Below are 144,179 nucleotides of genomic sequence, written 5' to 3'. Positions count from 1 at the left end.
GAGAGAATAACATAGCAAAGTTCCCCCTTAAAATGTAAGTTTAAGAATAGCACAAAGGTGGGGGGTTTTCGGTGGGGTATACCACACTCTAATGGACTGTCTCATTGTTCATAGATCTTATGACCTCTGAGGAACTCCTTACCCCCATTGCTATCTAGTCAGAATCTTGTTCTCTCCCTACTGATGAAAAAATGCTTGCTGGTCACTAGTGGGAATTCCCAAATTTAGGGAATTTTCAATCTTAGGGAGTTCCCAATCTTCGAGCCATAATGCTGTTTGGAAATCAGCCACAATATGCCCAACATATGGTAAAACTTTGATGGAAGCAAGCAAGGGCAAGTTCACATACATAATGAATAGAACTGAGAAATGTTTAATTAAAAGCAGAAAAGGAATTAGGCTCGGGTCCTCTAAAGAGTGTTTGAATATTTATAGACTTGGATTGTAGCCAAAGACCTTGCTGTATGGTCAGGCAAATGGACTTTAGATGACTGAACAGTAAAAATCACTGCATATAGAGAATTCACTTATAAAATTATCTGTAGGGATTTAGAGGAGGAATTGAATTGGGTCACGTAGATGCTCACCAAGAAAACACTGTTGCTATCTAAGGAGGAGATCAGAAAATGAGGGTAGATGCCTAACTAGCTCATGACTTTATGAACAAGTAGGCATGTGGGTGTTCAGCCCATGTACTCATGGATTGAGAGATGTCATGTCCTCTGGCACCTGATGAAATGACTAATGTAATAAGAAACTGTGCCTAATGTCAATTGGAAAAGAATCAATACCTGCAAATCTGATGCCACTGGATTTCAGCCAGTAGCCTCAGGGGTCTGCAAATGATTTTGACCGTGATTTACACAGATTCTACTCTAGACTTTTCTTTCTTTCCTTCTTTGGGCTTTTCTTTTCTTTTCTCTTCTTTCTTTCTTTGTAAGTTTATTTATTTATTTTGAGAGAGAGAGAGTGCAAGTGGTGAAAGGGAAGAAAGAGAGAAGGAGAGAGAGAGAGAATCCCAAGCAGGTTCTGCACCACCAGCGCAGAGCCTGAGCAGGGCTCGAACTGACAAACCATGAGATCATGACCTGAGCCGAAGTCGGATGCTAAACCAACTGAGCCTCTTTCTTTCTTTTTTGATTTGTTTGTTTCTTTCTTCTTTCCTTCCTTCCTTCTTTCTTTTCTTCCTTCCTTCCCTTCTCTCTTTCTCTCACTTTATTTCTCTTTCACTTTGTCTTATTTCTTTCTTTCTCCCTCCCTCCCTTCCTCCCTTCCTTCCTCTCTTCCTTCCTTCCTTCCCTTTTTCCTTCCTTCCCATCTTTCACAAATATCTTTTTTTACATTTGTTTTATTGTAGTAAAACACACACAACAAAATTTACCATCCTAACCATTTTTTAAAGTTTATTTATTTATTTTGAGAGAGACAGAGACAGGGTGAGTGGGGGAGAGGCAGAGAGAGAGGAAGGCAGAGAATCCCACCCAGGGTCCACAGTGTCAACACAGAGCTCAGTGTGGGGCTTGAACTCACAAAACCAGGAAATCATGACCTGATCCAAAAGCAAAAGTCAGACGCTGAACGAACGGAGCCACCCAGGTTCCCCCCATCGTAACCATTTTTAAGTGTTCAGTTCAGTGGTTTTTAATACATTCTAGTGTTGTGCTACCATCAGCACCATATATCCTTATTATTTATCTTATGAAACTAATCCTTTATACACATTAAACAATAACTCTCCATTCCTTCTCCCCCAGCCCCTGGCAACCACCATTTTACTTTCTGTCTCTGATTTTGACTACTCTAAGTATTTCATGTAAGTGGAATCATACAGCTTTGTCCATTGATGACTGGCTCATCCATATTATAGAAAACATCAGATTTCCTTCTTTTTAAAGGTTGAATAATACTCCATAGTATGTATATAACTCCTTTTGCTTATCCATTCATCTGTCAGGGGACACTTGGGCTGCTTCCACATTGTAGCTATTGTGAATAATGCTGCAATGAACATGGGTTTATAAATGTACTTTGTGACCCTGCTTTCAATTCTTTTGGGTATATGCCCAGAAGTGAAATTACTGCATTATATAGTAATTCTATTTTTAATTTTTTGGAGAACGGCCATACTGTTTTCCATTGGGCCTATATCATTTCACATTCCCACCAACAGTGCACAAGAGTTTCAATTTTCCACATCCTCGCAAACACTTGTTACTTTATTTTTTAAAATAGTAGTCATATTAATTGATGTGAGAGATGTCATGGTGGGTTTTGATTTGAATTTCCTTGGTGATTAGGGATGTTGAGCATCTTTCCACGTACTTATTTCCCTTTATGTATCTTCTTTGGAGAAAAGTTTATTTAAGTTCTTTGCCTGTTTTGAAAAAGGTTGTGTTTTTGTTATTGTTGAGTTTTAGGAGTTTTCTATATATTCTGAATATTAGTCTTTTTTTCAAATATATGACCTGTAAGTCTTTTCTAACATTCTGTGAGTTGTTTATTTTAGGTTTTTCTACTCCTGAAGCAAAAAAAAAAAAAAAAAAAAAAAAACTTGAAAAAAACAAAAGTTTGGAGCAACAAATTTTCTACCATTTTGGCTCTCAGGATAAGTAAGCAGTTGACTGCTACAAATAAGCAAAAATGGAAAAGAAAACCTAATGTCATAAGAACTACCATATTTTTAATTTTTAATTCGTATAGACAATGAAAATACTTATTATTCAATACAGATAAAGAGAAACACTTTGAAAGACTGGCTTAGATGTTTAAATAACTTGTTCCTCAGCTCTATAGGTAAATGGATGTTTGAGCTAAAAAAGGCTGATCATGAGGGGTAATAAATAGAAACAAGCAGAAATAATAACAAATGGAATAGGAATTGATAAGCAATTCACGATCCCAGGAAGGAATGCAATCACGATATTTCCACAAGAGTGTCTATTCTTACCAAATGCTCTCATACCTGGCACTGACTGGTGGCTAATGTTCGGGAAAAATCCTGAACTTATTAATTTTTTTTAGAGAAGTAGACTTTGACTCTTGTTAATATATGAGTTCTGACAATGAATTCCACCTGAAAAATTAAGGGGAAAAAGATGACACAGAGTTCCCTGATCACTCAAATTACCTGTGGCTCACTCCAGCTACTATTCAACTTATTGTTTTTAGAATATAAGACCATGAGTAATTGAATAAGAACTCTAAAGGAACTCCACACTTGTCACCAATGATGCCAGAGGCTGGCATTTTTACCTAGGAAGGACTTTTGGATATTCTAATCATATGGAATTTGATGTATTTAAAGTTTAGTTCCAGGAGTCCTGGAGGGTTAGAGTAGTGGGGTATATTTGTAGGAACACTGTGGTAAGCCTCAGTTATGGCCAGATACAACAGAACTGGTGGCCTTCATTGTTTTCTTTAATAGTTCAGTACCATGAGTAAAAAGGATATTGTCATTTCTGTGATGCAACTACTTAGAATTGAAAAGATAAAGAAGAAATATAATATTATCCATGGGGAGGGGGGGAGATGAGCAATGTTACACTTGACTCCTGTATTGTCAGGCTCTGTGAAAAGCTGTACTGTACATGAGATAGGGTTATGCCCACAGAGCAGTTGGAATCCACAATTCACTCCACAAAGGCCTCCAGCCTGTATTCTAATTGCTGGTATTATATGCACATTATGAAATGTGGTTACTGTTAGGAAGAAATGAGAATGATACTGCAATTTTACTGATGTAAATATATCATATATTTACAAATTATGTATCAAATATACCCTTTCTTTATCTGCTACAGTTTTATAGGCAATAGAGGATTTTTAGGCTATAAGTAGAATTAAGTAAAAAAACAAATGTAGACGAAGACATCCAGAATGAGAAAGTATTTTGAGAGGCAGGTATGAAAGACCAAGTGATATAATCATCATAGAAGATTTGTCAGAAAAAAATAAATGATTTTTTCCTTAAAAATTAAAAGTGTGTCTGCATGTTTTTTTAATTTGTAATAACTACAGCTGCTGTCACTAAAATTGCTGGTAATAAAATATCAAAGAACTGTGAAACGATACGGTCACAGCATGCTTTGTAGAGAGAATTCCTCTTACACAGTAAATGGTTTTAAAATGGTGGTCAAAGGGGCTTAGGAATATTATTATTTAATATAAGATAGTCCATAAAATGAAACATGAAATTTTATGAGAAGTTTCTGAAAAGATGTCAACAAAGTTTAGAAGGTGGACTGAAAAAGAAAAGGTTAGCAGAAGACCTGGAATAGATTCTCTCCCTTTTTGTTGAATGTCCAAAAAAGAAAGGAACATAATCAAATCTCCTTATAAACATACTCATGGCAAATCACCTGGAAAATACATTAGTAGCAAGAGTTCTTACCTACGGAATGTTTTTAGGAGGATATACCTGCTCTGTATAGAATTAATCTTGGTTAACAAATCCAAAACATATGGATTACATCACTCTCTGAAAGATGTAATATAAGCTATACAACTATTATAGAAGGAAAATGTTTCATGACCAAATAAGCTTCCTTTTGTGTATATTATGGGAGCATGTACTTTGCTGAGATATCTCTTTATGTATCTATCATATATCTTTATGTATCTATCTATCTTTATGTATCTATCATTGAAAACATTAGTAAACTTGATGCTGGGTAATTTTGAAAGTGAACAAATTAAGAAGACTATAGGGGTTTCAGAAAGAGAGAGTGAGGAAAAATGTTGAAGCTTTAACTTAAAAAAGAATAATTTTTTTTTCCTAAACTGAGAAAGACAAATTCCTCAATTTAGGAATCCACTAGCTGTTGAGTAGAATTAAGGTGGGGAGTGGTGGGAAATATGTAGTCAAAGTTAGACTGTAAAGGAAAAAAAAATCCTAAAATCTATTAGTGAGAAAAGACAGAGTACCTTCCAAAACAAACAAAACAAAACAACAACAGCATACTAAGACCCAGATTGATATCAGATATTTCATCAAAAATATTAGCAGGAAAATAACTTTAGATTTTAAATACTATACTCAGCTAAATATTCATGTAAGAATAAAGGAGAAACATAGACATTTTCAAGCATACTGAATTCTTAAAATTTACCCCAGAACAACAAAAGAAACTTCTAAATAATGTATTACAATAAGAAGGTAGACAATCTTCTAAATATAAACAGGTACTTAATTAAATAATAAACATTTATGCTTTAATAGTATTCTAGAATTAAACTTTCCAATACTTTTAATATAGGAGTTGATAAAAAATATTGAAAGAAGGAACTACTTGTTAATATTTTTATCCTGGTCAGAGAATAAATAGAGATAGTCCATACACTTAGGCATAGGAGGAAAATATTTAGATATGTGATTTAAAAATCCTACATGTAAAGAATGTAATTTACATATTTCTATGTGATGGAAAAAAAAACAGAATTAAGGAAATTTGATCAAAGCAACAGTGAGGAAAAAAAAAAGAGAATGGTAAGACTATGCTTCATAAAATGGTAGAAATATGTCCATATATATCACTGAAAACAATAAATATAAATGAATTAAACATAGCTATTAATAGAGAAACCCAAATGATGTTTGTAAATTATTTATTTTGAAACAATTTTATTTACACAAAAGAATTACAAGAAAAATAGAGTTCCATTTCCCCAACTTTCTCTAATGTCGGCATCTTATATAACCGTGGTATATGTATCAAAACTAAAATGTTAACATTAGTTCAATATTATCAACAGGATTACAGAATTTCCATTCTATTTCCTCAATTTTTTCATTCATGTTTCTTTTTCAGAATCTCATCCAGGACACCAAACTATATTTGGTTATTAAGACTTAGTTTCCTCCAAACAGTGATAGTTCCCTTGTTTTTCATGACTTTGAGACCATTGTAGATTACTGCTCAAGTCTTTCATAGAATGTCCCTCATTTTTACTTTGCCTAATATTTTATTACAATTAAGACAGTGTTCAAAAGGAGTTAAGATGGCGGAGCAGCATGGACACCCTGAGTTTGTCTCATCCCTGAAACACAGCCAGATCAGTACCAAACCATTTTGAACACCTAGGAAATTGATTTGAGGATTTACACAACAATCTGCAAACTCGAGCCACAGAACTCTGCAAGTACCTGGTGCAGAGAGGTGAAAAGGAGTTAGAAAAGCCACTGAGGGTAGGGGCTGTTTTTGCAGAGAGAGGACAGAGAAAGGGGAAGAATGCAGCACACCATGATCTTTCATGAAAATAGCTCTCCTGAAAGTAGCCAGAGAGAAAGAATGAAAACTCTCACAGGGGACTGAACAAGAAAACTGTTCACCAAAACCATTGATGGGAATAAAGGAGAGGGTTTCAATACCACCAAGATTCTATAAATAGAATCTTCAGACAGTCTGAAGTTTTGGAGCTCAGTGCCTGGTGGTGCTCTGGTGAGGAAGCAGAGCAAATTCCCAGGAACAGGCAGCAGGGTCTGAGGTGTCCATGTGCCACACGGCAGAAGCATTTCCCTTGCTTGGAGTGCATTTGGTAGAAGCCATATGGCTTCCCCACTGGCAAAGGTCCCAGCAGACCCCAGAGAGCAGCCACGTTTGCTGGTATTGCAACCAAGATGCCGAGTGTGGTGAAACCTGGTGCCTGCCGGCTGTGTGTTTGTGGTTTGTCATAATCTCTGAAGGTCTGCCACAGCACAATTGCACGAATGTTCTCTGGGGCAAGCCAACAACTGGCCATTGCTCAGTGAGACTCTCCCTCAAAGAGTTGGCAAGGGGGTCTCTGAAGCATGGAGTTTTGAAACACAACCCCATCTGAGATAAAACTCTGAAAGGAGGTGCTGTCTGACAGGCAGAGAGCTTGGACACGAACTGGGTAAAGATGGGGAGTGGGTGGAGGCCTGAGACAAAGGAGGGGTGCTTGATCTCAGGTCAGTGAGAGTGCAAAGTTTCTGTGCCAGAGACTAGGGAGCTGGGTGAAGCCATTTCCATCTCTCCCATGAACGTGCATGTGTGCCACACTGATCTACCTTTTTTCTTTCCTTTCTCCTTTTCCTTTATACTATCAAGTTTCTTTCAACAAGCAGACCAAAACACACCTAGGATCTAACTTCGTTTATTTAATTTTTGTTTTGTTTTTAATTTTTAAATTTTTAGTTTAGGGGTGCCTGGGTGACTCAGTCGGTTGAGCGACCGACTTCAGCTCAGGTCATGGTTTCACAGCTCGTGAGTTCAAGCCCCACAGTGGGCTCTGTGCTGACAGCAACGGAGCCTGGAGCCTGCTTCAGATTCTGTGTCTCCCTCTCTCTCCCTGACCCACTCTCATTCTGTCTCTGTCTTTCTCAAAAGTGAATAAACATTAAAAAAATTTTTTAATTTTAGTTTATTAATTGTTTTCTTCCACCAAAATGACAAAATGAGGGAATTTACCCCAAAAGCAAGAAGAAGAAATGACAGCCAGGGGCTTAATCAACACAGATATAAGCAAGATATCTGAACTAGAATTTAGAAACACAATAATAAGAATACAAGCTGGGTTGAAAAAAGCATAGAATCCCTTTCTGTGGAGATAAAAGAAACACAATCTAGTCAGGATGAAATTAAAAATGTTATAACCAACTTGCCACAACAGCAAGTATCTATGAAGCAGAGCAATGAATCAGCAATTTAATAGATAAAATTATGTAGAATAATTAAGAAGAAAAAAACAACAACAACAACAAAAAAAACAAAGGCAAGACTTAGAGAACTCAGTGACTTATTAAAAAGGAATAATACCCGAATCATAGGAGTCCCAGAAGACGAAGAGAGAGAAAAGGGGGCAGAAGGTTTATGTGAGCAAATTGTAGCAGAAAACTTTCCTTATCTGAGGAAGGACACAGACATCAAAATCCAAGAGGCACAGAGAACTGCCATTAGATTCATCAAAAACCGACCATCACTAAGGCATATCATAGCCAAATTCACAAAATACACAGACTAGGAGAGAATTATGAAAGCACCAAAGGGAACAAGTCTGTAAACTATAAGGGATGACAGATTTGCAGTAGACCTATCCACAGGAACTTGGCAGGCCAGAGAGGAGTGGCAGGATATATTCAACATGCTGAATCAGGAAAATATGCAGCCAAGAGTTCTTTATCCAGCAAGGTTGTCATTCAAAATAGAAGGAGAGATAAAGAGTTTCCCAGAAAAACAAGACTAAAGGAGTTTGGGGCCATTAAACCAGCCCTGCAAGAAATTTCAAGAGGGATCCTTTGAGTGGAGAAAAGATAAAACAAAACAAAAAAGACCAAAAAAGACCAAACAACAAAGACTAGAAAGGACTAGAGAACATCTCCAGAAACACCAACTCAACAAGCAACACAATGACACTAAATTCCTATTTTTTAGTACTCAGTGTCAATGGACGAAATGCTCCAATCAAAGACACCGGGTATCAAAATGGAGAAGAAAACAAGATCCATGTATATGTTGTCTACAAGAGACTAATGTTAGACCTAAAGATACCTGTAGATTGAATGCAAGGAAATGGAGAACCATGTATCATGCTAATGGTCATCCAAAGAAAGCTGGTGTAGCCATACTTATATCAGACAAATTAGATTTTAAAATAAAGATTGTAACAAGAGATGAAAAGGGCATTATATCATAATGCTAGGGTCTATCCACCAAGAAGATCCAATAATTGTAAATATTTATGCCACCAACGTGATAGCATCCAAATATATAAATCAATTAACTGCAAACAAAGAAACTCATTGACAATAGTACCATAATAGTAGAGGGCTTCAACATCCCACTTACAACAATGGACAGATCATCTAAACATGAAATCTACAAGGAAACAATGGCTCTGAATGACACACTGGACCAGATAGATGTAACAGATATATTCATAACATTTCATCCTAAACCAGCAGAATACACATTATTCTCAAGTGCACATGAAACATTTTCCAGAATACATCACATACTGGGTCACAAATGAGCCCTCAACAAGTACAAGATCAAAATCATACCTTGCATATTTTCAGACCACAACGCTATGAAACTCGAAGTCAACCACAAGAAAAAATTTGGAAAGACAATAAATACTTGGAGATAAAAGAACATCCTAGTATGGAATGAATGGGTTAATCAAGAAATTATAGAGGAAGTCAAAAAATACATAAAGGCCAATGAAAATGAAAACACAAGCCAAAACTTCTGGGTTGCAGCAAAGGTGGTCATAAGAGGAAGTATATAGCAATCCAGGCCTTCCTAAAGAAGGAAGAAATGTCTCAAATACACAATCTAACTTTACACCTGAAAGAGTTGGAAAAAGAACAGTACATAAAGCTCCAAACCAGCAGAAGAAGCAGAAAAATAAAGATTAGAGAAGTAATAAATGATATCAAAATCTAAAAAACAGTAGAACAGATTAATGAAACCAGGAGCTGGTTATTTGAAAGAATTAACAAAATTGATAAACCCATAGCCATATTGATCAAAAAGAAAAAGGAAAGGACCCAAATAAATAAAATCATGAATGAAAGAGGAGAGATCACAGCCAATACTGCAGAAATAAAAACAATAATAAAAAAATATTATGATCAATTACATGCCACCAAATTGGGCAATCTGGAAGAAGTGGAAAAATTCCTAGAAACATATAAATTACCAAAACTGAAACAGGAAGAAATAGAAATTGTGAACAGACCCATAAACTGGAAAGAAATTGAATCAGTAATCAGAAAATCTCCAAACAAACAAGAATCCAGGGCAGATGGCTTTCCAGGGGAACTCTACCAAACATTTAAATAAGATTTAGAACCTATTCTTTTGAAGTTGTTCCAAACAATACAAATGGAAGGAAAACTGCAAACTCATTCTACAAGTCCAGCATTAACATGACTCCAAAACCAGACAAAGATCCCACTAGAAAGAGCTACAGACCAATTACCCTGATGAACATGGATGCAAGAATTCTCAACAGGATACTAGCAAACTGGATCCAATAATACATTAAAAGAATTATTCACCATGATCAAGTGGGATTTATTCCTGGGATGCAGGGCTGGTACAATATACACAAATCAATCAATGTGATATATCACATTAATAAAAGAAAGGATAAGAACCAGAGGCATCTAGGTGGCTCAGTTGGTTAGACGTCTGACTTTGGCTCAGGTCATGACCTCATGGTTCATGAATTCAAGCCCCCCGTCAGGCTCTGTGCTGACAGCTCAGAGCCTGGAGACTGCTTTGGATTCTGTGTCTCCCTCACTGTCTGCCCCTCCCCCTGCTTGCTCTCTCTCTCTCTCTTTTTCTTTCTCTCAAAAACAAATATACATTAAAATAAATAAATAAATAAATAAATAAATAAGACAAGAACTATATGATCCTCTCAACAGATGCTGAAACAGCACTTGACAAAATACAGCATCCATTCTTGATAAAAACCCTCAAGAAAGTAGGGATAGATAGAACATACCTCAAGATCACAAAGGCCATGTACAAAAGATCCGTCACTGATATCATTGTCAATGGGGAAAAACTGAGAGCTTTCTCCCTAAGGTCAGGAACATGATGAGGATGTCCACTATTACTACTGTTATTCAACATAGTGTTGGAAGCCCTAGCCTCAGCAATCAGACAACACAAAGAAATAAAAGCATCCAAAACGACAAAGAGGAAGTCAAACTTTCACTCTTCACAGACAACAAGATACTCCATGTGGAAAACCCAAAAGACTCCACCAAAACATGGCTGGAACTGATACATAAATTCAGTGAAGTCACATGATATAAAATCAATGTGGAAATCGGTTGCATTTCTATACACCAATAATAAAGCAGCAGAAAGAGAAATCAAGGATTTGATCCCATTTACAATTGCACCAAAACCCATAAAATACCCAGGAATAAACCTAGCCAAAGAGATAAAAAAATTCTATACACTGAAAACTACAGAAAGCTTATAAAAGAAATTGAAGAAGACACCAAAAAAATGTTAAAACATTCCATGCTTGTGGATAGGAAGAACAAATATTGTTAAAATGTCAATATTACCCAAAGCAATCTACAAATTCAATGCAATCCTTATCAAAATAACACCAGCATTCTTCACAGAGCTAGAACAAACAATCCTAAAATTTGTATGGAACCAGAAAAGACCCCAAATAGCCAAAGCAATCCTGAAAAAGAAAACCAAAGCTGGAGGCATCACAATTCCAGACTTCAAGCTGTATTACAAAGTTATAGTCATCAAGACAGTATGGTACTGGCACAAAAACAGACACATAGATCAATGGGACAGGATAGAGAACCCAGAAATGGACCCACAAGTGTATGGCCAACTAGTCTTTGACAAAGCAGGAAAGAATATCCAACGGAAAAAAAAAGACAGTCCCTTCATCAAATGGTGCTGGGAAAACTGGACAGCGACATGCAGAAGAATGAACCTAGACCACTTTCTTACACCATACACAGAAATAAACTCAAAATGAATGAAAGACCTAAACATAAGCATCAAAATCCTAGAGGAGAAAACACGCAACAATCTCTTTGACCTTGGCTGCAGCAACTTCTTACTTGACATGTCTCCAGAGGCAAGGGAAGCAAAAGTAAAAATGAACTATTGGGACCTCATTAAGATAAAAACTTCTGCACGGTGAAGGAAACAATCAGCAAAACTAAAAGGCAACTGATGGAATGGGAGAAGATATTTGCAAATGACATATCAGATAAAGGGTTAGTATCCAAAATCTATAAAGAACTTATCAAACTCAACACCCAAAACACAAATAATCCAGTGAAGAAATGGGCAAAAGAAATGAATAGACACTTTTCCAAAGAAGACATTCAGATGGCCACCGACACATGAAAAAATGCTGAACATCACTCATCATCAGGGAAATACAAATCAAAACCACAATGAGATACCACCTCACACCTGTGAGAATAACAACAATTCAGGCAACAACAGATGTTGGCAAGGATGCAAAGAAGGAGGAACAGTTTTGCACTGCTGGTGGGTAATCATAGTGGTGCAGCCACTCTGGAAAACAGTGTGGAAGTGCCTCAAAAAATTAAAAATAGAACTACCCTATGACCCAGCAATTGCACTACTAGGTATTTATCCAGAGAATACAGGAGTGCTGATTCGAAGGGGCACATGCACCCCAATGTTTATAGCAGCAGTATCAGTGATAGCCTAAGTATGGGAAGATCCCAAATGTCCATTGGCTGATGAATGGATAAGAAAGATGTGGTGTATATATGTATATACGTATACACACACACACACACACACACACACACACACACACACAATGGAATACTATTCAGCAATGAAAAAGAATGACATCTTGCCATTTGCAATTATGTGGATGGAACTAGACTGCATTATGCTAAGCAAAATAAGTCAGTCAGAAAAAGACAAATATATGATTTCACTCATATGTGGAATTTAAGATACAAAACAGTTGAACATAAGGGAAGGGAAGCAAATATAAATTAAAAACAGAGGAGACAAACCACAGAGACTCTTAAATACAGAGAACAAACTGAGGGCTGCTGGCAGGATGTTGGGTGAGGGAAGGGCTAAAGGGATGAGCGCCATCAAGGAGGACATGTGTTGGGTTGAGCACTGGGTGTTACATGCAAGTGATGAATCACTAAATTCTATTTTTGAAATTATTATTACATTGTATGTTAACTAACTTGGATTTAAATTGTAATAAATAAATACATGAATGAATGAATGAATGAATGAATGAAAATAAATAAATAAATATAAGATTTTGTTTATGAGAAAAAATAAAATATGCATTTTCTAATGGATTATTGATAGTGGATAGAAATAAATGAATTTTATGAACTTAAATAAAAAGACAGTATTCAAGTTAGATTTAAAAAAGCTTATATATAAGAGTGAAAACATATGGTATCTGTCTTTCTCTGTGTGACTTATTTCACTTAGCATAACACTCTCTAGTTCCATGGTGGAGGGGAAGGAAAAAAAAAGTTAGAGAGGGAGCCAAACCATAGGAGACTCTTGAAAACTGAGAACAATCTAAGGGTTGATGGGGGGTAGGAGGGAGGAAAGGATGGGTGATGGGCACTTAGGAGGGCACCTGTTGGGATGAGCACTGGTTGTTGTATTGAAACCAATTTAACAATAAATTTCATATTAAAAAATAAAAATAAATAAAAATAAATAAAAATAAACACATAATTAATAATAAAAATAAAAAGCTTACATAGCATAAGTATTTGTAGTTCATATGTGACAACACTGAAAAAATAAAAAGGTCAGCAAAGAGAAAATTATGTGACAAAATTAAAACGAGGCCAAATAAAATATGAAATTTAAAGGGAAAGGCATGAAATTGAACTAAATAGCAAAATTTATGCAAAGAAATTAAATAACCCCCCGGAAAATGTCAGTCTTGACCAATTATATAATATATATACTGTATCTACAAACACACACAGACTAATAGAGCCTTAAAATGAAGAAAGCCAAATCAATAGAATTCCCTGACATTTTTTTAAGAATTTTTCTCACAGATCATGTTCATCAATCACACTTAGTAAAATAAGAAATCAATAATGAATTGACAGTCAAAAAATAGATATTCCTAACGAAATGGTAGCCCTACATCCTGTGAGTTTGGATAGTACAAACCACACTCGTTGATAATTTCAGGTTACAGAATAAATAAAAATGTAAACTTAAAAGCATTTATAACTGAACCTCAGCCTAAATGTACATAAAAAAAGTGTCTCATGCAAAAGTACTTACAGAGGGATTTGTAGCTTTAAATGCATTTATTGGAAAACAAAAATAATTGAAAAAACATGGACTGAGCATTTGAATCAAGAAGTTTAGGAAAGAAAAACAAGATAGATGCAAACAAAATAGAAGAAAGAAAATAACAAAGATAAAGGAGAAATTAATGAAGTGGTACATACAAAATAAATCAAACAGTGTTAATCAATAAAGAAATAAATGGATTCTCTGATAAGGCTAACAAAATTGAAAACCTATGTAATTGCAATTAAGAAAGGGACATGAGTAAATACCATTAAGAGAAAAAGTGATACAGATTATAATAGATATTTTTACACCACAAGACATTAATTCAAGCATAATCATCAATAACTTAAACATTTAAATGCAAAAGGAGCACCAGGGTGGCTCAGTAGATTAAACATCTGACTCTTGGTTTCAGCTCAGGTCATGATCTCACAGTTCATGGGATGGAGCCCCACATTGGGATCCGTGATGACAGTGTGGAGCCTGCTTTGGATTCTCTTGCTCTCTCTCTCTCTCTCTCTGACCCTACTCTGGTCTCTCTCTATCTCTCTCTCTATCTGAAAATAAGTAAATAAATATTTTTAAAAAACTGTAGAAAAGCAAAAAAAAAAAAACTAAATGCAATCGGTAATTTCCCAGAGAAAATATGAATTATCAAAATTTATCTAACCAGGAAAAATCCTGAATAAACCAATCCTTTTTTTGCTCAAATGCACTCAGATTTATAAACGTCCCCCATTGTATCCTCAATAGCATAAGACTGGGTCTGTTTTATGGGAGTTCTAGAAAACTCTGAGACCATTAATTCTGGGCTTATTTAATTTCTTCCAGACTCTAGAAAGAAACAGGAAGATATTCAACTCATTTTATGATACTAGTATAATCTTTATGCATGAACAGAATATGGATGGCACAAGAAAATGATATTATTTTGGCCCATCTCACATATAAATACAGATGTAGCAATTTTTCATAATTTTTAAAAGACAATATTAAATACAAAAAGGATCATGCTAAAAATAATACATCACAGAAAAAACTGCTGATGTCAGGAATACAGGTATTATTTTGCTTTAGAAAATCTTCTAACACAGTAACTACATAATAGTTTACAGAAGAAAAAACAATGTAATTATGTCAATAGCTTCAAATTGAGACAATGAGTATATTTAGCACTTTAGCTTGGTAAATTTCTAATTGTTAAATTCTGACTGTATCTCTTGCTGAATGAGGGTGAAAATAAGTTCTTTTATACAATGTTAGGTGTGTAAATTGATATAGTTATCCTACAAAAAACTTTGTATTATAAATTATTTTTTTAATGTGCAGGTGTTCTACCTGTAGTTATGTACTACACAAAATCATTCCAGGGCATCTGGGTGGCTCAGTTTAGCCTCCAACTCCTGATTTTGTCTCAAGTCATCTCCTGGTTCTCGGGTTCAAACCCAGCATTGGGCATTGTGCTGATATGTGGAGCCTGCTTCCCATCCTCTGTCTCCCTCTCTCTCTGCCTCTCTCTCTTGCTCGGATACTCTCTCTATATCATAAATAATAAATAAGCATAATAAATAAGCATAAATAAATAAGCATTTAAAAAAATCATTCTCACAGGGGCACCTGGGTGGCTTAGTCGGTTAACCATCCGAATTTGGCTCAGGTCAGGATGTCACAGTTTGAGGATTTGGGCCCTGCATCGGGCTCTGTGCTAAAAGCTCAGAGCCTGGAGCCTGCTTCGGATTCTGTGTCGCCCTCTCTTTCTGCCTCTCTCCCACTCACGCTTTGTATGTCTCTTTCTCAAAAATAAACATTAAAAAATAAAAAAAAATAAAAATCTAATATTGTGTGTGATACATATACTTAGATATCATTTATGTAAATTTTAAAACACTACTATTTGTATATTTTTTCTTTAATATCATAAGATAATATTTGGAAAAGTACAAACCTACTGATAATCATAATTGCCTCTAGGCATAACTGCAGAGACTCTAGATAAATAACAGGTGACAATTTCAAGTTTATACTTTAGGTTCTGTTAACTTTAAAAATAAAACTGTTATTTTAGCAGCAACAGGGAATTTATTCAGAAATAGCAGAAAATTGGCAATTCAGGACAAACAAGCTATGGCAAATCTTAGGCAAGTCTGGAGAACAAGAGTTATGTTCCTTATAGAGGATGGGGATTGTTATAGAAGGGCTGTTATAAACAAAACATAGCATGTTGTTTACATTATAAACACAACAGGAGGGCTGTTATAAACAAAAAGTTCATTGGAGTAAACTGGGAGTTTGAAATGCAGTGGCTTTTCATTGGCTGAATTGTGACAGTCTCTCATTGGCTGAGTTGTTGCTGGGGGAGGAGCAAAACCTTTTCCTCCTGCTGGGTAGTAAAGTAGTAGCTAAAGTATTATCATTTGCAAGTTATGTCTCTTCCTGCCCGGCTGCAATGGATAACAAGTGGTAGGGCCTAGGAGCTTCCCCTTCTGGTCTCCTGGATCCATTTTAGTGAGGTTTCCCTTTATCAGGTTTCATAGTTCTAATTAACAAACCAAATAAGACAAAGTATTCATATGTTACTTATCAATAAAATGAATTAAAAAATTCAAATCAAATATTTCAGAAAGAGTGATTTAATTCTCAGTGTTGGAAAATAAGTAATTATTATATTTCCTTTACCATTTTTCTGATTGTTTTCCATTCCCACAGATCTCTCTTTCATAGATCCATACACCTGTTTAAATTTTTTTTTTCAACGTTTATTTATTTTTGGGACAGAGACAGAGCGTGAACGGGGGAGGGGCAGAGAGAGAGGGAGACACAGAATCGGAAACAGGCTCCAGGCTCTGAGCAGTCAGCACAGAGCCCGACGCGGGGCTCGAACTCACGGACCGCGAGATCGTGACCTGGCTGAAGTCGGACGCTTAACCGACTGCGCCACCCAGGCGCCCCCATACACCTGTTTAAAAGCATAATAAAGGAAGATAATTCAAGCATCAAAAAAAAAAGAAAAGTAGTTTTGTACAGTGCAGTGTTGTGAATGTTTGGGCTCCCCCAAATTCATATGTTGAAATCCTAATCCCAATGTAAAGGTGTTTAGAGATTAGGCTTTGGCGAAGTAATTAGGTCATGAGGGTGGAGTTCTCATGAATGGGATTATTTCTCCTAGAAGAGGCCAGAGAGCTAATGAGCTCTCTTTTTGCCATGTGAGGACACCACAGAAACATGGCCCTCTGTATACCAGGAAGAGTTCCCTAAGAAATGTGCTGGCACCCTAATCTCAGACTATCAGACTCGAGGGCTGTGAGAAATAAACGTTTGTTGTTTAGGTCACCCAGTCTATGGTGATTTCTTATACTGTCTCCAATGGTCTAAAATACATTGGTAGAGAAATAATCTGGAAAACTACTGGAGACCAAGCAAGACACTAATTCAGGTCCTTTACCCCACACGTAGTGAGGGAAGATAAACAGGGCCCATCTGAAACTGATATAGTTGATAACCACTTTTGATGAAGTACAGGCAAGGCAGGGGAATGAATAAAACACATAAAGCTTGGGGCGCCTGGGTGGCTCAGTTGGTTAAGCGACCAACTCTCAATTTCAGCTCAGGTCGTGATCTCACAGTTCCTGAGTTCCAGTCCTATGTTGGGCTCTGTGCTGACAGTGTGGAGTCTGCTTGGGATTCCCTCTCTCTCTCTCTCTCTCTCTGCCCCTCCACCACTCATGCTCTCTCTCCCAATAAATAAACATTAAAACACACACACATAAAGCTTAAGGATAAGATTTTATTTATACCAGCATGGGCATTCCAGGGGGCACAGAGGACACATGCGGAAACATATGGACCTGAGGGCACGAGAGGAGGTTGAGCCATGGAAGTGGAAGAATGGGAGAAAAAGGGCTGCCATCTGGGCTGGGATCAAGGATGATGACTCACGAATAGACACCAAGAGAAGGAATCCTACCAAGACAGGATATTCTGCAGTTGCCAACCTGCGTTGGAGGACAGGACTGACACAGCGTTTGGTGGAAGGAGTTAGATTCAACCTGAATTATGGGCAAACTCAAAAGAACTGGACTAAGAGAAATGGGGAGGCAGCTGGGTGTGTTTCCTTCCTGAGCCCTTTGGAATGTAAAAAACAGGAGTTGTTCTTGATGTATAGAATGATGTGGGGAGAAGCTATAGTTCATTTTATGAGGTGGGGCAGAATTAACCTGGGGCGTATACAAGAATGGGAGTGTTTTCAGTGAATAGCACACAAATAAATAAATGGAACAATCTGTTGAGACTAAGTTTTTCTCTGTGGGCCATCTGGTTCATATCAATTAGCACACACTGATTTTATTTGATCCTTAAATAGGCATTCTCTCAAAGAGCTTCTAATGTAACCTTAATGTGAAACTGTTCCATATATACATAAAATAGGTACCCTTTAGTACTTCATAAAGGGCAAAATATAGTATGTCTTAGTTGCAAATAAAACACCAATTGTTACTATACTATGTGTGTGTGTGTGTATACATATATATATATAATATGTTATATATATTCACTTACACCTATTCATACACACACACACACACACACACACACACGTATACTAAGTTTTTACTTTAATATTTTCACAGCATTACATCTGTTAGATGTCAAGTTTTTAACAAAAGTTTCTTCATAAATGGATAAATACTATGGCTATCATATAAATTATGTTGCCTTAAGAAGTTCAATATAATTTTGTTACTTAGGGGTTGGCCTCATATATTTTCAATATAAGTTCAGAATGCAACACACTATCATTTATACGGAATTGGGTTAATTGGATATTTGGGTTAATTGAGAATATGTTCAGTACATAGTTGAGTTACCAATCTTCAAAGAATTAAAGTACAATAAAATATATTAAAATGAAAATTCTACTGAACATAATTTAGTATTCCCTCCATGTTTCAGAAAGAACTTGAGAATCGTGCAGTTCTCCAGGATAATTGTTACGAGCATTAATTATCTTGTATTACTACCATACATTCGTGGGTTATTAGAGACTAAGCTCAATTTCAACAAGATGGGTAACATATCTAGAAAATTCTTTTCTGTATTATTTTTTAAAAAATCTATGATATTCTCATTTATCTATTTGTATAGGATACATGTAGAATATGACCCTTAAATATGTGGATTCTGAGTTTTTGGCATTACTATATTCCGTTACCCACAACCTAATGTTTACATTATGGACTTCCAAGTAAATAGTCCGAAGATTTTTTTTTACACATTCCAAGAATATTTTAATAGGCAATTTATAGTTCCTGATGTTGTTTCTATTCTTAAAGTCCTTTATACTCCAAATTGATCTCGATGATTATGAGTGCTAAAATACCTGAAGGACAGACATAATGTGAATCTATTGTCAAAATGTCGGTGTATTTTTTAGCCCAATACTCGTTATTTTAATAAAGAACTTTTGAAAAGTGGCAGCTTCCTTAGAAATAGTGTAGTTATAGTGGTAAGAGGTAAAATGAGATGATAAGAACCATAATTTATTACACGTACTATGTGCTGGGGACTCTGCTGAGCATGTTACCTATAACAACAAATTAAAACGCCACAAAAACGTTACGAGGTTGTCATTGCGACCCCTGAGTTAGAAATAGGCAAATTGTGGCCCACAGATGTTGAATAACTTGCCAAGATTTACACTAGCAAATAGGATTCTAGCCTCGATTCTATGTTCCCAAATCCTCGTCTATAATGGACTATAAAAGGCAGGCTTACATGTTGTAATTGGTCATTCTTGCATTATTTTTATTCCCTCTTTAAAAATAGGGTAACGGAGAAAAAGATTCTTTGAGAAGGTTTGCGGGATTGTATATGGCAAACTCAGAACTATAACCTAGGTCCTATAACTTTTAGTCTTTCTGCTACCCACTCCCGCCTCTCTATATAATACAATAGTTGGCTTTCGTCTTTGTTTAGACCCTAAGATTATTTTTATATGATGCATGTCCCGCATACATTCATTAGGAAAGTTCACATTTTTCTTTAGACATTTAAATTAATTCATCTAGAAATTTGGAAGCTTCTAAGATGCCAGTGGACTGATTGGAAACTCCAGTGATTTTTGAATGAAAGGGCTTTTGAGTATACAAATGAATGAACCAGACAAGTGCAGCTGTGTTTAGAATGAGGCTTTATAATAGTCTAAGGCAGACTTTATTAGGTATTCCCTCTTAATGAGTTCCATATAATTCTCCCAGTTAATAAGTTAAAGATCATCTTTGTAGCTGACAAGCCTGAAAATTGACTTAGATTTATTAAAAAAAACAACAAAACAACAAAAAAAACCCTGTTAGCAAAGCAAGCGGATGTGCTTGTGTGCTTGTGTCCTAAGGAGGAGATACCTAAAAGCTATATGGCGTGAGGTCGCAGTCCTCAAAGAGAAGTGGACAGGGTGTTTACTATTGTTAAATGCCATTTCCCTCCTGCTATACTTCCAACTCTAATAAACACTTAAAAGAATATCCCATGGGAACATACAGTGAACTGAGCTGAGCTTTTCAAAAACTGAAATCATTTGCCTCTTCATCTTGTTTACCGTTTCACCAAATGGGGTTTCTGTTATGTGTCATCGATGGCATAGGGTGAGGCAATGCTAATTGACTAATAAAATCCCTGTTTGATGAGGTAATTGGGAAAGGACCTGTAGTTTGACTGCATTCTTGCTGAAGGGGTGGAGGGCTCTGACTCCTTTTGACAGCCTCGCTGTGAATGATATTAATTGAACTGCAGTTGCCTCAGGCTGCAAATTGGGATTTACTGAAAAATGTTTCAAGCTACAGGATTAAGATCAGATGGGAGTTTTAGTTAAGAAACAAACATTAGGTAAAGTGCATTACATCATCAGCTAAGGAAACTTTCCTTTACTGTTCATTATTTCCTCAGCAATGTTAACTAGGAAATAAAATTCAAATAGCACTTCGACATTTTTAATTGCAATGTTTCTGCACTTTACGCATCATAATTTTCTTTTTTTAGCTAATGTCTAGCTTCAAAATTCTATGATCAATGGTAAAATGGCCTTTATTAATGGGTATATTAAAGTATTTCTTACTTACTTTTCCTTAAGACAGGTTTTTTTCCTTTTACACAAATGATTTTGTTCCTCCTTATGTTTTGATAATATGCATTATGCATTCTGATTTGTTTTATAGTGATTTAGGAATTTAACATATATTTCCTTCTCACACTGTTGACTCTCATTTAGGAATGGAATCTCTGTCTTCACAGTTTTTGGTTAACACCTATTAAGATATTAAGTACCGAAGAAGCATTTACTGAGCTACATTTTTTTTTTCAGTATTCTAGGCTAAAAAGGGTTTAGAAAGAATTGTCTGGGGTATGATATGTGAGATGTGAGAAATCTTAAAGTACTTGTGGAAATGTAAATGGTATTTATTGTTTAGAATATAGAAATTCCAAAATTTCATTGTTCTTGCTGAGTAAGGACAAAATAAAATAATATATATGCATATATAACAATATATGGGTATATATGTAGAGAAAATATAAAACATATTAAATATAAAATACTAAATGTCTGTATATATGTGTATACACACACTGAGTATAACCAACCTTGAATATAACATTCATATTATCCATTAATATGAATCACAAGAAAGTCTGTTTAGTTAAAAAGTGAGGGTGAGTTAATGCTAAATTATTAATATGTTATATAAACATATGCATTTAATTTGAAAATATAACTGGAATAAATCTGCTATTCTAAAGCAAGGTAATATTCTAACAAGAAAGCATTGAGTAAAAGTTATCAAAAATATTTCTAACCATTTATCACAGGCTTGGTATTGTATTTTTAATATTTATTTATTTTTGAGAGAGAGAAAGAGAGAGTGCAAGAAGGGGAGAGGCAGAGAGAGGGAGACACAGAATTGAAGCAGGTTCCAGGCTCTGAGCTGTCAGCACAGAGCCCAATGCAAGGTTTGAAATCACAAACTGTGAGATCTTGACCTGAGTCGAAGTCAGACGCTTAACTGACTGAGCCACCCAGGCACCCCTAGGCTTGGTACTTTAAAATTTTATATTCAACTATTTGCGTAAGCTGAAGTTTTCAGTGTAATAGATGATAAATTGAGTTGTTTTTAGAGCAGCTTGAGTTAAACATTGTGTATGTAATGGGAAATATTTTAACTTTATTTTTCAATAGAGATGTAACCATGTGACTAAAAGACAATGTTGAGTGAAAACACATCAGTTAAAAGGAGTATTTAAAGACATGACATCCAAGGCTGGCACACGTAAAAGAAATAGTGAAACATAAACCACTTTCCTGTAAGGCAAGGTACCTGGCTGAACTTAACACTCCAATCACTACTAAATGAAACATAAAGGTCAAAATCAATTTGGTTGGACTTCAAAATGTGAGCAGAGGAGTAGTATGAGAAACAGCCCCAGGGATAAATTAAACATTTAACAGGAGAGAATCTCATGTCAGAAAGAGGATTTTTTTTACTTAGCTCATTGGGCAACACAAGGCACTTGAGATGTTTGACCAGAATGCCACGATCACAGTTTTATTTTACAGAACTTAACGTCATGTAATTAAGTGAAATATATGAAACTGGATTGGATCTTGAACACCCCCTCCGAAAACAGTGGGGCAATTGGCAAATTGGAATAAAGTCTCTAGAATATAGCATTTTATTAATGTTAATTTCTTGATATGGATACTTGGCATTATGGTGGTACCAAGTTCTTGTTTAGGAAACGTACACTGAAGTTTGTAGAGGTAAAGGGACATCATCATATCTTTATGCAACTTTATTTTCAATGTTTCAGAAAAAAATGTCTCAAGGACACACACACGCACTCACACACGCACACTTACACACACGCACACATGCATACACACACAGTAGTGGGGAACAAAGCAAATATGATAAAATATTCACATTTGAGGAAACTGGATAAATGGTACACAGGAATTCTTTGGAATATTTTTGCAAACTTTCTAAAAGTCTGAAACAATTTCAAAAGAGCTATAAAAGTAATATGCCAATGACATAAAACAGGTTAAGAGATGACTAGGTTGTGAGAGTTTATCATGATGAAAAGCTACATTTGTAGCTTTTAGGAGGGAAATCTGGGAGAACTCCCCAAATCTAAAATGTATACATCTTTCAACTCAGTAACTTCACTTCTGGCATTTGTCTCATGGAAGAATACTCATATGTGCACAAATTTCTGTTTAAGAGGAAGCTACCTTCAGGCATATTCATGCTATAAAATAATAGGAGACAGAAGATAGACCTATGAATGTCCAATATGTCCTCACAAAGAAAGATCTCCAAGACATATTAAACAAAAAATAAGCTAATTGCAAAACCAAACATATGGTAAAATCCCCTTTATGTTAAATCCCATTACATTAAATTATCTTTCATATTTAAAAATTGGATGGGGGGGCACCTGGGTGGCTTAGTCGGTTAAGTGCCCAACATTGGCTCCGGTCATGATCTCACGGTTCATGGGTTTGAACTCCACATCAGGCTCTGGGCTGACAGTTCAGAGTCTGGAGCCTGCTTTGGAATCTGTGTCTCCCTCTCTCTCTGTATCCCTCCTTGACTTGTGCTCTCTCTCTCTCAAAAATAAATAAATGAACATTAAAAAAAAACACAACTGGATAAGGGTGCCTGGGTGGCTCAGTCATTTAAGGGTCCAACTTTGGCTCAGGTCATGATCTTGGGGTTCGTGGATTCAAGGCCCACATTAGGTTCTGTGCTGACAGCTCAGGGCCTGGAGCCTGCTTTGGATTCTGTGTCTCCCTCTCTCTCTGCCCCTCGCCCACTCATGCTTTGTCTCTGTGTCTCTCTCAAAAATAAATAAATGTTAAAAAAAAATTTTAATTAACAATTTGATTTAAAAAAATGGATAGAGTTGTAAATGCCTAAGGCAGATGCCTAAGGTGGTGACCTCTGGGGAAAAGAGAAAAGAGCTTGGAGAGCAGCTGCCATGACAGCAACTTTGAGTGCTTACTCGAAATACATCTTGGTTTCTAATACATCAAGGTATTCATATCTTACTTGGGTAATTAAAAAAAATGAGTATCACACAGTTCAAAAATAAGCTGATATGAGGTGCCTGGATGGCTCAGTCAGTGGAGCATGTGACTCTTGAGCTCAGGATTGTGAGTTCAAGCCCCACATTGGGTGTGAAGCCTACCTGATGAAAATAATAATAATAATAAGCTAAGTTCTAGCGGAGCGAGTCTGTTCTAACAGTCTGATAAGGAATGGGAAAGGGCAAGTGAATTAGGGTTGTGTCAGCAGAAACAGAGAGGGGGAAGTGGCAGGTGTGAGAGGGAGAATCTATATGCGTCGGTACTTGAACGGGTGTAGAGTGAGAGAAGGAAAGAAGATTTAATATGGCTGACTGCAACAGGGACGGCTTTAACAGGAATAGGGAATAAGAGAACCTACTGATTGTGAGGACAAGATAATTTTTATTTTGGAGACACTGGATCTGAGATACTGAGATACAGGTAAATACACTGCAAGTCTCCTAGAAACACATAATATTTAAAGACACAGACCAGAACTACCCTGGGGTTAAGCGACTAAGTCCTTGAGATAATAATTATAGAACAACTGTTAAGCGGACACTAATTGGACTTCATTGTTATGATCACTGTCTAATGTTCCACTTGAAGTTCTATATACACACTTAATCCTTAGATGGCTATGTATTTAGTTTGGTATTAAAATTGATCTTAGGAGGCTAAAATATTACAGAAAGGAATTCATTCACATTATTTTCAATAAATAAATTCTTGTATAATGAAACCTGTCTTCCATTTGGTACATTTCCCACTTAAAACTCTATATCTAAATCAAACTTCTGAATATGAGTGAAATTTGCAGAAATATAAAAAATGTATTATAAGCAAATGCCATTTTTATAAATAAAAGTTGTAAATGGTTTAAGTCTTACTCAAGGCATTTTCTTCCTAGCATCGTTCCATTAAAATGTTACTGCCTTGGGTCCTTGCAGGATATTGAAGTCCATCAGTAGGGTTACTTGTGGCATTTTAAAACTATTCAGATGGCTGAGCTTTTGCAACTAGGGGGTGCTGAAGTTCTACAGAGGGTTAGATTACATCTTATTTTTTTAAAAATCTGGTAATCGGTGAAAATTTTTAAAAGTTAAAGTCTTTAATAAAATAGCATTGAATGACACAGAGCAATTTGCATAAACAATATTTAAACACACTTTATTGTCGAATTAACCATATAAACTCTCATCTGCGACAGAACTCTCCAAATAATGTAAATATACTTATTTGGTCTTATGTTTGTGTTATATGAATTACTGATAATTCCAATTTCAACTATGGAGAAATAAAAAGGTACATTGGGTGGATACCACTAGGATATAGGACACTTATAGACCAGAAATTGCCTACTTTCAAACTGAAGATCAAAGTAAATAAATCTAAGTAATCTAGACTTGTAGCAAGAACAAAAATACAACTAGAAGGCCTAACATAGACAAAGACATTATATACTTAATCTTTAAGTGTTTTATCACAAATCCGAAATTATTCAAATAAAAAAGAAATGAATTTAAAAAATTTAGTTTTACTTTAAAATATGTAAGCATTTTAATAAAATAAAGAAGCTAAAATCCTTCAAAGATTTTTTTTTTCAAACTCGTTACTTCTAATAATAGGGTATTTTCCTCTTGGTTCTTTAAAAATTATGTGGAATCATATATCCATTATTATATTCCAATTTAAAATATTTATGACTCTTTAAGGCACAATGATTTTGTATATTCTATATCAACAAAATGAAATCCATGAAAATATATTTAGTCTTTAAGATGGATTAAATAGAATTTCTTTTGTCAGAAACATTTAATCAATGTATCTATCCTTTATTTTTATCAGAAGCCAGAATTCAGTATGAATTTATGTAAATCCAGATGTCCCTTTGTTTCAAAAATGCTTACCGTGTTTCATAACCTGGCATTTTGACAACACAGACACACTTTAAAATGAGCTGATTTTACAAACTAGTAACTTTTTGAACTTTATTTCTCCACAGAGCCCACATAATTATAGTTAATATATTTCTACTTACAAAGTTTAAACAATATGTAATATAATTTTTGCTTAATCTGTGATAGTACCATCTAAAATTATACAAGAATAAGATGGCTTTCTCTGAAAGTTACAAGGAAGGAAATTTGAAATACTACATACATTAGAGTGGTCATCATAACAGGATCCAGCGTGCACATCATTTTATTATCAGAATTATGTGAAATATTTGCAATTTACACTAACCGAAGAGAACGGTTTAGATTTTATTGTATGGAGTATGCTTATCCTTCATTTATTCCTAAAGCAATATGTTTGCTATACATATATACATCATCAGTAGAGCACAGACGTAACAAGATCATGCTGCCATTTGAAAGTTAGGTGCCACATTTTTATTACAATCACATGGCATCCAAAATGCAATATATTGCTATGAAAATGCAAAATTTTTCAGACTGGCATTTATGAATGAGGTTGGTCACAATGACATGGGATTTTATTTTACACAAATGAAAAAGATTTATCATAAATATATAGACCAATATATAACATTGAAGAACAAGAAGCAGAAAGGAAACAATGCTCTTGCGTAAAGATCAATTCTCTTAGCTGCTGTTGGAATAACAGGTTTGGCAGGGGGTGGCTTCTTGTTGTTCTTTGCCTGAGATTTCCCAAGCCCATTGTTGACTTCAATAGGTTTTCCATAGCAGTCATAATTGGATAATTCAAAATCTCTTGGTAAGCTTCCAACAATGCTGAAGTCATTAGACCTCAGGTCAGACTTAGAGGTGCAAACCTTTTTGCATCTTGTCTCTCCAACCTGAGAATAAAAATTAAGGACAGGGTATATTTAATTTTTTTCTATTCATAAAACATCTCTTCAAAAGGATATTTAAAAAATCTGATGGTCTAATCAGTTGACTATTATCTCTGTTTGGCAAAACAATTTAATAGCAACTGATTAGACCATCGGGTTACCTGAACATTTAGGGCTTGAAAATGTTGCCCATATAACAAGGCTTATGTCATGGAATAAACTTTTGACAGGTTATTTTATGTCAAAGGATCAAAGCGCAAACCAACATTTATCTCAGGCGCTCCCAGGCTTGTGAGAGTTCTCAGCTGAAATACCAATGAATAAAAATCCAATATTTAACCATAACACAGACCACATTACCACAATATGTGGATTACGGAAATCTTCTGGTATTTCTAACCTTTGACTTCCCCATGGATTCTATTTCCAAAGACGGTGGTTTATAAATGACTGAGGCATTTATCTCCTCAATGAGACAGATTCTGTCTCCAAACCACACTCACAAACAAGATCTAAAAGATGGTCACAATTACCATGAACCAAAGATTTACTGGTGAAAGGCATCCATTCCTAATTTGTTGACTAAATTTGAAGAGCCAACCACACTCAGAGAATCTAAAGAAATTGTGTGTATTTCAGCCAGATCATAAGCCATAGAGATTATTCAGTTGATGGTCTCTGAATTATTAAATCTGAATTCATTCCCCATAACATACATAACAATTATTTTACACTGAACTCTAGCAATCAGAAATGCTCTTAGAAAAAACAGAGGTGTAGGCTAACCCCAGTGTCTAGGATAGCCCTGATATTACAAAAGGCCACAGAAGGGCCAGCTTTTGACTCTACTGCTTAATTTCCTACTGTTCTTACTCCTGAGTTCTATGCTTCACCTTTGGGATCTCCATTATCTATATTTACTGATTTGACTGAAAAAGGAAACTATGTCATTATATATACTGTCAGTATACTATAGTTTTTGCCTTATTAGTATAATACATATGGATTCTACTTACCCTAAGTTATGGCTGGGTAAAAGTTATGCTTACTCTAAGAGGTAAAACACATTATTTCCTAGAAGTACTTCAGGTAGCAGGACCTTATCCTTTATCTGAACAAATACTGAGACATATTTTCTGGGCCAGAGCCAGATGGCAGTGTCTAGAGGTGGATAGCACACATAATTAAGATACACTGAGTGGAAAAGCCAAAATATGTTTATGCATCTCCTGTCATTATATATGTAGGTTATTTCCATTTTTTTTCCAATTATGAACATGTATTGGTAATGTTATTTTTTCAGCTGGTATGCAAGTGTTAGCTTGATCATTATATACTTTATACCACATAGATATTTGTACAATCCCATTGAGTAAGAATTTTTAAAAAATACGTTTATATAAGCATAATTATACAAAAATACACAAGAAAGAAAAGATATGGAGTGCCAATATATTAACATATTTAGAGAATGTTTGTTATTAAATAGCCCAAATGGAAACACATTTCCATCCTGCTTTGATGGGACTTTGTTTTAGCTACCAGCAGCCAACCTTAAGAAACAGGATCCCCACCGCTTTTCTAATGTGCCGTTACAATTTGCCAATTGTGAGATCTCAGCTGAGCTTAGAAGAGTAATTGTGTCTTGATGAGGTATCTGGTTTTGACGGAGCAACCACAGGTCTAGTGTCTAGTCCATACCAATTTGTGCACTATGTCTATGACAATATCTGGCAAAAAAGAGGGGCTGGTGAATGAGAAAGACAGCAAAGGTAGCAACTAAAATCTAATTTAAATAGGACTTTGGGAAATCATATATATATATATATATACATATAAAATTCATGAATATATATACTTGACTATTATAAATATTTGACTGTACATGAGTATTATATATGTGAATATTATGAATTATGAATATAATGATTATATATGATAGAAAATAGACTTTATATATATAAAATTTACCTTTAGACCTTCCACTTAAGTTTCCCAATTGGAAATTTCAAAAGGCCATTTTCAGCAGTCTGTCATTTAAGCTCCACCACCATGACAGACTCACGCACATACACAGACTCATCATATTCACATTCACACACCTTCCGCGTAAGTGTGCCAGAAGGAAGCCCATATTTAAAGCTCACATTTTCCAGTGCTATCTGAGGAGTCGGTCTCAGTATGTACCACTGAACTTTTGTAAAGAGTAAAATGACTACCTTCACTGGAACAGAGGTTGAGAACAGGCTCTACATATCAAATCTGTGCACTATCCTCAGACTCTCAGAGTAATCTGCAAAATCTGGGACTCTGTAGATATCCCAGTCTTTCTCCCTTTAGAATTCTCTAAGAAATCTAAAGTTTTAGATTCACTAACTGTGCTTTAGAATCCACTTATCAAAACAAAGGAGTATTCGGGCTTCTGCCAATAGACTTAAGAAGCATGTTTCTTCTCGGTAATTTTACTTTTTCACAAAGAAAGAGATGCATATTTACATGAGAAATACATTTACTTTAAGTCATATTTTATACACACCTACATAGCTATAAGTATAGTTTTAGTATCTATAAATAACTAAACAAGTAATCAAATTTATATGATATTGTAACCTAAGTCACACATAAATGCTTCACATTTTCTAATCTGTTTTATTTACATAAACATATTCTTAGATTCTGCTAGCAATTTTAATAATTTTAAAATTTTACCTACACAGTTTATTCAAAATGTGACACAGGATGTTATATTTATTCAGAGAGTTTATTTAAATATAGTAAACATGTCAGTAAGAGAAGAATAATTTCTTCAATGTTAAAATAATAAAATAGAAAAGTACTCCAAAGGGCTTCAATTTGGTTATACTAAATCTTCAATCATTTTATTTATTAAAACCTCTTTTAGAAACGTAGTTGAAGATTCTTCTATTTGAAAAGAGTAGGGGTGTGTGTGTGTGTGTGTGTGTGTGTGTGTGTGTGTACTGATGGAGAGAACCTCTTCTACAGAAATATTTTTTAATTATGTGACACAACTGAGAAAGAAATAAGAAGTCCTCAGATTCCTTAAATAAGTCATGATTCATTAACAAGTTGGCTGCTCTCCCCTTTTTCCATTCATCAGAGATTTTATACAAACATAACTTTTTATTTAGTTAATACTCTCCACACATAATTATCATATCTAATATGTACATAAAAGTACAAAAGTATTTATTAAAATGTTTTAAGCAATTATAATATCACATGAAGAGAGATTCAATAAACTCCTTATAAATGAGTTTTTCTCAGATAAATGTGTCTTAATTTCATCATATAAACTTGTCACTTTTGAAAATCACTGGTAGCAAAAATGAGGTAGCAAAAATGATAATGAAACTGTCAGGAATAAAAAAAAATGATGCAGAGAATAACTTACTAATGTTTCAAACTGAAGCCGTAAGATTTTCTTTGTTGTCCTTTTCAGTTTGAGTCACACATTTAAAGGCAAATAACCTTATGCAATATTCCTTGACCAGAAGACTTACGCATGATTTTGTGGTGATAAAGATACCTTTTGCAGGTGATGAAAATACGTTCAGAAGGGAATAATCTCTATATATTTTACTAAATTTAAGTCATTCCTTATTTTTAAAAATTTAACATTACCATAGGAAACAACTATACCATTGAAGCATGAACAGTAGATTTTATTTTTAATTCAATCAAATCCAAAAGCAAGGATACTATTTTTGTCTTTCATTCACAACTTTCTTGTGAATGGTACACGGCACACACTAGGCATTGAGAATAGGGTGGTATTAACAACAGTAGGTCCTCACTGTTTTTGCTGAATTAAAAGAAAGAAATGTGCGAGTGAACAAACAAATTAGTAAACAAAATATTGTAATGGTTGAGGAAGTCCTAAATTTACCTGGAAAATTATGTATGTATGATGACAGATTTATGTATGCAGCTAAAATTATAAAAACACGTTAAAAGCTAGATTAAACTATCATTGCTCTTACATTTTTTTATATCTTCCCTTTTCTTAGCAAGGACAGTATTATTTTAAATATCAGCATCAAAAATTTCCTATAATCCAAATTTCACCGTGCTTCCAATTACTATTCCTATGCTGTCTAAAAATAAATGACATATCATTTTGAAACCATGCCCCACAGTGTTAATGAGACTGAAACCAGCAGAAAGTTTAAAGGTTGTTTTTTAGAGAATTGTTTCTCCCTAATCAGCTATTGTGTCTTTTCAGACCCCACTAACAAATCCACTAGTTGTTTCTACAGAGGCTTGAACTCAAGGTCAACTGATATAGTTCCAGCCTATGAACAAGCAAAGCCCTGCATTCCTTAACAGATAATGAGCCTAAGACCCCATTCCAGTTTATGCCAGCTCTTGGAACATGCCCATAGACCCTTGTCCTTGGCGTAAAATAACCTCCTGACTGACGCCAGGAGCTGAATTTTTCCTCCTCTGGTGTTAAGTCCCCACCCCAAAGTGAACATGGGATGTATGCTGCATGTATGTTTGCTCAATATGTGTATTCCACCTTTCCTCATGAATAGTCATAAGTTTCCCTGCCCTTTTCATCAACATATATATAATCTCCTACCCTGAATTCCCCTTTAAAAACCCTGCTCCTTAACCTGGAACCTCGGAGATGGTCCTTGGACACCAATCCGCTGTCTCCCCAGGTTGCCAGACTCCTAAATAAAGGAATCTTTCCTTTCCGGCCAGCACCTGTCTTTTGAGTATTACCTTTCCAGTGGCAAGCAGCCAAAGTTGGGTTTTGCTAACAATTTCATTGAAATTACTTAGCAAAAGTTTGTGATTTGAAAGCAAAATACACTGGAACAGATGCATTTTGAAACCAAAACTATATTTTTCACAGGAAAACCATCAATGAAAAAAGAAACAATTTTTTAATTTCTTTTTTCACATACTTTTATGTGTCAATGTGTAACAATCTTACTGAATTTATCAAGCTTACACATTTGCTCTAAGTTTTATACACACACACACACACACACACACACACACACACACACACATATATATATATTAAAGCTAAGCTATTTTCGGTTGCATTCATGTTCTGAAATCTTTCTCAGGGTACAAATACTACATAGGTCCAATGTTCATTTTAGAAATTGCATTTGGGGGCGCCTGGGTGGCTCAGTTGGTTAAGCGTCCAACTTAGGCTCAGGTCATGATCTCACGGTTCATGGGTTCAAGCCCTGCATTGGGCTCTGTGCTGACAGCTCAGAGCCTGGAGCCTGCTTCAGATCCTGTCTCCCTCTCTCTCTGTCTCTGTCCCCGACTTGCACTCTCTCTCTCTCTCTTATATAAATAAACATTAAATTAAAAAAAAAAATAAATTGCATATGGCCTGTAAGCAATGAGAGTAATTTACATTTATTTCTGGAGATAAAAATTTCTGGCCAACTTTTAAACTCCCTAAGCATCACTCTATGACTTCTGTAGCAGAATGTAGCAGGTTCAGAATTAAGACACGTGCGTTTCTATTGGCAACCCAAACATAGAGAATTGAAATACAGAAGTTCTTAAATATGATGAAGTTTTCTTCATTGGGAAATTATTTTAATGCCTGAAGACTAAAATTTAAATAATATAATTCTGGGGGAGAGTTCAAGATGGCATAGAATATCCTGAACTCACCCCTCCCATGGACATAACAAATCCATAACTGCATATGGAATAATTCCCTCTGAAGGGGATTGAGAAACTGGATTGAGAAGCTCAGGTGCTGACTCACGTGACATGGAAAGCAGTGCAATGAAGGGGATTGAGAAGCTGGATGAACAGAGCCTCTGCAACAAGGAACAACAAAATGGGTAGAAGAGGCAGAGACACTGTCTTGCTAAGGAAAAAAACACACCCGAGGTGCAGCACTCCATGGATTGGAGGGATCTCAAAGATACAGAAGTTTATTTACCCTGAGGAGTGAAATATTGGAACTCCATGTAAGGCACATTACCCCTTAGATTCTGCACAGGAGAGAGGAACCCCCAAAATACCCAACTCTGGAAACTTACAAGGAATATATCCAGGAAAACTATGAAACTATAGTGACAGAATAACCCACTTTTAAAAAGCTCATGTGCTGGCTCACTTGACATGGAAAGCAGTGCAAGAAACACGATCAAAAAGTGCGTATCTATAGGTGAAGGAGGCCTCCTTACTAATGCACCCACTAGAGAGGCAGGAGAAAGCTGGGCCTCTCTCTCCCCAGGAACTGAGACACTGGAGGCAGCCATTTTTACTATCTTGTTCTGCCATACTGATTTTGGCACTGGGGAGCACCATTTTGGATTTTCCCTCTAGACTGCTAATGTCAGAGGGCATGATCCACCAAGAGTGTCAAACAAGCCTGGGCCTTGTCTAGGCCTTACAGCCAACAGCATAATAACCCTACCCACCAGTGCATCTGCACAATGACAGCCGGGCATCGCAGCCAGCTGGTCCAGGGCCACTCCCACCTATCATGTACCCACAGCAGTCATTTCCCCACCACAACAGGAGAGTGCACACAGACTACACAGGGGACATTCCTGGAGCAACCTTGTTCTGGAGACCAGGGGGAATTGCCCTTCTGGGCCCCACAGGACAACTTCTACATAAAGCTACTCCTTCAAGACCAGGAAAAGGAGCTGAACTACCCAATACATATAGAGAAAGTCAGGCAAATGAAGAGACAGAGGAATATGTTCAAAATAAAAGAACAAGACAAACCTCAGAAAAAGAACTAAATGAATGCAGCAAAGCAATCTACTTGATAAAGAGTTCATAGTAATGGTCATAAAAATGCCTATCAAACTCAGGAGAAGAAAGGATGAACACAGTGAGAATTTTAACAAAGCTGGAAAATATAAGAAGGTACCAACCAGAGCTGAAGAATGCAATAACAGAAATTATAAATACATCAGAGGGAATAAACAGCACATTATATGATATATAATAATAGATCAGCAATCTAGAGGACAAGATAGTGAAAATAACCCAAACTGAACAATGAAAAGAAAAAAAGGATTTTAAAACATAGGATAATTTAAGAGATCTTTGGGACAATATCAAATGTGCTAACATTCACATTAGAACTCATATAACTCAATATCAAAAACAAAATAAAACAATCCAGTTAAAAACTGGGAAGACGACCTGAATAGATACTTTTCCAAAGAATATATGCAGATAATCAGCAGGCACATGAAAAGATGCTCCGCATCACTAACAATCAGGAAAATTCAAATCAAAACCACAATGAGTTATCATACAACATCAGTCAGAATGTCTACTATCAAAAAGATAATAAGTAACAAGTGTTGGTGAGGATGTACACAGAAGGCAATCCTTGTGCACTATTGGTGGAAATGTAAACTGGAAAGTAGTGTGGAGGTTCCCGAAAAAAATTAAAAAGAGAGCCACCATTTGATCCTGCAATTCTGCTCCTGGGTATTTATCTGAAGAAAATGAAAACACTAATTCAAAAAGACATATGTACCCCAATGTTTACTGCAGCATTATTTACAATAGCCAAGGTATAGAAGCACCTAGGTGTCCACTGATAGATGATTGGATAAAGAAGATGTGGTAAATACATACAATGGAGTATTACTCAACCACAAGAAAGAATGAAAACTTGTCATTTGTGACCACATGGGGGGACCTAGAGAGTATTATGCTAAGTGAAATAAGTCAGTAAAAGGTAAATACTGTATGATTTCACTTATATTTGGAGTTAAAAGCAAAACAAACAAGCAAACAAAACAAAACAAACAGACTCATAGATACAGAGAACAAACTGATGGTTGTTGGAGGAGGGGGGCAGGAGGATGGATGAAATAGGTACAAGGAATTAAAAGATACAATCTTCTTATATAAAAATAAGTGAGACGCAACAGGTAAATTGCAGCATAGGGAATAAAGTCAATAATTTTGTAACAATTTTGTAAGGTGAGAGATGGTGACAAACCTTACTGTACTGAACATTTCCTAGTGTATATAAGTATCAAATCATTATGTTGTACATATGAAACTAATTCAATATTGTGTAGCAATTATTCTTTGATAAAAAATAAATAATTCAGTCTAACGTTCTAGATCCTATTTATCCTTTGTATCTATTTTCACAAATAATTTTGATATGTTCTATAGTACTCTGAAAATCTGCTTCCAATGAATCTCTTGTATCAATCCCACTGCATCGAATATATTAAGATTCCAAATTCCTTGCACATTGGTGTTCCCTATTACTAGATAATTTCTGCAATTATCCAGGCCCCGTGACATGCCATAAAATGGAACTGATTGTGGCACTACTGAAAATCAAGCACCCATTCCATAGAACGTCTTTGTTTTCTTCTCTAGATCACTTAACCAGAGTTCAAGTTAGTGGGTAGGGGGATTAGGAGGTAGGAAAAATGAGAAAGTGGTAAAAGACTAGGAGATATAAATTGGGGGACTGATAGCTAGGGCCACATATTTAAGGAGTCCATATAGTGACATGTCCATATAAAAAAGGGGGCTCAAGTATTCCTCCTTCCATTTCTGGAATGGAGAAATAAGTATGTTTAGAAGGAAAAGCAAAGTTCCTCACAAGGAGCTAGCATGCTTCAAATACCAGTTTTTTTGTTTTTCGTTTTTTTGGTTTTTTTTTATGTTCTGAAGCACCCTTAACCAGCCATGAGCTCTTCCAAGGTACTATTTGGTGGTTTGGGTCATAACAGAAAGTAAAGTAAAATACTGGGGGAAAGAACCAATATTTCTCTGAAAAGGTGTGTTCCTGGTGCAGGAATGCAGTAAGTCTGAAACAGTCCAATAGGTAGAGCAGCTGTCACATAACTGAAGTGTTAAGAGTAGCTCAGTTACGTGTCTAATCACTAGGGTGTGGCAGCCAGGCTACAGGTTCAGTGAGGATGCTGGGAGACTTGAAAAGAGTATTGGGGAACTCTGCTCCCAGGAAGATGTAGTAGGCATATACTGGACGTTATATAAAACAAACCTAAGAAGACTGTGAACAGTGGAGAAACAACCATTCTCCAGTTGTGGACCTTCAGACGCATGGAACAACATGGTGTAAGTGTGCTTTTTGCCTCATATATCCCAGATTTGAAGCTGAAGGAGCTGAAATTCAAAATGAAATTGGTACAGATAAAAATATCTCCAATAAAAGTCTAATTCCTCTAGCCAAAGGACAAAGAAAAGAGTAGCTTAGCAAGACAAAAAACTTTTTTAATTTTTATTTATTTTTTTTAATTTTAGAGAGAGAGCATGCCAGGGAGAAGGGCAGAGGTAGAGAGAGAGAATCTCAAGCAGGCTCCACACTCAGGACAGAGTCCAATGTGGGGCTTGATTCCATGACCCTGGGATCATGACCTGAGCTGAAATCAAGAGTCAGACGCTCAACCAACTGAGCCATCCATGCACCCCAAGACAAAAAACTTTTAGACAATGTTCTCTCTAGTCCAGTCAAACACCACACACAAAAAGGTGACCCCATCCCCACCCATGCCAGCAAAGGTTGAGTGGGGAGCTGAGTCTTCCACCTTTAGAGGCTGTAACAAGGTGCCCAACACTCCCACCGCAGTGGTATCAGAGAAGACCCATTAAGGAGAGAGGACTCCCATCTCCATAGACCACTAACAAGTCCCTGCTTCCCCCATTGCATCAGAGGAGACTGTGCAGGCAGCATGGACTTCCACCCCTACCCAGCAGAAACAGACTGCTTCTCCTCTTCCACACTGGAGGTGATGTCACAGGAGCCCTAGCTGAGGGGCAGGAATTTTATCACCACAAAGTGGTAATGAGGGCACCCCCCCCCACACACACACACTGTGTATCAGTGGAGACCACATGGGTAATTAAAAACTAGCAGTCCCACCCTGCAACAATAAAGAGCCCCCAGCTATACTGTGTCAAGCCCTGGACTTCTACTTCCACTGAAGTCCTGAAGCAGCACCCTTCCTTCTCCCAGCAGGACAGGGCCAGAGAAAGCCATCTAACACAGAAAGTTTCAATAAGATTCAGAGTCCATAACAAACTATGAAAATGTCCAGGTTTCAATAGAAAACCATTCATCATACGAAGAACTGGAGAAGATCTCAAACTGAATTTTTTAAAAAACAGAGTCTGTAGATAACAACACCGAAATGAAAAATGTGTTAGAATCATCTGAGAGAGGTTCTAAAACATGGATGATAAAAAAAAAAAATATTTCAATCAGGTATTATGAACATTTGTTTGAAAGCACTGACAAATAGAAAGACTGAGCAAAGAAATACAAAATCTCAGCAAAAAGAAAGTCCAAATGGAAATTTTGTAACTGAAAAATACATTCAGCAAAATATAAATCTCAGTGGATAAGCTCATCAGAAAAAATGGAAGGGGCAGAAAAAAAGAATCAGTGAATTAAAAGATATAACCAAAGAAATTATCCAATCTGAACAAAACAGAAAAAAATTGACTATACAAAATGAAGAGAGTCTCAGGGATCTGTGGGACTATAACAAAGGATTTAACAGTTGCGTCATCAGAGGCTCAGAAAGATGGGAGAAAGAAGGTGAGTCTGCAAAGGGTACTCAAAAAAAAATAACAGTCGAAAACTGCAAATTTGACAAGAAACATAAGCCTACATTTTTAAATAAGCTGAATAAATTCCCAAACAGGATAAACCCAAAGAAATCCCCACCAAAACACAGACTTTAAGGATAATAAAGACCAAAAGAAGTCTTGAATGCAGCCAGACAAAAATGAGTTTACCCTCAGGGGAAAACCGATATGAATGAAGAGGAGTTCTCATCAGGAGCCATGGAAGCCAGATGGAGGGAGGAGGCACAATATTTTTTACATGCTAAAAGAAAAGAATTGTCAACCTAGAATCTTATACCCAGTGAAAATATCCTTCAGAAATAAAGGGGAAATCAAGATTTTCTCAGATGAAGGAAAACTAGCTGAATATGTTACCAGCAGTGCTCCTCAAAATATTGAATAAAGGAAATTCTCTATAAGTAAACAATGAAAGACATATCAGAGTAAAAGAAAGAACATGGTGAGCAAAAATATGCATAAATGCAATAAGCTTTCCTTCTCCCGTGCAGTTTCCTAAAGTATATTCGATGGTGAAATAAAAAGTAGAATGCTTTCTAATTAGATTCTCAGAAATATTTACAAGTCTATCATAAATAGAAAGTTAAAGTGACATTAAAGGATGTAATATTTTTACACATCACACAAACTGGTAAAATAATGACACCAGCAGACTTTGATAAGTTATGTACATATAATTAGTACCTAGGACAATCACTAAACAAGATGGATAAAGAGACACACTTTCAAACACAATATAGAAAACTCACAAAATGTCATTCTCAAAAATGTTTAAGTAACCTTCATGAAAGCAAGAAACAGAAAAGAGGGAGATAAAAAATGGGATAAGCAGAAAAGAAAACATAAAACAATAGACTGAAGCCCTAACATATCACTACTTAGATTAAATCATATCATCTAAACATACCAATTAAAACATGAGAGTGGTGGAGCGGTTCAAAGTCATAAATCAACTATATATGTTGTCGACCAGAAACTTACTTCAAACATAATGATTTAGACATGCTGGATGGAAAAGGATGGAAAAAGATATGTCAAATATATGACTTCTCTAAGGTCATGATCGTTCTTTATTAACAAACAGTTTAGCTTTATTTATCATAAAGAGAGTTAGGGTATGAAAGAATCATAAGGCCTTAAAAACCCTCCCACAAGGTAGCAACTAACACTACAAAGACTTGGCTGTAGATGCAGAAAATGAGTTTAATGACTTTACAAGAAATTAAAATTTTCTAAAAAATATAGCTTCAGGCAGCACCACAAAAATAGTTTACTTTTCATATCTACAAATATGCACCTGGCATACTTGTCTAACATTCTAGGTAAGGGGTGTGATGGTAGATAACAAACTGAAAGAGTAATATTGGGCCAAAATATAGGCAGAGAAGGCAAGATTTTCAAGGTTGTAAGATGGTGTGAACCTATTAGTCTCCTGTGGAATGTACCAGGCTAATAAGCTCAATGGCAATAGCCTCCTGGTTTACTGGTCATCCCAAACAGAAGGTATCAATCAGGGGAGCTTTGGGGTAAGTAGAAACCTATCCTAAATTCATGAAACAGCCTGTTGATCCAGAATTTATCAGAATCTAAAGGCACTGACTATTACTCTTAGACCAATGATCAAGTGACAAGGCAAGGTCCAATTCTGCTGCAAGTACTCACCACTGGGCTGGACAGATCCCTGACTACGGTATAGTTTTCCCATGGGCCAGGCATCCCGTAAGTAAGTAGCCTGCCGGCCATATTCTGTGTGGAGCTCTCTAACTTGATAGGGAAAGGAAGAGGGTTTTATCAAGAGCATGGGCTACCCTAAATCTACCAAGTGGGCAAAAGGTCAGTGCATCCAGCAATCCTCTGGCCTTTGAGGCTTATCAGGTGAGAAAGAACAGGAGGGTCTGTAGCTTTGACAATATCTCCACAGTCAATGGTACCCATCAAAGAAGAAACATCCCATTAAACTCCATGGAAAGTCTTCTAGAAAGTTGATAAGGTGTTGATTTCTTTTTATTAATTAGTATTTGACCTTAGTATTTTTTATTTCTTTTACAAAAAGGTTCGATGTGTTTCAGTTCCTTTTTATCTGTGAGAGAAGAATGAGGGAGCACCAATTCTATCAAAGCTTCACACCCACAGAAAAGTACCTTTCTCCTGAACTGCAGAGCGGATGGGGGAAATACTTTCGCCAGTGTCATTCTTACCTGCAAAGTGCTAATGTGAACAGGAGTCCCTGTACCATTCACAGTGTTCTTTTTAGCAGCATTTACATGTGCACCTTTTCCATCTGCCTGCTCAGCCTTTGCAATTCTGGCTTTCTCTGCTTCGACTCGTTTGGGGTTATTCAACATCACCTGCACGACAGCATACTCCACCAGAGAAGCAAACCCAAAGAGAAGACAAGCAATGAGCCACACATCAAGGGCCTTCACGTAGGATACTTTGGGAAGTTCAGCAGCAAGGGTTGTGCACTCGGAGGCCAAGCTGAGTACTGAGAAGATACCTACAGAAATAGAAATAGCAGTTAAAGTTGCTTCTTACCCCTGTGAAATGTTCTGCAAACATTACTTTTTGATGATATCCCTCTGCAGTTAACTCCCAATGCTCATCAGATCTCTTTCAAGCTCAAAGAGTAGAAAAAAAATAATATTGACATACTTTTCATGCAAGTATTATTTAATGTAGTTGGAGATGTTTGTAAATATTTAATATTTAAAAGTAAATAGAAATTTAAGCCAACATGTAAAAACACAATTTAGATCTGGTTTAAATATTAAAGATGTCTGAAACTATTTTGTAGTATCTCGGAGGAAGCCACAAAGCTCTCTAGTTAGAGTTATTTCATTTTTCAGCTTTATTTTAGACGGTCACAGAACTGCATTTTACCCCAAGAACAACTAAGTCTGAACAAGAATAGAACATATAAAGCAATTTTCTGATAAGGCTCACAATTTAAAATATCTAATAGAAAAGACAAAGATAGAGCATTCCTGATTATTTCAGGGGAAACAAATGATTTCAGCTTTTCAAGGAAAGAGTAATATTCTGCTATCTGTATTAACCATTTGTGGAAGGTTAACTAGTTACATATCAATTTAAGCCAAATAATTGTAAAATCCAAAAGGAAAATTGCAATAATTTATATCCCTCCTTTTCTTTGCACTTGCCACATTCCCACTGACTACCAGTGACACCCTGTGTCAGAAAAAGTCTTCTATGATGTCAAAGGAGGCTCACATTAAGTAATGTAGAAAACAGGTTTGCCTAGGCTATGCACTTTATGGGGCCAAATGCACTTTTTATTCTTAGATTTGACCACCACAGAGAATTAACAAATAGATCAACCTAACAAAGATATACTTGGTGTTCTTTTCTCTCGCCTTGGAAGTATGGTAAGCACTATATTAGTATTAATAATCAGTTAAAACACTGAAAAATATATTCCATCAGTTGCAGTGTTTTAAAGTCTCCTGAGAGGTGTCAAGTTTGTTCGGCTCTTTTTTGTGAGTATTGAAGAGCTACGAGATTCTCTACTAGAAAGAAAGGTTTCTAGCAAAATATAGTAACTTCTGCAGATAGAAACAATATTACTTAGAATGTAAAGACTTGACAGTTATATTAATTACCCTTGGTCCTGAGGAAAACTAAGAACTAATTAATAGAGACTACATCTTAAAAGTTAATATAGGTCTTAATGTTTCTAACCTGGAAGTGGAAACTAACATAAAAACAAAGGTTTTATCACTTGTTGCCCGAAACTGCAATTAGTTATACCTATGGGCATTAATTTAACAAGTCATATTTCCAAGTCAATTTTTCTATTTTTAATCAAATGCTGTATGTCAATCTAGCAATCAAAAACAACCTTACTTAATTCCTTGAAATAGAATATACTGACACACCATTCTCTGTGTTTCCATAGCATTTCACTTTCATCAATAACACAGGATAGATATATCAAACTGTTGTAAACTCAGTAGTATACCTGAAAATTTCCTGATATATCAGAAACTTCATGAGAAAATGGAGAATAATGGCAGATTTTAAGGGTCCTGAAAGCCCTATAATGAATTTACCATACCTGGTAGAAAATATTAAGAGACTTTAAATTTGGGGAAGAGAAATGACATTACCAAAAGAATGCTGAGTAACATTATTCTGGTAGGGATATATACAACAGACTAAGAAAGGAAAAAAATAGTAGCTGCAGAAACAAAGCACAGAACTGATGCAAAAGGATTTTGACAAGACATTTTAAAAGACTTGGTTACTGATTAAAGGAAGAAGGAAAAGATTGAGACAAAGCTCTGAAGAATGGAATAATTGGAAGAATACCCATGAAAGATTGGAAGAGGAGACGTAGGAAAGAAATGACTTTGGTATGAAAACACTGAGGTGGGTCAGAGAAAGGCCAAGAAGCATAAAACCGATGACCATGACAAGAGCATGATACACTTGAGAATGTTGTAAAAGAAAAGATTAGCCAATATTATTCAGATGCAGGTCATTTTGAAAATGCAGAAAACCTTGTGAGGAAAAGATGCTGGAATGTCAAAGAAAGGAGACCAAAGAAACAGAGAAGGGACTGTCCTTTTAAAGGAAGAATATGGCATTAAGGGTTTTCTGGGGAGAGGAGGGAGGCATTTATAATTCCAGATATTAAGTTAGAAACCATGATGGTCAATTCTATTAAGATTTTTATCATTTCAGAGATGAAAGAATAGAAATGGAGAAAAATGTGAACATCACTGTATGCCTTCTCTTCAGAAAATCATATTAAAATTAGAAAATATCCATTTGCTTTTTTATTTATTTTTTTTTTTAATTTTTTTTTTCAACGTTTATTTATTTTTGGGACAGAGAGAGACAGAGCATGAACGGGGGAGGGGCAGAGAGAGAGGGAGACACAGAGTCGGAAACAGGCTCCAGGCTCTGAGCCATCAGCCCAGAGCCCGACGCGGGGCTCGAACTCACGGACCGCGAGATCGTGACCTGGCTGAAGTCGGACGCTTAACCCACTGCGCCACCCAGGCGCCCCCCATTTGCTTTTTTAATCCTAAAATAAGAAATCTGAGCAAATAATATTTCTTTGGACAAGTATTATACCATTCACTTAACATAGTCTTCAAATAAAATCACTTCACTGTTAAATAATGCATAGGGAAATTTTGTCTGAATTTTAATAATTTATAAACCAATCAAAAGAAATTTCACTACTTGGCATCTACCCAAAGAAAATGAAAACTCTAATTTGAAAAGATATATGCATCCCTACGTTTATTGCAGCATTATTTACAATAGCCAAAATACGAAAGCCTACCAAGTGTCCAACGATAGATGAATCGTTAAAGATGAAGTGCATATACATACAATGTAACTTTACTCAGCCATAAAACAATGCCAATCTTGCCATCTGCAGCAAGAAGGATGGAGCTAGAGAGTATAATGCTAATATAATAACAAATGTCATGAACCAGTAGAGGTCAAGGAGTAAACTGCAAGTGTTTACATACCTGTCTAAATTACAAATAATTTTTATCTCATACTGCAATAAACTATCAAATTCATACATGGGGAATTGTGATTAATAAGATGAAAATTAATTTAGAAGTACTACTAAATTATATTAGCATGTTATCATTTCATAACATTTTACTCTAAGGATACGAAAAGGAAAGCTATTATTAATATTATATGAGAATCCAAAAAAACCTTTTTGACATTTCTGTAAGAGGTCCTTATAATCCCTGAACACTGTTCTAGATGACCAGAGTATAAGAAAGAATGTGTGCATGCATGGTCTGCTAGACGTCTGCCTTGTAACCTAAATTATTAATCTTTTTACACTTCAACTGAAAGTTACGTGTTAAAAAAACTCCCTTTTTAAAAAAATTCCCTTTTAGCAACAATTCAAGTACTATATGTACCAGAGAAATGGAGTGTTATGATAATTTACATAAGAGTATTACAAAAAGTTGCTTCAATAATTACTTCCATATTCAGAGAAAGAGCTACAGACAAAAGTCTGTACCTAAAATTCATAGAGGGAGCTTTCACGTTTGTTAACAATGGAAAAGGTAAATTCAAATGAGATTGGGAGAATGTTTAGCATCTTTTCATGTGTTTGTTGACCAATTAGATGTTGCCTATTCAAGTCTGCTGCCCGTTTTTTAACTGGACTTTTATTTTTGGTTTTTCTGCTTTTTTTGTTTTCTTTTTGTTTTTGAGCCGTATGAGTCTGCATATTTTCAATATTAGTCTGTTATCAGATATACGATTTGCAATTACTTTCTTCAATTCAGTAGATTATTTTTTCATTTTATTGATGGTTTCCTTTGCTGTGCAGAAGTTTTTTAGTTTGGTATAGTCCCACTTGTTTATTTTTGCTTTTGCTAAAATCATCAAGATTGATCAAGATCTGTATCAAGGAGCTTATCACCTGTTTTTTTCCAGATTTATGGTTTCAAGTCTTATATTCAAGTCTTTAATCCCCTTTGAGTTAATTTTTGTGTAGGGTATAAGATAATGGTTCAGTTTCATTCTTTGGCAGGTGATTGTCCAATTTTCCAAACACTATTGAAGAGACTGCCCTTTTCCAATTATACATTCTTGGCTCACCTGTCATAAATTAATTGACATATATATATATATATATATATATATATATATATATATATGGGTTTATTTCTGAGGTCCCTATTGTTTCACTGAACTATGTGTCTCTTTTTTACCACACTGTTCTAATTGCTACAGCTTTGTAGTATAGTTTGAAATACTGCCTCCACCTTTGCTTTGTTTTCTCAAGATTTGGGATCTTTAGTGTCTACACAAAAATTTTAGGATTATTCTATTTCTGTGAAAAATACTATTGTAATCTTGATAGAGATTCCACTGAATTTGCATATCGCTTGGAGTAGTATAGACATTTTAACAATATTAATCTTCCAATCCATGGGTATGGAATATATTTTTCCTTTATCTGCACTGTCTTCAATTTACTTCATTAATGACTTACAGTTTTCATATAGCTCTTTCACATTCTTGGTTAACTTTATTCCTAAGTATTTTATGCTTTTAATGCAATTGTAAATAGGATTGCTTTCTTAATTTCTCTGATAGTTCATAATTAGTGTAAAGAAACAACAGACTATCTTGAAACTTCACTGAATTCACTTGTTAGTTCTAGCAGTATTTTGATAGAGTCTTTACAGTTTTCTGAATATAATATGTCATCTACAAATAATGACAGTTTTACTTCTTCCTTTCCATTTTGGATGATTTTTATTTCTTTTTCTTGCCTAATGACTCTGACTAGTATTTCCAATACTATGTTAAGTCAAAATAGCAAGAGTGGCCATCCTTGTCTTGTTTCTGATCTTAGAGTACTGTTGGGTATAATGTTGGCTATGGGCTTGTCACATATGGCTTTTATTATGTTGAGGTACATTCTCTCTATATCCACCTTCTTACAAGATTTTTATTATAAGTGGATGTTAAATGTATCAAATGCTTTTTCTGCATCTATTGAGATAATCATAGGAGTTTTATCATTCATTTTGTTAATGTGGTATATCACACTGATTGATTTACAGATGTTGAACCATTCTTGCATCCCTGGAATACATTCCACTTGATCACTGTGTATGATCTTTTTAATGTATTTTTGAAACAGGTCTGCTAATATTTGGTTGAGGATTTCTGCAGGTATATTGATCAGGGATATTGGCCTGTAATTTTATTTTTTTGTGTGTGGTATTCTTGTCTGATTTTGGTATCAGAGTAATGCTGACCTTGTAAAATATGTTTAGAGGAGTTCTTCCTTCTTCTATTGTTTGGAAGAGTTTGAGAAAAAAATGATATTAATTCTTCTTTAATGTTTGGTAGAATTCACCAGTGATGTGTCTGGTCTGGAACTTTTGTTTGTTGAGAGGTTTCTGATTACTGATTCAATCTCCTTACTGGTAATTTTTGTTATCTGTTCAAATTTGCTATTTCATCATGATTCAGGCTTGGTAGGTTGTATAGTTCTAGGGATTTATCCATTTTGCCTCAGTTGTCCATTTGTTGGTATATAATTATTCCCAGGAGTCTCTTGGGATCCTTTGTATCCCCTGATATTAGTTGTAATGTCTCCTCTTTCTTTCCTTATTTTATTGATTTGAGTTTTCTTTTTTTTCTTGGTGAGTCTAATTAAGGGTGTGTCAATTTTGTTTATGTTTTCAAAGAGTCAGCTCTTGTTTCATTGATCTTTTCTATTGCCTTTTAGTCTCCATTTTTTCCTACTATAATTTTTATTTCCTGCCTTCTGCTTAGTTTGGACTTCATTTGTTCTTTTCCTAGTTCTTTCAGATATAAAGTTAGGTTGTTTATATGAGACTTCTCTTGTTTCCTGAGGTAGGCATTTATTACTATAGACTTCCCTCTTTAACTGCATTTGCTGCATCTATAAATTTTGGTATGTTACATTTTCATTTTCATTTGTCTCAAGGTATTTTTTAATTTCTCTTTTGATTTCTATTTTTGATCCTCTGGTTGTGCAGGTGTACGTTGTTTAATCTCCAGAAACGTGCAAAATTTCCAGTTTTCTTAGTGTAATTAATTTCTAGTTTCATATTGCTGTGGTTTGGAAAACTGCTTGATGTGATTTCAATCCTCTTAAATTTATTAAAACTTGTTTTGTGGCCTAACATATGATCTATCTTGAAAATTGTTCTATGGACACTTGAGAAGAATATGTATTCTGTTGCTCTTAGATTGAATATTCTGTAAGTAGCTGTTACGTACATATGCTCTAATGTGCCATTTAAGACTGATGTTTGTTGATTTTCTGTTGGAGTGATCTATGCATTGGTATAAATGGAGGGGGGGGATTAAAGTCCCTTACTATTATGGATTGCTGTCTATTTCTTCCTTTAGGTCTGGGAATATTTGCTTTATTAATTTAGGTTCTTCTATGTTGGGTGCATAAATATTTGTAAATATTATATCATCTTGTTGGATTGACCTCTTTATCATTGTGTAATGCCTTTCTTAGTCTCATTACAGTCTGTATTCAAAGTCTATTTTGTTTATATAAGTATAGCTTCTCTAGCTTTCTTTTTGTTTCCATTTGCATGGAATATCTTTTTATTAAAGTAATATGATATATTAAGTAGTACATTAAAGTAATATTATTTCTCTTTTAGATAAAATTATAAATATGTATAGGTTTAGTAACAGAGCTTCTAAATACCTACAGCATAATTTTATATAGTTGGAGATTTTTAACAACTCTCTCAACAATAGCTGTAAAAATAACTAGACAAAAGGCATAAAAGATTTCAACAGTACTATCAACCAACTTGATATTTTCAGAACACTACATCCAACAGTGACAAATATACTTTGCAAGGGAATGTGGTATGGTTACCAGGAGATACATGTTAGGCTAGGCCATAAAAAAAAAAAAAAGTCTGAATAAACAAAAAGTTTGAAATCATATTCTCTGACAAAATCAAAAAGCATTTAAATAAAATTAAAATCATTATCAGGTACTTATTAAAAGTAAATATTTGGAAATCAAACAGAATCCATGGGCCAATGAAGAAATCACAAGGTAAATTAGAAAACATTTTTAACTGAAAGAATATATCTATTTATAACTTTAAATGCTCCTGTTTAAAAAGAAAAAAGATCTAAAATCAGTTATCTGAGTTTTCACTTTAAGCATCAAAGAGAGATCGAATTAAATGCAAAGTAATTAAAAAGAAGAAACTAATAAAGAGCTAAAAATCAACCAAAAGGAAAATAGAAAAAAGTAAATGAAATAGTTACTGATATTTTAAAAATATCAAAAAAAAATAAGCCTTCAGCTAGAATAATCAGGAAAAAGAGAATTCACAATTTAACAATATCAAGAATTAAATCTGACATACCACTAATAGCCAGACATTAAAAGGATAAGAGAATATTATGAAAATATTTTGTGCTAATAATTCTTACAACTCATGTAACATCTAGAAATCAATGAATATAATTCACCAAAATAAAGAAGAAAACCCATCTAAATATTTAAGTATATGCAGAAAAAGAATTTGGCAAAATTCAATCAAATTTAAATTCAATGAAACTTTATCATATGTGATAAAAAAACAACACTCAGCCAACTAGGAAGCAAAGGAAATCTACTCAATTCAATTAAGACATCTATAAAAAATCTACAGCTACTATCACACTTAATAGTGAATGGCTGTTATTTCTACTAGAATCAGGAAGAACAATTGTCAACAATTCTATTCAACATTACAGTAGAAATACCACAATGAGGTAAGAAAATTAAATGTTGGGGAGTATTTGAAGCAACTGGTAAGAATGCAAAATGGTACCATCTTTTTGAGAAATAGTATCTCAGTATTTTAAAAAAGTAAGTGTATCTTGATATCACCTCACACCTATCAGCATGGCTAAAATCAACAACACAAGAAACAATAAGTATTAGGGAAAATGTGGGGGAAAACAACCCTTGTACATTGTTGGTGGGAATGCAAACTGGTACAGCTACTGTAGAAAAGAGTATGGAGGTTCCTCAAAAAGTTAAAAATAGAACTACCACTGAGTATTTACCCCAAAATTTAAAAAAACACTAATTCAAAGGAATGCATGCACCTCTGTACACACACACACACACACACACACACACACATACACACACACAAACATACTATACATATATATATATCACATATATACATGCCATGGAATATTATTCAGCCATAAAAAGAATGAAATCATCATTTGCAACAACATGGATGGAGCTAGAGATAGAGAGTATAATGCTAAGTGAAATAAGTCAGTCAGAGAAAGACATCACATTATTTCACTCATATGTGGAATTTAAGAAACAAAACAAATGAGCAAAAGGAAAAAAAAAACAAAAGGGGGCAGAAAGAAAGAGAGAGAAAAGCAACCCAAGAAACAGACTCTTAACTATAGAGAAAAAACTGATGGTTACCAGAGGGCGGGGGGGGGGGGGTGAAACAGGTGATGGGGATTAAAGAGTACACTCATGATGAGCATTGAGTAATATATAGAATTGTTGAAACACTATACTGTACATATGAAACTAATATAACACTGCACATTAACTATACTGGAATTGAAATTAAAAACTTAGTAAAAATAAAATAAAAGTTTTTCAAAAAGTAAAACATAGTTTTACTTTGAAATCCAGAAATCTTATTCCTGGGTATTTACCCAAGAGTAATAAAAAACATATGTCCATACAGAGACTTGTACACAATTATTGAAAACAACATTTGGGTTATTTATAATAACCCAAACCTGGAGATGATCTAAATGTCCATCAACTGTGGAGTGGAAAAATAAACTATGAAATACTGCCCAACAATTATATGGAGTCAAATATAAACATGAGCAACAACATGGATACATCTTACAAACATAAATATATTCCTATCCTCTAGTTTTCTTTTAGTGGGTGTGGCTAGAGATAATCATCCCAACATACTGAATGATCTTAGTTGAAATTTATAATCACTAACTTCAGGAAGCCCATAATCACAACAAGCATTGTATATTTCCCTTGTCCATTCACTACCTTCTCTCTTCAAACTCACAACAGTCTATCCTATCTCACTTGCAACTCGTGACCTTTCTTCCTATTTTACTGAGAAAACAAAATCATTCACAAGCCCCCACTACCATATCTACTTACCTATCTCTGTCTATACCTATATACCTATATACTCTGCCTTCCCTCCTGATATTGAAGACCAAGGATTAGTAAACTGATGCATAGGACACCCATTCAATTATGTATTGTCTAAGGCTGCCTTTAATGCTACAACAACAGATTTAGGAGTTGCACCAAAATCCATATGGCCCACAAACATAGAGTATTTACTATCTGTCCCTTCACAGGAAGAGTTTGCTGATCCCTGGGACCAATCCACTTTGTCCTCGAAAAGGCCAATCTGTCTACCTGATCTCATCCCCTCTCACTTCTCAAATTCTGCTCCTGCACTTCTTCCATCTCTCATTTTTTCCTTTGTTATTGGTTGTTTTCCTCTAAATATAAACATGCTAAGATTTTGTCCGTCTTCAAAACAAAAACCAGAAACCCTCTCAACTCCTATTCCCACCCCAGCTATTTCCCCATTCTCTTTTTCTTTTTACAGCTGACAATCTCCAGCGTGTTGTTTCTACTGGATGCCTCTAGTTCCTCCCTAGATGCCACCGTTCTCTCTTGAAGTCACTCCAATCAAGCTTTCCTCTGTTCACTCTACAGAAACTGTTCTTATCATGGACACCAGTGACTTCTCCAGGTTAATGAATCCAATGACAATAGTTAGCCCCAAACTTACTTGATTGGCAAGCAGCTTGACTGAGCACTCCTTTAACCTAGAAATGCTTTCCCCGTTTGGCTTCCAGGAAACTACATCATACTGGTTGTTGCTCATCTTCTCAGTCTCAAGGGTTTAACCTTTATACGTCCACCTGCACTCCAGTCTCCTCACGTTAAAGACCATCTATGTTCTTACAAATCTAAAGTTCTTACCTCCAGGCTTGATCTCTCTTAAAAACTCCATACTTGTATAGCCAACTATCTGATATCTCTACCTAAAAGAGATCTCAAACTTAATATGTCCAAAACCAAACTCCTCATCTTCCCACCTTCTCAAACCTCTTTTACATGCAGCTTTTCCCATGTCACTAAGTGGTAATTTCATCCCTCTAGTTTCTCAAACAAACAAAAAACAAATACAAAACCAAAAACCCTTTGAAGTCACCTTCGATTCTACTTTCTTAAATCCTACATACAACACATCTACACATCTCTTTATCTCTACCATATCCATCATCTATTATGAGCATCTCTACCCTCTGGCTCATACCATGATCATTTCACTTAGATTATTAAAATAGCTTCTTTTTTTTAAAATTTTTTTTAATGTTTATTTATTTTTGAGACAGAGAGAGACAGAGCATGAATGGGGGAGGGTCAGAGAGAGAGGGAGACACAGAATCCGAAACAGGCCCCAGGCTCTGAGCTGTCAGCACAGAGCCCGACACGGGGCTCGAACTCACGGACCGTGAGATCATGACCTGAGCTGAAGTCGGACTCCCAACCGACCGAGCCACCCAGGCGCCCCTAAAATAGCTTCTTAACTGATTTCCTTGCTCCCACCCATGCCCCATTTTAGTGGGTTCTAAACAAAGAGGCAAGGAGAATTTGTGAAAATGTATTTATTTTCTTATTTTTATTTATTGATTTGGGGGGAGGCAGAGAGAATTTCAAGCAAGCTCCATGCTCAGTGCAGAGCCCGACATGGGGGAGCTCAATCCCACGACCCTGGGATCATGACCTGAGCTGAAATCAAGTCTGATGCTCAACTGAATGAGCCACCCAGGTGCCCTGAGATCTGTTAAAATTTAAAGCACATCCTGCGGGAAAAGCCCTCAAGGGCTTCCCATTTCACTTTGAAGACAAGCCAAAATAATCAGAATTAGGACATATTACACGGTCTCCTCCCTTTTGCTGTCTTTCTGACATCACCCTTTCACTCATTCTGATCCAGCCACACTGGCTTTCTTGGTGTTCCCAAAGTATTCCAAACATGCTCCTGCCATAGGAATGCTGGCCTTGATGATCACTAACCCAGCCCATTCTTTCCTAGATATCCACCGTGATTTATTTCTTTACCTCCATCACATCTTTACCCAATATCACTTCTCTTTCAACAGTTCCCTACAAGCAGGCTGCTGTCCCTGAACTCTCTGTCCTTATGTCACTATCTTTCTACATTCCCGGACGTTAGGATTTTTTTTTTTTAATTTTAGTGTAGTTGACATACAATGTTATATTGGTTCCAAGAGTACAACAGAGTGATTCAGCAATTCTATACACTGCCCAGTGCTCACCATAATTACGTACAGTCATCATCTGTCACCATACCCTGTTATTACAATATAATTGACTATATCCCCTATTTTGTACTTTCCATTTCCGTGACTTGTTTTATAACTGGAAGTTATACATCACCGTCTTATATATCGTATATTGTACTTATTTGATGTCTGTTTCTTTCCAAAAAAAATACAGACTCATTGAGGCTTAGAGGTTTTCTTTTGTTTAATCTATCTTATTAACTATCTCTTAGCTATTTACTTTGTTAGCTATGTGCCCATCTTCTTGAATATTGCTTAGTACACAGTTGGCACACACTAAATACTTGCTGAATGAATCAAGAGTGTAAACGTGCTTTACAAAGTGTAAAGTAATGTATACATGTGGCATATTATTAACTCCTGAATGTGTAATAAGCACTTTACACTCATATTTTCAGTTCTCCAAGTAACCAACCCCTTGAGTATTTTTTGATACCTGTTGACATTTCAACAGAGTATGTTTAAAGAGGTTAGATCGGTTTGTTATCTAAATTGTCACAATTTAGACAGAGAGCAGGAATTGAAATCCAAGCTGAACTCGAGGGACTGACTTTCAACCATGAAATACTTCTGCTCCATACAACAGGTCTACTGGACGTTAAGTGGACGGCTCAGGGACCTTATGTCAGAACTCCTGCAATAGATGGGGGTTTACAGAGAAAAATCCTTCAAGGACATATCAGGGATTTAAGTGTCTCCAGAGTACTCTTGAAAGTCTGACATTTCAATTTATATCGGTGCATAAGAGTAAGATATTTTTAATAAGCAAAAAATTGACTACTTGGGGGAAATGGATGATATTTTTGACAAGTCTAAGAATACAAATCTAGTTTTCCAGTAGTTTTATTCTCAGTACAACATAGTTAATTCTCATCCCCTAAATGAATTAATCTATGAGTTGCCATTGTCTTCATTATACATACATAACCGCTAGGATGAAATCTCCTACATTTTTGGTCATTAAGATGTAGATTTGGTCTCTGTGGCTTTTATTAAATGTAAATCATCAAATGTCTTATTCAAGTAAAACTGTCATTTTCATTGCTTCTTTCCTGGTTTTCTACTCTTTAAAATCTGTATTTCATTTAATTCCCCTAACAAGTCTGGGGGGAGATTTGCACAAAGCCTTTTTGATGGAAATAAAAAATAAAATGCTGCAAGCAATCAGTCACCAAGAGGTCAGATATACCACAGCCCTACCTATATAAGTTCCAGGTGAAAGTCAGAGAACACACACACACACACACACACGCACACACACGCACACACACACACACACACACACACACACGGTAATGAAACTTTTTAAAACATTCCAAACAATCAAAATTTGTTGTAACAAAATTCTTATTTTCAAGATTATTCACTTCACCCACTAGAAGGGCTCTTGATTACTTCACAAAGCAAAGACTTTTTCACCCCTATACAGACACAATTTTAAGACTGGCTAATGATGTTTCTATGTGACAGAGCATTAAAAATAACAAATAAGAGAGCATGGATAACCAGCTCTTCTTCTCCCTAGCCACTCCTGATGATACAGCACACAGTATCTGATGTTTAAGAAAATGATGCAAAGGTGGGGCGCCTGGGTGGCTCAGTTGGTTAAGTGTCCAACATCAGCTCAGGTCACGATCTCATGTTTCATGGGTTCGAGCCCCACATCAGGCTTTGTGCTGACAGCTCAGAGCCTGGAGCCTGCTTCGGATTTTGTGTCTCCCTCTCTCTCTGCTTCTCTGTCTCTGTCTCTCTGTCTCTCAAAAATAAACATTAAAAAAAACTTAAAAAAAAAGAAAATGATGCAAAGTCATTCCCCAGTGAAGAGCATGAGATAGTATAAAATATCACTGAGAAAGATTCCCATCAATATAGTTTTGTTTTTAAGTCTGGCACTATTGCGGCTTTTAGACTTTAGTTCCCTGTGGAAATCACTTCTTAATAATTATTTCACAAGAGTCAAAGTTAGACAGATCAGCTATTTAAAATACCCAAAGAGGGGCGCCTGGGTGGCGCAGTTGGTTAAGCATCCGACTTCAGCCAGGTCACGATCTCACGGTCCGTGAGTTCGAGCCCCGCGTCGGGCTCTGGGCTGATGGCTCAGAGCCTGGAGCCTGTTTCCGATTCTGTGTCTCCCTCTCTCTCTGCCCCTCCCCCGTTCATGCTCTGTCTCTCTCTGTCCCAAAAATAAATAAACGTTGAAAAAAATAAAAAAAAATAAAATAAAATAAAATAAAATACCCAAAGACATGAAAGAAGAAAAAAACTTAGTTTAATTATTGACTGCATAAACACTGAGAAAATACAGTGCAATGTCAAGTTTTGAAGGAAGTCTAAAAAAAGAAAAGAAAAAGGTTGCCTTCAATTCTACAGTTCTGTTTGAAAATAGTTGATTACACAGTTAGGCAAGGACATAACCCACGTCAGACATCGAGAGAGAAGCACAGAACGCTTTACCCAGGGGCACTCTGGCAGCGCTTGCGTCCGGGTTGATCCAGAAGGAAAGCCAGGAGAGAACCACTATCAGCAGGGTGGGGGCGTAGACACCCATCATGTAAAACCCGACCTGTCTCCTCAGGGTGAAGATGACTTCCACACACGTGTAGTACCCTTTCAGAAACAAACATGTTAGAAATATGAGGTGCTCACCCACGTGCAACTGCAAAAATCAACGATGTACCTATAAATTGTAAGTCACTTCCATTTGAGGTAGTTTCACAAAGTAAACTCAGAAAAAGATTTTTTTTTCTATAAATATATAATTCATTTGATGCGAAAGGTTGACATTATGGGACCTGTCTCACCTGACCTTTCACAACTTTATTATGGCATCGAGAAATAGATACCACATGCTGTGCCACTATGTCAACATCTCAGCTTTTAAGTCTTTGTTCAGAGAATTCGCAATGAACTTAAACTTTTCATTACCCATGGGTCCTCTCAGAGCAATTGATCTAAAGGAGTCATATAGGGAGCAGTAAATCAAAGTGGAACAAGTCTAAAAAGAAACACTCCACGACTACGCATTGTCAGTATAATTTTTCAGCTACAGGTACCACTTCTTATCTAGAAAGTATGGCAGTCTTCAATAACTCCTATGCGTACTTAAACCTTAAAAGTTAAGAGTATTGGAAGTAAATGTTAGCAGCAATAAGAAATATGTTTTCAATCTATGTAGATAAAAAATTATAAAGGGCAGATATCCAACGTTTCTCTCAATTCTCTCCTCCACTCTAGACCCTCAAGCATGCTTTATGAGGCAGAGGACCTCATTTTCACAAGCGGAGACAAATGCAGAAATTGCATTACAGCATAATTCTAGAGATGCCATGACACTACTAGTCACCCGGATTAATCACAAATTATAGGCAGCCTCATAATAGCCTTTGCTGATTTGAGAAACAAAATAAGTGACAAAATATTCTCCTAGCACTGGAATAGAAGACACACTTCTAGATGTTTGAGATTATTTTTTTAAATGCTTTAGTTCTTTCAGTTAGCAAATTAAATATAATATTTAATGCCTAGAGTGCTTAATTTTGATAAAATTGTCGTTAGCCATTCAAACAAAAGCAAGGTTATGTGCAAATGCCAAAAAGTTAAAATATCTCCAGCTGTGTTCAGCTTAAACCTTGTTATTTTAAAATGTGGAAATATATAAATGAATGATAAATGAACACATGAAATAATTGTGGGGAAAGGACAATATTGCTTTTTACTATTTTAAATTTTAAAAGCAATATTTATCTGATTTTCCTAGTTAGGAAGGATATATACATTTCTGGCACTAGAACAATCTTCATTTTTATTCATTAATGGTACTTGCGGCAATAGTGGCATAATTAAAGAATGTCAAATAAAAGAATAGCTATTCACGTCCTCTTATTAAATAACTTAGATTAGAACCCTATCTTTTCCCCAGTGTGAATTATAATCATCGCCACCTCTGAGAGATTAGAAACATATTAGGGCTAAATATGTAACAAAAATAAAGAGTTTATTTGAACTGCAGTTCTACTTATGCCAAATGTTTCCATATTATATCAGAAAACAAAAAAAAATGCAGAATGTTTGTCTCTTTTTTTAATTTTAATTTCATTAAAACCAGGCAATTAATTTAAATTGTGCATAGGTTTTAAAAAGATGCAAAAGGTCAAATAATGAAACCTCCCTCCCTTTTCTGTTCCCCACCACTCATCTTAACTTCCTGCCTGGACAAACAAGAACATATGTTTCTAACTAACAATTATGTGCAAAATTTCCAAAATAGAATCTTTTAAAAGTCCCATTTTCTGCAATTAAGAGGCTCCCAGTACTTCTTAAAAGTGGTTCTAAAGTACCTGGCTTTGCAATAGCATCACTTACTCAATTTAATTTTACATTTACCTAGCAAATGTGAGATAAGGAATGACATACATGTGCTTATCACATATTTTTAAATTTATTTTTTAATTGTTTTTTCTTTTCAAAATTTTATTTAAATTCTAATCTCTTAACATACAGTACATTATTCATTTCAGGAGTAGAATTCAGTGATGTATCACTTACATACAATACCCAGTGCTCAACACAAGTGCCCTCCTTAGTACTCATCACCCATCTAGCCCATCCCCCCACCCATTATCTCTCTGCTTGTTCTCTATCTTTAGTAGTCTCTCACTTACTGCATATTTTTAGGTAACCTGAATTATCACAAATATTACAACAATTTACTATGGAGTTGCTCACTTTAAAATGAACTTTTGCATTCCATCCCATCATATTTAATTGGCAGCCTAAATAACAGAAACCCTGTACTCTGAAGCAAGTTTCCACCCCCTCCTTTTATGAAGGCACCCACTAGGGGAGCTTCCCAAGACTTGGATGAATTTGGCAATAAAATACATGCTTGGATATTATAGTGATTTGCTCCATAAACTTTTATGAGAAACATTTCTTGATCTTTTTTGATCTTTTCCTAGTACTGTTACATTTATGAGAGGCAGGTGGGCAGCTAATTGATATAAATGTTCATTGGCAAATTCAATTTACTTTCTATTTCCTGTGGGGTTTTATTTCATTATTATTCACCTAGGCTTGCAATTTAAGTATTTTTCATACTTGTTTTCCCATATATTTCTCCTTCGTAACATCTACAATTATAAAAAACCTGTAACTTTTAATAAAGTTAAAGCTAAATTATTATTTCTGATTATTTCTGTACAAGTTAAAGAACATATTGTTCATCATTCTATATATGTTGCTATCTATATCTTTTTCATTATTCTACATTATTAAGCATCCCATATATTTAGAAGTTTCTTTATTTCTTTTATTTAAAAAATTATGTTTATTTATTTTTGAGAGAGAGAGAGAGAAAGATAGAGACAGAGCACGAGTGGAGGAGGGGCAGAGAGAGAGGAAGACACAGAATCTGAAGCAGGCTCTAGGCTCTGAGCTGTCAGCACAGAGCCTGACGAGGGGCTGGAACCCACGAACCACGAGATCATGACCTGAGCCTAAGTTGGACGCTTAACTAAGCCACCCAGGCGCCCCAGAAGGCTCTATATTTCTAAGTACATTTCTAAATATCCAAATATTAAATATATTTTACTAATAGTCATATGATGATTCATGTAAACACTGGTGATAAAGCATGCTTACTGAAACATAATAAATGACAATTATTATGATGTTAGAAATAAGTTTTTTTTTAGGGGGGAGGGTGCCTGGGTGGCTTGGTCAGTAAAGTGTCCAACTTTGGCTCAGGTCATATCTCATGGCTTGTGAATTCAAGCCCCACATCAGGCTCTGTGCTGACAGCTCAGAGCCTGGAGCCAGCTTCCAAATCTGTGTCCCTCTCTCACTCTGCCCCTCCCTCACTCATACTCTCTCTCTCTCTCTCTCTCAAGAATAAATAAACAACATTTTAAAAATTTTTAAATAGAAATAAGTTTTTTTTTGTTATTTTCTGTAGCTAATGAGAGTTCAGTGACTTATTTACAATAATTCAAAAAATACCACAAAATCTTTACTTATTATAATCTGAAGTAATCTCTCAACTACTCTCCAGCACATCTTATTTTCTTCTTAAGACTAAAATAAATTATTTTGCTTATGTGTGTACTATACTAGAATACATGTACAAAAGGGCAGGGATCTTGCCTTTATTCCTTGCTGCATCCCCAAAAGGAGACTTTTAGATATAGAGCTTAAGATGTAGGACTTAAAGGTGAAAAAACAAATATCCCAGGATTTTCAATGCTATGTCATCATTTTATGCTATTACATAAAATCAGAAATAAAATTACCAGTTTTATTTTCATCTTTTAGATGAAATTTAAAATTTCACTAGGGTCTATTTCAAATTTCTTAAAACAATTTAGAGACTATTCATTTTGAAATGTTAAGCATATAATCTAGATGTGGGTAACTATTTGCAGTGCATAATGGGACTGACTCCACAGGTAGGGTAGCAATACCAGACTCACTATTCCAGTGCTCCACCTAGATAAGTGTCTTTGCTTTATTGTCCTAACATGTAAAATAGGGAGAAGAAAAGTATCAAAGTCATGGCATTGTTGTGAGGATTAAGATACAGAATTCCTGTAGACTACTTAAAATAATGCCTGACATACAGCAAGAAATCAAAGAGCTATGTACTTAAAATGTGCTTCTACACAACAATCCCAAAACGCTGCTTCTTGGCTTTCAAGCTTATTTTTTTCATTACTAGGTGAGCTGTAAACGTTTCTAAACACTGTAGCTCATTTCCTTAATTTGAGTGAGTACCAAGAAGAGGAACACTATGTTTCGTGCAGTCGCCGACATCGAATTGCCTGGAACATTCGGTAAATCACTCAGTCACCCTGCTCTTCAGTTATTTTATGTGTTAAATAAAGAAGCTGCCTCAGAATTGTCAATAAGATCACTTCCATATCTAGCAGTCCGTGTATCTATGACTTCTTCACTGAGTACTTTGGTGGTCAAATTTTTAAGAGCTTTCAGGTTTTCCTTTGAAAAACCTTCATAAGGGGTGCCTGGGTGGTGCAGTCGGTTAAGCGTCCGACTTCAGCCAGGTCACGATCTTGCGGTCCGTGAGTTCGAGCCCCGCGTCAGGCTCTGGGCTGATGGCTCAGAGCCTGGAGCCTGTTTCCGATTCTGTGTCTCCCCCTCTCTCTGCGCCTCCCCCGTTCATGCTCTGTCTCTGTCTGTCCCAAAAATAAATAAACGTTAAAAAAAAAAAATTTAAAAAAAAAAAAAAAAAGAAAAACCTTCATAAATTCTTTCGCAGTGCACTTCCTTATTATCTCTCCCATTCTAAAATATATAAGCTTTATAAGAGAAGGAACTCCTTATATATAAATGCTATATAAGCTGTTAACTTATGTGAAAGTAAACAACACATGCTTAAACTAACTCTATCTCCAAGTTGCTTAAGTGTTGGGTTTATTGTAGCACTGTAAATATGCAAATGTTCACTCTACCTTTTTTAATATTATATTTTGTCTTTGATGATGTCACGATGACAGCATTTTTGCTCAAACATCCGATCTTTCTGAATTCTACAGAATTATACTATACATGTTTTATTTTTGCAAGCCAACATAAATGTTGCAATAAATTTAAACTTTTATTGTATCTATTTCTGAATATCTTCATCATATCTTTGTTTACTTCCTGAAAATTAGAAATTGTATGGTAATTTACAAGTTGAAATGATAATTTGAAATAATAGTTTGTATAATGATCAAAATTCAATCATCTTTTTATGTATTTTACTAAGAGAAACAATGTTATATTTAATATCTAAAACTCTCTGTAACTATCAGTTGTGACTCAAAGGTTGAATATGAATCATATTATTAAAGTATTGATTAGTATTATATTTTTATTTCTGCAAAGTTTGAGGTAATTTAATGAATGAGGTTAATTTGTTGTGCTTTTCGCAATTAGCTGCTCCATAACGTATGCCAAGAATATTATACAGGGAGTGTTCACTGATGTCTAGTTATTTCCTAGACATGCTATTGATTCCTGCACAGCATAAAGATCAGTGCTTTGTAAAACTAACAATATGGCTCAACCAACATCTAAAACCTGCCTCAAAGACAAGAGACAAATGTATATGGATTACATCGATCAAATCCATAATGTTTGGCCCCAAAATGAATCTTGCCAGAAGCAGAGTTTCTTCAATACTTAAGCAAACCATTGCTTGGGAGAGTTCATATTACTAAAATAAAAAATTGAAAACCTCTTGCTATCTAGAATTACATAAAGAAAAGCAAAACTAGAATAAAATTTTTTTAAGAACTTTAGTAAATGTAATTTTATGAAAGATTTACATATGTAATTTAAGTATATGGATATATGATAAACTACTTATAAATACTGAACTTTCTTTTTAACTAAGTTTTTTTCTATCCTGTTCCTAGCATATATTAAAATTAAAATGAATCTTTGAAATATGACTTAGTTTTGTTTAATTCAAAGAATATTACTTACCAGTGCCTTTATAGTATTTTGTACAGTTACCATATTCGATATCTTCCTTTTTAATATCAAACTGAGGCAATGCAATTTTTTCTAACTGAACAGGATCCCCTGATTGCCAGATAAACCGTAAATCATCAGTTGTGTAGCCAACTATAAACAAAAGTAAATAAATAAAAATATTAGTTTGGAATATGATTATTAATACTTTTAAATATTTTAGTAGTCCAATTATCAATTTCAGCAACGGTAAGATCATAGGCCTTACTTATATAAAATTTTTGTTAAAAATGTGAAGAGATAAAATCTATGGCCATTAATGAAAATATTAGCACAAATTTACAGATAATTAGTTGGCTTAAAGAAAGAATAAGCTAAAATATTTAGCATATTGCAGTTACAATCCTACGGCATCATATGTAGTAGCACATTTCTCTATATCAAAATTCTGAACTGTTGTTGATAAAGAGTAGGGAATAAGTCATTCTAGCTTTTTTGCATATCTACATTCACAACTATACAATATGCTACCTGGAAATTAAAAAACAAAAAACAAAAAACATTTAAGCACGAAATCACCTATATTTTTGAAGACATGACCACAAACTCCCCTGAAGGAGTTGCATGGCCACAGGAAAACAGTAAAACAACCTCTCAAGTGGACAGTATTACAGCAGGCTGAAGCACACATTTTGGGCTTAGGTAATATGGCTACAATTCAAGGATCCTATAGGGTTTTACAGCATAGAGTAGCCTACCATTCAACTCTTAAAGTGTATGGATTTTCCAAAGCAATATTTCAGTGCATCTGGTAATAGATTTGAATGTAAATAGTTAAAATTTTCTACACAAATACATATTGACACACAGGTATACACTGTACAACACATTCACAAAAATGTACATACACACACTTACATCTACAAAATCCCATTTTATACTTAGAAAGCAACCGATATTGTTCAAATGTAGGATCAAACTTCAGTACACTTAAAACAACAACAAATAACCACAAAGTAACTTTAAAGCACATCATCTAGCAAGTATATATACGATATTTTCCAAGGCTATCACTCTTTATTTTTTGCTGAAATAGCTCACGGTATATAGGTATTCAGGCTAAGGATTCCTTGTGTTAGTGTTCATTTTTCAAGTTTTATGTCCCACTTTTATTTTCAAAAGATAAGCATCATAGTGAATTAATATATTTTAAAGGTAAATAATCATTTCAATAATAATTTCAATTAATATACTTTATACCTTAATATAGTGCACCCGTCATAAACTAAAAAACATATGATCATAGAAACACAAAAATTCCAATGTTGTCGAAAAAATTTTTACACATCCAAAGAAAATGACTATTTGGCAGGATTTAGAGACAGTTTTTCAATGTTTTCAAATTTTCTGCTCTGAACACGTGATTTTAACAGCAGAACAGTTGTTAAGACATAAATTTTTTTCATTTATTTTACTTACTTTTTAAAATGTTTATTTATTTTTGGGAGAGAGAGACAGACAGAGCGCAAGCAGGGGAGGGGCAGAGAGGGGAAGACACAGAATCCGAAGTAGGCTTCAGGCTCTGAGCTGTCAGCACCAAGCCCAACATGGGGCTCAAACTCACTAGCAGTGAGATCAGGACCTGAAGTCAGATGCTTAGCCGACTGAGCCACCTAGGTGCCTCATGATTTACTTTAATTATGATACTAATTTCAAAGGAAGTTGGCAATTATAAGAAGTTAGAAGTATACACCTACGTAACTGAGAGTAAAACTAGTACCAAGGGATCTTAGTAATGATTACGGTAAAAGAATAACTATAATTTTCCTAAATAATTTTACTATTTGTAATCAAAAGCATCAGTTTTATCATTGTTATCCAAGATATTAGTAGAATGTATTGTCTAGAGATTTTAAACATATAGTCACATATAGATTTTATGCTATAGTCACTTTGGGTCTCATTTACATACAGCTCTCCAGCTGCATCTTGCAACGTTGTGTATCCATGGGAAACAAGGTCAAGTCCAAAGGGCAGGAAAGAGTAATAGATAACCTGAAAGTAGAAACAGAGGTCTTAGAAGTTGCTTAACATGTTTCTCTGTGATACACTGACTTAAAATATATATATATATACATGTATAAATGTACAAATATTAACAAGTACCTCATGCTGACAAGAACATCTCCATCACGAAAAATAAATAGAAGGATATTTTCCTGGGTCACATCATGAAAATTGGCACTTTTTTCATTTGCAAAAAATAAGTCAGGTTTCCACAGACACTTGTACATCGTGGGATCCACTGTCAGTGCATCTGAACCCCGAAAATCACTAGGGAGCTTCAACCTGGGATCGTTCCATTTTTGTCTCAAGAAGATGTTAACTCTATAGTCCTGAGGGGAAAAAAAATGTGTGCGTGTGGGTGTTTACTGCTATTTGAAAGGCATACTCAGCACCAGAATAAAAAGAGTTTCAGTGATTAGCAGCACCGGTATTTTTGGTCTTGTAACGTCAACCAGGATCAAAACAGTTTGGTCACTAAATAAAAAGAGCAGTCTAATAAGACCCTTGTGTCTCTATAGACATTCCAGCAGCACTTGCTAGCTCCAACATCAGAATGTAAGTTTACCAATAATTGCTTTACCTTTATACAAATGCCAGTTCTGCCAGTTGGGTAAGTGGTGTTATAACAACCTGAGACTGCTAAATATTACCATTATTCTTCCCCCCCCCAACACACCAAAAAAAGAATAAAATTTAATTAAAAATAGATGACAAGTAGGTGAGGGGATGGACTAAATGGGGAAGGGGCGTTAAGGAGGACACTGGTTGGGATGAGCACTGGGTGTTACACATAAGTGATGAATTACTGAATTCTATTCCTGAAATCATCATTACACTGTATGTTAACTAACTTTGATTTAAATTAAAATAATAATAATAACAAAACAAAATAAACAACAACAAAAAAGCTTCAGGTTATTAATCAATATATGTGTATATTGTGTCAATATACCTAAAATAATTTTTTTCTTTTTTGCTTATGAAATGTGCCTTTCCAACACTCACTGCTTTATGCTTAATGCCCATCTTTAATTACTCTTACTCCTATACCTCAATAAAGCTAAAAAAAAAAAAAGGAGAGTAAAGAAAAATATTTCTCCTGGCCTTTTACTAGTTAGCAAACTACAAAAATAATATATATGTGTATATAAAACATATACATTATATAATATTATGTATTTATGTATATAACACACATATGTACATATGTTTACCTAAGAAGGAAAAAGAAAAACTGTCTTTGAAGATTCATACATGTATGATTATAAAGAGAATTTAAGATAGTCAAATGAGATTTGCATTGGATGCAAAACAGGTACATCAAAATTTGTAAATGTTATATTTTATTTAACTATAGTAGAAAAATGTTTTGAAATCTACTAAATAGCTGATTATTTTACTTGAGTTTTTTGTCTATCTCCTAAAATTTTTATCTTAAAACTTTGTAAAAATTGAATTATGTCAAGACATAGATTTTAAGAGTATGTGCACTAGGAACAAGTTTAATACCTTAATACATTTTATTATCTGCCAGTTAAATGGGGTTCTAGCACAAATCAGGCTGTTAGTATATACGAACTTAACATTGAGCATCATGCTCACATCTTTTGATTTTAATTGTATATACTATACTCAGAACGTGCACAAAAGTGTCCAAAGCATAAATTGCATTGGGCTTCAGCTTCCTTATTTTCAATCATTCAAAATTCACAAAATACTATCTATCCATACAGTCTTTTGATATTATCAAAATGAATGAAATCATAAACTTCAAATCAAAATCCAAAATAATTAACTAGGAAGAGGTTATAGATCATCTTTTACTAAATAATAAGACCTAATAGATTTCTATAAAACATAAATGTACATGCTTTACATATGTGTAAAATATAAAATAAAGCATAAGCAAGGAGCAATCTGAGACATTTTACTTTCTCATATGATCTTCAGACTGTATAGTAATTGTAGAAGGGTAAAGGCACACAGTAACAATATCCACACACTGAAGTACAGAGAGTAAAATAAGATTTAACCTACCTATATCTCATAGCTACTCTAAACTTAAGGTTTCTAAAGGCTTCAACATATATAACACAAATGGTTTCTTAAAAATCATATGCAGATGGTTTCAGAGTGTCAAAGGCAAATAAACTAAGGATTATATAAGCAGGGTGCTTGGGTAGCTCAGTCAGTTAAACATCCGACTTCAGCTCAGGTCATGAGCTCACTGTTCATGGGTTCCACCCCACGTTGGGCTTTGTGCTGACAGCTGGGAGCCTGGGGCCTGCTTTGGATTCTGTGTCTCCCTCTCTCTCTGCCCCTCCCCCTCCCCGGCTGGCGCACGCGTGCGCGCTATCTCTCTCTCTCTCCCTCCCCCCACACGCCTCTCTCAAAAGTAAATAATAAACACTAAAAAAAAGGATTATATAGGCTGACACTGAACTTATCTGCACCATTGGGGGCGGGGGGGGTGGAAGGTAACATTTATCTTATTAAATGAACATGGAATTAAGGAGGGAATAAAGGAGGCCAAGGACTATAGAAAACAAAGAGTTATGTTGCACAGCTACATAAACTGTTTGTTAAAATATATGCATATCTTAAAATTCATAATGGGATTTAACTGCTTTATATCTGACTGTGGTTGTCACGACTACAAGAAATAACTCAAACTCATCCAAGACAAAGGCTTCTCACCATCACGTGGTGACACTTCCAGCAGAAGTAATGCTCTTCCCACCCCAAGTTTTTATCCATTCCAGGCAAACATCCATGGCCCTCCCCTTTAAAAGGCATACACATTAGGTTCAATTATTTTCTAATAAAATACCAATTATGCTACCTTCACTAAGCGCATGGTTGACATAGACTTGACATGACTTTGAGCACTTATGAGTATTCAACTTCATATTATTTGCTAAAAAGCTTCCTTGAAATGATCAGCTAAAATTATTGGTATTCTAAAATTACACACACTAAAACTATTTTATTACTTTCTTTATGTTCTATGTCTTGTCAAAAGGTAATTCATAGAAAACCACATCTTTAAACTTCTATGTTTAAAATGTGCATTCACATGTCATGATAAAATATATGTCCTAACTTGTTGTCAAGGATCAGTATGAAAAATAACCAGATGAGGTTGCCTATCTATCTTCTGTAAACATGTTGTTAAAGCCATGACCCCTTATTTTGGTCAACGGCCATTATATGAAAATACAGAAGATAAATTCTTCTTTATTTATTTATTTTTCACTTGTTTATACATATATTACTATATCATTTAATAGATATTTACTGTGTGCTAGGCACACTTACTCTAAGCGCTTTACAAAAATAAATCTATTCCTTAGAGTTCATTCCTAAAAATGCTCTCCTGATTCTCTTACATGCCTCCTATTACAGGAAAGTGAGACTGAAGTATCTCATCATGTTTTTCTTTTTGTCTGGCAGCTAAGGAGTGAAGGCTAAATTCTACAGCCAATTGAATTAATAATTCATCTCTCATATCCTGGTATGACTATCATTGCATGGTTCTTGCACATTTAGTCCTATTTCAATTATTTGCTTGCATTTTTTGTTGTTGTTATTATACACCTCAAATCCTTGCCAGAAATAGAGATGGATGAAAAGTAAAATATCATTTGAGGGATTGTCATATACCTGACAAGAGACTGTCAGCATTATTTGGATGCCACTGTTAATTAAGCAACTCTGCCAAAGTGGCTTTTAGAATCTAGATGCTTTATTTTAGTCTAATATTAGGTATTCTTATTTTAACAGAATGTTAGATATATTTATAGAGATACTAATATTAAGATCTATTGGTATTTTGTATCTAGACTAAAAACAACTACATTTTGGGGTGTATGCTGGTTTTCCCTGTAATAATTAATTTCCAATGATATTATATCAATATTTTTAATAATACTCAAGATATCTGACAGGAATGAAAGCAATGCCAACCTTTAACTTCAGCATACTTTGCATAATTAAAAAGAAGCCACCTTATAATGTTTGGGGTAACCTGAATTCTCCTTAAAATCTCCACACATACACATATCCTATGTTCCACTATTCTGTCTCCAAAATTGTATGGATAGTTCATCTAAAATTATACAGCAAAATTATTTTTCTTTTAAAAATTTTATAGCAATTTTAAGAGTGTTTCTCCATGTGAAGATCATTATTCCAAATCCTTCTTGAACTCTAAACAGTGTTTCCATCAATGCATGAATATCTTTATATCACTTATACCTTTATATCCATGATTAAGTTCAAAGCATTTTAACCAGCTGAAAGCTGATTAAAGCCTTGCATAGCCCTATACAGTACCAGAGGGGTTTGACAAAATAAAACCTATCTGTGGAAAAAATTACAAAATTACAAACGATACAAGAATGTCTTAATGTCACCACCTTTTTATTCTATATATCATCATAAATAGTGTTTTTGAAGTTATATTAGCCAAATTATAAAGCCTAGTATAATGGAGTCAACATGGGCTAGAAAAGATAAAGTACTTGACTCAAATTTCAGCTCTGAATCTTTAGCTTTGACCCTGAGCAAGTTTCTTAACCTCTCTGAACTCAGTTTCTTCATATAAAAAACATATTAATATTAATACCCTAACGTGATAATTCAATAAAATACTCAATTAAAAGATTAACACAGTGACTGCTATATAAATAAGTTAGTTCTCTTTTCATTAAACATCCTTGAGAATCTAGCTACAGAGTACGTTCTATACTTTCAGAAAATGTTTACTTAAATTCCTCCTAAATCCCTAGGTGATGGGTTGGCTCATTCATTCAATTCAAAAATTATTTATTAACCATATATTCTTTTCCAAACACTGGATACTAAGGATATATCTGTGAGTACTCCCAGACTTCAAAGATAATTGTAAGTTACACTGACAATCAGTCAAACATAAAACAATTTGCAAAAGGCTATAAAAATGGAAATAGTTTGCCACAGGGCATCTAATCTAGACTCAGGATTAGATAAAAGTAGCCAAGCGAACTGACATCAAGGCAGGGACCTGAAGACAGGACAGTCAGACAAATATGGGTCTGAATTACATATTTTATGTGCCCTAAAGCAATTCACTTAATCTCTCTGAGCCTCAAATTCCTCGTCAATAAAATTAATCCTAAATTATTCACAGGAATCAAATGAAATGCTGTACCTAAAGCATAAAACCTGGAACAAAGAAGTACTCAGAGTTAGCTAATTTATTATATGTATTATTAACATTATTATCAAGATAGCTATATCACCCCTGTGAAAAGGCTAACAATTACTATTGAAAGCATTTCTTTTCTATTGTTGTAAAGATGCCACCTGTAAGTTTTAATTGGTTACCAAACATCAAAACTAACTTTAATTCTATTAATTCTTCAAAAGGTTTGAAAAATCATTGTTCATGTACCAGATGTAAAGTACTATATTAGTTGCTGATTATACACAGATCAACATAATACAATATTAGAAAACAAAGCAGATTTCTGATTATTAATATTAATTATTAATATCTGATTAATCTAATATTAAGATTTCACAGACTTTAGATACATCAATGAGCAATGGCAAGTTTGTTTTATAGACTAACAAAATAAAATATCTACTTGTTATTATGTTCCAGACTAAATTCAATGATTACAAAAGAGGCTCGGTTAACAATCAGTTTTACTATGCTAGGTTAAACATTCATTTCTTCCTTCATTTGTTCACTCACTAAACAGTAATTCATTAAGGACTTTCTATGTTAGAAGTTCTGAGCTACCAGTCTGAGAAGGATAAAAACATGAGGGCCACACTCTCAGGAGGTGATGAGGATACAAGTAAGGAAATAATTGGTAAGGATTCTAAGGGTGACAGTACTTGTTGACAGAATAAGTGATCACTTCAGACACCAGTCAGGAAAGGCTGTAGAATGTGAATCTGAGGAGGGTCCCTGAGAGTGGGCAGAATTTTGCCAGGTGCTGCGATCAGAGAAGGTCAGGTAAGTGTTTTATCAGTAACACAAAAGAATCATTAAGGGGTGCCTGGTGGCTAGTTGGTTAAGCATCCAACTTTGACTCAGGACATGATCTCACAGTTCGTGGGTTCAAGCCCTGCATCAGGCTCTGTGTTGACAGCTCAGAGCCTGGAGCTTGCTTCAGATTCTGTGTCTCTCTCTCTCCTGTGTCTGCTCCTCCCATGCTCCTGATCTCTCAAAAATAAATGAAAACTTAAAAAAAAATTAATTAAAAAGAATCACTAAATATCAAGATACATAAATTGACAAACATAATCAATATCGTCACTAAAAAGAGGCCAGAATGAGAGACAGAGGTTTTGTAGTAATCAGTGGAAAGACATTAGTTAAAAATCAAGAGCAAGAAATATACGAAGAACTCTTTTTAATTTTTTTAATGTTTATTTATTTTTGACAGAGAAACAGAACATGAGTGGAGGAGGGGCAGAGAGAGAGTGCGACACACAGAGCTGTCAGCACAGAGCCGGATGTGGGGCTCGAACCCACGAACCATGAGATCATGACTTGAGCCAAAACTGGATGCTCAAATGACTGAGCCACCCAGGTGCCCCTACAAAGAACTCTTGAAATGCAACAATAAGAAACCAAACAACCCCATTAAAAATGGGCCAAATGGGGCGCCTGGGTGGCGCAGTCGGTTAAGCGTCTGACTTCAGCCAGGTCACGATCTCGCGGTCCGTGAGTTCGAGCCCCGCGTCGGGCTCTGGGCTGATGGCTCAGAGCCTGGAGCCTGTTTCCGATTCTGTGTCTCCCTCTCTCTCTGCCCCTCCCCCGTTCATGCTCTGTCTCTCTCTGTCCCAAAAATAAATAAACGTTGAAAAAAAAAAATTAAAAATGGGCCAAATATCTTAATAGACACCTCACCAAAGAAGATAAACTGATGGCAAATATGAAGAGATGTTCCACTTTACATGCCATTAGGGAAATGTAAATTAAAACAATGAGATACCACTACACCACCTATTAGAAAGGGCCAAAATCCAGCACACTGACAACACCAAATGCATATGAGGATGTGGAACAACAGGATCTCTCATTCATTGATGGTGGGAATGAAAACGGTGCATCCACTTTGGAAGACAGTTGGAAGTTTCTTACAAAATGACACATACTCTTACCACACTGCACTGCTTGGTATTTTTACCCAAAGGAGCTGAGAACTTACACTCACACAAAAACCTGCACATCCATGTTTACCATAGTTTTATTCATGATTGTCAAAACTCGTCCCTCAGTAAATGAATGGACAAACTGTGGTACATCCACACAACAGATATTACTCACCAGGATAAAGAAATGCACTGTCAAGCCACGAAAAGACATACAGGAATGTTAAATATATACTATTAAGTGAAAGACCCAAATCTGGAAAGGCTATATGCTGCATGATTCCAACTATGTGACATTCTGGAAAAGACAATACTATGGATACAGTAAAAAAAAAAAAAAAAAAAAAAAGAAAAGAAAAAAAAATCAGTGGTTGCCAGGGGGAGATGAACAGGTACAGTACAAAGGATTTTTAGGGTAGGGAGATTCTATTGTATCAAAGTATAATAGTAGATCATGTGTTCACACCTTTGTCAAAACCCATGAAATGAACAACACCAAGAGCAAACCCTAATGTAATCTACAGACTTTAGGTGATGATGTGTCATTATAGGTTCACTGATTGCAACAAATGTATCTCTTTGGTGCAGATGTCCATAGTGGGGGAGGCTGTAGGCAGGGAGAGGCAGGGGGTGTATGAGAGTTCCCTACACATTCTGCTCAATTTTGCTGTGAAGCTAAAACTGCTCTGAAAGAATCTACTTTTGGGGTGCCTAGGTGGTGCACTAGGTTAGGCGTCTGACTCTTGATCTTAGCTCAGGTAATGACCTTGTGGTTCGTGAGCTCAAGCCCTACGTCAGGCTCTGTGCTGATGGTGCAGAGCCTGCTTGGGATTCTTTCTCTCCCTCTCTGCCCTCCCCCACTTGTGCTCTCTCTCTCTCTCTCTCTCTCTCTCTCAAAATAAATTTAAAAAATAAAAATAAATTCTACTTTTAAAAGTGAATGCACTTGGGGCACCTAGGTGGCTCAGTCGTTTAGAGTCCGACTTCGGCTCAGGTCATGGATTCTGTGTCTCCCTCTCTCTCTGCCCCTCCTCCGTTCACACTCTCTCTCCCTCTTGATCTGTCTCAAAAAGAAACATTAAAAAATACATACATACATACATACATACATACATAAAAGTGAATGCACTTGGCACATAAATATATTTCAAGGATGTTTATTGCACACATCTATGTAATAGCCAAAAAAAACAACAAAAAAACCCAGAAACAATATAAAATCTATCATGGAGGAACAGATTAGTAAAATATGTTATTTTCATATGATAGAATGAATTTACCATTAAAAATATGAACATAATTTATATAAAACAATCTGATCATTCTCTCAAAACACTGATACTACGAGTTTCTTTCAAGAAAGTAACATTTCTCATGGAAAACCCAATGGCGAAGTCTGCTAAGAAGAGCCAATGAACATGAAGATATGTTCTGCCTCACTAGAAAAGGAACACAATAAAAAACAAGATTCAATTTTTTCCCTTTGTTCAAGAAATTGGAAATGAGGATGATGAGTAATCATATTTATCATTCACAAGGCATGGAGACCTGGCACATTCCTACACTACGGATAGCAAAATAAACTTAAAAACTTTCTTGGAGGGTTATTTGGCAATATATATCAAAATTTAAAGAAAAGTAAACAAATTCCAACAAAGTAATTCATCCTAAGAAAGGTATGTATGAAGCTGAAGCTACAAAAAAAATTGAATGCAACACATTGTATAAACAAAATAAAAGGGAAAAGGAGGTAAAGTAAAATAAAATCTGGAAATAGAGAAAAAATGCTGTTGTTTGCCTTTTTAATATCATGCTGAAACATTGTCTAACAAGCCCACTTAAAGGGTCATAGGATTCTCCAGGAAAATGTAACTTTGTCTGACTTGCCATTTTCTACTGGTTACGGGCCCAGATGCCATAAAATCATATAACCTATAGCAGGTTCGTAAATTGCAAATGATTTTTGCCTGGTGTAGATGCAAATGTTTTATGTCAGGTAGAAAAGATATCCACCAAGAATATGTTTTTATTGCCCTGTGAGACATTAACAAGTCTGTATCTAATTTAGCAGTCTAATTTCAGCATTCATTCCTTCACTTCCAGCTCCTGAAGTCTCCACTGAAGCAGCTTTACTATCCCACTGGATCCCTCACTAATGAATTCAATAACTCACTAACATGTCCTCACTCTACGTACATATTTAACTTTTCAACAATTATAGTCTGTCCTCACAAAGTTCAACATAGGAATACCACATGCCCCAGCAATTCCACTCCTAGGTATAAGCCCAAAAGAACCAAAAGGAGAGATTCCAACAGATACTTGCATGCTCAGATTCACCGTGGCATTATTCACAATAGTCAAAAGGTGGAAACAACCCAAGTGTCCACCAAGAGATGAATGGATAACCAAAGTGTGGTATGCAGGCATACCTTGAAGATATCGCGGGTTCAGTTCCAGACCACAGCAATGAAGTAAATACTGCAGTAAAGCAGGTCAAATGAATTGTTTGGTTTTCTAGTGCATATAAAAAGTATATTTACACTATACCGTAGTGTATTCAGTGTGTGACAGCAGTAGGTCTGAAAAAAACAATGTACACACCTTAATTAAAAAATATGTTATTGCTAAAAAATACTAACTATCATCTGAGCTTTCAGTGAGTCATAATCTTTTTTTTTTTTTTTTCCGGTGGAGGGAGTCTTGCCTTGGTGTTGATGGCTGCCGACTGACCAGGGTGCTGGTTGGCGAAGGCTGGGGTGGCTGTGGCAATTTCTTAAAATGAGACGACAATGAAGTTTGCCACATCCAGTGACTCTTCCTTTTGTGAATGACTTCTCTGTAGCTCGAGATGCTGTCTATAGCATTTGACCCACAGAAGAACTTCTTTCAAAACTGGAGTCAATCCTCTCAAATCATGCTGCTGCTTTACAACTGAGCTTATGTACTATTCTGAAACCTTTGTTGTCATTTCAACGATCTGCACAGCATCTTCACGGAGGAGACTCCATCTCAAGAAATCACTTTATTTGCTCATCCAAAAGGAAACAACTCCTCATCCATTAAAGTTTCATCATGGGGTCGCAGCAATTCAGTCACATCCTCAGGCTCCACCTCTAATTCTAGTTCTCTCCCTATTTCCATCACATCTACAGTTATTTCCTCCACTGCAGTCTTAAGCTCCTCAAAGTCATTAATGAGGGTTGGAATCTCTCTCTCCAAAGTCCTATTAACGTTGATATTTTGACCTTTTCCCATGAATCACCAATGATGTTAATAGCATCTAAAACACTATCTTTTCCAGAAGGGTTTCAATTTACTTTGCCCAGATCCAATGGAGGAATCACTATCTATGACAACTATAGCCTTGAGGAAAGTTTTTCTTAAATAATAAGACTTGAAGTTCAAAATTACTTCTTTTTTTAAATTGTTTATTTATTTTTGAGAGAGAGAGAGAGACAGAGCACAAGTTGGGGAGGAGCAGAGAGAGGGGGAGACAAAGAATCCGAAGCAGGCTCTAGGCTCTGAGCTGTCAGCACAGAGCCTGACACAGGGCTCGAACTCACAAACCATGTGACCATGACCCGAGTCGAAGTTGGACGCTAAACGACTGAGCCAGGCACCCCAAAGTTCAAAATTACTTCTTAATCTATGGGCTGCAGAATGAACGTTATGTTAACGGGTATGAAGACAACGTTAATCTCTTTGTCCATCTCTCTCGGAACTGTTGGATGACCAGGTGCATTGAGAATGAGCAGTCATATTCTGAAAGGAACCTTTTCTTAGAGCAGCTGGTCTCAACAGTGGGCTTAAAATATTCAGTAAACCAGGTTGTAAACAGAGGTGCTGTCATACAGGCTTTCTTGTGCTACTGATAAGAGCACAGGCAGAGTGGAGTTAGTATAAAGCTTAAGGGCCTTGGGGTTTTCAGAATGGTAAATAAACATTGGTTTCAACTTAAAATCACCAGCTGCATTGGGCCCTAACAAGTGAGTCAGCCTGTTCTTTGAAGTTTTGAAGCCAGACATTGACTTCTCTTCTCTAGCTGCTAAAGTCCTAGATAGTATCTTTTTCCAATAGAAGGCTGTTTTGTGTACATTGAAAATCTGCTGTTTAGTGTAGCCACCTTCATGAATTATCTCAGCTGGATCTTCCGGAGAACTTGCTGCAGCTTCTCCATCAGCACTTGCTGCTTCATCTTGCACTTTGATGTCATAGAGCTGGCCTCTTTCCTTAAACCTCATGAACCAACCTCTACTAGCTTCACACTTTTCTTCTGCAGCCTCCTCACCTCTCAGCTTTCACAGAGTTAAAGAGAGTTAGAGCCTTGCTCTGGATTAGGCTTTGGCTTAAGGCAATGTTGTGCCTGGTGTGATCTATCTGGACCACAAAAACCTTCTTCATATCAGCAATAAGGCTGTTTTGCTCTCTTATCATTCATGTGTTCACTGGAGCAGCAGTTCTAATTTCCTTCAAGAACTTTTCCTTTGCAACCACAATGTGGCTGTTTGGTGCAAGAGGCCCAGCTTTTGGCCTATCTTGGCTTTTGATATGCCTTCCTCACTAAGCTTAATCTTTTCTAGCTTTTGATTTAAAGTGAAAGACATGCGACTCTTCCTTCACTTGAACGCTTAGAAGCCATCGTAGGGTTATTAATTGGCCTAATTTCAACATTGTGTATCTTAGGGAATAGGAGGCCCAAGGACAGACAAGGAGAGAAACAGAAAATGGCTGGTTTGTGGACTAGTCAGAACACACACATTTATCAATTAAGTTTGTCATCTTTTATGAGCATGGTTTCTGATGCCCCAAAACAATTATAAGACTAACATCAAAGATCACAGACCATCATAACAAATAATAGTAACAAAGTCTGAAATACTGTGAGAATTACCAAATGTGACAAAGAGGCAGAAAGTAAGCAAATGCTGTTGGAAAAACGGCACTGATAGACTTGCTCACTGCAGGTTGCCACAAATCTTCCATTTGTAAAAAAGACAAAATCTGCAAAGGACAATAAAACAAGGTATGCCTGCATACACATACACACCGAGGGATATTATTCAGCCATAAAAAGGAATGAAATTCTGGTACACATTATGGCAGAAATAAATCTTGAAAACAGAACAACAACAAAAAGAAGACTAATGAAGAGTTTGTCTGAAAGTATTAATCATAGTAGGAATGCAAGGCAAAAAACAAACAAACAAACAAACAAACTAACAAAGCTCTGGGAAAGGCAAGCATTTAAGGGACAGGCTAGAAGACTGAGGAGAAAAGGAAACCCTGAGAATGTGATTTCATCACCAACCCAAACAGGCACAAACTTTGAGAAGGTCAACAGCAGCAGACGTCACAGAAGTTCAAGTATAATCACACTTTCAGCAAATGAGGAAGCCCCTGAAAATTTTAGCAGAAGCATTTTAATAGAGTGACATAGTAAAAGCAAGATTATGGAGGATTAAGAACTGAACAGAAGACAAAGTTTCCTGTCTATAAGATGTGGATAACAAAAATATACCCACAAAGATAGCATTTTTATAAGGATTAAGTGAGGTAATATATTCTGCACTTGGCTATACTAAGGGCTAAACAAGCACATTGCCTTATTAGGATATATCTTTTATGCTGCTGTTATCCTTTTATAATATCGGTAATACCTATTAATAAAATTTTTGCCTCAAAAAAATTCTGCATATAGTGTCACTCATTCAATTTGTTCTGTACTGTGCTGATCAACCAACAGTTATTCTTAATAATTTACTTCAAGGTCACAAATCCTGACACAGTACTAAAATATACTTCTGAGCATCTCCTGTATTATTCTTCTTGCTTTCAACTGTTCTGTTGTAAGCTCAATATACCACATAATCCTCAAGCCTCTACAGTTATCCTTTTCTTAATTTTATTTTTTAGAGTACTCTAGAGTTGTATTACAGTAAGCATCACTGAAAAACTGGAAATTGCTTTTCTTGTTGTATCAGTCTTGGTCATTGTATCTTATTATCTCATTATGAAAGGACTTCAACGATGTTTTTCTGTTAGCTATGTAGCCACATATTATTATGATTCAATCCAAGTTGCAGCAAATTTATATATCTTTTAAGAATGTTTTAAAATTTTACAGTTTAAATTAATAATTTGAGTTTAACATTCATTAAAAGATAAAAGCTCATTAGTTGCTTTGGTGAATGTTTTATGGGCATTTCTAAATAATTGCTAGTTATTGGCATTTCCAATGCTCTATATTAAGATAACTATCTTTGAAACCTACTTATTTTCATTTTCAATTATTCAATCACAATAATTATAGCTTTATCGTTTGTTTTGCAATGAAAAATTCCCATCAGAAACAGACTTCTTTTATCAGTGGAAAATTACTTAATTGTTTTTAAAGAACTTGGTGACAAATACTACTCATTGTTCATTCCAAAGAGCATACGATTATTCATTATCTAGAAAATGGATGTTCTCCAAAATTTTCAGTCCCAATTAACACCCAAATTCAACTATTTCTTCAAGGCAATAAAACACTTCACAACAAGACATTAAAACTGGTTGAATTGCATTATTGATATTTTAACACTTAAAAAGTTTTTATACTTTGTATTATTGTTAGGATAGCTATTCTGGTTAGTCCTGATTTTTACCTAGCCTTCACATACGCAATCTTTAATTTAACTCTTGGGTAGTCTTTACATTACAATACAAATTGAGCATTCAAAGAAATAAAGGAGATCAATTCTCATAGCATCTGGCAGCATAATAACTAAAGTTCTGTCAACAAAGCTGTTATAAGGCTGTTTGAAAAGGGTTAAATTTAGTCATTAGTGAGGTTAGATGTTTCGTGTAGGAATTACAAGTTAACAAAATGCCACTAAAAATTTTTAGGTCATATTTTAGCAATATTTCTCAATGTGTAATTTTATTAAAAAGTTTTAGTTAAATGGCGTTCAATAACACCATATGAATATTTAAAATTTTCTAGTCCTATTCCAATATTCCATGGATATTAGGAGTGCCTGGTAGGTGGTACTGTGGTGCCTCTCTGAACTCAAAACTCCATGAGAGTAGCAGTCTGCTGGGCTGCATATACCAAAAGAACCTAGCGTAATTGGGATGATCCTCCAACAGAATTTGGGAGGAAAAACTGTATTAAAGTATTCATCAGCATGTGTCTTAGTTTCCCATTGCTGCTGTAACAAAATTACCAAATCTTTAGTGGCCTAACAGATAACAATTATCATCTCACACTTCTGGAGTTCAGAACATCAAAATTAGTTTCACACGACCCAAGTTACAGAGTCTGCAGGGCTGACTCCTTCTGGAGGTTCTGAGGACAGATTCCATTTCCTTGCTTTTTTCAAGTTCTAGAGGGCACCTATGTTCCTTGACTGATGATACATCACTTCCTTGTATTACTCCAAGTTCATATAGGTTTCATTGCATCTACTACTGACTCTGATCCTCCTGCCTCTTGTTTTTAAGGACCCTGGTGATTATAGAGGCCTTGCTTGGACAACCAGAATAATCTCCCCAGTTCAAGATCCTTACTTTAAAAATTTTTTTTTTTTAACGTTTATTTATTTTTGAGACAGAGAGAGACAGAGCATGAACGGGGAGGGGCAGAGAGAGAGGGAGACACAGAATCAGAAACAGGCTCCAGGCTCTGAGCCATCAGCCCAGAGCCTGATGCGGGGCTCGAACTCACGGACCGCGAGATCGTGACCTGGCTGAAGTCGGACGCTTAACCGACTGTGCCACCCAGGCGCCCCTCAAGATCCTTACTTTAATCACACACACAAAGTCTCTTTTGCCATGTGAAATAGCATATCCACAGACTCTGAGATTAGGACATGGGCATCTTGGAGGAACATTATTCCTACCACAGGGTACAAACCTAAAAGTAGATCATATGAGAAAAAATATATATATAAAACCTTTTGAAGGTTTGTGTATCTAAGATGTAAAATAGAAAAAAACAATGGGAACACATAAGTCTAATTTTATTCTATAATGAATTAATGTTGGAAAGTTAATAATCAAAGCAACAAAATAAAAGGAATAGTAAACTAAGACTAGTTTCAAGGAAAAAATGTAAATCTCTATATAGAAGGGAAATATACAGAATTGTTTTTAAAACAACAAAGATAAGTCATTGCCATAAACCAGAATTAAGCTCTTTTAGCAGATCCCAAATGTGACTTTTTTTTTTCCTGATAGGCTCAAAAAGAGCTGAAGTCTATTATTAAGACAAATAAAAAGTCATACAGCAGAAAGGCACAGAAAGTCTGACAGGATCATGAGTTATAGTGCAATAATAATTCAATATAATTATGAAGCATGACTAAACCAAAGAAAGAATATGGATTGTATAAACAGGCTTTGATTTCCATGAAAGAGCGCTTACGTATCTTGGATGAGGTGAAGTGTCTGTGTATAGATTATTACAATAAACCATAATACCCAACTTTTCCCCCACAAGTGTAATAGTTCACATTTTCAATTATGAAAATCCCAGTGATTTAAGCCAAAGGTAAGAACTGAATAAAAAAAATCAATAAATATTATAAACATAACCATAGAACAGATGCCACCTGGCTTCTAAAAAACCATTCTTCTCACTGTTCTGAATGCTCCTTTTCCAGTTGTCCCAAGCAGTGGCATCTACACTGATAAAATTAGAACTTCAAATTAGGATGATTACATTTATTTGACAATTTTGGTGATGTTACTATTAACGTCAGGAAATACCACTTGTAGTATTAATTATGATATTTTACAACAAAAAGTAAGGTAGTAGGATGCAAATAAACACATCGAAATGAGAAATAAGAATTTTGAGCTATAAAATGGGATCGTAAAACAAGCTGTAGGGGCATATAACATGGAAAGATCTTAAGGAATATTAATATGACTGTAATTTCTCCTTCACTACACAATTATGGTTTGTGAATCAATGTGAGATTACTTTTAGTTTAGCCAGCAATAGTTAGCATCTGAGTTAAACAAACAAGCACAAAGAAATGGTTGCCAAATGGAATTGGTTAAAATTTCCCAACAACAATGTGAATGCCTGGAACCCTGATTGCTTCTTCAATAATCAACTTTATCTGTTGGAAGAAAGGACTGGGTTGCCTTCTTTCAGAAGCTGCCCTACATCTGTCTGCCACCTGACTTGTAGCTACTGATGTTACATGCACCCCTGAGCTTTGTGTTCTGCATTATGCCGTCTGGAACAAGAAACTGCCAGTTGAGGTAGAAAGGTCTGAACTATAGAGAAAAGCTTTGGGCAATATTGAAGCTTCCTAAATTTTAGGAGTTCCTTTATTTCAGCATATCTTTGTAGGGGAAATTTCTAGGCAGCTATTAATAAACAAAACCACAACTTTACAATGGGGCTACTAACAAACTTATAAAGAGTTCATTTTCTTTAGCATTTCCTTTAAGATGCGATTCTATTGTGAAACAGTACATAATTTGAAAATGCTTGACAACCCGAGTCACCGTCACTGAGAGCTAATAATATGCCAGGCAAAATACTGTTGCTTTATTTTTGTAACTTATTCACTCTTTTTAGGGTATAGCGCATCAGGTACACAACACAAGTGTATTCAACACAAGTACATTCAGGTATTCAAGCACAAGCCTGTCTACTATCACGGCTTGCACACTGTGTACCATACTGTTTCCATAAACATACATCCTGTATTTAGACAAATCTAATACTCTTTTTTCCCAACCTCTTGTTTTAGGGCACTTTTTTGTTTGCTTTGTTGCTAAGAAATATGTTCTCTAGTTATTATTTTAAACGAAAAGGTGGGGAGAGAGGTAACAAATACCAACAAGGATGTGGAATAAAGAGGACCATTGTATGCTGCTGATGGGAACATAAACTGGTATATACACCACTATGGAAAACAGTATGGAGGTTCCTCAAGAAATTAAAAATAGAACAACCATAAAATCCAGTAATCCCACTTCTGGGTATATATCTAAAGGAAATAAAATTATAATCTTGCAGACATATCTGTATTCCCATGTTCACTGCAACATTATTGACAACAGCCAAAGTATGGAAACAACCTAAGTGTCCATCAGCGGATGAATGGATCAAAAAAATGTGGGGTGTGTGTGTGTAATGGAATACAATTCATCCTTCAAGAAAGGAAATTATGTTATTTGTAACAACATGGATGAGCCTGGAGGGCACACAAACAGAGTAGAAAAGTGGTTGTCAGGGGCTTGGGGTGTGGTTGGTAGAAGAGTACAAACTTTTAGTTATAAAGTGAATAAGGTGAATAAGGTCAGGATCTAATGTATAAGATGGTGACTATAGTTGAAAACACTGTTTGTGTAACTGAAATTTTCTAAGAAAGTAGAACTTAAATATTCTCACCAAAACTTTAAAAAATAAGATAAGTATATGAGGTGATGGATGTATTGATTAATTTGATGAGGGGACTCCTTTCACAATGGAGACATATATCAAATCATCACATACACTTCAAATCTCTTAAAATTTTGTCAATTATACATCAATAGCTAAAACAATAATAATAATAAAGTAAGCCCACCCTGGCAGATTGGAAGGGAAAAAAAAAAGAAATATCCTCTCATCCAATATACCCTTTAAGTTATTCTCCTGAGTCCATCACTATTATTCCTGACCAGTGTTTGTATCTAGTAACAAAGAACAAATTTTGTTTTAGACCTTGTTTTTCCTTAGATGACACCTTAAAGTTATCTATGTACCTATAATACCTTGTGACTTTCCCTACTTGGAAGGAACAAAGTATGAGGGCACTATTTTTGAAAAGACTAAGCAAATCTATAAAATATGACAGTCTCAAAAGACATGTTTAGGAAACTGTTTTATGGGGATGTATAAAATAAACATTGCTGAAAGCAAAACATAATAATAATAATAAAGCAGAATATTTAAGTCTATTCAATGAGCAAAACTTTAGCCTGTGTTTACACAACACTAAGTGAAAGGCAGATTGATTTTCATCCAGCAAATATATATAATTTGGCTCCTCTGGATAAAGGTCTCTAAAATTTCCAAAATCAATGCTCTACAATAAAAACCTATTTCAGTCTGTTACTTAATCAAATAAGTGCTTGACATAAGTCTATTAATTACATTTGCCCGGCCAATTGTTTTAACACTACTTTGACTCTGTGCTAGGCAAAGAGCAGAATATTTGTTCATTTATTCAATCAATATTAGCTAATATAAGAAATTATTTATAGGTTTACTATTTATGGAGCACCTTTTGTCTTCTGTATCTTGGAGAAAATGAAGTGGGATACATTATTCCTGCCTTGAAGAAGTTTACAGTCCATTAGAGAATAAAAGAACACACAAAAATAATTTAGTTACAGTAAAGAAGCTATCAGATGATAGAGATGAAAGATGTGGTTTGAAAAGAAAGCACTAAGTGAGTCAGAATAGCCATAAAGGGCTCTGATTAGAAGATAAGAGACGGAAATCAGGGATAAATAGGAGGGACAAAGACTCCCTGATGAAAATTGGATGAATCCGGTTCCAGCAGGAAGTACTCTGGGCTAGCTACCATGATGAATCCCAGCAGGAGGACAACAAGAGGATACATTATAAATATGCAATATTTTATTATAATCCTCAAATATTCTGTAAGAAAGTTCCTCTCCCTTTTCTAGCATCCCTTTTACCCAGGTGTTTTCAACCCGATACAATCAAGTAACTACTGATGGGACCTGGAGAAGTTTAGGTGTCTGACATTTGGAGGGCATTCGATAATTACTAAAGCATAGATATATTAATGATACCTCCTGAGTTGGGACACATTGTAGCCTTTATACAAATGAGAACAAATATCCTTGCATTAGCTGTCCCAGAATGCAAGATACAGTAGGAATGTCTCCAAGAGGCCAGAATATCTTTCAGGGATGATTTAGGATTAGGGCAACGATGCCACAAAAGACAAAAGAGGGTACAGAGGAGAGCACAGACACTACGTAGATCCTCTTAAAGTTTCACCTTGGGAAAATAACATCTCCTACTCTTGCAAAGTGAAGTGCTTAGACAGACTAACCACATTTTCAGTTAAAGTTAACTACACTTGTCTCCTGAGTGCTGAACAGTAGTCTGTATCTTATTCCACAGCTATCTTCTAGTGATCTATACTGTATGTTTCTGTCATTTAGGTGAACTAAAAGGTCACTGGAAGTAAATGAATTTGATTCCAAAATATCCTTTTGAATAATTCTCCAAAAACATCTATCAGCTAAGAAAATAATCAGTTATTCAGGGGCTAAATACATGCTTCTACAAAAAATAAATAACATTCTCATTGCAATTAGACATAAAAACAGTTGTCATAAATTAAATGCAATACACAGTTGCTTTTATAACACATTATGCTACCCTGAGGAATAATGGAATACATATTTTAAATCACTCTTTCTCTAGTGTGAGATATTCCCTGAAAAATTATACTGTGCCTTATCTATTACTAGGCTTTCAATCTGGAACATATACTATATTGATAAAAATGTAAGTATTAATAAAAATATCAGTATCTCCAAAAAATACAAAAAAACTTGAGCCTTCTCTCTCCCACTTGAAGCAGCATTTTGGCATGTGTTTTTTCAAAAAGGGCAAAATCCAATATTCTAAAACATCAAAAAACAAGTAGACTTTATTGAAGTCTTTTAAGAAGCTGAAGAGGAATTACATCACACATCATTCAGGAAATCTGCTAATGTAATCTGCTAATTAGTAACCTACTAATAAAAAAGTACTTCATGGAAGCTGCAATACAACTCATCACGGATAACAGCCACTCCTCCAAACTCTTTTCCGTGCCTTTCAAGACAGGAGCCTGCCTGTCACTACTTTCTGCTCTTCCTTTGCTTTTCCTTGACCTTTCCCCTCGCTATGTCAGTTTTTTAGGGAGCTCTGCTGCCATATCTTAGAAAGATTGATTTTCTTCTTTGCTTTCTACAATTCTCTGATCCCAACATCACAATATTAGCACAACAGAGGAAATGAAGATTCTCCTCAAGAAACCAGAAGAAAAATAAACTGTGAAGACTTATTTTTAATGCTCACACAGATAAGCATACTAGGAAATAAATGTTGCTCCAGAATACATTGCAGAAGTGCTTTTCCCAGGTGGTAACCAATTAGTTGCTCAGAGTGAGTATATTAATTCTTCCAAGTCCGTAAGTTTTAACTAACATTAAGGCTACATTTGAATTGCAAAATTATATAGGCACTGAAATCATTAATGTAACAAACCTTGGAACTTGGATATTTTATACTAGAAGGAAGCATGCGTTTTGCCTTAGAGTTATTCATTATTTTTCAGTTTTTTGTTTTTTTTTAATTTTTTTAATATTTACTTATTTTTTGAGAGAGAGAGAGAGAGAGAGCGCAAGATGGGGAGGAGCAGAGAGAGGAGACACAGAATCCAAAACAGGCTCCAGGCTCTGAGCTGTCAGCACAGAGCCCAACACCAGGCTCGGACTCACGAACCGTGAGATCATGACCTGAGCTGAATGAAGTCAGATGCTAAACCAACTGAGCCACCCAGGTGCCCCTTTATTTTTCAGTTTTTTTCATGTTTTTATGTTATTTTTGAGAGAGACAGAAAGAGTGCAAGCAGGGGAGGTAGAGAGAGAGGGGGAGACACAGAATCCGAAACAGGCGCCAGGCTCTGTGCTGATGCCGAAGGGCTCAAACTTTCAGACGGTGAGATCATGACCTGAGCTGAAGTCGGATGCTTAAGACTGAGCCACTCAGGTGCCCTTATTTTTCAGTTTTAATATTAGTTTCACTATTCTCTAGTTAAAATTTTGATAATTAAAAATATTAAATTAACTGCAGTCTTACCATTGTTGTCTCTTGAATGGATCCAAAACTGTTGATAAAAATGTTGACTACAACATCAACAGGAATGCCTGTGAATAAAAATTAAGAATATATTTAGTAACTATAAAAAACTTGGTCAGAATTTTCAAATTTTAATGGTTTATGCACTTGATTTTTATATTTTTTCCAATCCACATGGGATATAAAAATTTAAATCTATGGTCTCAATATTCCATGTTCACAATTGCTACTAACATATTTTTCTAAATAAGGCATCATAATAAAAATAAAAATGAGTTAAGTTGTATTTTCTCATGTTATTTATTCAGACATACTTATCTCTTAAATTGTAGAGACTCGGAGTAAGTTTTTACCTTTAAAGATTTTTAAATTGAGCTAATGCATTTACCTTAACAAAATGTAAATTATTCTTTAAAAAGCACTATTTTCAAAATGTTTTAACTTTTTGCATTTTTATAATTACTTCAAATCTTACTTGAATTAGAAAGCGGTATTCAATACATTTTACTTAAAATTATTATATTTTGATTTTTAATTCATAAATATGTGAAGTTAAGCAGACATACAACAGAATCATTATAAAGATTTTTGCCTGACCTGTTGGAAAATAATTTGAAAGTTCATGGAGTGAGAATTAAGGTATAATGTTGCAAATTTCTTTCTTGCTTGCTTTTTTTCTTTTTTCTTTTTATTCATTGTGGGCTGCTGGTTGGGCTAACAAAGGGAAAATGTGAATTTAGCCTTTTAGCCACAGAACCACTGACTGATGAAAAACAGGTGGTGAATCAATATATGGTAGACATGAGACAACCCAGACCATGGCTGTTGTTGAAAGTAACTGAATAGGTTCTGGTAATGAACAAAAAACCCTGTTTTTACAACATAGTTGTATAACTTCAGTTGACTAGAAACAGCTGCAGACATTTTTTTTTTTCTGTAAAGGAAGAAGAAAAAAATATCAAGCCTTATAATGTTAATCTGATCTACGTTAATACCTGTCTTTAGCCGGCAATAAGGATTACAGTTTTTCAGAGGAGAGCTTTTCATATAGCTTTTCCTAACTCATCAAAAGGACAAAAAAAAAAAAAAAAAAAAAAGGAAGAAAAAAGAAAAGAAGGAAAGAAAGAAAATTTGCACAACTAAACAATATTTCCGTGACTTTTATTGAAAGTATAGTTTGGTTCTTGAAAGGTGTGATAAATAGTAATATTCTGTTGGAGTAGAAGCAATCTATGTGGTAGAAAGCATAGTCACTCTTATTCACAAAGTTAACATGTTTTTAAAAACCATATGTCCATCTTTTTTCCAGTGAAAGAGTAGAGGGAATTTTTAATCGTTTAATGCTAACAAAAATTTTGAAATAATCTAAATACATATAGGAACTACTGTCCATCCCTAATGAGTATATAAGCTTTTCTACAAATTATAACATTGGTGTCTGTGAATGAAAGCCAGACTGCATCCAGAGCTTGAAGTTTAAATCACTAAGGTTAAGAATACGAAGTACTACTTAGAAAACCCATGACAGAGGTTGATTGTTAATTCACACTATACCTATTTTTGTTTTTTTAACTGGGAACCACATGAAACTATTAGAATTAATGTTCTGCTTATCTTTGAATACCTTTGTCATTAAGTTGCTCTAAGTCTAAGCACATCACAGGACAGTAACATGACAATTTGACATCTTATTGTTCTGAATATCACAACTAAATGATTTTATACAGGTAAAATAATTTTTAAACTGCAGAGGTTGAAGACTTTTGGTGGGGGGAGAAACAAACCTTTAAAATTTGGTCTTATCCTGGGATCATAACTGACCAATAGCCTATTCAAGATATTGCTAGTGGAGTTGGCGGGTACGCGGGCAAGGTCCTCTGCTGACTGCTGGCTATAAAAGAAAACGAAACAAAACTCTGGTAAGTATTTAGAAATGGCCAACAACAGAAATGGGTAATTGTCATTGGGGAAAAGATGCTTTTTGAGACAAATTCACAACGACAGCATGGTGTTTCCAAATAGAAGTAACTAAAAATAGTAGACATTGTCAGATGCCCAACAAATATTGGTTATAAAAAATAAAAAAAATGAAAAAAGTATCTTACCACTTAATTTTACCACATTCATGAAAACACTGTTCTAAACACTCCATGTAACTCTCTTTCAAATAAAATTAAGCAGATGTCTTACTTGCCCCAAAACAACCTGCAATCAAAATCTAGACAAGCGCAAAGGGAGTGCAGACAATGAGATAATAGGAAAAAATAAGAACAGCAAAAAATATTTTTTAATGATGTATATTAACCTAAGCAAGGAGTATGTGAATACTGTTAAGAGAATACAGCCAGAGAGATTGTCTAAGAATTCATGAAACTATCATGTTGACATTTATAAAATATTACCCAAGAAATAACCAATGAATGTTCTCATTGAGTTAAATATGCTGGGGGGCGGGGGGTGGAGGGATGGTAAAAGAAGTTTCTCTATTACCAGATCAATTAAACAAGGAAAATACAGAGCTACAAGTTACAACTATCTTTTCTACATATATGTTTGCTGTCAACTATCAAAGAAAGGACAAATTGCCATATTTTTCCATTTTAATTAACTTTGAACAATGAAGCTTGACTAAATTGGTATCCTTTGAAAGCATTTAACAGAAACAAAAAACGCACTTCCTTAGATCTAATAAAAAATGTTTTTGTTGTTTACTGTTTGTTTGGGTTCCTTTTATGACCCATAAAATCTTATATAATTATTGCCCCAATACAAAAAAAAAAAATCCATTACAATTACAAAGAAGTTTTCATTATACTTGGAATACCTAACAGTCTACTCTATTCTGTATTGATATGGTGAAACTATTAATTTCACAAATGATATTAATTTATGTGAAACAAACTTAGAAGTAATGGCTTTGTTTTGAAATCCCAGCTCTTACCTACCAGTCAATTCTGTTCTGAGTTAATTATCGTACAATCTGCTGATAAGAACCAGTAGAGGTGTGATGTGACTGATATTAAGAAGTTTATAAAAATCAGAAAATACTACAAATTGATACAGAAAACCTTTTCAAGTAGATATCAGAGTCCAAAATATTAAAGAAAAAATTGATAACCAATTAGTTAAAACAGCTAAAGGTGCAAAAGACTATATAGATTTTTAAAATTGCTTCTCATGGTCTTACCAGTTCTAATATCACAGCTGTTGGGATTTGGGGACTGGTAATGGGATTTTCCATTTCACTGCAGGTGAAACTGTAATCTCCCTAGAGCCAGTTGTCATCCCTTATCAAAAGATTGAAAATTCTAAAGAGAATGAGGGTATGTGGGAAAATTGGATATTAGGATGCAAATTAGTGTTCAAACCCATCTACAAGGTTTCTCATTCAGGGGAGGAAAACAGAAATGATTACAAAATACACTTCTATTGGATCAATTAAAGACTGCATTATTGTGTCTCTTGATGTAAATTCCTTTACAGGTACATTCATTCTAAGCAATGAAATGACCAGACACCATAAAAACAATGAATACTAATTTTAGTAGTAGAGAAATTTCCAGCCCGATTTTTCCTTCCAGCTGTGGAAGATGTCTCTTTGGCAGATGGATTATCTGGAGCTAAAGCCACTTGAAAAAGAGTAAATGCAGGGGAGGCTCTCTCTGAACTCCCATCTGCCTACAGACAGATCCTCCAAACAGAATTTATTGTCCTAAATCCCTTCCCTGGGAGTTTCATCAACTAAAGAAGATTGAATCTTATCACAGAAGAGGACACTCAAAAAACTTGGTCACAAACTGTCATATCTCCCATCTATTCTTCTGGGGGCCAATTCATCTTTCCTAAAATTCCCGTACTCCCCCTTTACGAGGCACGTATTCTCCCCTATCAAGACATAATATCAGCTCTCAAATCTCATCACACTCTGGGTATTCACTTGGGTTTTTGCTCTGGTGCCCCTGATGCATGTAAAATTAAAATTAATAATTTGTATACCTTTACTCCTGTTAATATGCCCATTATTTCATAGACCTAGCTATCGACGATAGAGGGAAAAGTCTTTCCTCCCATTCAGCTGTAAGCTTGGGTCAAACTCACTTCCTAGCCCTTGTAATTCATTACCAAATTTTATCCTTCTCCCCTTCACTGGTTCAGAATAAATCCTCCTTTCTAGAGTACTGTAACTTCCTCTTCTCATTGTCCTCATCTAAATCCAGCCTGTCCTTTAAGGTTGCCTATCTAAAATCTTGCCTTAATCATCCCAGCTTACTCTAATGAACACAAACATAGATATACTGTTTGGCAATCATTTTGTAGCTTTTTTTTCGTGCACGCGCGCGCGTGTGTGTGTATTACTAACTGGACTGAATGTAGACAGTACGATTCTTGAGGGAATCATGGCTTCCATATTTTTGTAATTCCCTATAGTGCTTGCATAGTATGAAATACACACTGTCTCAAGCACTTCCCATCCGCCAGTGCTTCTAAATTGACCTCGGCCTCAAGATGCCTGCATGCGCTATAGGAGTAGCAGGCGGCAGCAGGAGTCGCAGTAGTAGTACACACATCACTTGCAGATGAAGAGCATTTCCTCCTGAGATGTCCTCTTAGGATGAAGGTTAGTTTTTGTGGTTCTGTGGTTTTATGTTTTTGTTTTCCTCAGAAGCTTCCCAGCATTGGCCACTGCTGAACCAATCACTGGCAAGGAGAAAGAAACAATCACTATTGGCTCAGATCAGTAGTCTGGAATGAAATAGACATTGAGGAATCAACTGTCATGTCCACTACATTCTTTCACTTAATAATCACAAATGCTCCTTTGATGAAATAGGAGAGATTCTTAACCACCCAGAGAGCTCTTTTTCAGTGGAGAGAAAGAGAAAATCCTGATCTATATATATACATACATACATGCATACGTATATATGCGTATATACCTATGCATATATGAATGTGTATATATATATATATATATATATCAGGTTCTACTCATTAGTCTTACTAATTTTTAAAATCATTAGTCCTGAAAAATCTGAATTTGCTCTTTCCATAACTTATCAGCACCACTCCTCCCTCCAGCCATCTCTAAATGTTTTTATTTCTTTCCACAGCTAAAAAGAAACAACAAAAACAACAAAAACAACAAAAATTCTTATTTATTAACAATAAAAAATCAATGTCGCTAACAAAAATCTCTTGAAATTATAAGGAATGTATCAAATATATTACAGCTCTTTTCTTTCATTCTTATTTGTATCAATATATATTTTCAAGACTCTGCTGTAGTTAATCTGATATGAATATTTATTCAATAGTTCAGTAGTTCACCTTTATTTATATTAGAAATTCAAAGATGTTTTAAAACTTAAGTGAAATCCCATGTAGTTTATATTCACATGCATGCATTCAGGGGTTTTCCTACCTAAAAACAGTAGAAATCACTTGTTTAGCTCAATCAATACTAAATAACATTAAAGTCATCTCTACACATTAAAATATATTTTAAGAGTCTAGAAGCTACACCACTTTCTGCCAAAGAGTTGAAATAATTTGCATATTTTCAAATTATGCCTGCACTTTACATAATTTTGCAATTTGGTATAGTGACTAGTATGTACACAAAATAAGCAAGAATAAGAAGAGTTAAATGCATTTAATTAGGGCACATACTTAATTCACGTTTCATTGTTAGTCTTTATATTCTGAATCTCAGTACAATATTTTATCTATTTGACTATGCCATTTTGTTTTATTTCAAGAAATCTATCAACAATTCTGTTATTACTACAAAAGAGGATTTACTGCATAGAAATACGATACTAATTTAAGAAAATAACTTACTTTACTCAGGCAAAGTGATCAAATGACTAGAGAAAATAATGTTTTATATCAAAAGCCTTTTTACAACCAGTCTTCTTTTGTTCACTTGCCTAAACTTGAACCGATGTCATTACTAATATGTGAAGTTATGCAAGGAATGCATCAGGCTGTATAGCTGGATGATGTAATGTTTTCCAGCACCAAGGGAAAAATCCAGAAATTTCTTTCCAAAGGGGAAACTCAGTTTTCCATTAACTGAAGAGCATTCTTATTTTTACATGACCCTTTAGTGACCATACTGCACAGCTCCATTTCAAAACTGGTGTGTTTCAGCATATTATCTGAACATCCTCCCTCCAACCAGGAGGGAGTCCAAACGGATGATTTTGTTTTTATAGAGTTATAAATGCAACAACAATGGTCAAAATTCCTTTCAGACTTTGAAGTAGTATGGCACATGCCAGCATGAGTAATCTGGGTGTGGGAGCCACAAAGCTTTGAGCCTCACATGAACTGAGGCAAGCAAGCACAAAGCAGTAAGCAAAGAGGAAGGTATGTAAAATGTGTAGGTTGTATTATTTCTCCTCTTTACGGCAGCGATTCCCTCTTTTTTAGGTTATGGACAACACTGAGAATCTGGTAAAAGCTATGTTCTTCCCTGAAAAAATGCAAAGTTTACAATGCTGAGGGATCGTGGACCTGAACACCTCAGGTGGTAGAAACCCTCTTTTGTGGAAACAGATGTTGGTATTCTCATCTAAAATGGGAGGAAAAGAGAAGATTAAAAAACAAATTAGATATCATGTAGTGACTGCAAATAAGCTCAAAAAAAAAAAAAAGATGATAAGAGTGTATCAAAGAGACACAAAGCCAACAGAAAGGTCTCCCAAGAGCCAAATTTGAATGATTTGAGCAATAAAATAAAGTCATATTGGATTATATCCCAAAGTATAAAATAAAAATCTGTGAGTCCATAAAGACATGCACAAATGATTAAATAAATAAACAAATGGAAGAGAACAGACAATTCTCCCATGCAGAATTCCAAATAACTGGAATTCCAAATAGACCCTTTATTTTCAGGGTAGAAGAGAGCTCTGCATTTCTCAGTGTGAGCTGTGCATAATGACTTCCTTCCAAAGAGTACATATAGGAAGGGGGAAAAGAGTTACTTTACAGCAGAGAAACCTGACAAATACTATCTCAACCAGAGGATCAAGGTTACCCTCTACAGTGAAAAGTCATGTCAACTTTATGTACCCTTAATAAAATGTGATGAGAATGGCAATGAATCCTGTGGTCTTCCCCCACCAAAACACGTAACTCCAATCCAATCATGAGAAAAATATCAGACAAATGGCAGTAAAGTGACATTTTATAAAATACTTGACTAGGACTCCTCAAAACCATCATGGTCATGTAAAAAAAGGAAGGTCTTAGAAACTGTCACAGCCAACAGGAGCCTAAGGACACATAAAGACTACATGTACTATGCTGAATGGGATCCTGGAACAGAGAAAGAACATTGGGTAAAAACCAAGGAAGCCTGAATAAAGCATGGACTTTAGTTAATAATAGTGTATCAGTATTGGTTCTTTAATTGTAAAAAAAAAAAAAAATGTATTATACTAACATAAAATGTTAATGATAGGAGGAACTTTGGCAAATTTTCTATAAATCTAAAGCTGTTCTAAAATAAAAAGTTTATTTGGGGGGGGGGGCGGGGAAGAGCAGAAGGCCAAGGGCCTTAACAGATACCGCACCAAAGATCGACAGACGGCAAATAAGCATATGGAACGAGGTTCCACATCATACATCATCAGGCAAATGCAAATTGAAATAATGAAATACCATCTATACCTATTAGAATGGCCAAAGTCTCCAACACAGACAGCACCAAATGCAAATGAAGATATGGACAAACAGGAACAGTAGGAACTCTGACACATTTCTGGTGGGAATGCAAAATGGTGCAGCCACTTAGAAAGACAATGAGTGTGGCAGTTTCTTCAAAAATTAAACTTACTCTTACTACACAATCCAGCAATCTCACTCCTTGGTATTTACCCAAAGGATATAAAAACTTAATGTCTACACACACACACACACACACACACACACACACACACACACATGCACAGGTACACACACACACACACACACACACACAAATAAAACCATGCACACAAATGTTTATAACAGCTTTATTCATAATTGCCAAACTTGGAAGCAACCAAGATGTCCCTTAGTATATGAGTGGATAAATAAGTTGTGGTACATCCAGATAATGGAATATTATTTAGCATTAAATTATTTGCTCTATCAAACCATGGAAAGATATGGAGGAACCAGAAACGCATATTACTAAATGAAAGACGATACGAAAAGGCACTGTATGATGATTTTAAACCTGTGACATTGTGGAAAAAGGCAAAACTATGGAACAGTAAAAAGATCAGTGGGTGATAGGGACTGCAAGTGAGAGGGAGATTAATAGGCAGAGCACAGAGGACTTGTCCAAGAGCCAAGAGACTAGCATTTTAGACCCAGACAGACTGGAAGATTACCACATAATATTGGGCAAATCCCTCTCTGAGTCTCTTCTAGATAATCAGATAGATAGACATACAAAGACAGAGCAACACTTTATATATTCAGGTAATAAATTAAGTCAATAGTTGTGTATGAATCCAGGGTTATTATATTTTTATTTATTTTGCATTTTCCTAATTACAGTATAACTTATTATTACCTCTCTTGACAGCTTCTATATTTATTTTCCATTCAGTTTTCACAGATTAAACTGTGAACAGAAGGTTTATGAATATAGTGAGTGATACCTTTTACAGGATTAGTTGAGTTTAATTAGTTTATATTTATTTGAAAAGAATGTGTTTATGGGCACATGTGCATGTGTGTGGCAAAGCCTACTGTGTTATTATAGGCCAAGAATCATAATTAAGAACAGTGCTTCACAGCATTCATTTTATTTATCCCTCAATTGGGCTTAAGGAACTGTTGGATCTTGTGGAAACATTTTCAAATCTTGTCTACCTACAATCATGGAATTACATCACCCATGGCCCAAAGAAAAACATTTTTCACAAAGTAGAAACATCTATGTGTAGAGATTCTGGTTTTGGGATACCAGCAATCTCCCAATCTCTATGGTCTTTTTTAACTTCATATCACATGAGATTACTCATCCTATGAACACTTTACAAAGATCTATTTACGTGTTACGTTTCTCAGACAGTGTAAAACATTATATATTCTCACTACTTCTTATTGGTTTACTAATTTGATACAAACCTAATGACATAAGGAGTCAAACTTATGCCTCAAAACATTCACCGTGCAATTACCTTCCACCCACAGAGTATTACAGCAGATACAAATCCCAAGTAATACCTCTGACTCCAACACCAACTGCAACTGCTACGGCGCTTACCTTTTCTCAGTTCTCCATACAGAACATAAATATAAAATGTTTCCCTTCTGGCCTCACAGAAATGGTGAGAAGATAAGTCCAGCACTCACGCACACATGATCAAGTTACGTGTGGTTATAATTGAAGAGACACTTGTCAAAGAGCCAAGAGACTAGCATTCTAGACGCAGACAGACTGGAAGATTACTACATAATATTGGGCAAATCCCTCTCTGAGCCTCAGTATACTCACCTTTAAATCAAAGGTCAAAATCAGGTGTCTGTAACATCCCATTCAATTGATAATCTGGTTCCACTTGCAGCGGATGCTGTGGTGCCCCATCCCCCAGATCACCCCTTCAGAATTGAGGCTGCTGCCAGGAATGCTGGCTGCCTAAGGCTCTGAGCCAGGTCACTTCCAGAATAGCCTTCCTTCAGCCTTGCCCTGGAGGCAACCCACACTCAAAGACCTTGATATGGGGACACAAAAGCATTCAAGGTCCCTTCCTACTGATAGACATCTCTGCAAGCCATCCAGGCTTCAGAGCTCCCTGGAGTATCCTGACGCCTCAATTGCAAAGGCATTATTCCTGTGCTTGAACCCGCTTCCTCATTCCCTAGAAGTGTTCCAAAAGCAATCTCTTTCTGCATGTAAATCTTCATCTCACAGTCTGTCTTAGAGATAACTCAACCCACACCATCAACTAAATAATAAAACTCCTCAAAGAACAACGAAAACTTAACCCTCATTCAACTGTCTGCATGCTAAATTTCTCCTTACATGCATTTTAGTCATTACTAAATTCATTTAACAAAGTTTTTGAGCATTTGCTATACGCCATGCATGGTGCCATATGCTGACTATGCACTTAAGAAAGAAACACAAATGTTGGTTATTCTGATGCAAAAGTAGTATTTAAAATTGTGGGTTCTTGGGACACTGGGGTGGCTCAGGTGGTTACTGCCCGACTTTTGATTTCAGTTCCCATGATCTCATGGTTCCTGGGATCGAGAGCCCTGCATTTGGCTCTTACTGACAGCATGGAACCCGCTTGGGATTCTCACTCCCTCTCTCTCTGCCCCTCCCCCACTCCAATACACATGCACATGCTCGGTCTCTCTCTCTCTCTCTCTCTCTCAAAATAAATAAACTTTAATACTGTAGATCCACATGGATTTGTCTAGTGATCCTCAGCTTTGTTGTGCACGGAATTCACCTGAGAAACTCTGCAAACTACTGATGCCTAGTCTCACCCCAGATTTAATTAGTTTGGGGTGAAGTCCAAGCATCAGGATTTTAAAAGCTCCTCAGATGATTCTAATGGTCAGATGAATCACTTATTAGAGAGAAGAACATGGAATTAAAACCTGAGGAACTCCACCATTTAATGAGCAGATGGAGGAAGATAAGCCAACAATTAAGACAAAGAATCAACTACCCAAGAAGAAGGAAGAAATCCAAGAAGTGTGTGGTGACAACAGAAATTAAGGAGAAAGCGTAAATTTTATGGAAGGGTTGGATAACGGGACCGAATACCGCTGAGAGGTTAAGGTGAGGACAGAAAATATCCCCATGGCATTTAGCAAAAGGGAGAGCCGTTTTTCAGCTGAGAGAGACAGAAGCCTGACTGGAGTGGGCAGAGTAGTGAGCGGTAAGGTAGGAAATGAAGTAAGGGAGAATACCCATTGAAAACTTTTGACTAGGAGAGACTTCAGCAAGGGACAGGAAGCTCTGGACCTTCCTTCCCCTCTTGAACATACCAAATGAACAGCAAAACCCAAATCAATTCTTTTTGTCAGAAATCCAAAAGCTAGTTGAGAGGCTTCTACACCCAAGCATGTGTAATGAAAGTAGCAGGAAAAGTGGAGACACCCTCTCGCCATAATCTCCACCTTAGCACAATACAGCACAGTGCAATGCCATCCAGAGATGTCCTTAGCTCCTGCTTCTTCCTGAGGAGGTAAAGAGACCTCACATCCAATATATCAACTTTTCTGAGTCTACCTTAGGAACCAACTCCTATCTCACCATCTGGGGCAACGATGGGATCCAGCACACACGTGGTAGTCCCCCGGAGAATAGAGAGAACAAAGCAGCTGTTTGATCAAGCAGCACTCACCACAGCTCGGCCCACCACTTTGCTGTGAGTGGGCTGGAAACCCAGCTCTCACTGCATTCACAGTGCCACAATATAGAAGTAACCTGAATGCCCACTGACAGATGAGCACATTGAAAAATGTGGTATATACATACAATCAAGGACTATCAAGCCTTAAAAAAGAAAATCCTGCAACATGCAGCAAGGGTGAACACTGAGGACATTATGCTAAGTGAAATGAGCCAGTCAAAAACATAAGTACTGCCTGATTCCACTTCTATAAGGTCTCTAAGGTAGTCAAACTCAGAGAAGCAAAGAAGAAAATGACGGTTGGCTAGAGTGAGAAGAAATGAGGAGTGGCTAATCAAGAGGTAAAATTTCTGGGGTGCCTGGGTAGCTCAGTCAGCTCAGGTCATGATCTCACGGTTTGTGGGTTTGGGCCCCGCGTCAGGCTCTGTGCTGACAGCTCAGAGCCTGGAGCCTACTTCGGATTCTGTGTGTCTCTCTCTCTACCCCTCCCTGGCTCACACTCTGTCTCTCTCTCAAAAACAAATAAACATTAAAAAAAAAAAGAGGTAAAATTTCAGTTATGCAAGATGAATGAGTTCTAGAGATCTGCTGTACAATATTGTGCCTATACCTAATAATATTGTATTGTACATGAAAATCTGTTAAGGAGGTTACATGGTATAGTAAGTGTTATTACCACAATAAAATGGAAAAAAAAATACAATTTCTAGTGACAACCTCCAAAAAAAAAAAAAAATCTATACTGTGTGTATACATAAAATAAGTTTTGCATGAGTTACTGCTCAATTTGATGTAGGAAAAAAAGTAAAAAATTAGTCTGCTTTTTTAAAAAACTGAGTCAAATAGCTTATTATTGAACTATTTGCACAGCTATTATTTGGAAATCAGAGAAAGGATGGCCTCTTCAATCAGTGTGCTGCACTGGGGTACCTGGGTAGCTTAGTCGGTTAAGCATCCAACTCTTGATCTCAGCTCAGGTCATGATCTCACAGTTTGTGAAATTGAGCCCTGCATTGGGCTCTGCACTGGCAACATGGAGCCTGCTTGGGATTCTCTTTCTCCCTCGCCCTTTCTCTCTCTGCCCCTCCCTGCTCACATATTCTCTCTGCCTCTCAAAATAAATAAATAAACTTAAAAAATATTAAAAGTAAATAAGTAAATAAATGTGTTTATTAACTGGATATGCCTATTTTAAAAAATGAGTCTTGACCCTACCCTACATCATATACAAGAGTTAAACTGAAGCGGATTACACAGTTAAATGTGAAACATAAAACAATAAAGCTCTCAGAAAAAAAAAAAAATAGATTATCTTCATGACCTTGGACTAAAGACTTAAAAAACCATAAAAGCATTAACAATAACTAATAAACCACAGTTATTCAATTTTTTTTTCCACGTTTTTATTTATTTTTGGGACAGAGAGAGACAGAGCATGAACGGGGGAGGGGCAGAGAGAGAGGGAGACACAGAATCGGAAACAGGCTCCAGGCTCTGAGCCATCAGCCCAGAGCCTGACGCGGGGCTCGAATTCACGGACCGCGAGATCGTGACCTGGCTGAAGTCGGACGCTTAACCGACTGCACCACCCAGGCGCCCCGATCAGAGCTTATTCAAAATAAGTACTTCAATTCATCAAAAGACACCATTGAGAAAGTGAAAATGCATAACAAAGATTGGAGAAGAGATCTGTAGTACATGTATGTGACAAAGAATCCTATCTACAATGCATGAAGAACTACATACCAATAAGAAAAAGAAAACAAATTTTTTAAGTGGGAAAACACTTGAAACAACACTTTGCAAAAGAGATAGCTAGAAGTCCAATATATGAAAAGGTGCTCAATGAGATTAATCATCAGGGAAATACAAATTAAAATTACACTGTGGTATCATTATACCTACACAAGATGGCTAAAATTCAAGAGATTGCTAATAATATCAACTTTGGACATGAATGTGGAGTGGCTGGAACCCTCATACATTAATGATGGAGAACAACTGGAAAACTGTCCATATCTCCTAAAGTTCAATATTCATATACCCTATGATACAGAAATTTCATTCTTAGGTGTATCCTTATGTCTACCCAAATGCATGTATAAAAAGGTCCATAACACTTTTAATGAACCCAAATAATAATGACCCTAAACTGGAAGCATTATGAATATTCATCAATAGTAGTGATAGTAATATTCGAACTTTACCTGAACTCCTGGAACACTGAGATGTTAAGAAATACCTCCATCATTCCCAGCATTCTGGGAAGCACTTTACCTCAAAGAGTTTGTCCCCAGGTGACCTAAGTAAGACTCATGGTTAACCCCTTGTTTACCTATGACAAGACCAGAAACTCTCTAAACTCCCCTTTTTTGTCTACTAAATGAGTACCTGAACTGTTTGTCACCACTGACCAATCTGAATCGGAGACCTGGCAACTTCACCTGACCAAATGTGGCTTAGGCTTCTCTCCTCCCACAAGTTCCTCAGTTTTCTCTAGCCCCTAAGATTAAAAGCAATCACCTGGAACGCAGAACAAAACCTCCTTAATGGACTCCTCCAAGAACTGGCTCGCAGCAAAGAAAAACTGTCCAATTTTGCCACCTGCTCATTGCAGTCTTCAACAACTGGCTCCTTCTGGCCACATTCACTCCTATAAAAGAGAAGTTCCTTCTGCCTGACCTTTCAGATGCTTATCGGTCTTAAAGTCAGAGTGTCCCTCTATTGCAACAATCCTTTCCAATAAAATCTTGCCTAAGTATGGATTTGTTTTCCATTTGACATAAAGTGGACAAATATACTGCAGTATATACAAGACAATTAAATACAACACAGCAATGAGGAAGAAAGAGCTATCGCTATACCAACAACATGGGTGAAATCTCACAGATATGATGTTGAGTGAAGTGATTTTCCAGGATTATTATCCCTGTTCACAGATGAGCTGAGGCAGAGAGCCTAATTATTCTAGAAAATCCTTTCTTCGTAAAAGTCCTGTTTTCAATATTAGACAATTTAAGAGCTTAGAATAGTACGTTATACATCGTGTTATGTATCAATTCACAGCAACCTATTTTGTATTATAAGCAAAGCAAAAGGAATCTGTTACAAAATAAGACAACCCACTCAGAAAAAAAAAAATGGAGTCCAAAGCAAGTGAAATTTATCAGTATTGTGGTTTGGTTTAAGCGAATATGTAGAATATTCTGATTTCTTGCATATATGCATACTGTAAATTCAGGCATCTTATTTTCCAAAACGATATTCTAATTTTACTGCTCTCTAGAAAATTATGGTACTGGGCTAGTGAAAGGAGGTAGTTTTCTTACTACCACAAACCAAAATTTAAAAACAGGACATTAAGTCAAGCGAAGTCAGAGCAGAAATCAGGAATTGAGATAAAATATTAAGCCTCAACACCCTTTAGAGCACAGAGCTCCAAGAGACACTGCAGAGCCTTTGGAGAAAGGGGCTTTTGCTACTGTCCGGAAATCCAATGAGCTGAGTGAACTGCTTGCTGAAAAGCCACCACAGTTGATTCTGTTTCTGCTGTAACTGCTCTTTGCAACTTCTCTTTGCAGCATTTCTAAGGTGTAAGATTACTTGTGATATAGAGACAAGAAAACCATCTCTTTTGAATTATATCTTCATTAAAATATCCGCAGGCACACATGTCTGAACAATGATAAGTGTCCCCAACAAAAATCCCATGACAAGATACAAAGGCAACAAGTATGAGTGTCATTAGGTGAGATGAACTACTTCCTTGCAGTATGTGGTAGCATCTGGATAATGAAAGATAAGCCTTTTTTTTGTCCTTATCAACCACTGTTTGGAAACTAATGTGACTCTTTATTGAATGAGCTAGAATCTGGACGCCTCAATTATAAAAAAAATAAAAAAATAAAATTCTGTTTTCTCCCCAACATCCATCCAAACCTGGATGTGAGCCAGCATTCCACTGCACTTGAAGGAAATCTCCAACAGGTCTCATAATATTTTCAGTCATTCTCTGATAATAAAAAGTCTCCACCGGCACTTTCAGTCCCACTAAAATTGTCACTTTTATATTTCAGCTGCCCAGTCCCTGGTAATGATAAAACTTCAGAGCTTGATTCAGAAATGACAACACCTCCCTCTCCTCCTCAAGTCTCCCTCAGAAAGGGGCTGCAGGCATGACTAGGTTTTGTTCTGTCTTCCTGCCTTGTTAGTTTATAGCATTTTTGTGGGTTTCCCAAAATCCTCTCTTCGAGAACCTCAAAGTTCAACCACCATGAAATGGCTATGGCTTTTTTTCAGCTGGCAACTTCACCCCAGGTATTCTGCAGTCCACACCTCACAGGCACACTACTGGGGTTCCATCATCTTCCCAGCCCCTTTTGGGCGAATTTCCTTTCTTTGTTTTGTTATTATTTTTTTTTTTAGTTTATTTATTTATTTTGAGAGAGAGAGAGAGAGAGCGAGCGAGCAAGCATGCAGAGGTGGGGCAGAGAGAAAGAGAGAATCCCAAGCAGGCTCCACACTGCCAGTGCAGAGCCCGATGTGGGGCTTGAACTCACAAACCATGAGATCATGACCTGAGCTGAAATCAAGAGTCAGACACTTAACCAACTGAGCCACCCAGGCTCCCCATATTTCCTTTGTTTTAAACATCAAACCGGCACTTTCTTACTTACTTTGCTCTCACCCTGTCACTGTCTACTCCTATTCTCTCTCATGTGACCAACATCGGAGTCATAGTGAATGCCCAAGTATTCTTTTTCCTGACACACAGAAAGCAAATCTCCATGTCATGGTAGCCCTCTTCTCTCTGTTCTACAGCCTCTAGCCAATACCTGCAGCCATGACTGATGACTTCTCCAGTGTGAGTCAGATACCAGTCTACTATGAATCCCCCAAACTACAGGGGACAGACATGGTTCCGCCTCTCAGTAGCATTGAGAATAAGGAAAAACATTTTCCTCCCAATTCCATGGCAGGGAGTATAGAAAATGTCAGTGGGCTCCAAAGAATTTCCTCCAAAGTATTTCTATATGCTCTCTTCAATCTTAACCCTTTAAGGCCATTGAGGTAGATGCTGAGTAAAGGTCACAAAGCCAGTTTTCAGCACCTTTTTTGCATGACTGCATAAGAGGTCTCTTTCCTAACTTTGGTATGTGGGGGTTCATGGCACTTATTGTTTTGTTCTTGGCCTTTGGAGCCTCAGCCAAAAACTGAGTCAGAAAGAATGCTATTCCAACTTCCTGATATACTAAGCTAACTTTTAACTACTCTTAGTGGTCCTTTCTAACAGAAAATGTAGGTAATTATAGATTATTTATATAATTAATGAAGTAAATATTAATATTTACTTAACATTAAATAGAAGTACTTAAAATGTTCCTTAATATCAAATAATCAATTATCATTTCTATATTTTGGATTCTGGCAGGATGTAATATAAGGATAAAAGACTTTCCAATACAGAAGGTGAATTAATACAGATAGGCAGACTTTTTGAAGTAGAAATTTAAGAATTTTCACATGAGCTAAGATTTAAGAATTATGAACATTATCAACTAGAATTTTTATAACTCGGCTTTCTAATTAAATAAAAGTTCTTTGCCCTAATTAATAGTTGAATCAACAACTGGTCATTTCTAAAGGAAGAATTAAAAAAAAATAAAAACATTTATCGCAAAAATATTCCTGTTCAGGTGGGTTTTTCTCTAAAATCTCACACACTATTGAAAGGTAATTTGTGCACTATGGCTTAGAAATGGAACTTCAAAGGCAAACAAGCAAGTACATATATGGAAAGAAAACAATCTAAAGCTCTGTACGCTAATCTTCTGGAACCCACAGAGAGAGAACAATGAACCATAAGCAGTTATCTACTGCATGGCACAGGGGTATCAGTCAATTAAAACCTGCACAGGTTGTACAGACCCTGTAGGGCAATACAAAGGAGACTTAACAGAAATACAGTTGATGTTCTGCTATCTATCCAAAGATTTTATTTTGGTATCTGTGTCCTAGTGCAGAATAAGTGGCAAGGTTATCAGGTGCAATATGTTGATACCAGATTAAGTCCCTTTTATATTTTCCAATGTAATATGATTTTTTAACCAAAACAACTGCTTATCTAATTTTCCTCTATCTATCATTGTGAACCTCATACAAAAGCTGGAAAAAGAGATAAAAAAGCTACTGAAGGTTACATTTTCCACTTCTCTGTGTTTCTGCCATCGTGAAATCACTCCAGCAACTGCCCCCTCTCTCCTGCATCATAAACGTTCTCTCTCTACCAGAACCTTTCCACCACCTTACAAATATGCTTTATTATCCCCCATCTGTAAAAACCTTTCTCTTGACCCTGCATCCCCTCTGACTACAGCTCATTACTAATGTGCTTTTTTACATCAAAATTCCTCAGAAGAATTTTAATACTTGCAGCCCCCATTTCTTCCCTTAATGTCCTTTAAATCCAATGTAGTAAGATTTTGTAACCATCGATAGAAACAAGTCTTATCAAGGTCAATGATGTTGTCAAATGCAATGACCAATTCTCAGTGTTCACCTTCTTGATCTAACCACAATACTTGACATTGTTGATCATTACCACCTCCCATAAAAGATTTTCTTGGCTTGAGTTCTAAGTAAAAAGACATGACCTTAATTCCAATCTTACTTCACTAGCTGCTCCTTTCCATTCTCCTTTGCCTGTTCTTCCTCATTTCTTCAACTTCACCCCCAGTCATTTCTCAGATGTTTTTACCTTCCTAAGTAACTCAGTTTCTAAGTGACCTCATTCATTTCATTAGTTTACAACTCACAAATTTATACCCCCAGACTACACCATTTCCCAGAATTTCTGATGCTATATTCAACAGCTTATTGGACATTTCTCCATTGAAGTTTAATGAAAACCTCAAAATTAAGACAACCAAGACCAAATTCTTGATTTCCCCTCACCTCTGGTCTACTCCTAATATAGTCTTTAATAGACCTCTCAGTATATTAAAACAAACAAACAAATAAACAAACACCTTCATGCTTTCTGTTCTCAGGCCCAAAACATGGGAATCACCATTACAATGAGCTACAAGCTTTCTGACTCTTCCCATCATTCACTCTGCTCTTGGTCTCCATACCATCATTTAAATACATAAAGCCTGCTTCAGGACTTTGATATTTGGTGTCCTTTTCCTTGAATCATTGTTCCCCTAGAGATCTCCATGGCTTTCATCTTTACTTCAGCTCCCTATTAAAATCTTACCTTATCAGAAAGATATTTTTGACCAGCATGTATAAAATAGGAACCCCCGCCCCTTAATTATCCTACTCTAATTTTCCCCATAGCCCTGATCACGATCTGCCATATTATTTTTTTAATGTTTATTTGTTTTTGAGAGAGACAGAGTATGAGTGGGGGACAGGCAGAGAGAGACAGGGAGACACAGAATTCAAAGCAGACTCCAGGCTCTGAGCTGTCATCACAGAGTCTGACGCGGGACTTGAACTCGTGAAGTGCGAGATCATGACCTGAGCCGAAGTCGGGCACTCAACCAACTGAGCCACCCAGGTGCCCCTCACTGCCTGCCATATTAAAACTTCATGTGTACATATCCATGTTGTCTCCCACTAGTACCAAACTTTCTGAGGGCAAGAACTTTGTTTTGGTCACAGCTATAGCCCAAGCACCTAGATCAAGGCCTGGTACATATTAAATGCTCAATAAAGGGTAACTGAATAAACTAAATGATTCATTTTTAAAACATAAAAGAAGTAGACAGTATATCAGTTAAGTGTCAGAAAGAGATTGTTTGCTCTAAGTTGAAAATTTGCATTAAGAATCGTGAAAACTCAGAGCACCCGGGTGGCTCAGTTGTTTAGGTGTCTGACTCTTGATTTTGGCTCAGCTCATGATCTCATAACCTGGGATTGAGCCTGGCATCGGGCTCCGTGCTGGCAGACAGAGCCTACGTGCAATTCTCTCTCTCCCTCTCCTGTCCTTCTACCTCTCTCAAAATAATCTTAAAAAAAAATAATAATAATTTTGAAATCCCAGAATATAATCATATAATGTACTCAAAATTGTAATGACTGTGCCTTCTTTTTTAAAGCTACCTATAAGACTACTCTTTTCATTTCCATTGATAAGACAGAATTGACTATACCTACCTAATTTTTATAAGCAAGAAGATGCACATTTCCAGAAGTTACTTACAGGAGTCCATCTTTATTATGGATACTTTAACTGTAGCTCCAAATGTCTATTTTACCTTTTTTCATATAATTCTTATTCTAGACAACCCACTCTATATTAGTACTATCAACGTTCTAATTCCTGCTGCATTGCCAAATGCATTAGTCCAAAATTTTGAATATTTTGAATCAAAAAAACACATCTAAACTTTAAAAAATGAATTATATTTTTGGTAATTAATTACAAACAGTGCTTCTATGAACATTCTTGTACGTATCTTTTGGTACACATATGTACACATTTCCACTGAGTATATACCTAGGAACAGATTAGCTGGGTGATAGAGAATATGAATTTCAGGTCTTGGATGCTGCTAAATGAGTCACCAAGTCTTGTACCAATCCATACTTTCATCAGCAGTACATGAGAGTTGTAGCTCACATTCTCACTAACACTTGGTATTTTCTTTTTTCTTTTCTTTTCTTTTTTTTTACTTTTAGCCATTCTAGTGGATGTGTAATAGCATGCCATTGTCATTTTAATCTGCATTTCCTTAGTGACCAATGAATATGCTTATTGACCTCTTGGCTATAGTCTTTTGGTCATTTTCAATTAGGTTGCCTGCCTTTTCCTTAATGATTTTCAAAAGCATTTTTTTTTTTTTATGTTCTCAATAAAAGTCTTTATTGGTGTATGTGTCTGTGCATTTGGAAACGACCCAAATGCCTTCACAGGAGAATAAAGTGTAGTGATTCATATGACAGAATACAATGCAGCAATGACAGTAACAACTACTGTGACATTTAACACTGTTGATGAATCTCACAGATAAAACAAACAAAAAAAAAGCCACTCATTAAAGATATTTACTGGATTATTCCATTTATATGCAGCTGAAAAACAGGCAAATTTAACATACTGTATGGTAATCTTCAAAAAGGCAGTGAGTAATTGGAAGAAGAATGAAGTGGCTTCTCAAGTTTGAGTAACGTTCTCTTTCTAGATCCGAGTGCTGGTTCCATGGTTAAATGTGAAAGCTAATTAAGTGGTACACTTACGATTAGTGCATTTCTATATATGCATATTAGACTTCAAAGCGTGTAAAACAATACCCACAACAACTTTTGTGTTTAAATATATGTGTATGTATGTGCACACCCACATGGACAGACACACACGTATATACATACATGCACGCACACACACGCACATGAAAAGACACAGAAACAGAGAGATTGCATAAAGCAATTAAAAGGTGATTCTGGAATTCTTGGTAAGTTAAAACTAAAATTCTCTAATATTCTATATGAAAGGGGATAAATACATGCATCCAAATTTGTTATAGTCACTAAAAGATAATTCCCTTTTGTATCTCTCAAGAACTGGACTATTGCTTTTTATCCCCTGAAAGCAGAGTCGAGGAGAACTGTGTGTTTTACACTTCATTTCCTTTGTAGTTATGCCTTTGTAGATCTTATTGTATGAGTACAGGCAGTATGAAAAAAAGAGTGCACAGATACTGTTTCCTGACAATAGTAGCTTAGAATGACTTCTTATTTACAAAACTCTATTGGTAACCAACATCCAAATTGAATACCATTAATCAAATGAATGACTATTTTTTATATGGTGGAACCCACATCAATGAACAGGAAGATTGTAAGACTGTGTCCTCAGAAACTGACATTCTGTTATTTAGATAAAACATCGATGAGTTTTAAATCTCAGTAAAATCCCACAAGCAAACCTAATGTGTTACTTGAAAGTGGTAAAAACATACAAAGGGTAAGTGAAATCAAGGTAAAGAAAAATGAGTTCTCATTGGTGGAAATAACATCTAGATAAATACAAACTGGAAAGAAGGCTCATAAAACAAATTGCACTGAGAATCAGAAGACCTAAGTTTTACTTCCAGCTCCTAGCCTGTGGTGTGCCTTAAGAAAGCCATTTCCACAATGGAATACTACGTAGCAATGAGAAAAAATGAAATATGGCCTTTTGTAGCAACGTGGATGGAACTGGAGAGTGTAATGCTAAGTGAAATAAGCCATACAGAGAAAGACAGATACCATATGGTTTCACTCTTATGTGGATCCTGAGAAACTCAACAGGAACCCATGGGGGAAGGGAAAGAAAAAAAAAAAAAAAAAGACGTTAGAGTGGGAGAGAGCCAAAGCATAAGAGACTGTTAAAAACTGAGAACAAACTGAGGGTTGATGGGGGGTGGGAGGGAGGGAAGGGTGGGTGATGGGTATTGAGGAGGGCACCTTTTGGGATGAGCACTGGGTGTTGTATGGAAACCAATTTGTCAATAAATTTCATATATATATATATATATATATATATAAAATAAATAAATAAATAAATAAATAAATAAATAAATAAAAGAAAGCCATTTCCTCCTGTGACCTCAGCTTTCTTATCTTCCAAATAAACGGAATGGACTATGATGCTGTATGACCAAAAAAAGAAAAAAAAGTCCTAAAATACCCACGTGGATTAGATAACAAGAATACTACTACTTTATGACCTTAAGAAAGCTATATAAACATGCTCCACAGCACAAACTTTTCACATGTAAAGGGAGAAGGATGCTGCATCCTATATAGATTCATTGTATTAAAAAGGGTCATAGGTCAAACACATGGCACCTGCCCTCACGTTGAGAGAGTGTGCCACATACGTTGTATTCACCCAAATCTTAGCATTCTGAATCTATGAAAAAGCTATGTCTAATAAAGTTACTCAGATATTTTCTCCATGATTAGTTTTCCTGCCTATAATAATTAGCTTAAGTAATGATAGAAGAATGAGACCAAGAATAATATGAAACACGTAAAATTCCTTTGAACCTTTAAAAAGGTTTCAACAATACACAAATATAGGTAATCTACTTTGTAGAACTTTTACAGTTCAGAAAATACTTTCATATGCAATTTCAAATTATACTATCAGAGAAGCTCTGTGAAATAGGTAGAGATAATTATTTCCAATTTACAGATAAGAAAATTGAGGACTGGAGAGGCAAAACAATTGCTTATTCAAGGTCACAAATGTATTAATCTGTTCTAGAACAGAACCACGGTCTTCAGACTCAGGACAACATTGTTTCCACATGTTAAAATCCCAAATAATCTTTTTCTCCCCAAACTGTGAGAAATTCATAAATCTTATTGCTAATTCTTTCATTTTACAGATCAGGGTTATTAAAATGAGAAGTGACTTATCTGAGAACACACCACGAGTTAGTAACAGAGCAGAGCCCAATTCTTCTCCAGAATTTCAATCTAATTCTTCTTCCTCTTTATTAATTCAACTAATTTCACTTTAAATTTGGCATTAATTTCAATATTTTAATTACACATAGAATAGGGCTTTCGTAGAGTAGGTAGGTGGCTTTTGAGGTGGGGCTGGAGGAGGAGGAGGCAGGTAACCGGTAAAAAAGGAGAGGACAAAGACAAAGTCAAGGCAGTGGTTACAGTATGCACAACAGCGCACAAAGGGACGTTTGTCAGTGACAAGTTAAGTATGCCAAGAGCATGTTAGAGGTGTGGAATAGAAGTGAAAAGAGAAAGGGTCAGCCATAGTCAGAGAAATAAATGATGGTATATACACTGAGCATCACTGATCTGCTGACACTATAAAACAGTAGTTTTCAAGGTACAGTCCACAAATACCTGAAGGTACCCAATACCTTTTCTGGTGGTCCATGGAGTCAAAATTACTTTCATAAAAATAATAATTTTAAAAATATTATTTTCTTTGTTTCACTATACTGACATTTACACCGATGCCACAAAAGCAACGGTGGATAAACTGCGGTGTGCAAATCAAGAAAGTAATACTTATACGTATTAACAGTCCTTTACTTTTGCATGTTAGCAGTAAATAAATAGTTTTAAAAACAGTGTTCCTAAGTTATATTCTTAAAGAAGCACTAAAATGCTAATTTTATTGAATTTTGAAATTTAAATCCACATTGTCTTAATATTCTGTGTGAACAAAATGGGAAGTACCCACACAGAACATCGAACTATGCTAACAGGTCCAAAGAAAAGCAATTGGGTCACTGATGTTCTAGCCAAAGCAGACACTTCTTATGGAACACCATTTTCACGGAACAACACAGAAAAACTATGGTAATTTAGTCTTAGTTACTTAGCAAACAATTTTTCAAAAGTGAATCAAGAGAGCTTGTTAACTTTGAGAAAAACTGCAAAGAGCATAGTATTTGCTGCCAATAATAAATTTTAAATTTTCACACAAAAATTGGAATTTTAGACAAGGTAATACTCACCATCACAAGCTTCAATACTTTCCAATACTTAACAGACTTTCCAGTGAGATTGGAAGTGACATTAGATAGATGTGATGTTTTGATATTGTATAATGAAATGTGTCAACATTTGCAAAACCCAGCAAGCCAATATTTTCCTCATGGCCAATGGAGAATGTTATAAAATTATGTTACAGTCATTCACTGTAACTATAGTTAACAATATTATGCTGTATATTTGAAAGCTGCTGAAAGAGTAAATCTTAAAAATTCTCATCATAAGAAAAACAAAATTGTATAACTATGTGCTGGATATTAACTAAACTTACTGTGGTGAGCATTTCACCTTACTTACATATGTCAAATCATTATGCTGTACACCTTGGACTAACACAGTGTTATAGGCCAGTTACATCTCAGTGAAAATAGAAAAAAAAACAGAAATCAAATTGTTCCAAAAACAATTTAAGACGCTAAAAAAATGTGAACAGTAATAAAACTAAGAAAGTGTAAAAAAAAAAGGGGGGGAAACCAATAGATTTTCGTACAACAGAGAACAAAATGTTCACTGATCTGATTTCAGAATTAACACCGCAATTAACCTTTAAGAAATTATCACTTGTTAACTTTTGGCATGGCATTAAAAAAAGAATATTCACAGCTATGAAAAGGCTATTAAAATAATCTTCCCTTTTCTAATTACAAGTCTGTGTGAAGTCATACTTTTTTTACCTACTCCAATCAAAACAATGTACCACAAAGCCAAAATGAGAATCTGGCTCTCTTCCATTAAGCCAGCAGGAAAGAGATATGCAACAATGTAAAACAACAGCCACTCCTCCCACTATTTTTGTTTGTTTTTGAAAATATAGTTACTTTTCATAAAAATTAAGTTGCTTATGTTAAGATGTAATAAGTATAGTTAAGTTATTTCATTAATATTTTAAAAATTTGTCTCAATTTATAAGACAATATCAGTACATATAACTCACACAAACTAAAGCTCTTTGTGGCCTTCAAAATGCTTCAGATTGCAAAGGGGTGCTAAGACCAACAGTTGGAGAGCCACTGCTGTGCAGTATGAACTAAAGTGGAGACGTCAGGCTGGAGTTCAGGCAACTAGGTAAGCAATTTCAATAAAAGATTCGAGATGAAATGATGAGAAAATGACCAAGACCATAATAGCAGGGATGGGGAGAAGCAGCCAGATATAAGAGTCATTTCCAAACAGGAATCAATAGGATAAGTAACTGATGAGATGATCAGGGAGAGAGCTCATGGAAGAAAGATGCTTCTGCCATTTTTCATGAAAGGCTGAGTACAAAGTTGAGAAATGCAGATGGTAGAGCCGGCTTGATACATGAACTCTGAGGTCCAGCAGGAAGTTGAAAATAATTATGGGGAACCCACAGGAGTAGTTACACCTAGAGATAAAGTTGTGTGGATAACCACAGATACAAGTAGAAATTACTCAGGAAAAAAGCTGATGAGTAAGAAGCTAAAAGGACCAAGAATGAATACCTGGTAAAACCCAGTATTTCAGGATACACTAAAAAGGAATAGCTAGTGAAAGTGGCTAATCAGTTAAATCAGGAAAAAAGTTCCAAGAGTGAGTCAAGTGCTAGTAGCCAAAAGATGGATGCTTAGGGTAGGAGACTGAGTCAGGATGTAGAAGACAATCATTAGTCCAAGTCATAGAAGGACTCAAAAGTCAATAGACTTGCTTAAAAATAATAAAACATCTTTACCAAAAAGTACAATGGTAACAGGAGTTAATATTAACAGTGGAGTGAACATTAAGAATATTAAGTAGTACACATTGTTTCATTTCTTACCACAATAATGTATGGCTTTCATAATTCCAAGAAATTCAAGGAAAGGAAAGGAAAGAAATAATGAATAGCCTAGAGAAAGTATAGACCATTGTAGGCTATTAATTTAAGATACATGGTAGTGAACAGAGGGAAAAAACAAAGTCAATGAAATAGGAATACAAAAACTATACTAGGAAGGAAAAAACAAAAACAAAAATAAAAACTATACAGTAGGGGCGCCTGGGTGGCTCAGTCAGTTAAGCATCTGACTCTTGGTTTCAGCCCAGGTCATGATCTCATGGTTTGTGGGATCAAGCCCCAAGTTGGGCTCTGCATTGATAGCATGGAGCCTGTTTGGGATTCTCTCTCTACCTCTCTCTCTGCCACTCCCTAGTTTTCACTCTCTCTCTCAAAATAAATAAACTTAAAAAAAAAAAAAACTGCATATATATATATATATATATATACTTTTTTTTTTCAGTTGAGAGACAATTTAGTATATTTGTAAGCCCTTAGGGGGGAAAAAAAAGCCAAAGAAAGAAAAGCAAATTGAAAACTCGGGAGAGCAGAGGTAAGGCAATAGAGATAGGTCTCAGAAGAGAGTAGAGGAGATAGGACAAAAGGAAGTCCCTTTTCCTGTTATGTCACATGGAAAGGAGAAAAGAAAGGATAGTATAGGTAGCTTTAGAGTGAAGATAGGCACTGGGAGAGTTTCCACCCAATTACTTCTATTTGTTTGTCTTCGAAATAAACTAAGACTGTATGCTAAGACTCAAAGGGGTAGGCTCAAGGATAAAACAATTATTAGAGAGAGAGAAAAACAGAGACACTAAGAGCCAAGTAAAAGGATTATTGGAAACATTGTGAAGACCCAGCCAAGACTAGATCACTACACAAAATAAATCAGTACAGATTCTGAATAACTGAAAGCATCTACATCTGAAGAATTAAGCCAAAAATATCATAGTCAAATGAATACAAAATTCTGGGCTATATTGAAAAGTGTTGTAGTAAGAATTTGGATCATTTTGTCAGTCATGCCCATGGTGTAATGGAGAGCTAAATATTGATGCAAAAGGGCACTCATTACTCATCTACTCATTAATACATTGGTATTTTCTATAAGGTTATTCCCAGGAATCATGGTAGTAAACTTCCCTGAACAGTCATGAATCCATACTATTGTTCTCCTAAAAGAGGACCAATAAAGGTCAGATGTTTCAAGTTAACCAACATATTCTATTAGTGATTTAATCAGTGTTTTGCTGTTATTCCAATCAGAGCTCTAGAAATATTATTTCATATTTACATCATGTCTCAGAGGAGCTATTTGTATGTACATAAATTTGAATAATTTGCCTCATGAATTCTAAGCGTAAATTTCCATAAAATGTCTACGGTAAAAGAAATCCTTTATAAAAAGTTCTCTGCTTTGTGGAACACAGCAGTGTTCTATCTCTTTCAGGTAGTAACACAATGAGAATAGAGAAGACCTCTGCAAATATACTCTGTGCTTTACCATATTACTGTATCTCCAAAGGGAAAAAAAAGGCACATTTCTGTAAGTCAAATTCCTTAATGTATAAAAATTGGTACGCTATTAACGCAAACAATTCACCTTCTACATACATTAATCTACTTTGGAATACAATGAAATACATACATTTTAATAAGTCAACTCTGAAATTTAGCTCCCTTTGTAATTAACTTAGTCAAGAAACAGAATTTTGTGTATTCTTTTTCTGTTGGTAGGTTTGGCTGGTTTTTAATCTGAAAGCAAAAGAGGAACAAAAACAAAAGGAGTTAACCCTGAATATAAAGGTACCAAAAGAATGATAAATAAAACTTGATTAAGTCATAAAAGATACAGTTGTCATAAATGAATGATGGATGAGTGAAATTGGGAGACTACTGAAATCAAACTTTTCCCTATACAAATGAGTAGAGACCCCCCCCAAATTAGTGACTTATTCAAAGTCATAAAACCAATCAGCAACAGTTTAACTGAGATACAGGAGTGTTCTTTCTCCCATATTACAAAGCCTTGACCATCATGATTTAGCAGACATACAAAGGGAACTTTAAAGGTGTTACCTTTAATCCCAGTCCCAGTCAGCCACTGACCCATCGAAAGATTGATTTATATTATTTCTGTATAGTCACCCATTTTATTCCATTTGACTTGGCAGGCATAGTGGGGCTCTTATGCAAAGAATTTTGAAGTAGACAGAATATAAAATTGTGTATGTGTGTGTATGTGTGTGTGTACACATACACACACACACACACACACACCCCTTCACATATATTACTAAGTATATGTGTGTATATGTATGTATATACATTAAACTTTCACATTCTGCCTACTTTGAGATACTTTGCATAAGATTCTCATTATGCATGCTAAATAAAAGTGTGTCTGTGTATACATTTGTTATATATGGTTAGTTAACATATTGTGTTAACCATAAATTGTAAACACTTGAGATATATGTATATATACATATTAGATGAGGGGTGTGTGTGTGTGTGTGTATGCATATATTTGTTAGAGTTAATACTATATATGGTTCAACAAGAAAATAAAAGATACCATATAAAGAGTATTATTATTAAATATAATCAAATATCAAAACATGCAGTATGAACAAAAATGACTCAAGAAGAGGGAGTTAACATTAATTCTAGTCATAGACTCATGAAATCTTGGGGATGAGAACAACTTTTAAATTCTGTAATTTCCCAGTGAGGCTTGATTTGGGTAGTATCTCTACCCAAGCCACATTTTATTAGCAACAAAGAACTACCCAAAGAAATCCATTTTCTCTTTGGACAGTTCTATCATATCCTTTAAAATTGAACTTGTCTTCCTCTATGTTTCTCTTTGATCTCGGTTCTATAAGTCAACATCATGCAAAAGAAATCTAGTTCATCTTGTGTAATAACTCCTCAAATAGCAGGTAACTACTCTTCTATTCTTCAAGGAAAACAACTCACAGTACAACCAACCAAACAACAGACTTTCATGTTCCTGCAAATCCTGATCATGATTCCTTAACAAATTCCCATGAAATTCTAACCATCACAAATGATGGCAACCAGAATTTATACCCACCATGATATTAATACTTTTTTCTTTCTAAAAATAGTATTTCTATCAATGTCCAAGACTAAGTATTAAATAGCCACCACATGCTATCAATTTATATTAACCTTATTCTCAACTGAAACTTCTAATTATTTTTAAAAATTTCATAAGGTAAGGTAATACTTGAGGTGAATCATGAAGGACAACTGAGACCTGCATAGATTAACCAAGGTGTTGTCATTCTAAACATAAACATGTCTAAGCATAAACAATGGCAAGAGTAGTTTAGGAGCAAGGGCAGATCAACCTTTCTAAAACTAGAGGGTAGTTTCACATAAAGTTTGGGATGCAAATTAGAGAGGCCCTTGAAAATCAAAGTAAAGAGTTTGCACTAGGATCCATCAGGCAAAAAGAAGACATTGTGGGTCTTGAACATAATATTAACAAGATGAAAATGGAAACAATATATAAGACGAATAATAATGACCAGAGAAAAAATAGGGCAAATAATTAGAAAACTATTGAGGAAAAAAGTTCAAAATGATGGTAAGTGGAGATGCAACGAACATGACAGAGGAAATCATTCTAAGAGAAAGAAAGACAGGTTCCATTTAAGTTTCATGCCTGAGTAGCTAGAGTAATGAGGATGCCAGTTTCAAAACCTAGGAAATTATTTGGAAAGGGAAGATCATTAATTCACCTGATGGCAAAACAACAGCATGCCAGTAAGGTGGGATTGTTTAACAGGTAGTAAAAAAAATACATAACTAAACATTAGTGACATATTCAAGCTAGATGTGTTATGGTAATAATAATACAGACAATTTTCAATTGTATTCATTACAGAAATTACCCACACCCTTTTGCAATCAGCTTTTCATCTTTTGGTCAACACATTTATCTTGAATGTTTCCATCAGGAAGAAACTAAAACTAAACTAAAATCAATCCACTCTATTATAATCAATAGTAGGTAAGAAAATCAGAATAGGAAGAAAATAGCTAATATTATACTTAGACAACATGTAATAGCTTTGATTATTCAGTACATCTACCCTTCTACCACATATAACTGATATATACAAATGCTATCATTAAATGGTCAAATCTCTAAGAGACAAAAAAATTTCTCATAACATATAGTTGTTTTGTTTTTGTTTTGTTTTTTTTTTTAGTTTGTGAACAAATTAATATAGAGAAGCCACATCGTTTTCCATTATACACACGGCACCAAATTCCTTTGTCATGATTTTAAAAGTAGAGTACCAACAGTTTGGGGGAAAAAAGATGGGACTCATTTACGCTAACATGACTACACACTAATATAAATAATAGCAGCCCTCATCTAGTATCAATCAAGGGTATATTATTAAGTCTCCCCATATTTTGGATACAAGTATGGGCCAAAAATGGGAGAAAGGAAATTTTAAATTTAAGTTATAAACATATTAGTGCACTTACTGTAAACTATCATATACTTGAAATTCAAACAGTCCTCAACAAATGGTAGAAGATTCCCTAGGCTCAGTGATGGCAAAAATGGCAGCATGTGCCAAAAGGTTACAGCCTGGCCAAATTCAGTATTTAAAAGTGACATTATGTCTGCTGATAGCACAAAAAGAAGTGACAAGTAACGTTTTTTGTTGAGATAATTCTATTTTGTTTTGGTTTATTCAATCAAAAATTCAGAAAGTATACTATATATGTTCTGGTTTCATATATAATGCACATATAAATACAAATATATCAACATACACCACCTTCTTAAAAATTACGGCAGGTATGACTAGATCACTTAAATCTGCCATCCCTCAATCATTATTTGAGAACAGTAGCTTGACATATTTCTTCCTATTGGTTTAGATCAGAAAGGAGAAATATCTTCTGGGCTTGAAAGACATACTTTAAAAGTATGATCGTTCATGAAATTCCAAGAAGAGATTCTACCACTGAAGGTTTTTAAATCCTTATTATTAACACAAGACCAAGATATATTTATTTTATATGGGTGGGCTTTCCAAGACAATGCACCAAAAATAAAGGCAGATCTGTTTAAATCTGCACTGAAACAAAATTTTCAAATGATTCTATCTCATTCTATTGGATAATAGTAAGGCTGTAATCAAATACAATATATAAAATCAAAGAATCTTAAAAACATGACAAATTAAATTGACCTTAAATACCACTATCTGGTCTAACCACCTATCCAATGTTCAAATTTTCTATAAAATATATCTGCCAAATAATTACCCTTCATGCCGAGTGCCTCCAGTTACTACTTATTTTAACTATTGGTGCCAAGCAGCAAAATCTACTTTCTCATCCACATCAGAGTTTTTCAATGATTTGAAAACAGCTTTCAAATACCTCAGTTTCTTCAGTTCTTCCTAGTATGACATGACTTTAATTATTTCAATTGTTACTGCAATATTGATTAGCACAATGCAGAAATCTCTGTAAATCTTGCTTCAAATAATATCATTCTACTAATACACTTAACATAAAATTGGTAAAATAGAAATACTAATTTCTTTAAGTAATGATATATACTCATTTGTATCATATATATTACATGCATGTAATGCATATATATACATATATATTATATATATATATATATATATATATATATATATAATTAACGTAGTATCTCATTTTTTCTTTCAAATGTTTTCTACCATATTTTCCCCATCCTATCCTTGCACAGGTGATTTCTTGACAAAAGTGCAATTTATACTTCCATCTTTTTTAGATTCAGCCCATCACTTTAACCCTTCAACATCACAGTGGATCCTAATTCTGTCTCAGATATTCACTATATGTTCCCAAATCACACGATCCTCAGTTTGGGTGTTTCCTCTGTATAGTCTTATTTTAGTCACTGAAAAAAATGTTAAACTTGATAAGGCCAAAATTTCACAAGGAAACATCATCCATTTTGGAGATGTTCCACTAATTACCCAGTTGTTAACTCATCTAGTTAACTCATCTAGACTATATTTCTAAATATGGTCCATAGGGACTTATATAAGTTCCTTTCAAGTATCTTAACAAAACCCAGATATAATGACTTATAAGAGCCAAAGATCTTTAGGTTTTTATTCATTCTTTAAACAAATTTTTATTGTATGTATATATTCTGTGATCTCTGATGATTGAGTCAATAAGACACTGCTCTCTAGGAGCTTACAATCTAGTGGGGAAAGCAGGCAATTACAACTGATGATTACCAAACAGTATTATAATAAACATGATAGGCAGCTGGGGAACTATGGAGGCACAGAGTGTCATTATCTAGATCAAATGATCAGATTGGGGAAGGTTTCCCAAGGTTTGAGATCGTTATGGAACAGTCAGATTAAAATTTGGTTATATGGGTGTGATGCTCTTCAGAGAGGGGTCTGGGCCAGACATACAGACTTAGGTGTATTAAAAAGAAAACCACAGGCCCAAAATGGTGTCACTTAAGCCAAGTCACCAAATATAGACCTAATACCTAACCCAACTACATTTCAACGTCCCCTAAAAATGTAGTTTTAACTAGTCAGTCAGGAATGTTCTGATCAGCATCAGTGAGGAATCTGTCACATGTGCCCTCTCCATTCCCCAAAAGATGAGATAATGCATCTAGTAAGATCCCTTCCCTCTAAGGGAATGTAGTCTTGCCTGAAATAATCCTTTTTTTTTTTTTTTGCTAAATAACTTCTTGCCACACTCTTCTTCCTGTAAAAACCTTCCATGTTGTATAACTCCTCAGAGCATCTCTGTACTTGCTAGATGGAATGCTGCCTGATTCATGATCTGCTACTATACCAATGAGATGTTCAAATTTACTTGGTTGAATTTTGTTTTCTAAGAAGAGTCAACAGTGAATAAGTGATATTTACAGCCATGGATTTAGACAAGACCACTGAGGCAGGAGTTAACTAAAGACAAAGCATTGGCATTTCAGGTAAAGGAAAGAACACTTCTAGAGGTGTGAAAGAGCAAGTGTGTATGAGATCTGACTCATATGTGTTGAGGTGGGAGGGGGACTGGGATAGCAAGATATTGCTGGAGATGCCTGGGTGGCTTAGTCGGTTGAGCATCCAACACTTGATTTCAGCTCAAGTCATGAACCCAGGGTCGTGGGACAGAGCCCTGTGTGGGGCTTCGTGCAGTGTGTGGAGCCTGCTTGAGATTCTCTTCCTTTGTCTCTCTCTCTCTCTCTCCCCCTACCCCCTTCCACATGTACGTGCTCTCTCTGTGTAAAAAAAATAAAAGTGGTGGCAAATGGCTATTCAAAAAAAAAAAAGAAGAAGAAGAAGTAAAGAAAGATATTGCTAGAGGTGTCAGAGGCCAGCTTAGCAAGAGCTTTGAGTATGAAGCCAAGAAATGAGAACCTTATACAGAAAGCTATGGAGGCGCTTAAGGGGCTCTAAGCATTGGAACTACTTGGGTAGACTGAAGATTCAGAAAACACACTCCAGTAAAATATGAATTGATGGAGGAAGACAAGAAGCAGAGAGACTAATAAGAAGTTCACCAAAACAGGTGGAGAAGAGTAATTAAAGTAGTGTGTCCACAGGGGGGTGAAAATGAAGGACACATTCCAGAGCTGATCAAGACTCTGAATTGAGAAGTCTTGGAGACTACTCAATTTGAGACGCTAAGGTAGAAAGAGAATGTCTAAGGCGATCCCCCGTACTTCCGTTAGCAAAAGAGGTAGTGGTATCATTTGCTGGAAAAATGAACACGGTATTAGGAGTGGTGGGGAGGATTTCTGAACTCAGGTTTTATCATGCTGAGTTGAGCTCGAGGTCAAAATAAGTATAGCCACATAAAAATATTGGAGTTATGGGTATGGCATTCTTCAAAGAAGTCTGAAATGGACACAGAGATTTAGGACTACAGTGAATAAATGGTAGTTACAGCCATAGATTTGGACAGAATCTCTCAGGCCGACTGTATAGACAACCAGAAGAAAGACCAAGGAATGAAGGTTAATGTCAAATTCAAACTGGAAAATAAAAAGCTGTGTCCAAGGACTTAATCAAAATTATCTTCTCATTTACAGTTTATTTCTTATATTTTAAAATATATTAAATTTCTAAAATGTTTGAAAGGAGATTTATCAGATAGCTTGTCAATGTCATATGGCTGTTTCACTTACACATCAAAAAACAACAGCATAAATTTATGTTACAGCGTCTCAAAAAAAATGTGAATTAAAAAAAAAAATAGTAAAAGAGCCAGGAAAAGCTTATGATATAATTCAAGCTCAACATCAAAATTGAACCCTAGAATGTTAAGGACCCCAAGTCTTTTATTTCTTCTACATTTTAAAACCTTTTTCTTCTTATATACAGTCTTGGTTGGGGGAAGGATATTATCACAACAGTGAAACAGAAAATTTGTGCTTGTGTTTGCTACACTCACACATTAACTGCCTATGTCTATACAACTCCAATGTCTCAACTCTACTAAAAAAAAGTTAAATAAAAAATCACTAAGGCTTCCCCATATTAAAGAGTATTATGATGTGATCTGAACCTAACTTTCATAATCTCAAATATTCCTCTTAGTCAAAATGTTTTATACTTTTTCAACTTATATAAGATGGGCTAACTGGATCATCCTCTAGATACAAATGATCTGCATATTCTTTCACAGCACATTATTAAAGCTGAGGTTGTTAATCTGGATGTTCAAAGAAATTTAATATAATGGATCCAAACATAGCCAGAGAAAACTCTAGTCTTCTGAAGTTCACTGAATTCAGTGATAAGTCAAAATTCTTAATAAAATGCTCAAACAAAAAATATGTAAATCTTATTCTCCAAGGCACACTTACTTTTTAATAAGTCAGATTTTTGGCAGCATCACCATGGCAACTGTTAATAATGCTTTAGCTAGTCTCATAATTATAAAAAAATACTAAAAAGTTTAAAATTGTGTTAGAAAATTTCAAAGATAAAATTTCAATTAATTACCAACACGTCTAAAATACTGTAATATGGGCTTACCAAGTGTATGTTGGGCCTTCTGCTTGAAGATATTCATATTCATCAGAACAGAACCTTTATGGTTTCACTCTTAATTAACCTACTAGATTTAACTTTAAAAATCTGTCTTACGTATAGACACTTAAATATATAGCCATTTTATATATAAGACAATTTAACAGCATAATTCTGAAAAGGGATAGAATGTCCTCTAAAGAACTCATGTAAGATACATGGTAGTTCTCAGGCTTGGTGTTGGCATCTTCAGAACTCTCTTAACTCATGACAGTTGATGGGGGAGGTAGAAGGAAGAGGAAAAGAGCCCTGTGAACCTCCACATATAGAGAAACCTGACTGATTGAAGTTGGCTTGATTCCACACACAGGATGACCATGACTGTTAAGACATACGCAACAGTTTGTACCAATATGCCAACAATCATCAAATAAATGGTTAATATAAAGAATATCTAAAACATGAGAATGTGTCCTTTCACTTGGGAGGAGTAAGGCCTGCCAATGTCCAGTTCCCTAAAATGCTTATCTCCTGGTTGTGACACCAAAGCTCTTGACATTGAAGAACAGTGATAGTTACAGATGGCAATTATTCCTGAACCTGCTCCATCAGATACCTCATACCCAGTTGGGCAAATGGCCAAGGAGGGACACGTGAGTAGAATTCAGGGCCATCCTATTACACACCCAGAAATCTGGTCCTGACATCAGACTGTGCAGCACTGAAATAAGCAGCAGGACTATTAAACCTGAAAACCAGCAGATACTTCTAAATAGAGAAATTTATTGAATTCTAGACTTTGATGTGGATCATGATACTGTCTCCAGACTTTTAATCTCACATACTCATATAAATACCCATTCCAAAAAAACAATTTTAATAGCCTTTCTTTATAAAATAAACTTCCTAAAATGTACCCTAACATCTCTTACAAAGTATCTACAAACTATAATAGTCTACCTTTAAATGATGTTGATCCTGAAATTACCCATGATCAACATGGCATTTAAAAAATCTTAATTCAAAACTGACCTATAACAACAAATTAACTTTTATTTCAGACCACCACATATATTATTACCTAAAAGCACATTATATTGGTGTAAGTCGTTTGCTTACACACTGTTCAATTGCTCTAACCATTAGGTACTATTTGCTGTTATTCACCAGCAATATTAACCCTTCCTATTTAAAAAAAAAAAAAAAAAAGAGTCTAATTCACAAAAGGAGGAGTGGGTGATTTGGATTTGTTTTCATGTTTTTTTTGAGAAATAACCTAATCTCCTAATCTAAGTCCTTTGCAGAAAAGTACTGAAAAAGAAAACTGATCTACCATGTGAATTTTCTTCTTCCATGTATCAATATAAACTAAATACACCTTAAAATCCTACTTTAGCTATCTAATTTTTAAATTAATATTCATTTTTAGGAATATTTTTTAAAACCATCTTTTTGAACTGGTATTTGCTCAAAACACAGAATTCCAGTATCTAATTATAGTTGCATATTTAGGGTTGAAAGAAATAGTAATGCTTTTTTCTAATTTTATAAAAGATGTCTAGAAATCATATAATCCCAGAACATGAACAAAACTTTATAAAACTTTACCTTAAACACTAGGAAATAGCTATCACGTGCTAAATCTCTCTTGTGAAACCAATGGGTACATATTCTGATATGAAAAGTTTTGCTGATATGTGTTTCAATAAACCACCTTACTTTGATAAAAAATGCAATAACATTTTTCCATATAAGAATATAAGACATGAAGAACGTACGATGGGCATAGATACTGCTTCTTTTTCCCCTTCCCTTTCTTTGAAGACTTCTCTTTAGAATAAGCTTCTTCAACCCACAAGGAAATTAAAATAAAAAAGGCAATCGCCAATAAAAACTTCATCTTGAAAGTTAAATTTCAGGAGATCAATCTACAAGAAAGAACAAGAAAATGTTTACATTAAATGATAACAATAGGACTCTACAGAGTAGACCATGACTACCCAATGGCCAAGGGCATTTATACGTGAAAGTTTCATTGCTCAAACCTAAGTGGTAAGCCTTCATTATACATGTGTGATGTTTAGTAGTAAAAGTTAAATAGTGATTCACAGAAATATAATCCCAATGTTTAGAAAGCTACCTGGAAGGATGTTTAACACAGTGTTAAAAGGTTATCTTCTTCTTGTACATTGGATTCTTTATTTCCTTTTTAAATTTCTATATTGTTTGAATTTTGCATGTACATTTTTTTTCAAAAATAATAAAACTATTCTAAAGGAAAAGATAATTCTAAATATTAAAGAACTGATAGAGATAAAAAATTAGTACCAAAAGTTTCACACTTTATATTCATTGTTTTTTACTTATATGCATTAAATTTGCAAGTTACATTTTACTCAAAATAGGATCATAGTGATTTAAGTTAGCTTGTTGGCTTTCCCACTTTCATGTTACTAACATTTATCATCAAGATGATTTTCGACTCCACAAATTCTGTAACATTATATGAAAAAAATAGCAAGTGTGGTCAGACCCTTCCAAATAATCTTCTCAGTCCTATTTTAATAACATTCTCTATGCTCAAATGAGAATTATATTCTTGCCGGTCCAATGCATTAACAAAAGGGAGAGGAAGAGAGAAAGAAAAAAACTTTAAGCATCTAGTGACACTGGAATATTTAAGCCTCTTTTGCAGTCCTTCATTTCCAAACCATAAATTGTTTCCCCATCATTGTTTTCTGCAGACTAAGAGATCTATCATAATCCTCAACACTAACTTAATTCCTATCTCACCTGTATAATTCTCCTTCTCCAATGTCATAATTTGCATCTCCCTTCCTCCCAGGAACTCTCATTTTCTCCCATTTATCCTTTACAGCCCCTGAGGGAAGCCAGAAGGGCTTCTTCCCTGGTTCTCTCTACTGAGGACAACAGAGGGGGCTTATCAGGCCAAGAGCAACAACAGAAGGCTCTCCTCTGTCAACTTCCAGCATTGGACGCTCCCTTCCCCAACCTACGGTGGCATCTGCTTCCAGACACCTTTGCCCACAGCAGCAGGTACTTCTCCCACCTTCACATTCTTCCCCGGGAAATCAGGAGGGCCATCCTTAACGGGCTGAAGGGTCGACAGAAATCCAAGCCTACGCTCTCTGTCTTCACCTCCAACCTTTCAAAGGGGACAACTGCAATGACTGAAGGAGCTTCACAAACAAAATAACGCAAGGAGCCCTCCCCGCAAATCCTGCGTTCCCCCAACGCCCCCCCATTTCTCTGCATCCCTCCTCCCGGAGCGTATCCGCGGACGCCACCGCATCCGTGACCCGGCTGCCGGGCGCCCCGTGCCCCTCTCCCCGCGCAGGGCAGCGCTCACCTCCTCCCCCTGCACGCCGCAGTGCTCCCCGCGCCTCCCAGGCTTGACCCGGTCTCCCCGCAGAGCATTTATTCCGGTCCCCAGATCACCGCCGCCGCCCACTCCCCGTCCTCTCTGCCCCCCACCCCTACCCCCAGCCGAGTGGAGCCCCTGACTCTTACCCGAGGCGCCCCCGCCCGCAGCCGCCAGGCGAGGACGCGGCGGCGCGGGGCCCAGACGGCGGTGGCTTCTGGGGGTGCGGCGGGCGCAAAGCGGGGGCAGCTGCGTCCCCGCCGCCCGCGCCACCGCCGAGCTCGGCTGACGCGCCTGCTCGGGCCGCCGAGCCTGCGCCGTGCGTGGCGCGCCGCTGCCGGGGCGTCCGCAGCCGCGCTCGGGGACGCTGCGGGTCGCGGGCCGCGCTGCCGTGAGCCGGGGCGGCTGGCCCGCGGGACAGCCGGCTGGCGCGACGGCGGGCCGGCGGGCCGGGAGGAGGGAGAAGGTGTTCCGACCGAGCGTGGAAGGACGTCACAGCACCTTCCCCTCCAGGCCCTGGAGGGGGTTCTGTGAAATGTAGTCCCCCTGCAGGGGAATAGAAACGACGGGCGCGGGGAGGGGGGTGGGGGGGGCGGTGAGGACCAGTTTGGGGACAGAAGGAGACAGACCTTTCAAGGAGCTGAAATCGTTTAGGGTCAACTTTTGATCACTAGTTACAAAAACAGGAAAACAACAAATGATCTTCTTGGATAAAGCAGATGAACACAGCTTCTGTAATTTCATCATCAGACTCTTGGCATCTAACTTAATCCCTTGAGTTTTACCAACTATTTCTAACAACTTGACCTTTCTAAGCAAGCTTAAATTGGTCGAAATTACTAACACCATATAATCTTTCAGGTAATGCTATTTTAACATTTGTTACGTAATTGGCATGTGTCTAGAACTTTACAATTTCAAAACCCTATCCCTGCATTATATCATTCATTCCTGGGCAAGTTTTATGTCGTCATTCCCATTTTGCGGATGATGAAAGTGAAGCTCAGATGTATTAAGGAATTTGCTTAATGTTGAATGGAATTTACCAGCAACTCAAAGTCTGATTTTTACATTTGAGTCAAATATGATCTCCGTCTTCTGGTAGCAAAGTGTTGGTTGTCGCTTTTTAGGAAGCAGCCTTTTATTTGACTATGCACCTTCAGGTAACAGACAAAACTTTCCTATTACTGCTTGACTGTATGCCTAACTGACTTTTTTATGAACAAAGCATTGTCCCAGATGAGCACCATTTAGTACTGTATATTGGGGCCTACAGATGTATGCACTAATAAATATTTCAAACCAGATGATATGAGCAGAAGGGGACATTTTCCGTACCTAACCCTGTTTTATAAGCTTCACAAGACGTTCTGCTGCCTAAGGTTAGCATCTGATCATTATTTTACTTAAAGAACTGTTCTATTGGGAGCCTCCAAATTGGACCAGAATAGGACTTTGGGATTTTACAAGAATATAAAGGAGAATTGCATTGACCGTATAAGTTTTATAAGATGCAAGTTTTGGAGAATATGTGATGTAAGGAATTGAAGGGGAACAGAATTTGCCACCCCAAACTATATTTCTTTGGAATAAGGATTACTTTGAGCTGATCATTTTTAAGATACAACAGACATAGGAGAAAGCTCTGAAAACTGAGCAGAAGTTACCCTTCTGTAAAAAACATTTCACTTGTAGAGGGGAAGTCTCCATTTGTAAGGGTGTTTCTCTCTCTCTCTCTCTCTCTGTCTCTCTCTGTCTCTCTCTTTCTCTCTCCACCAGGGAGAGGAGGTTGACTAAATCTCTAGAAAGTTTTATCAGTGAAGAAGTCATTGACTTAAATCTGCATAACAACGATACACTTGTTTACTGTGCTTTTCCTGGAAACCTCCCATAACTGGCCTTCCTGCCTGACAACTGCCCCACCCTCTAACATCTTATTTTGTCTTTAGCAGTAGATGGTATTTAAGATGATAGTTTGATGGGTCGCCTGGGTGGCTCAGTCGGTTAAGCGTCTGACTTCAGCTCAGGTCACGATCTCACGGTCCGTCGGGCTCTGTGCTGACAGCTCAGAGCCTGGAGCCTGTTTCCGATTCTGTGTCTCCCTCTCTTTCTCTGACCCTCCCCCGTTCATGCTCTGTCTCTCTCTGTCTCAAAAATAAATAAACGTGGGGCGCCTGGGTGGCGCAGTCGGTTAAGCGTCCGACTTCAGCCAGGTCACGATCTCGCCGTCCGTGAGTTTGAGCCCCGCGTCAGGCTCTGGGCTGATGGCTCAGAGCCTGGAGCCTGTTTCCGATTCTGTGTCTCCCTCTCTCTCTGCCCCTCCCCCGTTCATGCTCTGTCTCTCTCTGTCCCAAAAATAAATAAAAACGTTGAAAAAAAAAATTTAAAAAAAAAAAATTGAAAAAAAAATAAATAAACGTTAAAAAAAATTAAAAAAAAAAGATGATGGTTTGATGGACTTCAGAGAATTGCTCAGTTTTCCTGGGTGTTTCCCATGTGTACAAAGAGGTATACATGTTATTAAACTTGTTTGTATTTCTCCTGTTAATCTTTTATTGGGTTGGTGGTGAAATGTAGCAGTTCTTAGCCAAGAATCTAGAAGGATAGAGGGAAAATTTTTTTCTCCTCCCCTACAGAAAAGTAAAAGAATAAGTTTCATGCAACCAAAGGAGTTCAGAAGTTGAAGAAAACCTTGAACTTAGTTTTCTCATAATCAAGGAATCACTAAGAGTTTGGAATAATAGGATATTCAGATTCCAGTAATGAAATAGACTTACCTTTTATTTACAAAATCTTAGGAACACATTTGGAAAAATTTATGTGTTGTAAACACATAAAATTGATGGGTTTACTTTCCTTAGAAGTGTTTTGTAATTATGCCACCTGTAGATATAATATTGGGAGAATTAGTTATTCATAAGAAAAGCATGTCCAAGTGTTTGGATAGGTTTGGGTTTGTTTTTGTTTTTTGCCCAGAAGTTAGGAAATACAGTTGGTGACTTAAAATGACCACTTCCAGGCCTATGAAGCTGTAAGTTCAGATTTTTGAATATTATCTATGAAGATATCAGCCCATTTGCATTTATATAGCTGCTTTGTATATTTCCAAAAAGAAAGCTTTCCAATGATGTCATGAAATAATCTATTTTCTCAATCTTGTCAAGTGTTGGTTCACTTTCTCTATTTTTTTTTTTTTAATTTCCATTCACTGTCTTAGTAATTTCATCTAGTTACAGGTCTTTCAGTACCATTGTTGATGACTCCCAAATTTATTTCTCCCAACTAGACCTTCCTCCAGAACTCTAGACTCCTATATCCAATTGCGTTTTCAATGTCCCAACTCACATATTTAATAAACATTTAGTACTCAACAAGTCCAAAACGGAGCTTATCTTCTTCTCCCCAAAATCTGTTCCACACTCAGTCTTCTTCTCAACTGATGGCAATGCCTGCCTTTCTTCCTTCCTCAGGCCAAAAATTACATCTTAAAAACTGTTCTTTATTCAATATCACTTTGTGTCACTCTCCACATCCAAACTATGAGGAAACTCTGTTTCTCACTATTTTTACTGTAACATACCTGGACTGAGTCACCATCATCTCTAAATTGGATTATTTGTACAGCTTCATGGCTGCTCTTCTTGCCTCTGCCTCTGCCTCCCCTATTCCCTAGTATTCTCAGCACAGCAGCCAGAAACCGTTAAAATATGTCATATGTCAGATGACGTCACTCCTCAGTCAAGAACCCAGCAATGACTCCTCATTTCACTCAGATTCTAATCCAAAGTGTTCACAATAGTCTGCAAGGTTCTAGTTGTTATGTACCCTTCTCCCATTTTTCCCCTTGATCCCTAGGGTCGATCCACACTGATCTTGATGCTTCTCCAACATGCCAGTGCCACGCAAATGCCACCTTGGGTTGTTGGTTCCCGCTAGTGTGTTCTTCGTCCAGACAGCCATGTCTAACATCCTAACTTCTTCAATTATATCTGAGATGTAACCTCTCAAGGAGATTTGTCTGATATTATTTAAAAGTGCAAACTGTCCCCCCTCCAAGGATTTCTGATCCCCCTTTACCTGCTTTTCCTTTTCTTTTTTCATAATATTTTTTGCCTTTAATATATTGCACAACTTATTAATATATGTGTTGCCTCTCTTTCCATACTTAAAAATGTAAGCTCAATGAAGGCAGTGATGTGTGTCTGTTTTTGTCCATCGATATTGCCCAAGCACGTAGAATGGTGTTGAATAAATGAGTAAATCTTGCCCTAGTTGCTTAATCTCTTTAATGTTGTGTTTTTCTATCAGTGAAATGAAAAAAAAAAAAAAAAGTACATAACTTATAGAATTGTTCTAAAAGCTAATCAGGTTCATTTATGTTAAATATCTGGTACAGAGTAGAGAGAACATAAATAATTACGTCCCCTCTTCTTGTGTTTTTTTTTTTTTCTATTTGTTTAATGGAATGATAGTGTTTTTTTGTTTTTTGTTTTTTGTTCTTTTTATTAATGGGATCCCATTGTACATTTCTTCCTACTTTTCTGTTCTTTTATTTACATCTACCTGGAATGATATTATGAGACCTATCTCAGCATATTCAATAGGAACCCTATTTCTTATGTACCCAGCTTCATGTAGCCTATAATATTTATTTTAATTGATCATCAAAAGTAAATGCTGTTCTATATATCTTGCATTAGACTGAGTTACCAAACATAAGAAGAAGAGAGATTTTTCTCACCACATTATTTGTTCATATGCAATAAGCACTTAGCACTCTTGCTACTGCCTTAAGTCTGGAAACATTAGTCTGCAATATGTAAATTCATTCCCTTTCTATTTTTTCTCTATACAGATCATGTTGATTTGTTAATGTTAGCCTGAATTGTAAATCATTAATGAGGTTTTTCCTCAAAACTTGAGTCCAAATTCAATTTAACCACCATATATTTTCAAGAAAAACATATTCAGCTGTTTTATTTTTTCCAGTTTTGTTGAGATATAATTGACATATAACATTGCATAAGTTTCAGATGTATACCATAATGATTTGATGTATGTATATATTGCAAAAGGATTACCACATTCATCACCACATATAGTTAACAAATTTTTTTCCCCTTGCGATGAGAATGTTTAAGATCTACTCTCTTAGCAACTTTCTTCTTTTTAAGTTTATTTATTTTAAGAGAGAGAGCATGCAAGAGAAGTGCAGAGAGAGAGGGAGAGAGACAATCCCAAGCAGAGCCCGATCTGGGCTCCATCTCACAAACTGAGATCATGACCTAAGCTGAGATCAAGAGTCAGACACCCAACCGACTGAGCCACTGTGGCACCATAATAACTTTCAAATAGACAAAATGTATGTTAACTATAAACATCATGTTGTACATTACATCTCCCGAACTTATTTACCATATAACTGAAATTTTGTACCCTTTGACCACCTCCACTCAATTCTTCCATCATGTCCAGCTATTTTATTTATTAAAAAAAACTTTTTTTAATGTTTACTTATTACTGAGAGACAGAGCGTGAGCGGGGGAGGGGCAGAGAGAGGGAGACACAGAATCCAAAGCAGGCCCCAGGCTCCAATTTGCCAGCACAGAGCCTGACGTGGGGCTCGAACTCACAAACCACGAGCTCATGACCTGAGCTGAAGTCAGACGCTTAACCGACTGAGCCACCCAGGCGCCCCTCATGTCCAGCTATTTTAGATGTGTTTTTGCCCCCAATTCATCATCTTTAAAAATTGTTCAAAAATAGATAATGGGATTATAAGTACAAATAAAGAGAATGTTAAAACAGAGGATGCTTAGAATAATGTGTCAGTTATTCAGCATCTTTTAAGTACTATTCACGAATTTCAGAAGACAGCAAAATTAGTATTAGGAAGTGCCAATGGACAGCCAATTTTAATGTATTAGAATAATGAAAACAGTATTTGATAACCCACGATCACTTCCATGTTTTTCCAAAATACCATATCATCCTTAAAATATTCTCCGATCTCCAATTATTTTTAAACTAACTTTTAATCTATAATAGCCAACTGTTATTGATTAAATTGCCAGAAATGGCACTGATACCATACTTTAAAAACTTCAAGCTACCTTTGCAAGTTATTTTAATACCCATATTTTTTGTCAGAAATCAGAGGCTTCAAAAGGGAAAATAACTCATCTAGAATAATAGAGTTAGAAAGGGAAGAGATGGGATTGTTCCATCTTTAATGTCCTATTAGAACATTAAAACTCTGATTCTGGTGAGTTAAAGCAGCTTAGTTTTTAGACGCAGACATGGCTTATACAGAATTCTGGCTGCAGAATAGGAAATTGAAGTCAGAGAGGCCGTTCAAGTATAGATTCAGGCTCTTACTTCCAAGTCCAGGTTGGTCCTAAACATGAACTAATATGTTAATCATTTTTCACTTATTTTTTTTGTTCAACATAACGGTCATAGTAATAATTATCATTATTGATAGAGTGTACTATTTTCCAGACATGGACAAAGTGTGTTAAATTCATTATCTCCTCAATGATTTTATGGGGCCAATACTATCTATTCTTACTACAATTTATAGATGAAGATTCAGAGGCATCATATAACTCTTATAAAGTTTGCAAATAACTTTCCTAATAAGTGATAGAGAAGACATACACTTACATATTTCTGAAAAGTAAGCTTTTAAAATATTTTCGTGTGGGGGCACCTGGGCGGCTCAGTTGGTTAAGTGTCCGACTTCGGTTCAGGTCATGATCTCGCGGTTTGTGAGTTCAAGCCCTGCATTGGGCTCTGTGCTGATGGCTCAGAGCCTGGAGCCTGCTTCAGATTCTGTGTCTGCCCCTCTCCTTCTTGTGCTCTCTCTCTGTCTCTCAATAAGAAATAAATGTTAAAAAAAATTTAAAAAATAAAATCTTTTTGTGTGTATGACTGCAAATTATATATTCAATCATATCCCGGATTCCGGGAAGATGGCGGCGTAGGAGGACGCTGGGCTCACCGCGCGTCCTGCTGATCACTTGGATTCCACCTACACCTGCCTAAATAACCCAGAAAACCGCCAGAGGATTAGCAGAACAGAGTCACCGGACCCAAGTGCAGACGAGAGGCCCACGGAAGAGGGTAGGAAGGGCGGCGAGGCGGTGCGCGCTCCACGGACTGGCGGGAGGGAGCCGGGGCGGAGGGGCGGCTCGCCAGCCAAGCAGAGCCCCCGAGTCCGGCTTGCAAAAGCGGAGGGGCCTGACGGACTGTGTTCCGACAGCAAGCGCGACTTAGCGTCTGGGAGGTCATAAGTTAACAGCTCTGCTCGGAAAGCGGGAAGGCTGGAGGACAAAGGGAGGGTGAGCTGCGGAGCCCCCGGACGACAGAGCTCAGTTTGGCGGGGAACAAAGGCGCTCGCCAGCGCCATCTCCCCCGCCCATCCCCCAGCCAAAATCCCAAAGGGAACCGGTTCCTGCCAGGGAACTTGCTCGCTCCTCGCGAACACCCAACTCTGTGCTTCTGCGGAGCCAAACCTCCGGCAGCGATCTGACTCCCTCCGGCTGCCACAGGGCCCCTCCTGAAGTGGATCACCTAAGGAGAAGCGAGCTAAGCCTGCCCCCCCTGCCGCCGTGCACCTTGCCTTCCCACCCCAGCTAATACGTCAGATCCCCAGCATCACAAGCCTGGCAGTGTGCAAGTAGCCCAGACGGGCCACGCCACCCCACAGTGAATCCCGCCCCTAGGAGAGGGGAAGAGAAGGCACACACCAGTCTGACTGTGGCCCCAGCGGTGGGCTGGGGGCAGACATCAGGTCGGACTGCGGCCCTGCCCACCAACTCCAGTTATACACCACAGCACAGGGGAAGTGCCCTGCAGGCCCTCACCACACCAGGGACTATCCAAAATGACCAAGCGGAAGAATTCCCCTCAGAAGAATCTCCAGGAAATAACAACAGCTAATGAGCTGATCAAAAAGGATTTAAATAATATAACAGAAAGTGAATTTAGAATAATAGTCATAAAATTAATCGCTGGGCTGGAAAACAGCATACAGGACAGCAGAGAATCTCTTGCTACAGACATCAGGGGACTAAGGAACAGTCACGAGGAGCTGAAAAACGCTTTAAAGGAAATGGAAAACAAAATGCAAACCACCACGGCTCGGATGGAAGAGGCAGAGGAGAGAATAGGTGAACTAGAAGATAAAGTTATGGAAAAAGAGGAAGCTGAGAAAAAGAGAGATAAAAAAATCCAGGAGTATGAGGGGAAAATTAGAGAACTAAGTGATACACTAAAAAGAAATAATATACGCATAATTGGTATCCCAGAGGAGGAAGAGAGAGGGAAAGGTGCTGAAGGGGTACTTGAAGAAATCATAGCTGAGAACTTCCCTGAACTGGGGAAGGAAAAAGGCATTGAAATCCAAGAGGCACAGAGAACTCCCTTCAGACGTAACTTGAATCGATCTTCTGCACGACATATCATAGTGAAACTGGCAAAATACAAGGATAAAGAGAAAATTCTGAAAGCAGCAAGGGGTAAACGTGCCCTCACATATAAAGGGAGACCTATAAGACTCGTGACTGATCTCTCTTTTGAAACTTGGCAGGCCAGAAAGAATTGGCACGAGATTTTCAGGGTGCTAGACAGCAAAAATATGCAGCCGAGAATCCTTTATCCAGCAAGTCTGTCATTTAGAATAGAAGGAGAGATAAAGGTCTTCCCAAACAAACAAAAACTGAAGGAATTTGTCACCACTAAACCAGCCCTACAAGAGATCCTAAGGGGGACCCTGTGAGACAAAGTACCAGAGACATCACTACAAGCATAAAACATACAGACATCACAATGACTCTAAACCCGTATCTTTCTATAATAACACTGAATGTAAATGGATTAAATGCGCCAACCAAAAGACATAGGGTATCAGAATGGATAAAAAAACAAGACCCATCCATTTGCTGTCTACAAGAGACTCATTTTAGACCTGAGGACACCTTTAGATTCAGAGTGAGGGGATGGAGAACTATCTATCATGCTACTGGAAGCCAGAAGAAAGCTGGAGTAGCCATACTTATATCAGACAAACTAGACTTTAAATTAAAGGCTGTAACAAGAGATGAAGAAGGACATTATATAATAGTTACAGGGTCTATCCATCAGGAAGAGCTAACAATTATAAATGTCTATGCGCCGAATACCGGAGCCCCCAAATATATAAAACAATTACTCATAAACAGAAGCAACCTTATTGATAAGAATGTGGTAATTGCTGGGGACTTTAACACCCCACTTACAGAAAAGGATAGATCATCTAGACACACGGTCAATAAAGAAACAAGGGCCCTGAATGAGACACTGGATCAGATGGACTTGACAGATCTATTTAGAACTCTGCATCCCAAAGCAACAGAATATACTTTCTTCTCGAGTGCACATGGAACATTCTCCAAGATAGATCATATACTGGGTCACAAAACAGCCCTTCATAAGTTTACCAGAATTGAAATTATACCATGCATACTTTCAGACCACAATGCTATGAAGCTTGAAATCAACCACAGGAAAAAGTCTGGAAAACCTCCAAAAGCATGGAGGTTAAAGAACACCCTACTAACGAATGAGTGGGTCAACCAGGCAATTAGAGAAGAAATCAAAAAATATATGGAAACAAACGAAAATGAAAATACAACAATCCAAACGCTTTGGGACGCAGCGAAGGCAGTCCTGAGAGGAAAATACATTGCAATCCAGGCCTATCTCAAGAAACAAGAAAAATCCCAAATACAAAATCTAACAGCACACCTAAAGGAAATCGAAGCAGAACAGCAAAGGCAGCCTAAACCCAGCAGAAGAAGAGAAATAATAAAGATCAGAGCAGAAATAAACAATATAGAATCTAAAAAAACTGTAGAGCAGATCAACGAAACCAAGAGTTGGTTTTTTGAAAAAATAAACAAAATTGACAAACCTCTAGCCAGGCTTCTCAAAAAGAAAAGGGAGATGACCCAAATAGATAAAATCATGAATGAAAATGGAATTATTACAACCAATCCCTCAGAGATACAAACAATTATCAGGGAATACTATGAAAAATTATATGCCAACAAATTGGACAACCTGGAAGAAATGGACAAATTCCTGAACACCCACACTCTTCCAAAACTCAATCAGGAGGAAATAGAAAGCTTGAACAGACCCATAACCAGCGAAGAAATTGAATCGGTTATCAAAAATCTGCCAACAAATAAGAGTCCAGCACCAGATGGCTTCCCAGGGGAGTTCTACCAGACGTTTAAAGCAGAGATAATACCTATCCTTCTCAAGCTATTCCAAGAAATAGAAAGGGAAGGAAAACTTCCAGACTCATTCTATGAAGCCAGTATTACTTTGATTCCTAAACCAGACAGAGACCCAGTAAAAAAAGAGAACTACAGGCCAATATCCCTGATGAATATGGATGCAAAAATTCTCAATAAGATACTAGCAAATCGAATTCAACAGCATATAAAAAGCATTATTCACCATGATCAAGTGGGATTCATTCCTGGGATGCAGGGCTGGTTCAACATTCGCAAATCAATCAACGTGATACATCACATTAACAAAAAAAAAGAGAAGAACCATATGATCCTGTCAATCGATGCAGAAAAGGCCTTTGACAAAATCCAGCACCCTTTCTTAATAAAAACCCTTGAGAAAGTCGGGATAGAAGGAACATACTTAAAGATCATAAAAGCCATTTATGAAAAGCCCACAGCTAACATCATCCTGAACGGGGAAAAACAGAGCTTTTTCCCTGAGATCAGGAACACGACAGGGATGCCCACTCTCACCGTTGTTGTTTAACATAGTGCTGGAAGTTCTAGCATCAGCAATCAGACAACAAAAGGAAATCAAAGGCATCAAAATTGGCAAAGATGAAGTCAAGCTTTCGCTTTTTGCAGATGACATGATATTATACATGGAAAATCCGATAGACTCCACCAAAAGTCTGCTAGAACTGATACATGAATTCAGCAAAGTTGCAGGATACAAAATCAATGTACAGAAATCAGTTGCATTCTTATACACTAACAATGAAGCCACAGAAAGACAAATAAAGAAACTGATCCCATTCACAATTGCACCAAGAAGCATAAAATACCTAGGAATAAATCTAACCAAAGATGTAAAGGATCTGTATGCTGAAAACTATAGAAAGCTTATGAAGGTAATTGAAGAAGATTTAAAGAAATGGAAAGACATTCCCTGCTCATGGATTGGAAAAATAAATATTGTCAAAATGTCAATACTACCCAAAGCTATCTACACATTCAATGCAATCCCAATCAAAATTGCACCAGCATTCTTCTCGAAACTAGAACAAGCAATCCTAAAATTCATATGGAACCACAAAAGGCCCCGAATAGCCAAAGGAATTTTGAAGAAGAAGACCAAAGCAGGAGGCATCACAATCCCAGACTTTAGCCTCTACTACAAAGCTGTCATCATCAAGACAGCATGGTATTGGCACAAAAACAGACACACAGACCAATGGAATAGAATAGAAACCCCAGAACTAGACCCACAAACGTATGGCCAACTCATCTTTGACAAAGCAGGAAAGAACATCCAATGGAAAAAAGACAGCCTCTTTAACAAATGGTGCTGGGAGAACTGGACAGCAACATGCAGAAGGTTGAAACTAGACCACTTTCTCACACCATTTACAAAAATAAACTCAAAATGGATAAAGGACCTAAATGTGAGACAGGAAACCATCAAAACCTTAGAGGAGAAAGCAGGAAAAGACCTCTCTGACCTCAGCCGTAGCAATCTCTTACTCGACACATCCCCAAAGGCAAGGGAATTAAAAGCAAAAGTGAATTACTGGGACCTTATGAAGATAAAAAGCTTCTGCACAGCAAAGGAAACAACCAACAAAACTAAAAGGCAACCAACGGAATGGGAAAAGATATTTGCAAATGACATATCGGACAAAGGGCTAGTATCTAAAATCTATAAAGAGCTCACCAAACTCCACACCCGAAAAACAAATAACCCAGTGAAGAAATGGGCAGAAAACATGAATAGACACTTCTCCAAAGAAGACATCCAGATGGCCAACAGGCACATGAAAAGATGTTCAGCGTCGCTCCTTATCAGGGAAATACAAATCAAAACCACACTCAGGTATCACCTCACACCAGTCAGAGTGGCCAAAATGAACAAATCAGGAGACTATAGATGCTGGAGAGGATGTGGAGAAATGGGAACCCTCTTGCACTGTTGGTGGGAATGCAAATTGGTGCAGCCGCTCTGGAAAGCAGTGTGGAGGTTCCTCAGAAAATTAAAAATAGACCTACCCTATGACCCAGCAATAGCACTGCTAGGAATTTACCCAAGGGATACAGGAGTACTGATGCATAGGGGCACTTGTACCCCAATGTTCATAGCAGCACTCTCAACAATAGCCAAATTATGGAAAGAGCCTAAATGTCCATCAACTGATGAATGGATAAAGAAATTGTGGTTTATATACACAATGGAATACTACGTGGCAATGAGAAAAAATGAAATATGGCCTTTTGTAGCAACGTGGATGGAACTGGAGAGTGTGATGCTAAGTGAAATAAGCCATACAGAAAAAGACAGATACCATATGGTTTCCCTCTTATGTGGATCCTGAGAAACTTAACAGGAACCCATGGGGGAGGGGAAGGAAAAAAAAAAAAAAAAAAAAAAAAGGACGTTAGAGTGGGAGAGAGCCAAAGCATAAGAGACTGTTAAAAACTGAGAACAAACTGAGGGTTGATGGGGGGTGGGAGGGAGGGAAGGGTGGGTGATGGGTATTGAGGAGGGCACCTTTTGGGATGAGCACTGGGTGTTGTATGGAAACCAATTTGTCAATAAATTTCATATATAAAAAAAAAAAATCATATCCCATGACACCTAGAATAACATTCATATGCAACCAAAACATCAGATTAATAGTAATGTGATTTTGAGAATATAAAATAAGAAATATGAGTGAGACTTTCCTGTTTATGAATTTGAGCATTATGCCATATCATGCAGTTGAGAAAACAGTTCTGCACAAAGACCCACTGTACTGACTATCAATCCATCATCAGCCCTTACGCCCATGGAGAGGAACAATCTGTGATTGGAGGTGCAGGAACTTAAAATAGATCAAGATTTTGATGTTTTATCAGAGCATTCAATGCAACAGCACCTACATAATATGATATAGCTTTTAGATAGACCAGATATATATCCCAGGTCCTTAGCAAAAAAAGACAAAAAATTACTGACTTCTATAAATAACATGATACTGTTACTATACTTCCAGAATATGCCTTCAGAAAAAAAAAAAAAAAAACAAACTATTATTTAGTGTCATAAAAGCTAGTCCAATATCAATATCATACCAAAATCGCTGATTTAAGCCAAAACTCTTCACATTCAAGCAGATATGACAAAGCAACAGTCATCCAAAGATCAGTTTATATACGTTATTTTTTCCCTTATTCTATGGCTAACGTGTGATAGATTGTCTCATTCAGGACTATTCAAAGCCAAACATTCTTCTGGAGTAATAGTAACAATTATTGCAGCAGAAGCAGATGACTAGTATGTCAGGGCACAGCTCTTCCAGTCAAAGGCAGTTTCGCCAAGTCTGAGCAAAGTTGTATTTGCCTCTTTTGACAAACATTGAATCTGCCCATCAACATTGCTGCAGCTCTGAGAAGAGGTCATGCTTTCCTCCAGCAACCAGGATTTTAAGTCTTAAATGTTTACGACAACATGTCCTCTTCCTCTGGTATCCAAAGCAAATATGTTATTTCAATTTTATAACCAATCCAAAAATCTGGTTTTTAGAAATTTGTAAACAACGTCAGCATTGATTTTTTTGTTGTTGTTGTCTCTCTTTTTTAAGACCCGAGGAAACAATCAATATTGGTCAGTATTACAAATGTATTCCTCTAGGTTTTCTAAAGTCAAGCTAGATCCACTGAAAGTTCCAAACATGCAGATGATGAAGTCTAAATCTGTGCCTTTGCAGGAAATGTTTCATTTTTTACCACACTAGTAAATCCCATTTATAATTTATATATATGGCATAAGAGCTGATGAATAAGGAGGTGCCTGGGTGGCTCAGTTGGTTAAGCGTCCGACTTCAGCTCAGGTCATGATCTCACAGTTCGTGGGTTCGAGCCCCGCATTGGGCTCTGTACCAACAGCTAGGAGCCAGGAGTCTGCTTTGGATTCTGTGTCTCCTCTCTCTCTGCCCCTCCCTTGCTCATGCTCTCTCAAAAATAAATAAATCTTAACTTTTTTTTTTAAAATGAGAGAGATGATGAATAAGAACAAGCATTCTGTTTTAGCAGATTTTTTTTTTAGAATAAACACATGAATGGGTAATGGCACTGCAAATATTGAAAGTAAGTTATAGAAAAAAAACATGGTATTTATCACATTAATATAGTTTAAAATAAGACTTTAAAATGAAGCTCACCAAGGAAATTAAGCTCATCATGTCATCATTAACTACTTAAGCTTGCTGTGGATTGTAACGATTATATATCTCTAACCTAATTTTTAAAACATACTTTATTAATAGAATTTATATATATATATAGTACTAGTGCAGGAGAACTTTGGTTCTAGGGCAATAGCATCAGCAGAGAGGGTGAGGGGTGACAGATAAAGGTCCAATTCTGACTCTGGCTTGGTTGTGAAAGAGAAGCCACAATGAAAGTCAAGAAAGCATTGGATTGGGTTAGGAAAAATGGGATCAGAATAAAACATTTGGACAAAATCTCTCAGTTAGCATTTCCTGAAGGATGTCCTATGCAAGCTTAGCCCTCAGTATGCTTCAGGAGAAAAAAGAAATAGTCAATGACTAAACAAACTCGGCAATTTTTATCTTCTCAAATTTACAAAGTATTTTAGCATACTCAATGTTTTGCTATGTCATAAAGAAACATCTCAACATTATCTAACCCAGTATCTCCATAACATGTTTGCGTAAGATTTATTTTTAGTGCTGCAAGTTTAAAAACATAGACCTAGGGTTCCAAGAAATAGAATTCAGAAAATCTGTAAAAAACAAACAAACAAACAAACAAAACAAAACAGTATAAGAATAGGCTCCTGGTAGATTAAAGGGAGTGTGTGAACAATGCTTTTTGTGTTCATTTAGGAGTAGAATATTAGCTAAAATAAGAGACTAGTGGCATAGCACCTGTCTAGAAGGATCTTAACAGTAATCACAGCATAAGATGAAGGACTAGATGAAATGAAGGCTATGAAAGTAAACACAAATGATCAACCTTATAGACATTCTAGAGAGGCAATCGACAACTCTTAATTCAAGAGTTTATGTAATAGTTCTAGAAAGTCTGAAACATGGTAACCTTCCTTAATAAGCTATCTTTCAGTGGGAGGGATAGCAAACAATAGATGTGAAAAACTGCAAGCAACATAAGAGGTTTCAACATTGAGCATTAAATCTTGAGAGCACTAATGGTAAATCAAGTAGATAATCAACAAGAATAGCAAAAATAAAACTTGTCAGGTGGTAGGTCTTATGCCTTAAATAATTTGCCAAGAACAAGGATAGCAGTGCTAGCAAAGAGAAGAATGAGAACTTGGTGACAGAAGGGAAGAAAAATTCCCGTATTTCCAATGATTCCAAGACTTAAGCCTTAGAAAAAGAAAATTAGAACTTTCGCTAACAATGAGCAAGACGGGGTGCTGGTCCACAGGGGCCACACCAATAAATGTCATATCCATCCGTCAATTCTCAAATGAATCGAACACAATATTACCATCTCTTTTAAGTGCACCGCTTCCTAATAGGGTAACAGTAGAGTATAATCATTACAACAACAACAACAAAACTCATATACAAGGCACTCATGGCCTCCTGAAAGTAAGTTATTAACGGACTCTGAGGTATGGGAAAAGGATTGCCATTTCTCATCGAAATGATGCCTGAGTTGTTTTTCTAAAGTCAATATGCCAGATTGCCCAAAAGGAAAAAAGGAATTCCTAACAAGTAGAAAAATGCGTGTGAGACACAGATGTAGATTGCATGTTATATCCATATTTTTGTGGTTTTGTTTTGCTGGAACATAAAGAGTTGATATGAGGGAAAGAGAACGGAACAGAAAACAAAGCTGGAGAAGTTGGGATGGGTCAGATTATGAAGGGTCTCATATACAGTGAAGTTCATTTTATAAGCTGTAAGAAAGAAGCCAAGGGTCTTAAGTAAAGGGAATTATATGATCACATTTTTTTTGTAGAAGAATCACTTGAACAGCCACTTGGAGACAATGATGGGAGACAAAACAAGGAACAAGTAAGAGCACTGAGGAAGTTGTAAAAGTCCACACAAAATAATATGGGTCCAAACATAGGTAGAGTCTTGGAAAACAAGGGGCCAGAGAATATAAGAGATATCTTCGAAGCAAAATTCCCAGGACTGGTGACAATTTAGATGTCAAGGAATGAATAATGGAACATGATAGGATGAGGATGGCAGAACCAAGCATGTGGATAACCGAAAACATAGGAACAACGGGGTAGTTATTTTGTGTATTTTGTTTAATCTATTTCAGTTCAGTGGCTGAAATGGGAATGTAAATTATGGCTAGGCAGTTTCGAGGAATAACTCTTTTATTAATATCCTGAACTATTCCTTGTTCTTCTGCTTTATCTCCTTGATAACATTCCAACCCTGAGTGAAGCCAACTTCCTGCTTTCTCCAAAACTGAGTGAACAGATTAATTACTTAACAATAGCTTAAGTGACATTTATAATAGATTGGCCCTTTGAAAGCACAACAATCTTACTACCTTGGCTCCTGTTTTCCATGATTATTTCATACGTTGTCCACTCTTGCAATCTCACTTCCTACTCACTCTCAACCAATGAGAAAATGGAAGCCAAAAAAAAAAAAAAAAAAAAAAACAGAAAAGAAAAGAAAAAAAGAAAAGAAAATGGAAGCTATCAGAATGGAAATTCCTCAAGTTTTATTCAACAAACCTACTTCTGATAAGAATTTTTCTTTTCTCCTCCCATTCAGTTAAATAAAACACTTCTTCTACGTTCCTTGTCCTCTCCAAGAGCAATTCCCATACCTGTGCCTTAAATCTTATCACCTGTGTTATATTCAGGAACTATAACACATCAATTCTCCTCTCTCTTTCCTTTACCTTCATCTTTAACTTCTCTACTAACTCCATCATTAAACACACTAATGCGTTCCAACACTTAAAAACAAAAACCTTCTTCTGAAAGACTAGTAATCGATAATAAACTTCAATATTAAATGAAATAAAGCAGTGGGTACGAAGCATTCCAACTGTGAAGATCTACATCTATAGAACTTTGGCTAGAACCTTCTTTCTCTCTCTTTACGTGATCAACTTTATTATGTAGAGGAAGAACATGAGGATCCCTTTTGATTGGAAAGTACTTGACCCAAGTTCAAAACTGTACTGGTTTGTTAGGGCCACCATAACAAAATACCATAGACTGGGGCTTAAACAACAGAAATTAATGTTGTCACAGTTCTGGAGGCTGAAAGTCCAAGATCAAGGTGCTAGCAGTGTTGGCTTCCTTGTAAGGTCTCTCTTTTTGGCTCGCTTCCTACCTCTTCATATGGTCATCCCAATGTGTGCACACATGTCCCTGGTGTCCCTTCCTCTTCTCATAAGAACACTAGTCATATTGGGATGGGGCTCCTTCCTAACAATCTCACTGTAATTTTTTCACTTCTTTAAAGACCGTATCACCAAAGATGTTTACATTCTGAGGTACTGGGGGTTGGAACTTCAATGTACACATTGTGGGAGGACATAGTTTAGCCTATGACAAGTACTATAAGCAGATATGAAAGAAGAGCACAGGGAAGACTCACAACTTTTTTTGACTACTTAGATATTATTAGTTTATTATTTTTTTCTCTTATTCTGATGGTAGAAGAAAAAGGTTCAGGCCTACTATGTTAGACTTTGGACAAAGCACCTGGAATGGATGGCAGAGACAGATGTGTGAAAGGACTTTGAAGAAACTGCTGAAATAGAAAAAGGAAATATGTGAGAGAGATTTCAAAAGTAGGTCCATATTACTTATAATGTGATTGAATGTGGAGGGCAGTGAGAATCACTCATATATAACTCATGGTTTTTGAACTTAGATGAGTAGGTCTCTGATGGAATATTTATAGAAGGGAATAGGAGGAGGAGTGCAATTGAAAGAGGAAATATTCTATTTCAGATGCACGGAAATTGAGGCACTAAATAGTGATGTCTGCCAGGCTGTAAGAATTGAAAAACCTACACTTAGGAAAAAGTCAAGGATGGCAATGTAATATAGCACACAATACCAACTTACACATTAAAGGAAAATACAGAGAAAGAAGTCTAGCTATACCCTTGGAGATGCTTCCACTTAGAGGAAAAATGGAAGAATTATTAAAATAAATGAGGAAACAAAATTCATGGAAGTAAGGAGAGGAGAGATTTTGAAAACAAACATAATAATTACCATAGTGAAAGGCTGCAGTCTGTCATTCTCAATGACTAAGATGTGTTTCACAGGAAAATGGAGTAGGAATGAAATAAAGGACCAAAAATAAGCATAAATCAGTTACCTTATACCAGAAGCTTTAGGTACAGTATTTCTAACTCTGGAAGCATATGTCTTTTGTCATTTTCTATGTATTAAAGCCAAGTTTGAAATCTAGGTCTTTTCTTTTTTTTTTTTTTTAAATTTTTTTTTTCAACGTTTATTTATTTTTGGGACAGAGAGAGACACAGCATGAACGGGGGAGGGGCAGAGAGAGAGGGAGACACAGAATCGGAAACAGGCTCCAGGCTCTGAGCCATCAGCCCAGAGCCTGACGCGGGGCTCGAACTCACGGACCGCGAGATCGTGACCTGGCTGAAGTCGGACGCTTAACCGACTGCGCCACCCAGGCGCCCCGAAATCTAGGTCTTTTCATTATCATATCCTACTTTGTGTAAATGGTTTACAGTTAATTATCTATATAGAACTTTAGAGATAATATATTAAAAGTCAAAACACAGAAAGGAAAATGGAATTGGTAAAAATAAATAGATAAATGGACAGGTAGAGATATAAAGATAGTCTCCAAAAATATTAACAGATAGCAAAGTCCAACATTTTCAACATCATATGTACGTCATCAAATGTCAACAGGAAGAGAATTCCACAAGCATTTATGGACATCTTCGTTGGTCAAAATTGATACTTCAAAAATAAAACTTTTATCCCAAGACAAATTAGTTAATTGGCACTTTTGATATTTATTTCTCATTTTTGTGTTCAATTTCCTTTTTATTAATTAATTTCAATTAATTCAACTCAGTTTCCTATACTGTCTTTGTAAATTAATGAAACCTAGGAAAGATATGGTCATTAAAAATGTATAGACATGGAAATGATAAAGTACTAGAGCAACACTAGACATTATATTTTTAAGTAAGAAAATTACCCATTATGACTGAAAGAATACTAGGTAACTCATTTTAATTTTATTTTTATTTGAATGAAAACATGTTTTAGATATCCACTATGGGCCAAACATCATACAGGCAACTGAAATATAAAAACTAGTAAGAAATGATACCTATACAAAATTGATATAAAGTAGGAGAAACAAACATTTGTAAAACAGTGTGGTTAAGAGTTGTCACACAGAGCATTCTGGGAGCATGTAGCCCAGACTGGGGGAATCATGAAGGTTTCCCAAAAGAGATGAATCTTCCAAAAGAATGAGTCTTGTAAAAGATTAGGAGTAAACTGGATGAAAGTCCTTCTGGTGCAGATTTTTTTTTTTTTTTTCTAAACATACAGACTAGGATGTGGATGGATATTTGAACTGAGTGTGAGCCCAAGAGGTATTCAGAACTTCAGTATGGCTGGAACATTGTAAGAGAATGGAAGAGCATAGAACAAGAGAGGTAAGCCAGATAATGAAGAATGTTGAACACCAGGCTAAAGAGTTAAAATTTTAAGTAGGAGATAAAACATTACTGGATTTACATTGAAGAAGTATGATTATTTTTCCTTACCTTCCCCGATGTTCATCTGTTAAGTTTCTTAAATTCCACATATGAGTGAAATCATATGATATGTCTTTCTCTGACTGACTTATTTTACTTAGCATAATACCCTCCAGTTGCATCCATGTTGTTACAAATGGCAAGGTTTCATTCTTTTTCATTGCTGCGAAGTATTTCATTGTATATATAAACCACCTCTTCTTAATACATTTATCAGTTGATGGAAATTGGGGCTCTTTCCATAATTTGGCTATTATTGATATCACTGCTATAAATAAGATAAAAACAGAGACAGAGGCAAACCGTAAGAGACTCTTAAATATAGAGAACAAACTGAGGGTTGATGAGGATGTTGGGGTGGGTTAAATGGGTGATGGGCATTAAGGAGGGAACTCTTCGGGATGAGCGCTGGGTGTCATATGTAAGAAATGAATCACTGGGTTCTACCCCTGAAGCCAAGACTACACTGTATGTTAACTACTTTGAGAATAATAAATAAATAAATAAATAAATAAATAAATAAATACATAAATAAATAAGATAAAAGTTAAAAAAAAGAAGTATGATAAGCACAAAAATATGTTGATTTTGAATTATTTCCAAATATTAAGGAATTTCATTAAAACAGATTAAGCAAACAATGTAATGAATTTGCACTAAAGCAAACCTTTCAACATAACATATTGTGATTCCAAGATAACACAACACTGTTGTTTCAATTTTGTGGTATATTAATTCATTTTTGACATTTTTATTAAATAGCTAAAAAAGTAATTTAGAGGGTTATTTATGGAATTGTTTAAGAATTTAAATGTCTCCATTAATGAATTGTGTATGAAACTTCAGTGTCAATCAATCTATATCCTCAATTGGTAACTGGCTCAATCCCAATGATATTTGCAAAATAACTTTGTACCTAAAAATTAAAAATAAAAATGGTACTGGCAAGAATTGCTGCTCTAACACAAGTCAATGTCATTCAAGGAACTTCCACCTTGACTGCAGTGCCAGTAACCTGGAATCCCTGAGCTGCAAAAAACTTGAGGCCACAACAGGAGGCAGGTGTACAAAAGGAAGTTTACATATTTGCATGCAGTGGATAGGCTTGTATTCAGAATACTTAAAGAAGAGGAAGAGAGTCATTTATATCTCTGGCTTGGTATTTGGAACATCCCTAGGAAATCTTTTCCACTAGATTTATGAGCCCAAGATTTCGTCAGCCTTATTTTTTGAGAAATCTATAGCAAAATAAAGTCAGAATTCCTAGCTATTTAACATAAATATTTGTCCATACATTTTGGAAAATTCCCAGATGAATCCACATAATTGACTTTCATAAGGATAAAATAGTTATTAACTTTTTCTAATACAGAATAAAATGAAATATTCTTAAGAAAACAAACATAAAAGAGGTAAATAAGATACTTGAGACCTGAGTCAATGTCTCTTAGGAAGTTATAGGGTTTTTGTTGTTGTTGTTCTTGTTTGTATTTTAGTGTGTTGCCAAAGGAAATATAGGAATATCCAAAAATAATTCTTCATCTATTGCCCTTCTATTTTAGTTAGTGTCATTCCTAAAGAAACTGTGTACAATTGACTGAGTTAATTGCTTTCATTTGAAAACCAAGATAGAAGATGTCTCAATCAGATGCCAAATCAGGTTAAGTGTTAATGATGGAATAGCTAAAAGCAATAGAGGTTTTATTAGGTTAGTGAGAGAATATATTTTAAAATTTATAATAGATGGCATTTAGTGCAGTTTCACTGATTTTTATTATGAACACTTAAATGTCGCTTTCAACAAATTTGTAGCTCCAAATGGAATTGATCTGGAAGAAGATGAGAAAAGCCAAGAAGGAGGAATTATGCCAAAATTTAAGAAGGTCAAAAGAAACTGGAAGGTTAACATGTGAATAAAACTTAGTAAATTTAATGTTTTCCATTGTTTTTGAAGCAGTGTACTTTATTATCTCCACATTGACAAGTAGACAAAAATACATTTCAAGAAATAGACCTCTTCATTTTCCCAATTTATAAGGATAATATTATGTCATGAATAAATAGGGCACTATTGACGTGAGTGCTTTAGCTTGGCCAGATACAAAATAATAATCAGAGTGTTTTTCCAATAGACAGATATACATATATTTCTTTACTTTAGCTAATGCAAATGCAAGGTTCTCTTTTATTTACAAAGAACAAAATAAAAATAAATTCTTCAGTCTTCTTCAGGCATATATTGCTATATACTTAGCCTCCAATATGAAAGCTACTTTGTCTAATATTGTTATTCCAGAAGATGGAAAAAGTTAATGACAACTAACGAGATTCTATAAAGATGGCTTCCTATGTTACTAATGAATTCTGTCTTTTACAAATCACGTCTTTAGTAATTAGTGTGTGTGTGTGTGTGTGTGTGTGTGTGTGTTGAGGAATTGTGTTGGGTGGTTGGGCCAAAGGATACAGCTTAGGGAGAGGCAATCAACCTCATAAAAGGTTTTCTTTTACAAGGGAAGTCTACAAAGAGTGATTTCTGTCATGCAAGACCATGGAGTCCTAATGGAGAACCTACATGAGGAAATTGGGGTGATGCCCTCCCATGCCATGGCTTTCACAGAAGAACTGTTCGTATCTGCACTGTGATCAGAGTACAGGGAAAAGCAAAATGCACTTACCTGTTGTGTCCCCCTAGGGAAGGACTGTGCCAGGGAAATGAGAAGCCAGGAGGAAGATGCATCTTGCTGCTCACTCCATAAGAGCTTACTAATGTGAAGGCTTCCAAAGAGAGCTCTCAACCAAGGTGTCACAGCTTGCCAGTCCATTGGCTCCTAGCCAACTGGTGACAGAATTCATTTTTAGCCTCTTACTACCCGGGTAAGACAATCCCTAAATACGAGTAAGGAAATAAAAATGAATCCATAAAATGATGTAAGAAAACATTTCAAAGAAAGTAGAGAAGAATGAAAAAAGAAGTTAAACAGTTTAAAAACAACAATAGCACACTTTTTTATATAAAAAAGGTTAATAAAGGGAATTTAAAAATAGAGTGCTAAAAACAAATCATCAATTTGGAAAATCAAATGTCAGAATCCTCACAATACAGAGCAATGACAGC

General features: G+C 36.0%; 1 protein-coding gene across 1 annotated transcript; it reads right to left on the bottom strand.

Annotated features, from left to right (window-relative positions):
• Positions 1-26,446: 26,446 nt before the first annotated feature.
• Positions 26,447-119,516, bottom strand: GLRB (glycine receptor beta). Its single transcript, XM_047092078.1, has 9 exons — positions 119,395-119,516; positions 84,656-84,762; positions 82,872-82,939; positions 61,937-62,166; positions 61,743-61,825; positions 59,783-59,923; positions 53,753-53,905; positions 39,556-39,854; positions 26,447-26,743 (listed from the first exon to the last, which is right to left on the bottom strand). Exons 1-9 carry the CDS (start codon positions 119,514-119,516, stop codon positions 26,447-26,449), a joined length of 1,500 nt encoding a protein of 499 aa, XP_046948034.1.
• Between the last annotated feature and the right edge of the window lie 24,663 nt (positions 119,517-144,179).

This window comes from Lynx rufus, unplaced genomic scaffold, assembly GCF_022079265.1.
Source record: "Lynx rufus isolate CCGP_SWC_20201006 ecotype Redwood Valley unplaced genomic scaffold, mLynRuf1.p SCAF_3, whole genome shotgun sequence".
NCBI classification, from domain to species: Eukaryota; Metazoa; Chordata; class Mammalia; order Carnivora; family Felidae; genus Lynx; species Lynx rufus.
Note: the sequence above shows the minus strand (reverse complement) of the source record. Positions and strands in the feature narration are given on the sequence as shown.

What these genes read in the sequence shown, in the direction of transcription:
- GLRB (XM_047092078.1), bottom strand. Translation starts at nt 119,516, where the DNA reads ATGAAGTTTTTATTGGCGATTGCCTTTTTTATTTTAATTTCCTTGTGG. An exon ending in AAGCAGTATCTATGCCCATC is followed by an intron (nt 84,763 to 119,394) that starts GTACGTTCTTCA and finishes TTTCTTTTATAG; the next exon opens with CCAGCAGTCAGCAGAGGACC. An exon ending in CCATTCAAGAGACAACAATG is followed by an intron (nt 62,167 to 82,871) that starts GTAAGACTGCAG and finishes TTTTCCCCTCAG; the next exon opens with GACTATAGAGTTAACATCTT.